This window comes from Lissotriton helveticus, chromosome 6, assembly GCF_964261635.1.
Source record: "Lissotriton helveticus chromosome 6, aLisHel1.1, whole genome shotgun sequence".
NCBI lineage: Eukaryota > Metazoa > Chordata > Amphibia > Caudata > Salamandridae > Lissotriton > Lissotriton helveticus.
Window position 1 is genome coordinate 1346952287 of NC_136067.1, and position 144179 is coordinate 1347096465.

The 144179-nt window shown below is 46.5% G+C and overlaps 1 protein-coding gene across 1 annotated transcript; it reads left to right on the forward strand.

Annotated features, from left to right (window-relative positions):
• The first annotated feature begins 262 nt into the window (after positions 1 to 262).
• PSMB1 (proteasome 20S subunit beta 1) lies at positions 263 to 99974 on the forward strand. Its single transcript, XM_078649081.1, has 6 exons — positions 263 to 502; positions 21075 to 21182; positions 59746 to 59827; positions 95654 to 95783; positions 96829 to 96935; positions 99674 to 99974. The coding sequence occupies exons 1-6, from the start codon at positions 402 to 404 to the stop codon at positions 99857 to 99859; spliced, it is 714 nt and encodes a 237-aa protein (XP_078505207.1). The 5' UTR covers positions 263 to 401; the 3' UTR covers positions 99860 to 99974.
• The last annotated feature ends 44205 nt before the right edge of the window (positions 99975 to 144179 follow it).

The following is a 144179-nucleotide window of genomic DNA, read 5'->3' on the forward strand; positions in this document are numbered from 1 at the left end:
AATAAATGACTGTTAGACAGATGTACCTTTTTTAAATACGAGCAGTAAAGTAAATATTATACTTCAAAAAGAGTATAACTTCATGAATAAAAAATAGGCATGCCTCTTAAAAAGGATAAAAAATTACTGATATAATTGTATTATGCGATGTTCAGATGAAAGTTTAATGTTATCTCCTCCTGGCCGTTAGTTGTTAACGCTGGTTGAGCAGTGCTAATTGGAGATTTCTTTCGGTTTCGAAAGGAAGCAGAGCCCGATATCCGCTTCCGCTTTCGCGCCATCTTGGAATGAGACAGCATCAGCAGCCCTCGGCAGCGGTTAAGCGGTAGATCCAGCGCAGTGTTAGAGCTTGGGAACAGCACGTTAGCAGCCCCGGAGTACAGTGTGAGCTGAGGTAGACAATGCTGTCCATCCCGCGGCACGAGGAGAGTCTGCGCATGGCGGACTATCACTACAGTGGACCTGTAGAACACAGATTCTCCCCATACACCTTCAACGGCGGGTAAGGCTTGGAGGAGCTGGGGTGAAATTCGAGTGTATTCCCTGTCATGCATGACGTGCATTACATCTCGGGAGGTGTCAAAGAGACTGAGTGTTGCGATCTGTTTCTAGCCCCCCCCCCCAACTGTTCCCTTACTCTTTGGATCTTCAAGTTCCCTGTTTACCTATTGACTTTGTCAGGATTGCAAACCACTGTGTGTTGCTAGTTTTATAATTGCCGAAACAGCCTCATTTTAATAAAAGCTAGACACTATGGTTACTCCGTGTAGTAACCATTCATGTACCCTACTAAAAGTAGCTTGCCACACCGAACACGTCAACAGTTGACATTACCTGAATCTAAGAATGTGTTGATAATCTTTGAAGCGAAATTGACATGTAATGCTCCCCACTACCCACGCTAATCTTCAAATGATCCTCTGAACATGATGTTCGTTTGGGCAGTGATAGTCAGTTACTTTATTTTTGCATTTCCCATCTGTAGAGATGCATTTTAGAATTGAATTTCTATTGCAGAGGTCTTCAAACTTTTTTGCTCTGAGCCCCCCTAACCAAAATGTTTTGAAGTCGGTCCCCCTCCAGAAATGTAAGTGGAGAATAGGAGGAACAGGAGGGGCAAGGCTGGGCGGAGAGGACATAGCTTATGCGATAAGTTCAGGGGTATTTTCTGTATTCATAGTTCACACTAAATGTGAGCTTCATAAAAGTGAAAATATATCAAACAAAGTCAACAAAAACACGATGCCTCATAATTGAGGTGTTGTGGGCCTGGGTTCCAATGCAACTGCACCTGCTTCACTAATGGTAGCTGTGGCCCAGAGAAACTGACTGTCTCCTCTACCTCTTTCATCCTTCTCCCCCCTCATGCCTGGCCGTCACTCCCATCTTGAAACAGACCCAGTCTCTTTCAGTAAAATATGAACTCCCCAGTGTTACTCTTTCTTTGCAGGTAGGGGGGCCTCTGTCCTAACACTAGCAAGGAAAATGAGCTCCCCTTTTGTAAAGGCAGATATTTGATGCAGTAGGCCCCTGACAGTCCTGGGCCCCAGTGCCACTGCTCTTCCTTCACTAATGATAGCTACTGCTTTGCTAAGCAGGCGGTCTCCTTTGCTAACAGCATGGGCCCCCTTCTTGCCCTACCCCCTTTACTCCATCACCCTGGGATTCAGTTAAGATGTCTTCTCAGCTTGAATTTTCACCTCCGTTGGGCCATGGGTCCAAGGCCCAAAGCAGCACTGACACTGCACATGTGTACTGGGACATAATGCAAACAAGGAAGCCTAGTACAACAATCATAACTGGGTTTTAGTTGGTCTTTCACACCCATGGGCCCTGGTGCTACTGCACACGTAGCACTAATGATACCTCCAGCCCTGCGAAGCAGGCTGCTTCCTGTGCCTACTCCAATGGTCCATCACTCGAAGCCTGAGGCTCAAAGCAGGCTATCTGCCCCTTTCTAATAAAAATGGGAGTAAAGTCGCATCTCTTGCCAGTGTTGCTTTGGCCCTGTTCCCTGGGAATTAGAGGGACCGTACGACTAATGCTAGCAAGGGAAATGGTTTTTCACCCTGTTTTTGCTAGTAAGACAGCCACAATTGTGGTGTGGCCAGGTCTCGGTGCCACTGCACCTGTAGCCCTTTTTTAAATATAAAAAACCCAGCAGTGGCAAAATCTTTGCTCTCTGCAATGCGAGAGCTATTGTCGTTGTCTTTCTGCCATGTTGTATAGCAGCACATACGCTGTAAAGCATGGATGAAAATCATGGGGAAAAGCGCTATGGCCGAGTCATTGCTCTTTATGGTCTGGAAGGAGCGGAGGTACACGGAACAAAACATGGGGGTTGGCAAGCAACACAACATGGGCTGTAGGGCAGGTAGTGAGGAGGTAAAAAAAGAGCTAGTACACAGCCAGCAGTGTCAGCTTTGTTTTGTTGTATGGCTGGGCTAACAGGAGTGAGGTGTAACCGCATACAGGAAACCGGTGGGAAGGAGCTGACTTGTATGTGGAAAAGTTGAACACTAACGAGGGGTTTTGGGGAGAGAAGAAACATGAGTGGGTAAGGAAACAACACAGATGGGGTGGCGAGTGAGAGGGGAAAGAAGCAACACAGATGTGGATAGGTATCTCGACATGCATTGGCCGAAAATATATTGGGGGGGGGGGGTGGAATACTGAAGAAAAAATTGAAAATCACCCACTTCCTGCAACCTCTTTGCACCCACGTTGGCATTTTAAAGACCAGTTCAGCAAGTGTTTGTTTCTATTTACTATTGGCATGACTTAGTTGGGTATGGTGCTGAGCTCAGACATCATCTCACAGAATATATAAAGAATTGTAATGTAAAATCGACCAGCCCAGGCTAAAAGAGGACTAGAAGGTAAAAACATTTAGGTTTACATTTTTTTTAATTAATTTTCTTAAGTAAAGTGGGATGTTGCAGCACTGCGCTTTCTGACTAAAACATGCATTAAAAAAGGAGAAAGCTTGAGAAATGTGTGCGCTTGGGCAGAAACAAGTCACATCCTTTTCTTAGGTGGCGTACTGTCTTCTGGTGTTGCATTTGCTTATAAACTGTTTTGAAATCTTCAGCCATCAAACTAGATACTCTTGTGTGCTTGGGGGTTAATAATTTGAGGAAAGGACCCTACTTTTTTGGTGTGTATTTGTAGCGTGGGTGGATTGAGGGACCGGATACTTTTTACTTTTGGATAGGGTTTTATTTTAGAAAGAGTCTTTCTTGTCCGGGGGGTCAGCCTTTTCTTCGTGTAGTCCGCTGGATCCAGGTCGGCTGGCTTCACTTCTTCGTCCTCTGTCTCCACGGTGCCTGGTTCCCGGTGGTTCCTCTCGGGTGAGTGGCAAATGGGAAACAGAGAAAGGAGGCCGTCAGGACTCTAGGACTCTTCACAGTGGGGCCCCTGGGGTAACCAAGGAATGAAGGACACCGTTGCTCGTAGTGTATATACAATTTGAGGTGGTACTTAGACGTACGTGGTGAGGGTAGAGTGTCTGGGAAGTTAGGGGAGGGACAAGGTTAGACTCTGGAAGGGTTATATACAGTATCTACAAAGAGGGCGATGTCAGCCGCTGCAGCACTAAGGAGGAGAGACACCCCGCCTCCCAACCCAGCCTGCAATACGCTCCCGTACCTGTTTCAGCCACACTCCTCCCTCGGGAGTGTGGCACGGGGCTTCGTGGGGACGTTGGCCTCCTGGCTCGCCTTCCTCCTTCCCGTTCTGACTCCGTTCTTCTCTCTTGTCTCTCCGTGTACTCCGCTGCGCTCCTGCTCCTTCCTCCGAGGTGTCGTCACACCCCGCCTCTTTCTCTTCCGGTCTTTTCTCCAGTTGTGTGAAGCCGACTTCACGGGTAGGTGTGTCCTCGTCCTCCGCATGCGCCCAGTTATAGGTGCCTTCCTTGTTCTTGTACGTATTGTGCAGGAGTGGCCATGGCGTCCAGGAGTGGCCATGGCGACCAATCGCCCTGAGGGGAAGGATGTTCAGCGACTCACCATTCATTCTTTGATGTCCATGTGTCCACCCTCCGACCCTCTACCTTACAGTATTGTTGTGGAAAGATTGCAAGTAGTTATTTACTGTGCCGGCTTTGTAGGCATTCAGTCTTTCAGGGAACAAATACAATCCGCTGTTGCTTAAATGCTTCCCTTTGCCTTGAGCTTCAAGTCAGGTGCGTCTGGTCCCATAATGTGTTTGTTTTTTGCGGCCATCAACTTAGGCTAGTTCAGTTGAAACTGCGAACATCACCCATGTGCATCTCTCTTCGTGTTTACTTGCTGGATATTTTTGGTCCTAATTTTTTTTTTTTCCATACTGCTGGTGTAGCCTGTCTTTCTTATTTGTATTATTACTGCAACCCCACCCATCCCTCACCCTCATTGTTGCTTTTTGTTTTTTCACTGTATAGTTGTTTATTATTCCTGCATCCCCATTGTTAGTCCTCCCTCCTCTCCTCATTGCTTGTTACTTTTTAGGTCAAGCCTAAGCTGCACATGCTCAGTCTCTCCTCTCCTCATTGCTTGTTACTTTTTAGGTCAAGCCTAAGTTGCACATGCTCAGTCTCTCTGTATGCTGTATTCAATCTGTGAGCTTACAGCCCAGCTCCAGCTTCTGATTGGCTTTTGTAAGTGTCCTTTAAAAAACGTTGCATCAAATTGGATAATTTTTCTTGCTAGTCCCACCTTTTTTAGGTCTAACCTATCGCAGTACGCATGCGCTGCTCTATGGAACGCCTCTTGTGAGTACTCCAAACTTCTCCGTGTGGCTAGGACTTCCCCATGCGTTAGGTTGGCTGTTGCCTATGTCATTTATTTATCGTAGCCTGCAAATGGCTAAAGACGGGTGCGTGTCCCATCTCTTTAGCAAAGGTTTACTCCCAGAGCGTTTTGCTCTTGGGAGCGAGCTGCAGCGCGCAGGGGTGGCAGCTGCATTCCTTGTGGTTCAGGTTACATGTGTGCATTCCTGAGCCTCCTCTGTACTTTCCCAGAGACAGGTTACATCCTCCGCCGAGCTCTCCCAGCTGCAGTAGCAGGTCCCAGCCTATCTGCACCCTCCCCCGTTGGGATCACAGTCTGGTTTCTACTCTCCTCGGTCGCCTGTCTTGCGATCCCCTGTGCTGTTTTCCAGGCTATTGTTTCCCGGGTTCGAGGCTCCCAGCCTCCAGGAGGTGTTCTCTGTTGTCATCGACTAACCTCTCCGCTCATGTGGCTAGAGGGGCGGGTGCTTCCAAGTCCTCTGTCCCCATGTTCGCCCCCCCCTTCTCTGCCTGCTGCAGTCCTGGCTCATGCCTCCTCCGCCCCTTTCCTGCCCAGTCTCCTTGCAACGTTGCGTTCCCTGCATGCCTGCTAATCCTCATCTCCACAGCCTCCCTACCCACACCTCTCTCCCTGCAGCAGCGCCCCCCTGCTCCCACTCTCCCACACCCCAGCCTCGGGATTCGTGGCCACCATAATTGCGGGGCAAAATTGTAAAGTCAGGAGGTGTCATGGTTTAGTATGGGAGTATAACAACTTTCCATCTCAATTTAGAGTGCTAAAACCAGAAAGTGACATTGAAGCACTAGGCTGGCCCATATGTTGCACCATGTTCGACAGACACGTATTGAAAAAAAACCTAGAAACTCACTCGGTATTTAAGTGTTTGTTTTCTGCTTGGAAGAAACAGGATCCGAGCAGGACCTGCTGCCTGGCGACCTTTCCCATCACAGGGGAGTGAAAAGCCGGTAGGGTTTGGGCCCAAGTAAGCCGCTGCTGCAACTTTCAGAGGTTGTAGCACCACTGAATCTCGCTCCAATTCCTGTACACCAGCTCATGCCATGTCACTCTGGCTTCCAATGCAGAAAGGATTTCCTAATTTACAACAAGCTACCTTTACTATTCCACAGACCAGTGAATTAGACAATCTTGAAGCTCCACTCATCTCGGCAAAGAACAGCCTACTTCAATGGTGTCAAAGATTACAAGTGATGTCAAACATTGCACCATCTGTTCAGTAGGGCCACAAATTATGCAGCACAATGCGGTACATTTTGTGACGGTATTACTTCCTTCATTATTTTGGCATTTCTACTCATGGTAACACTGTTTGAGCAAAGATTTCCCCTCATTAGCACCAGTTTAAGAACCAAATACAGCCATAAGGAATGAAAGATGGCCAGTCAACTTTTGCGGAGGGCCTTCCACTTGCCGGGAGCATGTGTTGCCATGTTTTTAGTAACTTTTGAACCTTGTTTGGAGCTTGAAACATCTTTTTGGTGCAAATCTGCACATGACGCAGCATTGTGTGTTAAATGTGGCAAACGATAATGACAATCGCATAATTCCAGTGCCTCGCTTGAATTACCCTGTGCGTGCCTAATATCTGGCCTTAAACAGTTTGCAACAAAATAATCGCTTCAGCGCCATCTCTGCGTTTAATTAAACAGTTTGACAAACGAGGGACAGCCTAGCTGGCTAGCCCTTTGTAGGCGAGGCCCCTCACACACCCTTGACAGCCTCGCCGTCTCTTGCCATGTGTCTCAGGCTGAGATGCCCCACCTTTGACTTACACTTAATACATGCATACGGCCACAAAACACCTGTTACCACAGCAGTCCAGCCGAGGCCAAACACGTAACCTCTGCCATCGTGGTGATGCACCCAACCCCACAAACACTAGTCCTGGGGCCCTCTGTTAATCCATATGCTACTCAACAAAATAGTGTATTTTGAGGCGGACAGTACCCATACCGGGCACCAACGCCACTGTCTGTGTGCCTGGGAAGCTGTGTGTTTTGCTGTTCACCCTGTGTGGGAAGGGTATGCCCAGACGTGGGTCCCGTGCTCACTAAGCCACTGGAGTTAAGCTATCCTGGCTGAAGACTGCTGATAGCCAGAAACCGGTCCTAGGATGCTTGATTCCGGTCCAGGGAAGACAAGGCTTGGCAGTTCGGGCTGGACTGTTCCCATGAGGCACAGGGTCAAGACTGATTTGCATATGGCCATGTCTGAACTGGGGTGGCTTGGTGAGCAAAATACCGATGGATTAAACCCAGATCTGTGACTGGGGGTGAATGTTTTTCCATTGTGCAACATACCGTACATCATCTTGTGTGTTTTTGGAAAGCTGTCTCAGCCAGGGATGCCACACACGACGGGGGTGGGGGAGGGGGCCTAAAGCCCTTTGAGCCCAATGGGCGTTGCATGCCTGGCTATGCCAATGCTTGTTCTCAATTGTTGACACCCATAGATCGCCACCAGGACTAGTACTCTTCCACTTGTTGCCTCTTTAGAACTTATTTTACATTGACATCAAGCACTTCCCAATTCACGACCGCTATGTGTGTAATGAAGTGCTGCTCTCAAGTGTTTGTTCTGGCATACACGCGCTTCGCGCACTGTTCTTTTCATTTGCTCATGCTTATGCTTTTTGGAGCACTTCCCACTTAATGCGGCTCCCGATTCACTGCCACAGCACATCACGCTTATCTGGTAGCATTTCTTCAGCTTTGGCACCCTTCGCTGCTCCCACCTGTCCCCTCGCCGCTTATCTTGTGCATCAGTAGCAATGTAGCAAAACACCTTTTGTTTCCTTGTTTAACATTTCACTCCCCTCAATAGCTGGAGGGCGATGGTAAGGGAAGTATATTAGATACTGTGGAAGAAAAACAACCCTGATTGATACATGACGTCTTATCCGAAACCTATGGAGATGCTGTTTTGTTTTTAATATATTTTCAAATAGAATTTATTTGAAAGGGCAAGAAGCTCAAATCAAACAATAGTGGAACCGTTTTCAGTTTTGTGGTTTAATGTCAGTTTGGTGCTTAATTTACCTGTTAGTTTCATGTTGCACCTTTTTGTTCAACTAAAGGCTTTGGTGTGAACTCACTCGTGTGTTTACAAATATTGTAAATTTTTTCTTTCAATGGTTACATACTTCGTTGGTTCACCACTCTGCACGCAGACCCTTTCTCCCCTGCTGCCTGATAGTGTGCATTTTTTGTTGTTGCAGGTTTTAGGTTTCGCCTGTCGAAAGCTGCGCACTGCGCAGCTTTTCGCGCAGGCGAAATCTTATGTCTACAGTATGTGTGTTGTCCCGCCCCTCTGTTCCATTGGCTAGCTCCATAAATGGAGGCTAGCCATTGGAACAGAGATCTGTCCGTGTGCCCGTTCCTGCCCCCCCTCCCGCTGTCCGTGTTCCTGTTCCTGCCCCCCTCCCGCTGTTCGTGTTCCCGTTCCTGCCCCCCTCCCGCTGTTCGTGTTCCCTCCCCCCTCCCGCTGTCCGTTCCCGCCCCCCTCCCGCTGTCCGTGTGCCCGTAGGTGCTTGTTTAATAGATGAAGTGGAACTTGCTTTTATAGCTTCATGTTGCGGCAACGGGGATTACTTATGATATGTATCTTGTTATACACCTAAGATGGCCGCCGCCTAAAGTGACGCGTGTAAAGTAATGATACCATGACGCATCTTGAGTGCGCGGCAACTGTGCGGCTGCTCCAGGAGATGGCGGCCTCTGCTGTATCTCGCGGTAGAGAGATCCATTGGTAAAGAGTTCAAAGAGGTTCTTCGGCGACAGACCTGAGCGATTCACAGAGGAGAAGCGAAAGTAAAAGTATCGTTTTGAGCCGTGTCTTGAAGCCACCGGGGCCAGGAAGCGGATTCCGTTAAGGCCTGTCCCTAGAGAGCGGCCTGCTTCCATCCAGGGCGCCTAGGTAAGCATAATACGGGAGTGACGCTGACCCTCCTCCGCAACGGAGACTTTCTTTAGCAGTGTTCTCTTTATCAGTTTGCTACGAGTCATCTCACCTACGCTCCTACTTAAGCGACAATGTCAATCACATCCACAATAATCAGTGCGGTGTGTTCGCATTTCCTCAAATGTCCTGTATTGCGGCTAATGAAGCTCCAGTCTCCTTTTTCAGCAGGCCATAAGCCACTGTCCAAGTTACCATTCACCCCTGCCTAATACAGTTCTGCCTTTTGGTTTTGTAGGAGTAAATGGCTGTCCGGCCTTTTCTTCCATTCGAAGTATTCACCTGTATAAATGAGGCGGTGGTGGTTTACTGTTAATTAGGGCAGATGAGGTTCTTGCAGTTTCAAAAGTTCCTATGATACATGGTCACCCATACCCATCACTTTTTTCCAGAGCTCAAGTCCTAAGCAAGCATTTGCAATGCAGTAGGTCTCGCATTTTCGAGGGTGTAAGTTATTGGCATTATAAATGACAATGTCATCTGTTTTGAAAATTAACGCATAAATGAAAGGCATTGTCATTTACAATGTCAATAGCTCAAACTCTTTTAAATGCGAGACCTATTTCATTTTAAAGAAGCAAACGCCATTTTCCTGTGCTGCTTTGAAAGTGAAAGTATGCACGGTTCGCTGAATGTTGCAGGAAAGCATGTCGTACCTGCAGTATGAGAAATTCAATAAAATAGTGCTTACAAGGGATGACTCTCCAAGTTAGGCAGAAGCGTGACATTCAGCATGTGACATTGAATGTGACTTCAAAGGAAGTGACATCAGATCTTAAGACCTCTCCTATGTTTCAGGTCTATCATGAGTACATTACAAATTAGATTTTGCATTGGGGCTGTGCCAAAATATTGATTTAACCCCAACACAAATTCTGGGCTTCAACTCATGCATTTATTTACTTTAAAACCTGCCACCAAAAAATTGGCAACAAGGAGAAACATGGCAGTAAATCCGTCCTGCTTAATGGGTTTCAATGTCTGTGTTTAAGAATTTCGTTTGGAGTTAAGGCACCTGCTGCAAAGATCTTTGTGTGCCAGCTAAATCTCAGGGAGTAATATTAATAGTAAAATAACTCTGGAGGCGAACCTTTAGTTACTGTATCCGGTATCCCGGCGCCTCTGTAGTACACATTCACTCGCCACCAGTCTGAGCCAGGAAGTATGCACTGAGCAGGCCCAAGGATTACAGCCAGCACTCACTCCCATAAACCCCCTCCTCCATTGCTACAGGTAATATCTCCCGCCTCTTTGCTCCATTTGCCCATCCCCATTGCTGTCTGCGCTCTGATGCTAGGATGCATGCAATTTAGTCTCTCCAGTGATGGGTGCATTAGTGCTCAGTATATGTAAATCTGTGGGCTGGCAATCTTGCGGTTTCTGTCCGGTTGTCCAGTGTGAGGTCACATGGAGTGCTAATGCTGCTCCTTGCCTTCTATGTCGCTTGCTATTCTTCCCTTCATCCTGAACCCCAGCCTGGGCTCCTTTCTTCCACCCCTGACAACTTTCATTCCCACTCTGCAGATCCCACCCATTCCTTAACACCCACTCAGCCTTTTTACCTCATAACCTGTTGCCAGACCTCTTCACGTGCCACGCACCTTTTCAATCTCTACTACTCATATTCCTGTACCTCCTTTATATTACCCAGTTACTTTTTATCTTCTTTGCAGCCTTGGCTGGCTCTGTGTGTGTGTGCAGCTGGCTCTGTGTGTCTGTGTGCAGCTGGCTCTGTGTGTCTGTGTGCAGCTGGCTCTGTGTGTCTGTGTGCAGCTGGCTCTGTGTGTCTGTGTGCAGCTGGCTCTGTGTGTCTGTGTGCAGCTGGCTCTGTGTGTCTGTGTGCAGCTGGCTCTGTGTGTCTGTGTGCAGCTGGCTCTGTGTGTCTGTGTGCAGCTGGCTCTGTGTGTGTGTGCAGCTGGCTCTGTGTGTGTGTGCAGCTGGCTCTGTGTGTGTGTGTGTGCAGCTGGCTCTGTGTGTGTGCGTGCAGCTGGCTCTGTGTGTGTGCGTGCAGCTGGCTCTGTGTGTGTGCGTGCAGCTGGCTCTGTGTGTGTGTGTGTGCACAGCTGGCTCTGTGTGTGTGTGTGTGCAGCTGGCTCTGTGTGTGTGCAGCTGGCTCTGTGTGTGTGCAGCTGGCTCTGTGTGTGTGCAGCTGGCTCTGTGTGTGTGCAGCTGGCTCTGTGTGTGTGTGTGTGTGTGTGCAGCTGGCTCTGTGTGTGTGCAGCTGGCTCTGTGTGTGTGTGTGTGCAGCTGGCTCTGTGTGTGTGCAGCTGGCTCTGTGTGTGTGCAGCTGGCTCTGTGTGTGTGCAGCTGGCTCTGTGTGTGTGCAGCTGGCTCTGTGTGTGTGCAGCTGGCTCTGTGTGTGTGCAGCTGGCTCTGTGTGTGTGCAGCTGGCTCTGTGTGTGTGCAGCTGGCTCTGTGTGTGTGCAGCTAGCTCTGTGTGTGTGTGCAGCTGGCTCTGTGTGTGTGTGCAGCTGGCTCTGTGTGTGTGTGTGTGCAGCTGGCTGTGTGTGCGTGCAGCTGGCTCTGTGTGTGTGCGTGCAGCTGGCTCTGTGTGTGTGTGCGTGCAGCTGGCTCTGTGTGTGTGTGCGTGCAGCTGGCTCTGTGTGTGTGTGCGTGCAGCTGGCTCTGTGTGTGTGTGCGTGCAGCTGGCTCTGTGTGTGTGTGCCTGCAGCTGGCTCTGTGTGTGTGTGCGTGCAGCTGGCTCTGTGTGTGTGTGCGTGCAGCTGCCTCTGTGTGTGTGTGTGCGTGCAGCTGGCTCTGTGTGTGTGTGCGTGCAGCTGGCTCTGTGTGTGTGCAGCTGGCTCTGTGTGTGTGTGTGTGTGCAGCTGGCTCTGTGTGTGTGTGTGTGTGTGTGCAGCTGGCTCTGTGTGTGTGTGTGTGTGTGTGCAGCTGGCTCTGTGTGTGTGTGTGTGCAGCTGGCTCTGTGTGTGTGTGGCTGGCCCTGTGTGTGTGTGTGTGGCTGGCCCTGTGTGTGTGTGTGTGTGTGGCTGGCCCTCTGTGTGTGTGTGTGTGCGGCTGGCCCTCTGTGTGTGTGTGTGCGGCTGGCCCTCTGTGTGTGTGTGTGTGCGGCTGGCTCTGTGTGTGTGTGTGTGTGTGTGTGCAGCTGGCTCTGTGTGTGTGCAGCTGGCTCTGTGTGTGTGTGTGTGCAGCTGGCTCTGTGTGTGTGTGTGTGCAGCTGGCTCTGTGTGTGTGTGCGTGCAGCTGGCTCTGTGTGTGTGTGCGTGCAGCTGGCTCTGTGTGTGTGTGTGTGTGCAGCTGGCTCTGTGTGTGTGTGTGTGTGTGTGCAGCTGGCTCTGTGTGTGTGTGTAGCTGGCTCTGTGTGTGTGTGGCTGGCCCTGTGTGTGTGTGTGTGTGTGGCTGGCCCTGTGTGTGTGTGTGTGCGGCTGGCCCTCTGTGTGTGTGTGTGCGGCTGGCCCTCTGTGTGTGTGTGTGCGGCTGGCCCTCTGTGTGTGTGTGTGTGCGGCTGGCCCTCTGTGTGTGTGTGTGTGCGGCTGGCTCTGTGTGTGTGTGTGTGTGTGTGTGCAGCTGGCTCTGTGTGTGTGCAGCTGGCTCTGTGTGTGTGCAGCTGGCTCTGTGTGTGTGTGTGTGCAGCTGGCTCTGTGTGTGTGTGTGTGCAGCTGGCTCTGTGTGTGTGTGTGTGCAGCTGGCTCTGTGTGTGTGTGTGTGCAGCTGGCTCTGTGTGTGTGTGCGCGCAGCTGGCTCTGTGTGTGTGTGCAGCTGGGTGTGTGTGTGTGCAGCTGGCTGTGTGTGTGTGTGCAGCTGGCTGTGTGTGTGTGTGTGCAGCTGGCTCTGTGTGTGTGTGTGTGCAGCTGGCTCTGTGTGTGTGTGTGTGTGTGTGTGTGTGCAGCTGGCTCTGTGTGTGTGCAGCTGGCTCTGTGTGTGTGCAGCTGGCTCTGTGTGTGTGCGGCTGGCTCTGTGTGTGTGTGTGCAACTGGCTCTGTGTGTGTGTGTGCAGCTGCCTCTGTGTGTGCGGCTGGCTCTGTGTGTGTGTGTGCGGCTGGCTCTGTGTGTGTGTGTGCGGCTGGCTCTGTGTGTGTGTGTGCGGCTGGCTCTGTGTGTGTGTGTGCGGCTGGCTCTGTGTGTGTGCGGCTGGCTCTGTGTGTGTGTGTGCGGCTGGCTCTGTGTGTGTGTGTGCGGCTGGCTCTGTGTGTGTGTGTGCGGCTGGCTCTGTGTGTGTGTGTGTGTGTGTGCGGCTGGCTCTGTGTGTGTGTGTGCGGCTGGCTCTGTGTGTGTGTGTGCGGCTGGCTCTGTGTGTGTGTGTGCGGCTGGCTCTGTGTGTGTGTGTGCGGCTGGCTCTGTGTGTGTGTGTGCGGCTGGCTCTGTGTGTGTGTGTGCGGCTGGCTCTGTGTGTGTGTGTGCGGCTGGCTCTGTGTGTGTGTGTGCGGCTGGCTCTGTGTGTGTGTGTGTGCGGCTGGCTCTGTGTGTGTGTGTGTGCGGCTGGCTCTGTGTGTGTGTGTGTGCGGCTGGCTCTGTGTGTGTGTGTGTGTGCAGCTGGCTCTGTTTGTTTGTGTGCGGCTGGCTCTGTGTGTGCGGCTGGCTCTGTGTGTGCGGCTGGCTCTGTGTGTGCGGCTGGCTCTGTGTGTGCGGCTGGCTCTGTGTGTGTGTGCGGCTGGCTCTGTGTGTGTGTGCGGCTGGTTCTGTGTGTGTGTGTGCAGCTGGTTCTGTGTGTGTGTGTGTGCAGCTGGTTCTGTGTGTGTGTGTGTGCGCAGCTGGCTCTGTGTGTGTGCGCAGCTGGCTCTGTGTGTGTGCGCAGCTGGCTCTGTGTGTGTGCGCAGCTGGCTCTGTGTGTGTGCGCAGCTGGCTCTGTGTGTGTGTGCAGCTGGCTCTGTGTGTGTGTGCAGCTGGCTCTGTGTGTGTGTGCAGCTGGCTCTGTGTGTGTGTGTGCAGCTGGCTCTGTGTGTGTGTGTGCAGCTGGCTCTGTGTGTGTGTGCAGCTGGCTCTGTGTGTGTGTGTGCAGCTGGCTCTGTGTGTGTGTGTGCAGCTGGCTCTGTGTGTGTGTGTGCAGCTGGCTCTGTGTGTGTGTGCAGCTGGCTCTGTGTGTGTGTGCGTGCAGCTGGCTCTGTGTGTGTGTGCGTGCAGCTGGCTCTGTGTGTGTGTGCGTGCAGCTGGCTCTGTGTGTGTGTGTGCGTGCAGCTGGCTCTGTGTGTGTGTGTGTGCGTGCAGCTGGCTCTGTGTGTGTGTGTGTGCGTGCAGCTGGCTCTGTGTGTGTGTGTGCGTGCAGCTGGCTCTGTGTGTGTGTGTGTGTGTGTGCAGCTGGCTCTGTGTGTGTGTGCAGCTGGCTCTGTGTGTGTGTGTGTGCAGCTGGCTCTGTGTGTGTGTGTGTGTGTGTGTGTGCAGCTGGCTCTGTGTGTGTGTGGCTGGCCCTGTGTGTGTGTGGCTGGCCCTGTGTGTGTGTGGCTGGCCCTGTGTGTGTGTGTGGCTGGCCCTGTGTGTGTGTGTGGCTGGCCCTGTGTGTGTGTGTGGCTGGCCCTGTGTGTGTGTGTGGCTGGCCCTGTGTGTGTGTGCGGCTGGCTCTGTGTGTGTGCGGCTGGCTCTGTGTGTGTGCGGCTGGCTCTGTGTGTGTGCGGCTGGCTCTGTGTGTGTGCGGCTGGCTCTGTGTGTGTGCGGCTGGCTCTGTGTGTGTGCGGCTGGCTCTGTGTGTGTGTGTGCGTGCAGCTGGCTCTGTGTGTGTGTGTGCGTGCAGCTGGCTCTGTGTGTGTGTGTGCGTGCAGCTGGCTCTGTGTGTGTGTGTGTGTGTGTGTGCAGCTGGCTCTGTGTGTGTGTGCAGCTGGCTCTGTGTGTGTGTGTGTGTGTGTGTGCAGCTGGCTCTGTGTGTGTGTGTGCAGCTGGCTCTGTGTGTGTGTGTGTGTGTGTGTGCAGCTGGCTCTGTGTGTGTGCGGCTGGCTCTGTGTGTGTGTGCGGCTGGCTCTGTGTGTGTGCGGCTGGCTCTGTGTGTGTGCGGCTGGCTCTGTGTGTGTGCGGCTGGCTCTGTGTGTGTGCGGCTGGCTCTGTGTGTGTGCGGCTGGCTCTGTGTGTGTGCGGCTGGCTCTGTGTGTGTGCGGCTGGCTCTGTGTGTGTGCGGCTGGCTCTGTGTGTGTGTGCGGCTGGCTCTGTGTGTGTGTGCGGCTGGCTCTGTGTGTGTGTGCGGCTGGCTCTGTGTGTGTGTGCGGCTGGCTCTGTGTGTGTGTGCGGCTGGCTCTGTGTGTGTGTGCAGCTGGTTCTGTGTGTGTGTGTGTGCAGCTGGTTCTGTGTGTGTGTGTGCAGCTGGCTCTGTGTGTGTGTGCAGCTGGCTCTGTGTGTGTGTGCGTGCAGCTGGCTCTGTGTGTGTGTGTGCAGCTGGCTCTGTGTGTGTGTGCGTGCAGCTGGCTCTGTGTGTGTGTGCGTTCAGCTGGCTCTGTGTGTGTGTGCGTGCAGCTGGCTCTGTGTGTGTGTGCGTGCAGCTGGCTCTGTGTGTGTGTGTGCGTGCAGCTGGCTCTGTGTGTGTGTGTGCGTGCAGCTGGCTCTGTGTGTGTGTGTGTGTGTGCGCAGCTGGCTCTGTGTGTGTGTGCAGCTGGCTCTGTGTGTGTGTGTGTGTGTGTGCAGCTGGCTCTGTGTGTGTGTGTGTGTGTGCAGCTGGCTCTGTGTGTGTGTGGCTGGCCCTGTGTGTGTGCGGCTGGCCCTGTGTGTGTGCGGCTGGCCCTGTGTGTGTGTGTGGCTGGCCCTGTGTGTGTGTGTGGCTGGCCCTGTGTGTGTGTGTGGCTGGCCCTGTGTGTGTGTGCGGCTGGCTCTGTGTGTGTGTGCGGCTGGCTCTGTGTGTGTGTGCGGCTGGCTCTGTGTGTGTGTGCGGCTGGCTCTGTGTGTGTGTGCGGCTGGCTCTGTGTGTGTGCGGCTGGCTCTGTGTGTGTGCGGCTGGCTCTGTGTGTGTGCGGCTGGCTCTGTGTGTGTGCGGCTGGCTCTGTGTGTGTGCGGCTGGCTCTGTGTGTGTGCGGCTGGCTCTGTGTGTGTGCAGCTGGCTCTGTGTGTGTGCAGCTGGCTCTGTGTGTGTGTGTGTGTGTGTGTGTGTGCGGCTGGCTCTGTGTGTGTGTGTGTGTGTGTGTGTGCGGCTGGCTCTGTGTGTGTGCGGCTGGCTCTGTGTGTGTGCGGCTGGCTCTGTGTGTGTGCGGCTGGCTCTGTGTGTGTGCGGCTGGCTCTGTGTGTGTGCGGCTGGCTCTGTGTGTGTGCAGCTGGCTCTGTGTGTGTGCAGCTGGCTCTGTGTGTGTGCAGCTGGCTCTGTGTGTGTGCAGCTGGCTCTGTGTGTGTGCAGCTGGCTCTGTGTGTGTGTGCAGCTGGCTCTGTGTGTGTGTGCAGCTGGCTCTGTGTGTGTGTGTGTGTGCGGCTGGCTCAGTGTGTGTGTGTGTGTGTGTGTGCGGCTGGCTCGTGTGTGTGTGTGTGTGTGTGTGCGGCTGGCTCATGTGTGTGTGCGGCTGGCTCATGTGTGTGTGCGGCTGGCTCATGTGTGTGTGCGGCTGGCTCATGTGTGTGTGCGGCTGGCTCATGTGTGTGTGCGGCTGGCTCATGTGTGTGTGCGGCTGGCTCATGTGTGTGTGCGGCTGGCTCATGTGTGTGTGCGGCTGGCTCATGTGTGTGTGCGGCTGGCTCATGTGTGTGTGCGGCTGGCTCATGTGTGTGTGCGGCTGGCTCATGTGTGTGTGCGGCTGGCTCATGTGTGTGTGCGGCTGGCTCATGTGTGTGTGCAGCTGGCTCATGTGTGTGTCTGGCTCTGTGTGTGTGCGCGGCTGGCTCTGTGTGTGTGCAGCTGGCTCTGTGTGTGTGCAGCTGGCTCTGTGTGTGTGCAGCTGGCTCTGTGTGTGTGCAGCTGGCTCTGTGTGTGTGCAGCTGGCTCTGTGTGTGTGCAGCTGGCTCTGTGTGTGTGCAGCTGGCTCTGTGTGTGTGTGCAGCTGGCTCTGTGTGTGTGTGCAGCTGGCTCTGTGTGTGTGTGTGTGCGCGGCTGGCTCAGTGTGTGTGTGTGTGTGTGTGTGTGCGGCTGGCTCATGTGTGTGTGTGTGTGTGTGTGTGCGGCTGGCTCATGTGTGTGTGCGGCTGGCTCATGTGTGTGTGCGGCTGGCTCATGTGTGTGTGCGGCTGGCTCATGTGTGTGTGCGGCTGGCTCATGTGTGTGTGCGGCTGGCTCATGTGTGTGTGCGGCTGGCTCATGTGTGTGTGCGGCTGGCTCATGTGTGTGTGCGGCTGGCTCATGTGTGTGTGCGGCTGGCTCATGTGTGTGTGCGGCTGGCTCATGTGTGTGTGCAGCTGGCTCATGTGTGTGTGCGCTGGCTCATGTGTGTGTCTGGCTCTGTGTGTGTGCGCGGCTGGCTCTGTGTGTGTGTGTGTGTGTGTGTGCGGCTGGCTGGCTGGCTGTGTGTGTGTGTGTGTGTGTGTGCGTGCGGCTGGCTGTGTGTGTGTGTGTGTGTATGCGGCTGGCTCTGTGTGTGTGTGTGGCTCTGTGTGTGTGGGTGCAAATGCAATAGGTCTCACATTTGCGAGAGATTAAGCTAATGGCAATGTAAATGACAATGCCATTTATTTATCTGTTTTCTAAACCAACACATAAATACAAATTTTGTCATTTACAATGCCAATAGCTCTAACTTTTCCAAAGGCGAAACCATTGCATTGTAAATGTTTGTTTATATAGCGCACACTCGACCCGAAGGAATTGGAGCTCTTTACATGAGCACCAGTTACTTTACACAAGGACACATTCATTTTTGGTAGGCATCTGGAGATTAAGTGATTTGCCCAGAATCACAGGATGTTGAGCCAATGCCGAAATTTGTCCTGCCTCTTGCTGACTTTCTCCCCTGAAAGTAGTAAAAGCCTCGAGAGTTGCACTACAAGCCTTCCAGGCTTCCTAGATGGTGAGTGCTGTTAATTGTTCAGGGTGTAGGGTGTGTCAGTGCTGTCATTAGGGGTGCACAAGGCTTCTGTGAAGCGTGGAAACGGTGCAGAGTGCACTCATATTGGGGTGTTGCGAACCTCTTATAATGGCAAGAATTAGTGGTTAAGATTTACGGGGCCGACATGAACGAGGACTTCCCACTGTTATGAAATACCATCAAATACGAATATATTTCCTGTGTCAATGCTGATGCGTGCAACTCTGCATTACGTTGTAGGAGCCAATTAGGGAGTTATACAGCAGGCCTTGAAAAATCTACTTGCCTGTGCACAATTGCGAGAAAGTTATCAGGTCGAGCTATTTTTAGCACCTACTAGTCCACCTGGCTAGTAAATTTAGTCTAGAAAGGAACAGTGGCTCACTGGTTAGAGGCGGCAGACCCTGAAGCAGAGGTCAGACCTGGGACCAGGGTTCAATTCCCGACGCGGCAGGGTCTTGAGCCCAAATATCCACGGACTTGATAATTCTCGTTACGGTGCCTACTCGAGTCACAGGTTCACACTCTGCAGCTCTGGGCATTAGCTTGCTTAATCTCCACTACGGCCCCCCCGCGGCGGGATGCCTGGCTTTCACCTTGGGGATGCAGAGTATGGGTATCTCACAGGGAAAAACCAGGACGGGTTCCCAAGGCAAGCGCCGAGATGCCTACGGGTAAACGAGCGCTATATAGGAACGCATAATAATAATAATAATAATAATAATATGTGTACTGTTCATTCAGAAAGTAAATGAGCAATGAAGATGCTTGTAAATCTTGTCTTTATCTTGACTCATTTGCTGTCTTCAAGGAAAGAGGTCAAATTTCAGTTTTTCTTTTAGTTAATTGCTGCTTGGAAAATTAGCTTTATTTTTCTCTCTTTAACTAGAGTTAGAGGTTTCTGTCAAGTGAGCTTTCTGAAGATGTCAGTTATTTCTCTCTAACACATAACATTTAAACAAATAGCCTGTATTTAATATTACAAATATTTCAAAATATATCGGGAATTACAAAAGCAATTTTTTTTGTAATCAAGATGTGTTGTGCAAACAAAGTTTAATAGGAGAAAATCAAACCAGAACACTTTACTTGGTGATGTGCAAATGACACATATTTGCAGAAACTCTGTTTCCAAACTTTATTGTGTGTACACTATAGTTTTATCAATAAAGCTGCATATCAGTGGGAAAGTTTGTGGCCATTTCAATGTAAAATTTGCTGATTACAAATGACAGTGTGCTCATGTGTTATGTATTCATTAAAAGTGAGTTTTGAAACCTAATTTGAGAAACATTCCTGCCCCCGCCCTGATGAAAATGCTGTTAATGAACTAAGATGCAAGTCGGGGGTCAAGTGTATCCTATATGTGGCTAGATTTGTATTATATGTGGAAAAAATAAAATAGTTTTTTGTACAGCAGACATGCTTAATTTGCACATTTGAAGGTGCTCTCATGTGATAATGAAGAAAATAGCAGCTCAATTAATTAAATTATTTGCCCACGATCACATCATTTGAAACCCGTTTATGGGTCAAGAGCATTACAAATGGGTAGTGTAGAATATTTGTCACTAGACTTTGCAGGTCTAGTAAACTTTGTATGATTTTTCAAGGCCTGTACAGGTACTGAATAACACTGAGACTCGAACCCGCTTCCCCAGTTTGAAAGTCCTCACCTCATGCTATTATGCGACGCTATCCCTTCCAAACAATCCCCTTATTAGTATGTTGTCTGTTTCCCACATTTAGTTACCCTCCCTCCATGCGTCCTTCCTTCACTCCTTCCTTTCTTTTGTTTCCCTGAGTGCCCAAACTGTGTTTGCATAGCAAGTGAAAGCAAAAAAAACCCCAGCTTTCCTTCGCTATGCAAAGTAATGGCGGGGCATTTGTTAAACTTGCAATTTTTTGAGGGGTTGCTTTTGGGAAATAAAAAAGAATTATTCACTTAACCCTGCCCCCCCCCCCCTTCACCTCCACTTCCGCATAATGAAATTCAAGTCGGGCTACTGGGGTGGTCTCACATGGACGTGCTGATAACATCGTTCCTGAGCTGAGCATCTGTTTAGCACAAAAAAAACCAAAAAAATGCTTTTCCCAGCGTGACTCTTTGGGGGTTGCTCTGAGAGCACTCGAGGCTGCCTGCCCCTTGTGCTCACTCCCTCCTCCTTGCTCTGCTGCTTCTCTTAGCTGCCCCTATACCACGGCAAGCTACCCGACACTGCTTCCGATGACTTGAGCATCCACATGTTCCTCCCTTCTTCAAGCTTCTCTTGGCTGCCCCATCACCACTGCAAACTACTCCCCACTTCTACCAATGCCACAAGCTTCCACATTTTCCAGTTTCGGCTTGAAATAACCATACACATATTCAGAAACTAAGCTATAATTGAACAAGCATGATACATATTTACAAGGTCCCAAAGGCGAGGTCTATTGGCTATGCCAATATTTTTTCTGTGCTCACTAAGCCACTGGAGTCAAGCTATCCTGGCTGAAGATGGCTGATAGCCAGGAACCAGTCCTAGGATGCTTGATTCCGGTCCAGGGAAGACATGGCTTGGCAGTTCGGGCTGGACTGTTCCCATGAGGCACAGGGTCAAGACTGATTTGCATATGGCCATGTCCAAACTGGGGTGGCTTGGTGAGCAAAATAACAATGGATTAAACCCAGATCTGTGACTGGGGGTGACCTCCGTTCAGGTCATATAATACTGTGGCAGAGGAATGCCCTAAATTCGGAGCATTACTCAGAAATACTAAAGTGCAGTACTTTTTTGCCTGCAACAATAGGGTTGGCATTTTTCTGGAGAGCACCCCCGAATAACTTATCGTTCAAATAGTGCATTCTTATGATGTAAAGTTCACAGTCAATGAGTTAGACTTGTAGTGTGTACTCCAGCAGAGAGGGGCATCTGAGCAATAGCTGAGGTTCCCTACAAGTAATGGTACTGCGCACCATTTATTCAGCACCTTCTGCTTCGCTACTCTTCAGCTTTTTAAACTTAAGAATACACACACACACTTTTCTCATTTCGTCACCTCCCCTGTTAGCATGTCTAGTGCTCCAGTCTATTGGTAAAGCACATTAACAAATGTGAGACCTATTGGCTTTGCCAATGTTTGTTATACATGTTTGTTGCAAAATGTCTTAAAAATTAGTGTGTTCCTAAAGTTACGTGGTGGAGGATACCTTTTTTTGCTTCTTTTCTTTTTCTTTGGTTAGCTTGTAAACTAACGCTTGCCCGTTCATTTAACCTTTCTAAAAGTTAGTGTTCTGTTAAGTAAACAGCAGCCCAGTACAGTCGTTCATGACTACTCCGCATGTGAAGGTCAGGAGGTCTGCACTTTGGTAACCTTGATAGATGCATGTTCCTTTTGTACTTGATTTGAGATTGCTAATAGCTTGTATGCTGTCTCTCATCCTTATAATTGATGTATTTTTTTTTCTTTTTTCAAGTACGGTGCTGGCACTTGCCGGCGAAGACTTTGCCCTCGTTGCTTCAGATACACGATTAAGTGAAGGTTATTCGATTCACAGCAGGGACACTCCAAAATGCTATAAATTGTAAGTGTTCATTTATTCATGCACTGTAGTGGACATGTGTGCTTAGAATGCAATGTTACTGTGGTTGGCTCTAGGTCGACTGCCACAGTGTTTAGTTGATACAAATGTGATTTATTGGCGATGGGTGTTACATGTTTGAGTTAATCAATTGCTTTTACGCATGAAGATTGTATGTCATTTGTTACTCTGGGATCTGTGTGAATGTCTAAATTGATTAATCTAAACCAGAATTTTTTTTACCACTTCTAAATTCTGGTATCATAATGGACAGGTGTAACCATTATTTTACAGAAATTTTTCTGCTTGTGCTGTGGGGCCTTTGTTGAGTTCATAGTTTGGAAATGGTAGCTACAGCAGTTTAGCATATTTACTCGGACAACTTTGTTACAAGAAGCGTGGGTGCTTAAGCGTTAACCAGATTTTGCCTACTGTGTTAATGTTAGCAGAACTTATAAAGCGCACTGTGACCCTACGGGTATCCTGGCGCTGAGATACATATGATCATTTGGGAGTTGATTCCAGAGCTGTACCGATGCAACACTAAAAGCCCTTCCTCCAGATTTTATTTTTAGGTCTCGCGCCTTGCGTTGCAGTGCGCAGCATTGCTCGCGCAGCGCAAGACCTCTTGAAAGGGCTTTAGAAAGCAAACCACACTCTTGTGCGTGTGGTTTTGCTTTCGGCTGCTGTAATTGGCTTTCACGTGCTCTTAAAAAAAAGAAATACAGCACGCAATTGGACAAAGGCGGGACAATGTCCCGGCTTTGCTCCGCCCATTTCCACTGGTGGCCAGCATGTGCAGCAGTGTGCGTTCGCCACCTGCAGCGCTCCTCTGTGGTGCGCGCGCACCACTACTGTTTTTTTATTACTTTGATTCCGAGCGCGGTGCCCGCTTCAGGGGTCTCCTCTAGTTTTTATAGGCGGATCAGACACCGGCACCCAGGGGAGCACAATGCTGTTGTCCTGGGAGCAGAGGGGTGGGGGGCGAGCAGACTGGCCAATGGGCGAGTGCTGGTGGGGGGCTGCAAGCCTGATGTCACTGAAGGCGAATGCAGGACACACTCCTCAGCCAGAAGCAGCCAATGGCAGGCAGGGAGTGGGAGCCCTGCCAAACTCACAGACCCAACACTGCACACAGTGACAGTCTTGGAAACAGCTGGCGAGGAAAACAGACCAAACAAACCCCAGCGGCAGAGAGAACTCTTTGAAAAGAAACACATCCTGCCCAGCGCCCCGCCCCCACGAGTACTCCAGCGGGATGCATCACTCGGGGGTTTTAATGGCTTTCACAAACACATCAGGATTTTTAACACAAAGTAAACACTCACTGTGACAATGCACAGTATCATCCCGCACTCACTTATCCACTTACCGAGGTGCCAGCTCCTGAGCATCGTCCTGGGCACAGGGAACACAGTGATTTACTGTGTGCAAACTGGCTGCCTGCATGTATAGACTGCACATAACCACATTGCGTGCTCTGCTCGTCATTGTGCACATCCTGTGTTAGGGGCGGGGTTATGGGGTGCAACGTGTACATATATTGCACGCTGTCATAGTGTGCACACACCTGCCTGTGCAGATAGAAAGACCACGCACAGTTTCACATTGTTGCCAATGTATGGTGGGCCTTTACGTAATAAAAAAAACACTACTCACGTAATGTCTTTACATCCCACTAGCCAGAGGTATAGATTATACTTGTGTTGTGGCCTGCACCAATCTTTGGTATTCTTTACATCCCACAGGCCAGGGGTATAGATTATACTTGTCGGGTGTGCACCAATCTGCGGTATTCACATCTCACTGCCCATGGGATAGAGTGCATACATGTAAGGGACGTGCACACAGTCACAACCTGCTGCCTGCCAGCTAATGATTTCACGTATGTGAGCGTGTGAGACTCATTGGGGTAGGATGTGTATAAACGATATCCCCTAGACTATTTATGGTACAGCTCTGTGACACATGAACGCTTAGCCTGACCATGGAGTTTTTGCAGTGAGTCCCCTCTTTAACTTGTGTAACAACTCACCGTGTTAATTTCTCGTATGCCTTGAACTGCTGATATAAACAGTAGGATCTTACTGTTTAAAAGGGTTGTGTGGGCCCCTCCCTCTCGATTTATTAGTAAACTACTGATAGCCACAGGGTCTGGTTCAAATACAAATAAAGTACATGGGTTGATGAACTGCTTATGCTCAGCCCAGTGGCTGTGAATTGTAGGTTGTACACTTGTGCGGGTGATCTGCGTGCACATCCAGCGGTTTGCTTGACACAGACTGTACATCTGTGAAAGGAGACATGCGCCTCGGCTACTGAGGGGATGGGTGAACCAGAGTGACACAACCTCACAAGGGTGTCCGCAAAACAGGAACACTTGTGATCCTTTTAAATCAGGTCTGGTGATCTGTACATTGTGCAATGTATATTTATTAACCCCACTTCACTTTTCAAGAGCTCCTGGTGGGCCCACATTGCAGTGCCCCCGCCCCCTCCCTTGCACTGCACTGTACTGTACTATGCACTCTTCTTGGTGATAGAGGCTGTACTTGTGTAATGGGCCACTGGCCTTGTGTGTGCAACTTACTGTGTGGCAGGAAGTAGGTTGTACACACCTTTGAGGGCATCTGGTTGGTAACCCACTACTTCAGGGTGGCAAGTATGTAAAGGATGTCGTTATATATCTTAAGCAAATCGCACGTCTAAGGAACATACACTTATCTGTCAAATGTGCAGAACTGAAGAAATACGAATCTGCGCTGTTTTTGCGATCTAAAATGAGCGTGCACTGATGTGGCGTATCAATCAAATCAAAGAAGGATTTATTCGATTGAATAAACAAACAGTCATAAAAGCTCAAAGTTAAAAGCAATCTTCCAATTCGTACAGACATCATTTCATTATTAATTACATTCATAAAAGTTAAAAAGATATAAAATTTACAAAGCCATCAAACAGTAGGTTTTTTATAACGGTCCATAACTCATTAAAAGCAATTAGGTACACTGTTGTTTCCTTAGACTCAAAACAATTTTCAGGAAAGTTGTTAATCTATAAACAGTGTGCTCATTCTTCAAATGTTGGAGAGCCAAAGAAGCAGGACGGCATTGACGTAGCCCACAGTGTTTCAAAATAGGAACAAGAAAGGTGGAGAGTAAAACCTACAGAAACAAGCATTTGCAATGCAATAGGTCGCGCCTTATTAAAGTTTGAGCTATTGGTGTTGCATTATTTAGCAATGCCAATAGCTCAAACTTTAATAATGCAAGACCTATTGCATTGCAAATGCTTGTTCTAAATCTGGGCACTCTCACCAGTTTAGCTGAAGAGGAGCGAAGATTACGAGAGGGAACATACCATTCAAACTTATTCTGCAATGGTAACAGCCCAAATCCGTGCAGGTCCTTAAAAACAATACAAAGCGACTTGAATTGTATCCTCTGTGGGACTGGGAGCCAGTGAAGCTCCAAACAAGACCTCTGACTCATTGTCGGTAAAATGGCTCTCCCTCCCTCGCAGCTCCACCATTAAGTGAGGCCTTCCCCCGAGCCCCTGCACTCTCGAGTGTTGGTGTTCGAGGCCCTCCTCCACCCGCAGGTTTATCCTGCGCCTCATCCCCGGTGGCCCAGTGGACCTCTGTCTCCATTCTCTTGCTCTGCTTTTTCTCTCCTTTTTTACTCGTTTTTTCCCTCACTTCGGTCTCCCTCCTTCACTCTCCTTCTGGGTCTTCACCTCCATTTCCTGTCGTTTTACCCTCATCTCAATCTCCCCCTTTCACTCTCCTGTGTCCTCTGTGTCTTTCCTCCACCCTTTCTTGCACTTTTGCTGCCTTATTTGCACTTTTCTCTCTTTTTGCCTTTTTTAACCTTTTTTCCCCGCCGCTGCTGCCCCCACGCCCCCCCCCCGTACGACCGGCTTAATCCAGCTCCCCTCTCCACTCCCGCCTCCCAGCTGTCCAACCCTCCACGACCCCTACTTAATGGAAGCCACTGCGCGGCTGCGTTGCCAGGGCGCCAAAGGCAAGTCCATCTGCGCCCGTCCGCGACCAGCGCCAGGAACCCTGGATCTCTGCACCGCCAATGCTACGACCCAGCGGCACTCCATGCTCTCAACCCAGGCCGCAATAACTGCAAGCTAGCATCACCAGCTGACACCCACGGACCCTTCAGCTGTCACCGCTGCCGGCACACTTGCAGCACCGACAAGACCACTGACCCAGCGCAATCCGCCCGCAAGAACACAACCGAATAGAAGACCCTGCAATGCATTCTCCTCAACGTCTGATCCCTCCACAAACACGCCACCAAAATCTGGGACCTCCTCAACAGCACTACCCCGGACGTAGCATTCTTTACCGAAACCTGGACCAACACCACCTCGGGACCGGACTTCGACATTCACCAAGGATACAAGATCTCCATGAAGGACCGCCCCACCTGCCCTGGAGGAGGAATCTCCATTGTCCACAATTCCACCCTCCGCCTGAGCACACTCCCTGACGAGCCCACAGACCTGATGGAAAACCTTCACTTCAAGATACTGGCCAGCCCTACCTCCACCATCCATGGAACCCTTATCTACCGACCCCCTAGACCCCGCAGACTTTTCACCAACTCAATCACAGACATCATCTCCCCGCATGCCATCGCGTCCACCTACTACACGCTACTGGGAGACCTCCACTTCCATCTCGACATACAACTGGACCCCAGCACCACATCCCTCCTGGACAACCTCCTCAACATTGGACTTCGCCAGATCGTGACCGAACCCATGCAATAGGCAGGACACACCCTCGACCCCCTCTTCACAACAGGAAACTCCATCACCATCAGCCACACCACCGAACTCCCATGGACTGACCATCGATGCGTCCACTTCACCTTCAGAACACCCACCATCCACAGACACCAGCACCTGCTCCCACAAAGAAACTGGACCAGAATCACTGACAACCAGCTAACCTCATCACTCAGCAACTCCAACCCAACCATTGCGAAAAATGACGACGCCAACACCGCAGCCTGAACCCTGCACAGATGGATCTCCGACAGTGCCAACACCATAGCCCCCCTCAAGAAAAAAAACACCCACGCCAAGAAAGCTAGATGGTTCACCACCGAACTTCGAGAGTCTAGACGCACTTGCTGCCGCCTCAAAGGCCTGGAGGAACACCAAATCTACAGAATCCCACAACAAATTCAGAGCCGCCTTCAACGCACACCACCATCTTATCAGAAAACCGAGGGAAAAAAGTGATTGAAGACAGAATCTCTACTCACACACACAACAGCAAAGAACTCTTCAACATCAAGGAGTTCTCCCAACCCACCAGCGAGTCCACCGACATCCCTCCCTCACAAGACCTCTGGGACAAACTCAGCACCTTTTTCCACCACAAAATCAAGAGCATCTAAGACAACTTGGACGAAGACAACCAACACACTGAACCCTCACGAACCACCCAGACACCCTGAAGCCAACGATCGACAACTGGACAGCACTCCCCGCCGAAGACCCACTGAAGACGATGAAGTCGATCCACTACGGGGCCCATACGGACCCCTGCCCCCACCACATTTTCAACAGTCGCCGACACCATTGCACCCATGCTATGCCACACCATCAACCGCTCCCTGGCAACCGCCACGTTCCCTGACTGGAAACACGCTGAGATCAACCCCCTCCTGAAGAAACCCTCGGCGGACCCCACCGACCTCAAAAACTACAGACCCATCTCCCTGCTTCCGTTCCCAGCGAAAGTCATCGAGAAAGCCCTCAACAGCCAACTCTCCACATTCATCAAAGGGCACAATATCCTTGACTCCTCCCAATCCGGCTTCAGGAAAAAACACAGTACGGAAACTTCCCTCCTTGCCGCAACAGACAACATCTGTACCCTACTGGACAAAGGAGCAACAGCAACTCTCATCCTCCTCAACCTCTCAGCGGCGTTCGACAGTCTCTCACCACACCCTAATATGCAGATTCCACGACGCAGGGATCCAAGACAAGGCCCTCGATTGGATCCGCTCCTTCCTCTCCGGCAGACCCTACACCTACCACATGCAGAGTCCCCCAGGGGTCCTCCCTCAGCCCTACGCTCTTCAACATCTACATGACTCCGCTCGCCCCCATAGTCAGAACCTACAGACTCAACATCATCCTCAACTCCATCCTCAACTCATCCTCTCCCTATCCAACGAATCCAACACCACCAGACACAACTTTCAAGAAGGCATGGAAGCCTTCCCAAATGGAGGAAAAACAGCTGCCTACAACTAAACACGAACAAAACGGAAGTACTCATCATGGGCCCAGATACCTGGAACAACACGTGGTGGCCCCCCCAGCCCTGCCCTCGGAAGCCCGCCCACCCCACGGATCACGCATGCAACCTGTGGAAAAGTAAATTTTGCCATGTTCTGTGTCCCTACGTGTCATCCATCATATGTTATGTGTGCATGATTAAATGTGCATATGCATTCCCCATGTTCGATTAATGACGCAATTACAGTTGTGTCCACCTCTAGTATGCCAGTTTCCAGCCCTCGTGAATACTACGAATATCAGGCCTATGTAAAGATACGTTGCCACGTTTCTCAGTGTGCACATTATTCTGTTATAAAGTCCCCGTTTCTAGGCCTCAAAAGGGCCTGGACACCAGATTCAGCTCCTGTCTCCTGAAGCCTCGCTGAGGAGCGATACAGCCCCCACCTGTATCCTCGACCCTTCACTTACTTCCTACCTCGCAGTGCCCGGCCCAGCCTGGCTCAGTCTCTGAGTCTGCCAAAAGTATGTTATAGTTCCAGTTATCAGTTCAGTCCTCCTTCTCTGCATTCCTAAGCTACTGAACTGCATCAATAGTTTCCGTCATTGTCTAGCCTTCACGTCTCCACGTTAGAGAAATACTGCATTTAATGGTCATTTAATATTCTTCATCACGCACTACATGTAGAATAATGCATGGTCCAGTCTTAGAATCAAGTTAGCCTTTCCTCTCTTAACTTCTAGTTTATATCAACATGTTCTCTAAACATCAGATACTAGATACTGCTTAGGTACATGTCGCCCTGACTCTCCAGACTTCAGTCTCTGCTCCTAGCACAGAGTTCATAGCCCCCAGCTTCTCCTAGTAACACGTCACTGCTAGTTTGCGCGCACCATCAGGTTAGAGGTCCCGGCTCCTTAGGTAGCCCCCTCCATGGTTTCCGCCCTATTTATGACATATTCTGTTACGTTTGCATCACATGTCGATGTATACGCCCAGTTACACCTACTTTTGCCCTTATCTTTCGCGACTGCTACGCGTCACGCCTTCTGCTCCACCCACTGCTACGCCTACTGCAATGTAATGCTATGTGTTTGCGTTATGTATATATGCTCATGTATTGTTATTAAAAGTCAGCGCGCTCATCCCAGATCCAGCCCCAGCAGCTGCTGGGCCCTGTCATCCTATTCCTATGCAGGTTGTCCTGTTCCTGTCCTTATGCTGTATTAAACCTGCAAAACTCCTACTACCTCGAATCTTGACTCTTATTTATTGAGCTATCTGTTATGATATATGTCTAGTCAAAAAGAGAGGTATTATTTATTTATTTACCACATAATGGCGCCCGAATAGGGACTTGCCCTTTCCCCACGCGTCGGTGAAGCCACGCCGACCCCCTGACCCTCTGCAGCCGTGACGGAACCATACCGTGCACATGCAGATATTTCTGCTTCAAGTATCCCTCAGGCCCACGGAGGAGACGGAGGAGGCGGTCCAGCATCCAAACGAGACGGTGGAGGAACGCGGCGAGTCCCGACCAGAGCCCAAGCCGAGAGTCCAAGGTCCGAGGTATCCGGAGGTCCACCCGTAACTGAAGTCCGAAGTTCGTCGTCCGTCGTCGTAGCAGTCCAGTCCAGTCCGAGGCCTTCCGTTCTTGCTGCCCGGTGAGTACCATTACTGGGGTAGTATCTAGACAGGGTCAATCTAAATTGACTCTGGTCCGTGGGTTGGTGGTACACAGACTCACAAACGAAGTGTTCACCTAGGTGGATACGGGTCTTGATGCGTCCCTTTATGGGACCGGTATGTTCCGTACTGTTTCAGCAGTGCATCCAGTAACTCTAGTCTGTTCCGTTCTCGAGAAATTCTTGTGTTTCTGTTTTCAGTATTCCAGGTAATATTTTGTCCGAACTGTTATGTTATGATGTTGTTCAATGTATTTCCAATGTCGTGGTATGCCTGAATTGTTTTCCCAGTTGTTATTGTTCCTCGTGTATTGTATTGTGTTCCGATTCAAGTTTACAATGTCTCTTTTTTCGAGATTACGTCAGCTAAAAACTAGAAAAGGTTTGTTAGAAGAAGCAGTTCCTGTTCCGCCGAGGGACAGTCCAGGTCACTTTATGTATCAGAAGCATGGCATAAGCGCCATATTGTATCTAGATTTATGGGTAGAGTATACCAAACAGTTAGAAGAAAAGTATAGATGGCCCGTATCGGGTACATGGGATACCGAATGCATCATGCGAGTAGAAGAAGCATTATGGAAAAAGAAAGCCAGACAATCACAGAAAGATGCCATCGAGTTATGGCGTAAAGAAGCTCATAAAAGAACTGAAAAGGAAATCAGAAAGTCAGAATTAAGTAGAGAATCCTTAGAACGAGCACAAGAAAAAGAACTAATCGAGATAGGTGAACAAGTTAAAACTGAACAATCAGACAGACAGAGGCATGCCCTTGATAGGGGTATGTATCCTCTCTTTGCCGAGGGCTTGCCAAAAGCGACCCCAGAGGCATCCAGTAATTTCCCGCCACCATTAGTTCCGACCAAGCTACGTCACAAACAGACCGCAGCTGATATTTTTATTTCGTCCTATTTGGACGACACAGTCCCAGAATATGCAAATCCTGTTCGCGCTCCGCCAGTCCCTGTAAATCAGGCACTTCCCGCTCCTCCAGACACCGGAGTACCTGTTACGGTACCCCCGGTCCAGTCCGCCATACAAGTCCAGCCTACATTTCCATTTCCCACTCTGCCAGGACGAAGAGCCTCAGTAGACGACTCTAGTTTAGGGGCCGCAGGGGGAGGTACTCCTCAAACCCCGCCGCCACACAAGCGTCTAACGACAGCCGAATTACATGCACAAGCGTCACAGCGTACGCCCAGACATCAGACTGTAGCAGAAATAAGAAAATCCCTTGCCGAATGCGGCTATGATCCAGTCCCAGGCGAGGATAATATGGTTTTATATTCATTCCGCGTAAGAAAGGTGGCCGAGTATCTAGTCACCTTACCGAATATGAAAGAAGATCTAGACAGAATATATCGTTTCATCCGTACAGGGGATGATCCAGAAAGCATTAGCGAGGCCATGTCTCAAAGGAAAGCCGAGATCCAGCTCGTGATATTAAAGTTTCTGATCAATTGTCTAATAAGAGAACAAGATTACCCGTCTAAAGATCCGGCCGAAATGAAAACCCTGACAAGGTGGAGTGATAATATAGCCGAGGGTAAGCACAAGACCGTCGGTGCTATGGAGAGTATGTACAAGAAAATCCGTAGAGAAATAATAAAGATACACGAACAACGTAAAGCAGCACAAGTAAGCGAGAAAGAAAGTAACTCTGATACTGAAGAGGTAGAGGACGAGAATCCCGCCAGAATAGCGTATGTAGGAAAATCTAGATTTCCAGATCGCCATTTACGCCTAGAACACAAGTCTATTTTTCATTCTCCAGCACCAGAACAAGGTTCCCTAGAACAAGTATTCCAAGCTACCGATCACATTCTGAAATCACGAATCGGTTACAGTGAGTTAAGTACCATGCATGAACAAGAACTAGCCCGATCAGCAGTCCGATGGATTACTGATTCTACCACTTTTCCAGACGAAATAGTGGCACAAATGTTTCTGAAAATGCCCCCAGCCGAGCAACGACTGGTGGGTATGTATATGATTCAGCACCTCATTACTTTGTATGAGGGTCAGCACTCTGATCCAGGTCCGTTACATGATATCCTGAACGAGTTACTCCAGTATAGATGGAAAGGTTTAGGTACCGACTTAATTAGTGTCATTCTAGAACAGCGTCACAAATATAGAACGTTTCTGAACCCGCATTTTGTTCATGTCTCACCCCCAGAAAGTAAACCATTTTACATGGAAAGACAGAATCCGTTACGAGAAGTCCACCCAGTTAGAGGAACGGGTGGCGAACTAGAACGAGTGTTTGTTTACACTCCAATTACAAAGATGGAACTCCTCGAGATGAAGAAATTAATTCCCTGTCATGACAAAGATCCAGCAGGGTTCCATAGAGAACTAAAAGACATGCTCCGTATGGGAGAATACACATATCCAGATATAATTAAAATGTTAAAGGTCCTGTTGCCCGCAGGGGTGTATGAAAAGCTAAAGGAAAAAGAATGGGAGGTGGGAGAGAAAAAGATCGATTGGGCAGTTCTAGAAGCTGAAGACAAGGCACGAGTACCAGGTACCGGTCTTGGAGATAAATGTAAAGAATTACCAGAATTATTAATACAAGTTTTACCCAGATTATTGACAACTAGAAAAGAAGACTGGGATGCAATCTCAGCCTGTAAACAGAAACAAGACGAAGATATTAGTGATTTTTATTCTAGATTTGAAAAATGTTTTAGTATCAACAGTGGCCTCAAGACAAGTAGTGAGTCATACCCTCACCTTTTTGTTACTAAATTAGTCGAGAATTCAAGCCCACAAATTAAAAATCGAGTTCTGAAAGTCGAAAGTACCTGGCAAGCTAATACCCCGTCCCAGATGTTGCAGATGCTTCAATACCACCAGAATAGAATCAGGGAAGAACAAGAACACGAAAGAAAACGTATGAAAGACACGAAAATGAAAGTACTAGTTGCACAATCTGTTCCTCAAGACAGTCAGAAGAGGGGTCCGAATCAAGCCAGTTATCCTGCAGCTCCCGTTAAAGGGAATTGCAATTATTGTAAACAGCCAGGTCATTTTATAAATGAGTGTGCAGTTCTGAAACACAACATAGCTACTGGTAAGACTAAAGAAAGACCACGTCCGCCTAGACAAGAACAAGTTTCACAGATTCCTCAGTCACAGAATGCACCACAGACAGTTACCGCACCGCAGCCTATTGCTGCAACACAGCATGTTACACAGCAGATGTACCAGTATGCACAGTCTGAGTATCCAGAGTACCAGCAGTATTCATGAAACAGCCTAGAGAGGGAGGTAGGCTTGCCTCTCATCGAGATACCTGTAGATCAAGAAGGTCCCTATGTTCACAGTCAAGTATTAGGGAAAGACAGAAAGTTTTTGATTGATACAGGGGCAAGTAGGACCACAATTAGTCACGCCGAAGTTCCAGGGGCTCCGCTCTCAGGCTCAAGAAATGTTTCCCTTGGATTTTCAGGAAAACCCATCGTAAATGAAATATCAAAGCCAGTTACTCTAGAAGTAGGTCCATTGTCCCGCACTACTGATCTGTTACTAAGTCATGTCCAGAAAACCTATTAGGCATTAAGACACTGAAAGAGTTAGGTGCAGTTATATGTTGTTCCCCAGAGGGAATACGTCTGTTCCTACGTGACTTTAAGGGTCACTATGTATTACGAGATTTTGATTCAAGACTGTCTAATGTTCCGCAGCATCTGTGGGCACAAGGTCCAACTGATGTAGGTTACATGCAAATCACACCCTATCGTGTGACTCTCAAGCCAGGTGTAGTGTTACCACGAATCAGACAGTACAGATTGCCACCTGAGGCTGTAGCAGCCTTATCCAAAATTATTGACGAGCTTATTGCTCAAGGAGTGGTTGTAGAAACTGACTCCAATGTATGTAATTCTCCGATCATTCCAGTCATGAAACGTACTGATCCAAATGCACCCCCAGTATATCGATTAGTGATTGACCTACGAGAGCTTAATAAATGTATTATTCCGCAGTACCCAGTTGTTCCAGACATCTCTTCCCTATTAACGGCCATTGATTCCGAAGCCACGTTCTTCACTGTCATAGACCTCAAGAACGCATTTTTCAGTGTTCCTATTCATCCAGACAGCCAGTTCCTTTTCGGATTTTGTTTAAATGGAAGGAGCTATATGTTTACACGAGCTCCTCAAGGTTTCACAGAAAGTCCTAGTATTTACAGTCAAGCACTCAAGAGACAACTAGACAACATTCACATGCCAACTGACACTGCCCTGCTCCAGTATGTCGATGATCTACTGATCACAGCCCGTTCTGAACGTGCTTGCGAGCAAGCATCCCTTACAGTCTTGTATTTCCTAGCCGAGATGGGGCACAAGGTGTCCCCTTCTAAGCTTCAATTCTGTGTCCAGCAAGTGGTCTACTTAGGACACTTGCTGTCCAAGAGGGGTAGGCAGTTGACACCAGACCGTATCCAGTTAATAGCGAGTCTTCCTCAGCCCAAGACCTAGAAGGAGGTACGTGCTTTTATTGGCCTTACTTCTTACTGCAGACAATGGATTCCTCAGTATGCATTTCTAGCCAAACCACTGATACAGTTAACGACACAGGAGGCAGCCGTATCGACTGTCCTCCCTTGGACATCTGAACATACACTTAGTTTCAATGAGTTAAAGAAAGCCCTATGCCAAGCTCCAGTCCTAGCGACACCGAACTACAGTAAGCCTTTTACACTTTTCGTTACTGAACGTGAAGGTACAGCATTATCTGTTCTCACACAAGATCAAGCAGGACAATACAAGCCTTGTGCTTATTTTTCGAGCACATTAGATCCTGTAGCCCAGGCTCTGCCTGCGTGCCTCAAGTCAGTTGCAGCCACAGCACTAGCTATCAGACAAAGTGATTCCATAGTCTTAGGACACTCCTTGACAGTACAAGTTCCACATTCTGTGGAAGTTCTTTTAAACCGAACACAAACTCAGCACTTGACAATTGCACGTTTAACAGGTTATGAATTGACACTGTTCCAGCCACACATAGAAATCAGACGCTGCAACATTTTAAATCCTGCTACATTGTTACCATCAGTTACTTCAAATCCAGCCACACATGACTGTGTGGAAGTAGTTAACATTACGACAAAGCCAAGACAAGATCTGACAGATACTCCGTTACCAGACCCCGACCTGACACTTTATGTGGATGGTTCATGTATGAGAACAAGTACAGGAGAACTAGTCGCCGCGTATGCAGTGACTACTGACACTGAAGTTATTGAAACACACCGTATTGATACCCTGTCCGCTCAAGCAGCAGAGCTAGTTGCTCTGACACAAGCCTGCATACACGCCAAGAACTTGAAAGTTAATGTTTACACAGATTCACGTTACGCATTTGGAGTTGTACACGACTTCGGAGTGCTCTGGCAGGAGAGAGGTTTCATGACTTCTCATGGAACCAAGATTCAGCATGGTCTCCTTATTCAAGCTCTGTTAGATGCCATACACTTACCGACATCTATCGCTATCATGAAGTGCAAAGCACATACGAAAGTTACTGACATTATTTCTCAAGGTAACGATCTAGCAGATCGCACAGCCAAGCTTACAGCACAGACTCTAGACATTCCAGTTAACATGACACACACTCCAGATCCGACTACATGTATGACAGTTAAGGACCCTACACAAGATGTCATAGATATCCAGTTACATGCTACTCCCGAAGAAATCAAGAAATGGTCCGAACAAGGAGGGGTCCAGACAGATCAAGGATGGTTAACGAAGGGTAGAGCCACATGGTTTCTCCCCGACTCTATGGTTCAAGTCATTATTAATACCGCACATAGTCCAGCACATTTAGGAGAAAAAGCTATGTTAGACAGTATCCAGAACATTTGGTTCAACAAGCATTTACGGGCTGCAGCCAAGCAGAAAGTCCGTACCTGTATGATATGTTGTCAGTTTAATCCAGGTAAAAGTGTCCCGGTGGAACAAGGTGGATTCCAGCCCCCTGACCACCCTTTTGAAGTCCTCCAGATGGATTATATTCAGATGGAGCGATGTCGAGGTTTCAAGTATGTCCTTGTAGTTGTATGCGCTTTGTCCAGGTGGACGGAGGCATATCCAGTTCCAGATTACAAAGCCGCGACCACTGCTAAGCAGTTGGTTCGTGAGTTCTTCCCCCGTTATGGACTCCCTAGAGTCGTATATTCTGACAACGGCCAGCCATTCTCATCTGAACTCATGAAGCATGTTTCCCTTTTGCTAGGGTACCAGTGGAAGTTCCATTGTGTACGCCATCCTGAAGCAGCCGGTCTCGTAGAGAGACATAACCAGACTCTGAAAATCCGTATTGCAAAAGTGTGTAAAGAAAAAGGTGTGGACTGGCTAGTAGCTCTACCAGTCGCTTTATTTTATATGCGCATGGTCGCACATTCCAGATCAGGTCTGTCCCCGTATGAGGTCGTTTTCGGCCGCCCCCCTAACATGTGGGTTACTCCTAGACCCCGAAGTATTACCGATGTTTCAAGTAATATGCTGACAGATTACCTAGCTTCCTTGATGTCTGCCCTCAACTCATGTCGTTCACAGGTTGCTGCCGCATTTCCAGACAATACCGAGGTGGCACCGCATGAAATCGTTCCAGGATCCATGGTGATGGTCCGCAACTTTGACAGATCAAGTCCGCTGGAGCCTCGTTGGAAAGAGCCCCGACAGGTCCTCCTCACCACCCGTACAGCCGTGAAGTTGGAAGGACGCAAAGGCTGGGTGCACCTTTCTCATATTAAACTTTTTAATGGACTGAAACCCGTCTTAAAGAACATTTCCCAGGATTTGAAGGATTGCCAAAATATTGTTCTCAAGGACTGTCCCGCAAAAGACATTGCTACAACCCCTCCCCTGTTAGAGAAAACTCCACAACAGGAGTATAAACTAAAACTCCGGTCTAGTAAAATAAGTCAGTCAGTTTGATTGTCTAAGTCCTCCCCTAGGTGAAACGGTTAGACTGTTTCTGACATGTATAAAATAGACCCCCATAGTGAGAGAGTTAGTCAAAACTCAATCCGATGTATCGTTTTTCTATGTTTCATATTGTTTCTCAGCATTATGATTTCCTGCACCAGTTATGCATTTTTCTTGTATTTCCCAGTTCTTCATGTAAATAAGTCTGCTAATGCTACAGTAGAGCACACGTTTAGTGATCTGCCTCCTCATGAACTCTCTTACCGCCTCGCCATGCGAAATAACTCATTCATCCGCATGTTACATTACTCACACCAGTCCAGCAATACCACTAATTGTTGGGTGTGTGGTCGACTCCCCCCTTTCCAGACACCGAAGGGAGTTCTGCCACTTTTTCCTTATCCATTTTCACATAATGGTTCGTGTGGAGCATGGTCCACGTTAACGTCATCCTCAACAGATATGTCTTTTCTTAACAGTACATGTTTTCCAGACAAACAAGGTCTTCCCCACCGAACAGGTTTAGATCTAGAAAATGAAGTGTATAATTTAGGTAATTATTCGTCGAATTTCATGGTCCTGAATGTTCAGTCTGATACTACTCCAGACTTACCTGTTATTTCAGTACTACCAGTCAAAGGTGAATTATGTGTCCGAAATAAGGGTTCCATACACGTAGGACATAGTGATTGTACTACTATTGTCAAGTATAGTGACAGTGGGAAATCTATCTTCAAAGCCTCACGTCATTCTTATTTTATTTGTGGTCAAACTGCATATGTTCGTCTGCCCCTCGGTTGGGAGGGAACCTGTTACATTGCCTTCCTACTGCCACCAGTTTTCCTAGCCCCACCTGATTATCATAGAAACACACATCTAGTACACATTAGACATAGAAGGGAGTCCCCAATTGTCGATTATACTGAAACTGCTCTAGAACAATATACAGATTTCAACAGAGGTTTCTTTTTCTTTATAGGACCTATCCAGAATAGTAAACTGATCCGTAGGTTAACCAGAACCCTCGAAGGTGTAGTAAATGAGACTGCCTCTGCTCTAGGTAACTTAACCGAAGAGCAATCTGCTATGAGATTTGTCGTTTTACAGAATCGTCTCGTCCTTGACGTCATACTGGCCGATAGGGGCGGGGCCTGTAGAGTCATCGGATCTAGTTGCTGCATTTTCATTCCAAATAACGCGCCGTCTGTTTATTCAGCTATAACCAGACTCCATAAAATTGCCCATCTGATACATCAAGATCCAGGCACCTGGACATGGTCCGGTTGGTTCTGGAATATAATTTCCGCATGGGGATGGAAAATATTGTCCTTTCTAGGTATTGCAGTAGCGATCATATTCAGCTGCTGCCTCTGTATACAATGTGGCCCTGCGATTTGCGGCATTTGTGCTACCTCTTGTATTCCTAGTCCCAAGCCCCGTTCTAAATCCCGTTCCAGGATAATTCGAGACGAGCAAATGATACTGTATGAAATGATAGATGGTATCATGAATATTGATGTTTCCTGATGGAAACGTAGTGACAAGGAGGGAATGTGGAAAAGTAAATTTTGCCATGTTCTGTGTCCCTACGTGTCATCCATCATATGTTATGTGTGCATGATTAAATATGCATATGCATTCCCCATGTTCGATTAATGACGCAATTACAGTTGTGTCCACCTCTAGTATGCCAGTTTCCAGCCCTCGTGAATACTACGAATATCAGGCCTATGTAAAGATACGTTGCCACGTTTCTCAGTGTGCACATTATTCTGTTATAAAGTCCCCGTTTCTAGGCCTCAAAAGGGCCTGGACACCAGATTCAGCTCCTGTCTCCTGAAGCCTCGCTGAGGAGCGATACAGCCCCCACCTGTATCCTCGACCCTTCACTTACTTCCTACCTCGCAGTGCCCGGCCCAGCCTGGCTCAGTCTCTGAGTCTGCCAAAAGTATGTTATAGTTCCAGTTATCAGTTCAGTCCTCCTTCTCTGCATTCCTAAGCTACTGAACTGCATCAATAGTTTCCGTCATTGTCTAGCCTTCACGTCTCCACGTTAGAGAAATACTGCATTTAATGGTCATTTAATATTCTTCATCACGCACTACATGTAGAATAATGCATGGTCCAGTCTTAGAATCAAGTTAGCCTTTCCTCTCTTAACTTCTAGTTTATATCAACATGTTCTCTAAACATCAGATACTAGATACTGCTTAGGTACATGTCGCCCTGACTCTCCAGACTTCAGTCTCTGCTCCTAGCACAGAGTTCATAGCCCCCAGCTTCTCCTAGTAACACGTCACTGCTAGTTTGCGCGCACCATCAGGTTAGAGGTCCCGGCTCCTTAGGTAGCCCCCTCCATGGTTTCCGCCCTATTTATGACATATTCTGTTACGTTTGCATCACATGTCGATGTATACGCCCAGTTACACCTACTTTCGCCCTTATCTTTCGCGACTGCGACGCGTCACGCCTTCTGCTCCACCCACTGCTACGCCTACTGCAATGTAATGCTATGTGTTTGCGTTATGTATATATGCTCATGTATTGTTATTAAAAGTCAGCGCGCTCATCCCAGATCCAGCCCCAGCAGCTGCTGGGCCCTGTCATCCTATTCCTATGCAGGTTGTCCTGTTCCTGTCCTTATGCTGTATTAAACCTGCAAAACTCCTACTACCTCGAATCTTGACTCTTATTTATTGAGCTATCTGTTATGATATATGTCTAGTCAAAAAGAGAGGTATTATTTATTTATTTACCACAAACCTGGGAATCATCCTGGACTCGGAGCTCAAAATGGACCACCAGATCAACTCTGTCTCATCCTCCTGCTTCCACACCCTCCACCTCCTACGTAAGACCTTCAAATTGATCCCCCTCGAACGCAGAAAGACCGTCACTCACGCCCTGGTCAACAGCAGGCTCAAATACGGCAACGCACTCTATGCCGGAATAAACAAAAACCTCACCCGCAAGCTACAGAACATCCAAAGCACCGCCGCAAGACTGGTCCTAAACCTGCCAAGCCACTGCCAAATCTCCCATTACCTGCACACACTCCACTGGCTCCCCATTGAAGCTAGAGTCACCTTCAAGATGCTCACAAGACCCTCCACGACACCAGACCAGCATACCTGAACAGCCAACTCAAATTCCACGCACCCCAAAGGACCCTACGATCAGCCCAGCTCTCCTACGCCGTGGTCCCCCCCGCACCAGAAAGACCAGATCGGGAGGCAGCTCCTTCTTCCATGCAGCCAGTGCCTGGAACGACCTTCCGCTCCACCTCAGACAGATTACATTGCTCCCCATCTTCGCAAGAAACCTCAAAACCTGGCTCTTCGACAGACCCCATTCTTAATGGACTGGAACTTGCGACCCCCCCCCCCCCCCTCCAACCCCAGCGCCTTGAGACCCTTACTGATGAGTAGTCACACTTAACAAACAACTGATTTGATTTTAATTTGAGAGGCGGATTAACGTCTTGGTTTCATTAGAGCTAGCTTGGCCGCTATTATCTGGATCCTCTGGAGTCTCCCAATCAGATATCTTGGGTACTCCAGCAGCAGAGAGTTGCAGTAATCCAGTCGGCTCAAGATGAGACTCCTTACTATCAATGCTCTGCCCTGTGCGGATAACAGTGGGAGAACCTTCCGAAGCATTCTCATCAGAGAGAAGCCACTACTAACTGTTTTGTTCACATGAGCTTCTAGACTCCGCTTATTGTCGAAACGAACCCCCAAGCTTTGCACCATCTCGGAAGGTGTCAGTGGTGCAGCCGTGGGGATAGGCCAGAATCTAGTAGGAAGTAAGAAAGGGGCTTTCCCAGCTGTACAGCATAAAATCTGTCTTGTCGCTATTAAATTGTAAGTAATTGTCTTTCAACCATTGTGCAGTATCCTGCATACACCCGTGGAAATCTTCCAATGGAATAGTGATTTTCTTCCAATGACAGCATAAATTGAGTATCGTCCGCATAATTTACTAGGTTAATGTTGTGTGACTTAACATCCATCAGTGGGCTCATGTAGATATTAAACCGAATCAGGCTAATCGCGGACCCCTGCGGAACACCATGCTGGAAATTGGTGAATTCTGATCGATAGGGTGGAGGGCTACTGCCTGTCGTCTGTTAACTAGGTAGGATTGAAACCACTTCAGTGCCATACCTTCTACCCCAACTCTAGCAAGCCTAGTCAGTAAGACCTCATGATTGACAGTATCGAATGCGGCGGACATGTCCAACAGATCAATATTGCTGATTGTCCCCTGTCCGCTCGATTTCGAAGATCGTCCAGGGCAGTCACTAAGGCAGTCCTATGTCCTGGGCGAAAGCCAAATTGCACATCCTCTAATTTGTTGTTAGTTTCTAAAACCTGCGAGAGTGTCCTACTAACCAGTATCTCTATGATCTTCACTGGGTAGGTAGAAGGGATATAGGTTGGGAGTTTTTTTGGGCAAGCTGGGTCAAGCGAAGCTTTTTTCAAAAGTGGTGTTACTATTGCTTGTTTCCAGCAGCTCGGCACTGTCAAGAGATTAATTACAGATCAGTCTAAGCACCGGGAAGAGTTCAGAGCCCAGTGCTTTCCATATCCTATGAGGTAGTGGATCCAAAGGAGAACCAGAGGAGACACTAAGGGCTGCTTTATTAAAAACCTCTGACGGTGGCTCAAAATTATTCAAAATGCCAGGGGTAGCCACCCTTGTCCACTACTCCTTCTGGTTTGGTGGCGGCTTCCTATTCATACCACTTTGATCCTCTTGTTAGCCATGTTTCCCACTTGTATACCATCCATGATTTACTGATCTTCTAAAAAAAAAAAAAAAAAGGTGGCCAGACTATCGCAGAGATCTTGTGTGGGAAGAATATCATTTTTTTGTACAATCTGGATTGGAGATGTCTTTCACAATTTTAAAGATACCCCTGGTACTGTTGGGTGCCTTCAAAATTGTGCCAGCAAAATACTCTGCTTTTGCAATGGTAATTTCTTTTTTATAGTTAACTATTGTCGCCTTCCAGGCGATCTTGTCCTCCTCTGCAAATGCCTTTCTCCATTTCCGTTCTGCCTGCTTAAAGCCTTTTTTCAAATTTCTCAATTTTTCATTGTACCAAGGGGCTGAGAGTTTACCTGATTTTTAAACAGTTTTTAAAGGAGCAGGTGCTTAACTGTTTGCAGAAGGCCACCTAATTTTCATCCACCTGTTTGTCCACATCAAAGGACCTATCCGTAAAGAATACAGGGGAGGATGTTGTCTTTTCCAAGGGACCACTCCATTCTCTGCCTTGATAATTTTTTATCTCATTAGTGGTTAAGATGTTAGTCCTTGGGATATATACTCGAAATTTAACCAGGTAGTGGTCAGTCCAGTCCACAACAGTACCAAATCCACGGGTCTACTGAAAAAAACACAGGACTAAAATGAAGAGGCTGCAACTCAATGGTATTATTTGACAAAGGAAGGATATAACCCAGAAAGGAAACCCTTTACTGAGGAAAATCCTTTAAAAAGGACGGATTCCCATCACTCACCGATGTGGTCAGTCCAGCCCATGGGTAGGATATTGTCCATTCCTTTTGGTATTTTTTTCTGCCGAGATTAGGTCCAGTGCATGCCCTTGCCCTGTGCGTTGGCTCTGTGACCCATTGTTGCAGATTCAGATTCTCGAATGACTGAAGGAGATTTTTATAGCCTGACTCCAGGCTCCCATAAGTCCCCCAAGATAAACATTCTGTTATGGGCTAGCACCATATTACTAAGGACATCAGTTAGCTCCTGATGCTGTTGAGGACTAACTGTTCCAGGGGGCATATAGCAAGCAATACCAGTCGGTGACCTTTAGGATCTTTTAACGCGAATCCTAATAGTTCCATCCCCTCTACTGCATCAATCTTCATTAAGGTAATGTCGCATCTCTCCTTGAAAATAATCCCTACCCCTCCCCCTGTGCCACTCAGTCGTGGTTTATGAAGTGCTTTGTAGCCTGGGGGGCAAGTCAGCCCCAGCTCTAGATCAGATCTAAAGTGTGTCCATGTCTCTGTCATGAAAAGTACACCCATGACATGTTTCCAGCAGTAATTGGATCTCCAGGTAGTGCTTGGGCAGGGATCTAACATTAAGTAGACCACACCTGCGGGTATCCCCTCTTGCTAAGTTTGCTATCAGTCCATCCGCCTCTGCCCGCTTGTTCCCACCAGTCCCCCCCTCCCAGCTCACCTATAGCCCGTAGTTGGGCGCTAGTGTACCTGTAGCTCGAAGTATTAGTTTCAAAATTGGCAGCGTGGCTGGCGCTGTGTGCGGACTGGCGTAGACTGGCTTGCCTTTGAAGCGCCAGCGTTACTTTTATGCTAAAGAGCAGGGAGACTAGAGCGCTGCCCCCAGAGCACAGCGGGCTCGCTCTAACTGGCGAACACCGCGGGGTCGAAGCGAGAGGCAGTAACTAGGTACAGAAAGTATTTTTTTAAGAAGGTTGCTTTTAAAACGGTACTGAAAAGTAGTTACAATTTTATCATGAAACACAAGTGCAGAGTAGTATTTTAGCAGCCGAAAGAGTAACACCACACACTCGTGGGCAACAGACTGCGTATCACACGCTGCGCAGTCGCGCCAGCTTGACTTATATGCTGAAGGTTAGGGAGACTAGAGCGCTGACCCCAAAGCACAGCGGGCTCGCTCTAACTGGCGAACACCGCGAGGTGGAAGCGAGAGGCAGTAACTAGGTACAGAAAGTCTTTTTTTAAGAAGGTTGTTTTTAAAACAGTACGAAGAAGTATTTAAAATTTTATCATAAAACACAAGTGCAAAATGGCAATTTAGCAGCCGAAAGAGTAACACAACACACTCGCAGGCAACAGACACTACGTATCGCAGCGTGACTTTTATGCCGAAAGATTAGGGATAAGTTGCTTTAAAGAAATCCTGTTCCCACGCTCCTGTCCACTGATTGCTGAGCCCACTATGGCTCAAAAAAGAAATCCTTTATAAGAGGGTTTCATTTACTTTTTGTCCAATAGACTGCATCCCTCACTAAGAAACCACCTTCAGCTTACAACAGTTTGAGCACTGGATCAAGCAGACTACAATCACTGTGTTCCCCCAAATGGGCAAGAGGGCATCTGTATCTGTATCTGTTCAGGGGCACTGAAAAAAAACCCAGAAATTTTAAAGGATGCAAAATTAAAGTGCTAGTTTACTTTTGACGAATCTAAATTAAAGTCTGCATTGTGTACACATCATTTAATGGAAAAGGTTTTAGAAAAGCCACAGAACATTGTTGTCTCTTCCTCAGCGGGCTGTTTTTCAAAATCGGGCAGCCAAAGCTATCATTAAAACTGCACCCTCCTGAAACACAGGGGTGGTAATGAAAGTAGAATTTACATGGAGACTGTTCTGCTGGACGCATTTGGCTAGTGCTTCCAATAAACAAGCATTTGCAATGCATTAGGTCTCGCATTACTGATAGTTTTTGTTGTTGGCGTTGCAAATAATAATGCAACGCCAATAGCTCATACTTTCAGTAATGCGAGACCTAGTGCATTGCAAATGATTGCATAGTGAGCCAGGAACAACATTGTATGTTTCAATGCAGTACACAAGCTGCTCCTAGAGGACCCTAGTGAGCAAGGCACCAGCATTGCATGTCTAGGTGCAGTATCGCATGCTGCTCCTAAAGATCCCTAGTGAACAAGGTGCCAGCACTGAATGTCTAGGTCAGAGGTCTTCAATCTATGTGGCGCGACCCCCACGAGTGGCCGTGGAGTCATGGAAAGGGGGTCGCACATGCCTTGGCAACACTTCTGCCTGGACTCTTGAAGAAAAAAAAACATCCCCGGACAGTTCATTATGAAATTAAAATACTAAAAGCTGCAATTCCATTCGGGGAGTGTTCAATCAATCTATCGGGTTTATAAAGCGCGCTACTCACTGGTGAGGGTCTCGCGTTGCTAAGGGGGAGAGGGGTGGTGCTCCGGTTCAGTCGAAGAGCCAGGTCTTGAGGTTCTTCCTAAACGTGTGCAGGGTCGGGGAGCTTCTCATGTTCACTGGGAGCTTGTTCCAGGTCTTGGCTGTAGGAGTAGGCTCTTCTGTCTGCTCTGTTTCTGCGGATGCGGGGGTCTCTGCCCGGGTGAGGTCGGTGGAGCGGAAGTTCCTCTTGGGTACGTGGAAGGAGACTCTCTGGTTGAGGTATTTGGGTCCGATGTTGTGGAGGCATTTGTAGGCGTGGGTGAGAAGTTTGAAGGTAACTCTCTCAACGGGGAGCCAGTGAAGGTCTCGTAGGTGTTGGGTCATTTGTTTGTGCCTTGGTGTCCCGAGGAGGAGTCTGGCTGCAGTGTTCTGGATGGTTTGGAGCTTGTGTAGAAGAGATCTGTTGATTCCGGCATAGAGGGCGTTGCCGTAGTCCAGTGCTGGTTGTGAGGGCATGGGTGACGTTCCTCTTGCATTCGGAGGGTATCCATTTGAAGGTCTTGCGGAGGCAGTTGAAACTGGTTGAGGGGACGGAATTAATTTGGCGGTCATGCTTAGGGAGGAGTCGAGGATGATGCTGAGGTTTCGTGCGTGGTGTGTGGGGTTGGGTGGACTCAGGAGGGACATCAGGTGTTGCCCCAGGCAAAGATGGAGTGTCTGAGGATGAGCACCTCAATCTTCTCTGAGTTGAGCTTAAGGCAGCTATCTTTCATCCAGGCTGCAACGTCTTTCATTCCTTCCTGGAAACAGGGTCTGGTGTCTTCGGGGTTCTTCGTTAGGGAGAGGATGAGCTGGGTATCGTTGGCGTAAGATAGTATGCTAAGCCCATGCTGTCTGACGATGGTGGCGAGGGGGGCAACGTAGATGTTGAAAAGCGTGGGGCTGCGCGATGATCCTTGGGGCACTCCACAGTTGATCTCAGTGGGTTCGGAGAGGAAAGGAGGGAGTATGATCTTCTGGGTTCTGCCAGAGAGAAAGGATTGTATCCAGTTGAGGGCGGTTCCTCGTATCCCCGCGTCTTGAAGTCTGGCTGCGACAGTGCGATGTGAGACGGTGTTGAAGGCTGCAGAGAGGTCTAGTGGGATGAGGGCCGCCATGTGTCCCTGGTTGAGCAGCATGCGGATGTCATGCGTGGCGGTGAGGAGGGCAGTCTCTGTGCTGTGGTTGCTGCAGAAGCCGGACTGGGAGTAGTCTGATGGAGTTCTCTTTGATGAAAACGGTCAGCTGAGTGTTTGAGTCTCTCATGACTTTGGCAGCGAAGGGGAGGAGGGAGATGGGCCGGTAGTTTTTCAGGTCTGTTGGTTCGGGCGTGGGTTTCTTGAGGAGAGGTTTAACCTCCGCCTGCTTCCAATCGTCTGGGAAGGTCCTAGTTCGGGTGCGATGGCGGCTTTGTGGTAGATGTACGGTGGGCAGGGGTCTGTGGGGGCTCCTGAGTGGGTGTTCTTCATGGTCATAGTGATGTTTGACGGTGGCGGGATTTGAGGTCATGATGGTCGGCTTGCCGTCGGTGGTGGGAAGGGGGGTGGTGTCCGGCGTCTGTTTGCTGAAGTTGTCGTAGAGGGCCTTGATTTTCAGATGGAAGTAGGAGCTGAGCTTGTTGCAGAGTTCCTGGCAGGGTGTGACGTCCTTGGCTTCGCTGGGGGGTTTGGCGAAATGCTGTATGACGTTGAAAAGTTCTTTGGCGTTGGTTGCGTTGGTGTGTATTTTGTTCCTGATGAAGGTTAGTTTGGTGTCCCTTATGCGCTGGTGGTAATCCTTCAGGGCGCTCCTGTGGTTGTTCAGGGCTTCCGTGGTTTTCTGGTTTTGCCAGGTTTGCTTGAGGTGTCTGCAGGAGCACCTAGCTTCTTGTCGTTCTGTGGTGTACCAAGTGACCTTCAAGGGGCTTAGTTTGGCGGGTTGGCGGAGGGTTGCGAGCTTGTCTGTGCAGCAGGGGGTCCATCTGTGAAGTTAATTGGCTGCGGAGTTAGCATTGGTCTTTGCGTGGGGGGGGGGGTTAGAGAGGAGAATGCTTGGGCGCCGGTACTGGCTTTCATTGATCAAATCACTGAAAGCTTTGTGATGAGCTGTGAAGTGGGTGCTTCTAATTGTAAATATATTTACATAGCGTTGACTATCCCGGAGGAGGTGTTGAAGGCCAGTAAGGAGCAAGAAAACAAAGCAAAGCTGTGGTAGGGCAGGCAGGCTGGAAAATAAATTATGGTGAAACGTGTTGGAAGCATAGGAGTGTTTTTATACCGAGAGAAGTGCCCAAACACCCGGTAATATGCACTATAGATTGCTTCTGTAAACTGTTACTCACCTGGCAGGCACATTGCGAATTCCTATTCTGACTTTCATGTAGCTGACTTTTTTTATCAGAAGATCAGTAGCCTTGATGCATTTTATGGGAGCTGACAATAAGTTAAAATGTTGGGGTATTTCGGTTTCATATTCAAATTTTCACAGAAATATCAATGTACTGAAAGACCTTAGTAGAAAAGGTGTTTCTGAATGGACAACTGAGCTCTGGGGTACATGGTTTTAATTGTGATTGTATTTACATGGTGCATACTATCCCTGAGGAGGCATGGAAGGAACAGTTATGTACAAAAATTGCATTGCGTATGGTCTGGGTATTACTAAAATCTATATTTTGGAAGCACCATTTTATCGTGAAACGGTTTGAGCTTTTTGTAGCAGTTTATCTTATACTGTGTTTAATGCTGGTATAATAATGACTTACATAGTCAGTGTATTCTGTCACAGGCTGTGACCTAGTAGCACTAAAAATACACAAATCACTATTCTCCACTGCACCAATCAAGATTTAATTCTGTGGCGCTCTAGTTACACAGAAATTGTTTATTTAGGTGGATTAACTACTAAAGGTTTAATAATGTACTATATTGCATTGCCCACTGAGTAGCACTTTTTTATTTATTTTTAATGTAAGCTGCCCCTTAATTTATATGTAGCTACCTGATGGTGAAGGACCTAAAAACGTACAGAATATTTTCTTTCTAGCCAAATCTTTGACCCACCCAAGCCCTCCAGGCGCCCCCCAGACATGACTGAAATCAACAACAGCAGCAAACTAATATAACCAGGAGTCAGTTTTTTGCTCAAATGGAGGTCTATTTTCATAATGTAAAACCTTTTTAGAAAAACAGTTTTAAAGAAAATTAAGTGACAACTTCCTCCCCTGGAATTAAAGAGAGCATTCTACTTGGACATTACAGTTCATCATTAATGATGGTAAATGGTATGTTTCAATGATGATGAATGATGTCCAGCAACCTTCAGTTCTATGCAGCTGTAAAAGCCTAGCCACCAGCACCTCATGAAATATAGTATGGTTCTCCTTGAATGTCTTGCACTAAAGTTGCAGAGCATGCATTGCAGCCATTAAAGCCAGGGCCACTGGGATTATGCGATTGTGCAACTGTAGCGATTTTCACTTAATTATAGATTTGCCACATAGTCAATCATCTGCCACATAAACTCCTGATTTGAACAAAAAAAATGTGTTTATAGCTTAACCGGTTCACTAGTTACTAAAAAGCAGCGACACATGTTGCTGCCCAGTAAGGGCCCTTTGCAAAAGCGGTCTGGTCACCATTTTATTGCTTATTGCTATATTTAACTATATAAAATTATTTTTATTGCAGATGCCCAGAGAAAAGAGGGGTCAACATTGACACAGTTATTGAAAGAAACAACATTACATATCAGAATATGGGCAGGGGAGCCACACATGTCCATTTGATATTCATCTCAAGTATCAATCTGCCAATAAAGATGGTGCGATATCCAGACATGGTCAACCTAACATAGTGGGCATCCCCCGCCCCCCCCCCCCCCCCTTCACCCCCCCCAGAACAAACAATGCTGTAATGGAAAAATCAGCATGTTAACATTTTGTTCATAACTCAACAGTACAGTCATGTCAGTGGCCCTATACAGTCCCCTAGGTCCCATCCCTCCCCCGCACCTGGCATGTAGTTGATGCATATAATGTTCGTCCACCCACAAGTCCTAATACAGCAGAATCCACTCAGCACACGTGTCTCCACCCCATCTCCTCTCTCCCCGCCAGCGTGTAATGCATTCATGTGCCACCCTCACCCAGCCCTCCATCTAGCCCGTGATAGTGTCTCCATTTAGACCAGACCTTTCTAAACTTTCTCGGGCATCCTCTTGATTTATGTCACCCGCTCTGCTGCCATATAAAGGTCCAACCCTTGTCTCCACTCCTCCACAGTAGGGGCGGTCGCTGCCCCCCAATATTTTGCAATATCCCTTTTTGCCACCACTAAAGCCAAGACCAGGAACACCAACAGGGGACGGGGGAGATCAACATCATTCGTCATTCCCAGAATAGCTAATTTGGGCTCTTGCTCCAGCGCTACAGACAGAACTTCCCTCAGTTTAGTAAAGATGAGGGTCCAATAGGATTGTATCGTGGGACAGGTCCATATTATGTGAAAGAAATCCCCTCCCTCACTGTGGCAACGGAGACACTTATCATCCGCCGTTTTCCCCATTCTGTGTAGTCTCACCCTATCAAAATACGTCCTATGCAGCACGTTGTACTGAATAAGGCGGAGCCGGGATTTGATCGCCACCTCCCTTGGATGCATTAGAACTATGTCCCAGTCTGTCTTCCAGTGTCCCCACCTCCTTCTCCCAGGTGTCCCTGAGTTTCGCCAAATCTCCCAGCATATTGTTGGTAAGTGTTTTATATGTGAGTGAAACTGCCTTGTTAGGCATCTGTTCCTGTAGGAGCCTGCCTTCTAACGGAGCATACTCGGGGAGACCCTCCAGGGATAAATTCTGTACCCTCCATGCATGGCGCAGCTGAATGTATTTAAAAAGTTGCGAATGATGGAGCCCAAACTCTGTCTTCAAGGTCGCAAAAGGTTTCAGCTCTTCCTTGGCGACTACATCCCCTATCATAGAAATTTCAATATCGTCCCACCGCTGAAAGCCGATGAGCTTATGTAGTTCGGGGAGCCACTTGCAATGCCAGAGTGGTGTCTGCCGGGCGGGCTTCCTATCCCAACCTGTGCGTTTTGTGGCCAGTCTCCAAGCCCGGAGTGTGATGCTCGTAGCCGGAAGTAATGCCTTCTGTGCCGGTCTACCATATAGATAGGACAACAGATTATGTGGAGCCAGTTTGCTACGCTCGAGTGCGTAAGTAGGGTGGTCCGCCGGGGCATGAAGCCAGTCGTTAATGGGGGCCAAGTGCTCCGCCCAATAGTAGGCTTCGAGGTTTGGGAGCGAGATACCTCCACAATATTGGTGTCGTTGGAGGGTGGTCAGTGCAATTCTCGGCTGCTTACCTAGCCATATGAACGCCCGCAGATCAGAATGAATCTTAGCGAGCAGGCTATCTGGGATTAAATAGTATTCATTTTGTAGGGCGTATAGATATTTGGGAAGTACTATCATCTTATACATAGCCGCCCTACCCAGGAGTGTCAAAGGGAGTTGTTGCCACCGGTCCATGTCCGATGAGGAGTTCTCGAGTATTCTCTCTACATTTTTGCGTCGCAATAGGTGCCTGTCCCGTGTGATATATACTCCCAGGTATTGGAAACCCTCTGCGGTCACCACCAGTCGGTCTGGAAGAGCCTCCCCACGTGCACCTCCACCGGGGTCGAAAAGGACGGACTTGTGCCAGTTTATGGCATATCCAGAGTAACTGCCATAGTGTTCCAATTCCCGGAACAGTTCTGGTATCGTGACATTTGGGTTTGTGATGTAAAGGAGGACATCGTCCGCATACAGAGATAATTTCTCCTGCGATCCGTCCGAGTCCGCTACCCGGAAGCCAGATATCCTCTGGTTCTGTCTAATCCTGGCCGCCAGTACTTCAATCGTTAAGGTGAAGAGAAGCGGGGATAGAGGACAGCCCTGACGAGTGCCTCTTTGAATCGGAAATTCACGAGAAAGCCTCCCGTTCACTCTTACTCTAGCACGTGGGTTAGTATAGAGGAGGCGAACCCAGGTCCGGAAGTTGGGGCCAAAACCAAACTTTTGTAAGGCAGCTTCTAGGAACGGCCAGTGCACTGAATCAAAGGCCTTTTCGGCGTCTAAGGAGAGGAACCAATGTGGTGATTCCCTGTCCCCAACCTCCTGCAACCAATTATGAGTGCGCCTGAGGTTAAGTTTGGTGGCCCGGTCAGGCAGAAAGCCGGTTTGATCCATATGGATTAAGTCTGGTATTACCGTTCTCAGTCGTCTCGCCAGTATCGTGGCAAGGAGCTTCACTTCCGTATTTAGCAGGGAAATGGGTCGATAGGAGGCACAGTACTCCTGTGGCTTGCCCTCCTTGTGTATAGGGATTATGATCGCCAGGGAGAGGTCAGCGGGTAAACCTCCCTCTTGATACGCTTCAAGAAAAAGATTTCTCAGATGGGGCGCCAGGATGTCCGCCGTGCCCTTAAAGAATTCCGGTGGGAAACCATTAGGCCCAGGCGTTTTCCCCGGCTTTAGTCCGGCGATGGCGGTTTTAACCTCCTCCAGGGAGATGTCAGCCTCTAATGTATTTAGCATCTCCGTGTCCAACACGGGCAAATCCACTCGGGCCATATACCGGAGAGAATCCTCCCACGTGCCCAATTGTCTGGCCTTGTAGAAGCGTTCGTAATAGGCCGCAAACGCATTTGCGATGTGAGGGTCTGAGCACACGGTTTTCCCCTCCTCATCTCTGACTGTATCTATCCATCTCGCCGCCCTTTCCCTACGGCTGAGCCAGGCCAGTAGTTTACCTGATTTATCTCCTACGTCATAGAGACGGTGGAGTGTGGCCAAGTTTTGCGTTTTAGCTTCCCCGGACACCAGCTCTCTATAATGTCTGTGATTGTCCTGCAGTTTTCGCAAGGTGTCGGTGCTATTTGTGGATAAGTGCTCCTTCTCCAGTGTCAGTATGTCTCGCTCTACAGTCCCTACCTCGTCTTGTAACCTTCTCTTCTCCTCCCTCAATCTGCCATTAATTCTGTCCCTCATCGCTGGCTTCATAGCTTCCCACAGGGTCACCGCCGAGTCCACCGTCCCTTCATTGTCGGCTAGGTATACCCGGGCGTCTGCTCTAATACCTTTAAGTATCGTCTTACTGGTCAGGTCCCAAGCGGTAAGACGCCATGAGGCCTCTCCTCTGTTCCCAGTCCGGCCCAGCGACAACAGTAGCGGCGAGTGGTCGGAGAGACCTCTTGCCAGATATTCTGCCGTGGCGCCCCTAGCCAGTTCCTGTCTGGGCATGAATATGTAGTCTAATCTGGAGAACACCTTGTGCGCAGCCGAGTAAAATGAGTACGCAGCAGTATCCGGGTGCGGCAGCCTCCAGACATCAGCTAGACCTATCGTAGAGACCATCAGGGCAAGGGGGGTATGGTTCTCTCGGGCAAGTGGCACTCCTGTTCTATCTAGGCCCTTGTTTTTTGTAAAGTGGGGGCCCCTGCATTAAAGGATAAACCCTAGCAAGGTATACTAAATTTTTGTAAGGAAAGAACTATGTACACCGGGTTACGTGTAATTATTCATCAGAGTAACTCAGACGTTGTTACGAGATAAGAACTTTTCCACCAAGTATCATTGAGTGTTAAATCTTTTTATTTATATTTTATAAATCTCTCTTTTTTTTTGGAGGTGTGGATATGACATATACACTTTTTTTTGTAACACTCTTATTTTCTTTTTTACTTTTTATATGCCTGTTTCAGTCATTTTTATACACAAATATTTACATATAACACAAAACATTGCCTAATTAATAAAATATCTACACAGTTAGACACTTCAATTCTTTAACACAGAATGTATTCCTTTCCGACGCGTTTCGGCCAATCGCCTTCCTCAGGAATTCTGTGATCTCCTTTGTAACATCAACAGTAGCATTCCAGGTATGATTCAGAAGACTCAGGTCTGCGTGGTTATGGTGTCTCTGTCTGATGTTTGCGCCCCCATGGAGTACTTTCTGTTTGGTCGCTATCGCGATCTGCACTCTCTGACGTGAATGGTGATAACCTTTGACGCGCTGAACTCTCGCAATTGGCTCAAGCAGGGTGATGGTGCCTGTTTAGCAGCTTGATGGCCTCAACGTTTTATCAGCGTCGATGCGAGCCTCATTAATTCCGATCCTTCTACTTTAAACGGTAGCGATATCTGGTTGGCAGCTTGGTAGCCTCAACGTTTTGATAGCGTCGATGCGAGCCTCATTAATTCCACTCCTTCTACTTGAAACGGTAAGGATATCTGGGTTATTAAGCTTTAGCTTCCTCTGTTATTTGTCCCACGAGGATATATCATTACTGAGGATAAAAGGTGATGTGCGTCACCAGACAATAAATAAGGCATATAGAGCACCAGCTCATAGATGAAGCGGTTTATCAGAAGATCGCCTCTCAAATCTGAAGTCCCTCAGTAATGATATATCCTCGTGGGACAAATAACAGAGGAAGCTAAAGCTTAATAACCCAGATATCCTTACCGTTTCACGTCAAAGGTTATCACCATTCACGTCAGAGAGTGCAGATCGCTGAGGAAGGCGATTGGCCGAAACGCGTCGGAAAGGAATACATTCTGTGTTAAAGAATTGAAGTGTCTAACTGTGTAGATATTTTATTAATTAGGCAATGTTTTGTGTTATATGTAAATATTTGTGTATAAAAATGACTGAAACAGGCATATAAAAAGTAAAAAAGAAAATAAGAGTGTTACAAAAAAAAGTGTTTATATCATATCCACACCTCCAAAAAAAAGAGAGATTTATAAAATATAAATAAAAAGATTTAACACTCAATGATACTTGGTGGAAAAGTTCTTATCTCGTAACAACGTCTGAGTTACTCTGATGAATAATTACACGTAACCCGGTGTACATAGTTCTTTCCTTACAAAAATCTATCTAGGCCCTTGTCCATTACATAATTAAAATCCCCTCCCACTATTTGTAGGGTGTCTGAGGTATCCAGGAGTATGCTCGCTAGCATCTTCAGCGTATTCGCCTGCAGTTTTGGAGGCGCATAAACCGATATGAGGGTGTAGGTGCGCCTGCGCCAGGTCCCCTGTACCCCAACACATGTCCCCAATGGATCCCCCCACGTACGCGTGATGTGGAACGGAGAGGTATTCTTAACAATGATAGCTACACCTCTAGAGTCAGACGTGTACCCCGCATGCGCCAGGACCTTGTACCTGCCCCTTGCTAAGAAGGCACAGGCGGTGCCCCTAAGGTGTGTTTCCTGAAGGAAAATGACATCTGGGCCTACTCTTTTAAAATAGTTGTTCACCAATCCCCGTTTTATCTTGTTACCCAGACCATTCACATTCCACGTCAGGACGTTGAGTGTCTCAGTGTCCAGAGCTGGAGGCGTTAGTGTACTTGCCATCTTGTCGGGAAGATCAGATGTGGCGTGCTGCCGCCTTTAGCAAAGAACCACATTTCGCTCCAAGATCCATGACTGTGCTTAACCGACTGTGTACCCCCTCCCCCTCCCCCTCCCCCTTCCCCAACAACCAAACTGCATGTACAACCCCTTTCCCCCCCTCCCCCACCCCACCTATACCCCCCGGCCATCCCACCCGTGCAACCATCGACGGCTCGGACTACCAGGTAGTAAGGTCTGTCGCCCACCCTACAAACCACCCCAACTAAGAGATGTCTAGCGTTGCAAACTTAAGTTCTCCAGTGGTTTAAACCCACCCCGAAGAACTGTAGATGTTACTTGCGTGTCCCAAAGTAAGAACTGCTATCTTGGTTCGCATTCCCATAGTGTCTCAAGAGTGGGAGTCCAGGGTTACTGTCTCAGCGGCCTCCGCGTTGCCAGGTTCCCCTTGCTCTAATTCTCGGATGGCCACGGCCAACGGGTGCAGGGACTGTTCCGTTAGGTCCTCTAATCCTGAGGTATTTGTGTCATCCTCGTGTTCCGACTCATTTGCTGTTTGTGAAAGCAGGCACCTGAAACTGGACCCCGGGGCAGCGTTCTCCTTGGAGAAATCGTCTCCTCCTTGGTCGTCTCCGCTCTCCGCGCGTCGGGGAGGGTATGGCGTTAGCTGCTGTTGTCTGCCTGTCCGGTGGCGTCTTGATCTCTGCGACCTGGTCGGGCTTCCCCTGAAGCTGGCAGCCGCCATTTCGTTACGGATTCTGCGCCCCTCCTCCTCCGCCTCTCGCAGGAGTGGTCTTTCTTCCAGCCAGTGCCAGGCCTCCTCCGGGCGAGTGAAGAAGTGTGCCTTGCCCTTGAAGAGAACTTTCAATTTCGCCGGGAAGAGCAGCATGTAGGATATGTTCAATTCTCTCAGTTTTGACTTCACAATGTCTTACGAACGTCTCTGCTTTTGTACGTCCTGACTGTAATCAGGAAAGATCATGATGACAGTGTTCTCAAACCTGATCTCCCCCTTTTTTCGGGCTTCCCTGAGGATGAGATCTCTATCTGCATAATTGAGGAACCTTGCTATGAATCGGGCGTGGTCTCGCACCTTCCGGTGGTTTCGCCAAAAGGGCCCTATGCGCCCTTTCGATCACGAAACAGTTAGAGAAGTGCGCCTGGGGGAATGTGGAGGTAAGCCATGAACGCAGGAAGGCTGCCGCATCCGTTTTCTCAATTCCCTCTCTCAGGCACACAAAACGCAGGTTGTTCCTGCGTGCCCTATTTTCTGCATCGTCCACCCGCCACAGCAGCTGTCTGTGCGATGCCTGCAGCTCCAGCATGTCTTTTTTGAGGGAAGTAAGTGAGTCCTCCGCGTCCGAGATCCTGGTCTCCGCCGTGCCCACTCGGTCAGATAAATTCCTGAAGTCCTGGCGCAGTAGGAGGACCTCTGACCCCACCTCCCCTATTTTGGTCTCCAGCGCCGCCCTCGAGTTCTGGATGTCCGTTCTCGATGCCTGTATGGCCTCAAGGAGCATGGCAGTGTCGTTGTGTGTCTCCCGGGCCCCAGTGGCTGTTTCCTTCTGGGCCCTCGAGATTGCATAATTGTCCATAGTTTCTTGCCTGGCCGTCCTCTGGGCCGGATCTCTTTTGCCCATGGTGCCCCCAAAGACTCGTCCACGGGCGTGCCCCTCCGCAGCCGATGTAAAAGGGGGGGGGGGGGGAGAGAGCAGCAGCACCAGTGCCCTGCAGAGCGACCAAAACGGCAGTCCCCAGGGGCCCAGGGAGGGCCTCTCCGATGTAGCAGAGTGTGTAGGGAGAAGGCCCTCACCTCACCCCTGGCCTTCTCCACTTCAGTGCCCGTTCTCGGATTTTAGGGCCCACCGTCACCCGCGACCCTCCACAGCGGGATGACCAGGACCAGCTTTGTGTCTCAGGGACCCCTCCGGGGCTCAGCCAGGTCCGCCTCCCAATCCGATCACCAGAGTCCCCCCCGTGTGTGTCTGCCAGGGGCCGGGGTCCGCCGAACAATCGCCGGTATTTGCAGGGGGGGTGGGCGAGAGGGAACAGCCCGTCAAGCCCTCCCTTGGTAGAGCGTGGGTCCGCCGCAGTCGGGCTCAATCCACCCGCCTCTGGAAGCACGTACTTCGGGTCTCACCGGCCCCGGCCAACCCTGCGGGCGGAGGTGGGGGCAAGGATGGGCACCCACCGCTCACAGGTCGGACGGCCCGTCCCTGGTTTCTCAGCGTCTCAGCACCGTCACCGGGGCACCGACAGTTGCCGCAGGGGCCGCACTCTCCGGACAGCCCATCCGGGAAACAGGAAGCCAAGGGTCGCGGTCCCAGAACCACCGGATCTCGCCCGATCCCGCGCCGGCGTCCCTCAATGTCGTCCGGGGGGGGCCAATCTCAGCCGGGGGCAGGAGCGAGTCGCGGAGTCCGCTGCCTGCACACGGGGGGAGCCAGCACTACCCGCCGCTCTCACCGCCACGCCGATGTCTTAGATGTAGGCCTCGGGAGCCCCGGGCGCCGCCATCTTTTATACGGGGAATTCCATCCCTCGGGAGGTATTTGAAAAGCAAAATCTCTCCTCTGCGAGCATGCAGGACGGGTCCGATGCTCTCCTCGGGTGCCCCAGACCCTCCGCCGTCTCCCCCGCTGCAGATTTCAGGCTTGTCAGAGTCACTGGATGCATAAATGACGGATTACGAGCAGTTTTACAGGGAGCTGCGCCTAGGCACGTCTCACCCGGCCATGCAGTTGGCCACGCCTGCTTATTGCTATATTTGGGTGCAAAACTGGTATTGCATGTCTAGGTGCAGTACCGCAAGCTGCTCCTAGAGGTCCCTGGTGAGCATCCTAAACTACCTAAGCGAAACAGTGCACAGCTGTTTGAAATATGAGCAATTATATGTTTAAAGTCGTAAGGCCGTGGTGACATCAATGGAACGCTAACGATCCACAATAATAAAACAAGTATGCCCATTTTCAGGTAAAAGAAAAGCCCGTCTGCCATTATCCCATCTGAGGTGGCCATACAGTATACATTTTAAAAAAGCATTCTGAGAGCGAACGTGGCCTGCCTGCAACAGGCAGGAGAAAGCCAATTAAGAAAATAGTGCTCCTAGGCTCTAATTAAAGCATATGTGTAACAACTGAAGTAAAAGGGCCCATGGGACCTCTTTTTGTCACGTGTGGTACTACACCCTGCAGAAAATGTGGTAAGTCCACCCTACCCATAATGCATTGCATGTAAGTCAGTACTATGAGTAAATTCAAATAGCTTTTTTCATACATCCAATTAGTAGCTTTGAAATGTGACAAAAGAATTATTACATTAATTTCAGATTAAGTTGTACTCTGTGTGGAGCTGATGAAGGGAAATGAATGGATGGTCTCATATAAATATGAGATGTTCTAGTGAGTGAAGTAACCAGTGCCAGCCTAGCTTAGGTCCTGCCTGAAGCCTTTTAAAAATATAGTGCCTTGAAGCTGTAATTAAAACCTAGGGAGTAACAACACATGTAACTGGGTGTCCTCATGGGAAGTTACAAGAAGAAACATGGCGGTGCTAAGGAGGGTCTACTAAGCCTATTGACCAATGAAAGGCCATCATTTACAATAGACAGGGACAGGAGCCAAGGTGGTACTAAGGAGGGACTACTAAACTTATTGACCACGAAAAGCCATAATTTACAATGGACAGGAGCCAATTAAAAAGAGGGGCGGAAAGTGTGCGGAGCTTTATGCCCATCTCCTGAAAGTCTTGAAGAGACAGCGCAAGTGCTGCCTAGGCGAGACCAAAAAAATTGCACCACAACCTTTCCTAAGCCTTCTCACAAATCTGGATCTCTTGTTATTTAACTCTTTGCTGTGTAATGGAACGGAGGTTGTAGGAACAGCTTTTCAGTTTTTAATCTTGAAGATTTAATAGCACAGAATTACCTAACATCTAGGGGTCCCTCATCTGTGTTTTTTCCTTGATGTGCTGCAGAGCTAAAACCTGTGAATCCGCGAGAGGAGTTGAAGAAAAATGGATTCCTATCCAATCTGAGATGCGCATTTACAGTTTATTGTCCCAATGAATGAAGTAGAAGCTCTTGTTGATATGAGAATGATGGTTGCTTATTATTATTCTTTATGACAGAAGCAATGTGAGTGGCGTGGCCCTGGGTGTTTTCACACAAAGCAATTAGTCCTATAAAAATTCTCCATTTGCGTTGATCAATTGTAATATGATGTATCTGGGAAATTATGCAAGTGCATCATTACATCTGTATTGAACCTAAAACATCTGGATATAGGTTGTTAGTATGATTAAATCTACTTCTTATTTTGTCTGTAGGAAAGTCTAGCATGTTCTAAGGCAAACACCCTTCCGATTACAACTGCTTTGAAAGATTGTGTACTGCGTAGTTTGGTTTAGAAGGTAAACTGAGCTGGCTTTATACCCCCTTGTTTTTATGCTTGTGATGCTTTAGGCCGGTCAGATAAGGGTTAACTAGGGTGAAGGGTCACATAATCTTGGCCAGTACCAGGAGTACCTTAATGCGTAAAATCCGCACATGTTGGCTTCTTATCCGGTTTCTCCTGCAGCGCTGTGCGGCCCTCTGCAGCTATGTTTGTGATTTATAAATACAATAAAGAAATACTAGTAAATAATGTAGTGCTATGCGGCTGCCTGAGGTGGCTCTGTAGCACAGCAGCATTATGGTGGGAGCTGTCCTTACGGAGCAAGGAGGTTCGTAGCACCATTTCTGCACCTCACAGGAGGGGGCAGGTCACTGGGCAGTCCATGGATGGGGACAGCAGCGTATGCTGGTCCCTATCACACAGGTGGTGGCACAGGAGGAAGGTCTGATTGCAGGCAGGGAGCACACTGTCTGGAGGCACTAAGGAAGGAGGGGAGGCGGAGCGTCTGGCTCGCACCAGCAGGAAGAGGCGATGGAGGGTGCGGGTTCCCTCAATCCCAGTAGTCTCTCTTCAAATCCATGTCTTGGAAATGTGACCGAGTGTGCTGCCATGTGTTTAGAAAGAGTATTAGGAGCTTCTATGGCTAATCTTATAGGGTTAGTGATGAGAGGCTGATAGCGAGGGGCTCATGGCCTCACCAGCAGGTGGCAGGACCCCAGTGCTGGTGCTCTGTGCTTGTACCACATACCATCTCACTCTAGAAAGTGAAGAGAATGGGGGCCTGTACATGTGGAAGGATGTGTTGCTACAGTGTTTTTACAACTTTTGTGCGAGTGACGGACACAGAGGGGCTGTGCTCTTTGTACAAGCATTTGCAATGCAATAGGTCTCACATTTACGCGAGACCTATTGCATTTTTAAATGGTAGGCATCACGGACAACGGGAGGGAGGGCGGGCAGGGGGGGGAGAAGGTACGGGCAACAGAAGGGAGGGCGGGGGCGAGAAGGCACGGACAATGGGAGGGCAGGCGTCGGGGCAGAAGGCGTGGACAACGGAAGGGCGGGCAGGCGTAAAAGGGCAAGAAGGGAGGGCAGGCTAGGGGGATAAGAAGGCACGGGCAACGGGGGCGAGAAGGTACAGACAAGTTGGGGTTTGAAGGGGAGAGCAGGCACAGAACACGGGAGGGCGGGCGGGGGAGTAGGAGAACCTCATTAAAGAAAATAATGCTCACAGTGTAAGTAACACGTACGTTGTTACAACCGAAGTAAAGGGGCCAGTCGCCATGGGAGGTGACAAATGAAGGAGACGGTACTAAGGATGGACTAACAAGCCTATTGACAAATCAGAAGCCAGCGTTTAGGACAGACAATGGAACAAGCCAATGGCAAATATGGGTGGAGAGTTGGAGGGTATTCTATTTCCTGCCCCTCTACAATAAGTCTTCCAGAGCAGCGCATGCTCGCAGGCTCTAGGCTCAATGTAAAAAAAAATCTTGAATTATGCCGAACTCCTTGACGTTCTAAATTTGCAATACTCATAAAAGCACTGATGACCAAGAGTTATCTCTTGCTGAACGAACAAGAACGTTTTGGCATTCTCTGCGTAGTTTAACGTTTCAACTATAAGGTTCAGTTTACATGATAATGAATCCATTGGTACTATGTTTCAGTTCTTAAGTATCAAAATTACTTGCCTTGGGTTGTGATTTCTGATTTGAGGACAGGTACATTTTTCGATATAAATTAAATGAAACGCACCGAGGCGCGAAGAGGAACATGCTCAGTTTCCAGGCACCTTTCTCTCCTTTCTGCATGGCTGGCTGATTGACTTTCAGTAGATTTCTATGGTTTTGTTGGTTAATTCGTTTTGTTGTTCCGATCTCTGTATACAGCAGTTGTTTTCCTTTCAAACTGCCACCGCAGGTAATGACACCTTTGTATTTTACAGGACCGACAAAACAGTTATTGGATGCAGTGGATTCCATGGCGACTGTCTCACTCTTACCAAGATTATCGAAGCCAGATTAAAGGTATTTTAGATGCCTAAGTTTATAACTCTTTCGGTTCAGCGGGTATAGGGTATTTAAAACTATTTGACTTTTCTGTAGCATAATCTGCTTCCCGTTGCTTCGTAAGTAGAAATAAAATCCCCCATGCAGTAATATCCCTGCTACTTACAACTGTCTGTAGTCACACTCTTAAATGCAAGCACAAAACGTTCAATGAGTGTCCTCCCATATTTTTTAGTTCTTGGTTTGATCACAAATTATTTCCAAAATTATTATGCTGGGGTTTAAATCTGCCACTTATTTGACTAGTCTCTCTCAGCCATTGGCTTGAAATGTTATGACTGTTGTCTCAGCCCAGAAGAGTATAGCTCTCCTACATAACGCTGTTGACTGCCTGGTAAATCCTTCTGTATACTACGAAGTAGTTCCATTGCAACAAATGGGATACATTGTGGTTAACTGGCAGGAACTACTTATGTAAGTTCAAAGCCATCTTAACATGCATGCTTACTCACTAAAAGCAGCACACTCTGGTTATAAACAACGAATAACAGAAGTTTGGGGGTACTCGAGTATGTAACTGCACAATCCTATGTCGTTATAATTTGCAAGAACATTGTTTGGCATGTGCGAAAAAACTTGTATTAACAATGAAAAACATGGTTGTGTAAAAAAATAAAAACCCTTACCACTATTACCGTTTAGATGCTTATCTATTCTATATCCGGGTGGAAGCATGTGTTTTTTGTGTGACTTACGTTGATTGTAATGGTGAAACCCACCTTTGAACTACGGCTTCCTTGGCACATCTTTTTCTTTATTGTGACTCGCTCGCAGCTACTCCCATCAATACAGTCAGCAATAATTAGCAGCCAGTCCATTATTTTCCCGAAACACCCATTTGTGCACAATGCACAAGACATCCTGGTATAAAACTTGAGTACCTTGAGCTCCTGCACCTCGAACCCTGATCCCCTGCGCAGCCGACTAGGTGCTGATGCCGAGGGACAGGGGGTCACAGCCGCCATCTTACCAGGAGGAAGGGGTTGCAGTCTAGCTACAGGACGCCTCCCGCCCTCCTCCATATCGTATAAAAGAACCATGCCTCCTCGTCCGCGCAGCGGGTGCGCCAAAGGCGCGCCAAAGGCAAGCCCGTCTGCGCCCGTCCGCAGACCCTGCTCCTATTTTAATCTACACTCCTACACAGCTCCTTGCTCACCAAGGCAATTGGCCCCTCTGTCCACGCTCAAACGCATCTCTGCACTTGGAATCCCTGCCCCTCCCCCCCTACGGCCCCCTTACTTAGGCCCCAGTCGTCTGTCCTCCCTGTTTCCCTTCCCCTTCCCCTCTCCTGCCCGCCCACTATGGCTTCAGCCTATCTTCTCAACACCCGATCGGCGGCCAGGCACCAGTTGGAACTCTTCAATCTTTTGGACACCGAGACCTCTGATTTTCTGTTTCTCACGGAAACCTGGTTCTCTGCAGATTCCCTGCCAGATGTCCTATCTGCGCTCCCCGACTCCTATTATGCCCTCCGGGCCGATCGCCCCGACGGGAAAGTCAGCGGGGGCGTGACTATAATCATCCGATCCCATCTTCAGTTCCAACCGCTTTCCTACCCTTCCATACCTAATGTAGACCTCATAGTGGCCCGCTCGGTGAACCTTACGGTCCCCCTCACTGTATTCCTTCTATACCGTCCCCCTCAGACCATGCCCTATTTTGTGCCTGCCTTCAGGAGTTGCTGGCCACTCTAGTGGTCAATAACTCCTCGGTTCTTTTATTAGGCGACTTTAACTACTGGCCTGGAGACCCCAGGGAAGATCAGACTTCTAAAGACCTCTCTGACACTCTGTGTGGTCTCGATTTCACTTCTCATATTCCCTCCCCCACTCATGTCCACGGCCACATTCTTGACCAGTTATGGTCGGCTAGTCGGGCTATATCTCCCACCACCATTCTTCCCTGCACTTGGTCGGACCACTCGCTTATCTCCTTCTCCATTGACCTTGAAGCTACCGACAAGCCCCCCCTGCCCAAGAATATTCTAGCACGAAATTGGAACCGGGTGGATCTTGACACTCTTTGCTCTTCCCTGGCGACTTTCCCCCCTGACTTATCTGACCTCTCCCTTGACCACCAAGTTGACGCCGTTAACACCTGGCTGTCCGCTTCATGCGACCTGGTTGCCCCCCTCAGGAGGGTCAAGGCGTGTCGCCTTCACGAAGCCAATAAATGGTTTTCTGATAGTCTTAAAGCCTTAAAATTGGCTCTCGGACAATCAGAACGTCAGTGGAGGCGCAACTACTGCCCCTCTCTGAGGGATCGATATAGGTCTCTCCTCAACAACTATAAGAGAGCTATTCTCTCAGCCAAAACAGAATATTTCTCTGGCAAAATGTTGTCAGCGGCTAACAAACCTAAGGAGATTTTCTCTATTGTTCACAATCTGGCCGCATCCGACAGAGTCAACCCCCATCCTGTCCCATCCCAACCTCTTTGCTTTTCCTTGAATGATTTCTTCCTTGAGAAGATTGCTAGCATTAAACGGAATATCCCCCTGCCATCTTCTCTTCTCCCTTCCCCTTCCCTTCCCCCTCTTTCCTCCTCTCTTAACCAATTTCCACCTATCTCGAAAGAATCCTTCCTTATTTTGCTCAGGAAAGTTAAGTCAGGCTCCTCTGCCGACTGTGGACCTGCTCACATTTTAAGGGAGTTGTTTTCTGGCTGTCCCGACACCCCCCTATCCCTTCTTAATGCTTCCCTTATTCAGGGCACAGTCCCAGCCTCCTTTAAATCGGCCATAGCTATCCCCATCTTAAAAAATCCCGGCTCTGATCCCACTCTCCCTGCCAATTTCAGGCCCATTTCTTTGCTCCCCTACTTAGGTAAGATTCTAGAGAGCCACATCACCTCCTGCCTCTCGGGCTACATCGAGGACAACCATCTCTTGGCCTCCCATCAAGCTGGCGTTCGCCCGGTCCACTCGACCAAATCTGTGGTCCTCTCTGTCTTGGACGAGCTGAAGAGTAAGGCCGATTCCAACTCCCCCCAAGCCTTGGTACTTCTCCATCTGTCTGCTGTTTTTGACACGGTCGACCATTCCATCCTTCTCGACCGTGTCAGGGCAGCGGGCATCCAGGGTACCGCTTTCTCTTGGCTCGCCTCATTCCTCCAAAGTCGGATGCAGGCTGTTCGCCTCTCTGGTTTTTCTGCCCCTCTCGCGCGGTGCCCTGCGGGGTCCCCCAAGGTTCCTCCCTTTCCCCTCTTCTCTTCAACCTCTACATCTATCCCCTTATTGTTTCTCTGTTAAACATGGAGGTCTCCGTGTACAACTACGCTGATGACCTTCAACTTGTTTTTGACCTTTCCCACGACCCTGATCCCATCCTCCAATTTCAAACCACACATTTTTATTTCTGACTGGATGAACCAAAACCATCTAAAGCTTAATCCGGACAAGACGGAGTTGGTCCTGACCGGTGGCTCCACCTGCCCCTGGACCCCTGCCTTCTGGCCTTCCACCTTTGGTCCTCCCCCGGTTCCCTCTGTCTCAGTTAGAACCCTGGGAATCAAAATCAGTCAGGACCTCTCCATGCGTCCCCAGGTTAGCTCTGTTGTTTCATCCTGTTATCTGTCTCTGAGGGCTATCCGCAAGATCTCTCACTTTTTCTCCTTCGATGCCCTCAAAATTATTGTTTTGGCCATGATTCTTTCACAGTTGGACTATGGGAACTGCCTGTACGCGGGCATTCCTGCCTACGAACTGCGCCGCCTCCAGTCCATCCAGAATCAGGCCACTCGTCTTATCCATCGGCTCCCTAAATCTCATCACATCACCCCTTTACTTCGGTCCCTTCACTGGCTCCCCATCCTGCAGAGAATCCTTTTTAAGATGGGTTGCATGGTCTTCATGGCCTGCGCTCGCACGGCCCCTGTTTTTATTAATCCCATGATCACCCATTATCTTCCTTCCCGCACTCTCCACTCCTCTAGCCAGGCACTTCTAAGCGTTCCTCGCTTTCGCAAGTCCAGAGTAGGTGGCACCAGATTTTCCATCCTTGCCCCCCGCTTCTGAAACAGGCTCCCGCTGACCATCAGATCTATTACTGTCTACCTGCACTTCCGTAAGGCCCTCAAAACTCATCTTTTTTCACAAGCCTTCCCTTCTTAACCTCTCCCTGGTGCTCCTTCCACCTGCAATAGTCAATCTTCCAGCGCCAGGAAGCCGCTTGGCCACAGAGCGCTTTACAAATATTTTCAACTTCAAACTATATTGAGTTCAGAGAATGAAAAATAAATTAGAAAGATGATATGCACTTAACTTTAGCACAGTATTTATGGAATACTTCCCTTCAGGCAATTCAGATTGCAGGTGAACCTGTCTCTTCTGCCTTTGTAAATCTCTGTTGTAGGGTTACAATACATGTTTTCACAGGTGAAAAAGAAAAAGAATGTTATTGAAAAAGCAGCAAGAACTGGGTCAGTTAGTGATGCACAAGCTGCTTTTTTTTTTTTTTTTTTTTTTTACAGAGTTTATAGCGCGAACTTGACCCGAATCGGGTATCGGAGAGCTTTACATGGCACCAGTTATGTTACATGAGGCCACACATTCATTTTTGTTAGGCATGGTGAGATTAAGTGATTTGCCGAGAATCACATGATGTTCAGCGTCATTACCGAGACTTGAACACAGTTCCCCAGATTGGAGGTCGACCGCCCTAGCCGTTAGGCCAACTCCTCTTCCTATCGGTTGCTAAAAAGTCAGCATAGCTCACTACCACAAAGTATTAAAGGGCCTTGGCTTTTTTAGAATAATCTTAGTGTACTAATGAAAGCAGCATCACTTATCTCACTACTCCATTCTCTCTCTCTCTCCCTCTCCCCCCATAAGCGCTGGCTTAAATGCTTTTACTCATGCAAGCAGCATTTGTGCATGACTGTTGTGGCCAGAACTGTGGACTTTGCCAATGCTTGTTTATCGAAGGGTCAGGCCTAAAACTGTTTAAATGTGAACTTAGCTAGCTTACACACTTTAAAAGTATGCATTGTAGTTCTTCAACACAATTGTACATGTGCCTACATATCCAGTCGACACTACAAATAAACTCCACAATGGCTATTCACACTGCTTTTTGAAACATTGAGAATGAATGACTGAGTTGATCAACATTCATTGGCCCAAAAGTTAGGTTTTCAGGATGGATCTCCCTATTGCTAAATCTTTAGCAATTATCTGTAAAGCCAATGGAAGTATGTAGCCGGGTAGGGCCAAATTATGTGTTGTGGATGAATAAACTCCAAGAATAGTGACATAAAGCAACACTTTTGAAGCAGATTTAACTTCACAATTATGTAATTGTTTTTATCATGTTAACCCTGTATGGGCAAAGGTGTCACATCATTAATACACGTTTAAAACCTAAATGCAGAAGCAGTATCTGAAATGTGATCTGCCTCTACATGTCAAAAGGCCTGTCACTGAGCCGCAACACGTGTGGTAGCATTTTTAGTAACGTTTGATCCATTTAATCTAGAAACAAAAGAAGATGATGTGTCAAGTGTGCAGAAAATGCCACGACCGCAGAGACCGATGATTCCAATGGCCATGGTTCTATGCAGCACGTGTAACCGGTTATTTTATCTGATGTAAAAAGCCTAGATTTACTTCTAAATCAATGAGCAAAAAAATCAACAGTGCCCTAATTTAATGTTTCATTGCAAGTCATTAGAAGGCCTGTCTTTGTGATCAGCTGGGTGTTGCCAAAGGTTAATTCCACTGGGAAAAGTTACCGCTACTTATTTATGGTCCTAGCCACCAATATTTTCTGTTGGTATGCAGTGCTAATTATTCATTAGCCATCGAAAAAGAACACAGTGCTTGCATTTGAAAATCACAAAATGCAGTGGTCTTGATACCATCATTTTGACTTTTTCCTTGCTGTTACACCACTTTTAAAGTTATCAACTTTGGGTAGTCTGCGATGGACAGTTCAGAACTGTTTGAAAAGTTAACTCTTGACTACATAAATGCCCAGTACCAAACCACTGGCCCTCTGTGTGTTGTTAAAATCAAATAACATTACTTCTTGGAGTCTGCAGGAAATCTCCCTCAAATCTCTCAGCTTGTGCAAGCAAATTGGTATACCAATGTTAACTGGAAGACCTAGGGTACCACACAGTTGCTGTACATTTCTTAAAGGGGTTGGCTCTTGAGCTTCTGGGAGACAGATCAGTCCAGTGACTCGGAACATCACTGCAGAGGTGATAGCAATGTTCAAAATGGGGCGGCTGACTGTCGGCTTTAAGAGCAAATATTGTTATTGGCTCCATGAGCTGGACCAAAATAAGTCGCAGCGTAGTGGATGTATAAGGTAATGGAGTGCCTCTCCGCATATGACTACAGAGGACAAAGGGATGGGTTGCACTTATAAGTCCATAAGTTCCAGCAAAATGAGATTCTCTTCTTGTTAACGTCATTACTATAATCTAAGGACAGTTAAGGGGTTTAACTTCATATTTCACAATGCACTACTTTCTTGTAGTGTAGTATTAGAAGAGAGCAGATACGTCTCCTAAACTTCCTAAACATTGTACCTGTTAAATTAAGGTCAGGGAATTCCACTCCCATTTGCCCAAATTCCATCCTGGGATACACAAAGAAAGTTAGCACCAACTTGAAAGTCCGAACCTCGCTACTACATTTCTTTTTTTACATTTTTTTCTTTTCCTGGAAGAAGTTAAATATTAATTGAAAATTATTTCTCCCATCCAATTAAACAATTTATTTTTCAGGGCATTAGTAGACAAATGTGGTGATTTAAAAAAAATGTTTTTCCTTTCTAACCTGTCTTTTCCCTGTCACAGGGAAGATAAGATGACTTCACACATCACTTTATCTTCAGTTGGTGGGATCAAATTGAATCTGTTGATTTCAGCATATTCTACATAACCTGTAGTTACTGCTGTATAAAAGCCAAGAGACTCCAGACTCAATTGATTGAATTAATTTAGGGTCACTTTTGTTACGGATTTTGTAAGTGACTGAAATACCTCTACGAAGATTCTTTTCTTATATCTGCTTACCTTGTCAGACTGAAAATGGATCAGCTCGGTTCCTCTCCTAATATATCCCTTCTTGTGCAGCTGGTGATTAATAAGATCTTTTCCTTAAATACTGACTATTAGACTATTTTCTCACAGTATCCCTTGCAGCTTGATTCGGTTGAGAATACAAACCATTTAGGAGTTGTACCTTGTGTCTGCATTTGTATATTCCATATTAGCATCACACAAAAATCTTTCATCCAAATCCCCGATAATTTGGAAGTACTGTTTTGGAAAGGCTCCTGTGTGATCCACAGTTTTCCACCTAGTGCAAATGTATCCATTCTTTAATACCATAATCACAAAAGAACAGGGATTAAGGCTACTTTGCCCGCACTGGTACTGAAGTTCTTTAATACCAGCATGCATAGACAAGGGTGTTCTGTTCCAGGAAGGCTTACTCCGTGCTTCTTTGCTTCAATACTAATTAACTGCCACAATATGTATATTTGCAAGTAGGTTCCTGCATGGCGTCCACCAAGTTTACATCTTTCATGGTGATACTCGCACAGAAGAAACACAATTATAATGACTCCAATTGTTGCTTTGTCCTGAGCCACAGGTAGTTGCTTTGGTCAGCATTGCATTTGATCTCTTGGTTTTGTGCTTACAGTCCCGCTAGTGACGCCTACTTTGTATTTACATATCAGTTTTAAGCCTCCCCACTAAAAGGAAGCTCCAGATAAATTGCCATGCCACCTGGCCTCGTTGGGGGAACCCATGCAACCACAGACTTCTTCTGGCTTGTTCAGCCCATTATCGAGGGCAGCTTGAGTAGAATGGAACAGAGCTGTGAGGCTTACCTCTGGACATTACCACATATGTGTTAGTGCCCCTTTCCGATCTATAAAGTGGGTCTAATGCAACATTTAAATTGCTTCCGATTTAGATCATATGGTAGACTTTAACAGGCCGGAGTATAAAACAGTTAATTTAAGACAGATGGATTGTATTGCAGCATATACCTAATGCCTCATACCCTGGATAAGGCCACAAAACGGGCAAACTTGCATAATTTGTTGATAGCTGGATAATGCTAGAAAATTAATTAATGTAACATTTTGCTTAGATCTCCCTCAATAATCGCTCCTCTACCCACTTTGTTTTATTTTTATTCAGGACTTAAAAAAAAAAAATCAGGTGGACCTTGAGGCACTGAGTGATAACTCTGCTAGATTACACATTTTTCAGATATGCTGGGAGGGTTGCAGTGAGATGGTGTTTGAGGACCAAAATAACTGCAGTGGAACTTTGCTTGATATTAAAATGGCCTAACACATTTCTGACCTTTACAAAGCCCCAAGTTCTTTTTTTTATCTTCTGCTGAAGCTCATCATATTCTCTTTTGACAATCCTGTTTTTCTGTTCATCCTTCCATCCTTTCAGAACCCGTCCACCCCCGCCCATATACCTTTTGTATTTTGCATCTACCGAACTAGGGGTAATTACCTCCGTTTTTCATATCCTTTTAAACACAAGCGCACAGCTGTTGTGGATTATTACCCAGATAGCGCACCCCTTTTGTGAAAAGTAGAACTAATTACCACTTTTTTCCTCTATTAATTGTAAAACACTGATGTATTTATGGTGTTCTCTCCATTAATTATGTAGCCTCTAGTGACACCCATCAATTTATTTCTTTGAGATTTAATTAATCAGTTGTCTGCAAACAGAACGCCCAAGAGGCTGCATCCATCTTTTTGGTCCTGATAATGACCCAGATTATTTACAGGTCGAAATGCCATCAGAATTCGTGTTTAAAAGACCTGGATTTGGCATTCTAAGTAGAGAGTGACCCAATCTGTTCTTATGGGTTTATTATATACACCAAAATGCTTTGATTCAATTTGTACCTGACTTTTTGCCTTCTTAATTTTAGTATTCACCTTTTCATAAGCACTGCCTCACTGCACCTTTTATGTAGTTTGTGGAGCACCGTTGTTTACTTCTGATTAGTATTGTTTCAATTCATTATTTGATAAAGCATTAGGTTCACACTTAGTGGACTGTCTTTATCACATGTGCTGCTTATTCATAACTCTCTCTAGAACACTCGATCACCCCTCTTTCCCCCAGACTCAAATGCATCCTACTCAACTGTAGATCGGCCCCGAGACACTCCTCCGACATCGCGGATCTCATCATAGCAATGGACCTCGACCTAGCCATCCTGACGGAAACGTGGCTAACTGAAACTTCTACACCTATAATGGACATCCTAGTCCCCCCCAACTACCGCATCATTAGGCTCGATAGGACTGGCAAGTTGGGCGGTGGAATCGCATGCATTTTTAGGAGTAACCTCTCTGTTACCAAAGTCACCTCCCCCTCCCTCACTTCCTGTGAACTCTTCTGCCTCGATATTTCCAGCAAGGGCAAACCTGTCTGCTCTTTACATGTCTTCTACCACCCGCCCGGGGACAACCTCACCTTCACCCAACAAATTATGGACACGATCTCATCCAATGCCGGTCGGCTGATCACTCAAATTTACCTGGGTGACTTCAATCTCCATTGGAATGATCAGAAAGACGCAGTGGTGAATGGTCTCAAAACTTTCCTCGATGCGCTCGACCTCACCCAAATCTGCAACAGCCCGACACACGACAAAGGCTCGATCCTCGACCTTATCATCGCCAAAGAAGGCTCTACCCAATTGGGGTCGATCCAACCCTGTGACTGGTCAGACCACCACATTATCACTTTCTTCATCAACGAAAAAGTTAAACCTAACACGGCTCAACCCACCAAATCCAAGATCTGGAAAAGGGACATGAAGAATCTCAACCCTAACTCCCTTCCTTCTCACACTTGCAGTCTCCTCCTTCCCCCTAAGGGCGCCCCCGATGTCCAATCACTGACTGACCACTACCTCGACTCTATAAACTCAATAATCAACGAAGCTGCCCCCCTGCAACTGAAGAGTCTCCACCAAGAATTCGAACCCTTGGTACGATGGCAGACTCAATGAAGACAGACGGGCTATGCGAATGGCAGAGCGCACCTGGAGATCTGACCCCTCAGCACTGCACCTAAAAACGCTGAAGAACAAGAGAAATGCCTACTTTAGGAAAATCAAGCGTTCGAAATCTGACTTCTTCAGCCTCCAGCTGGACCAAGCAAAGAACCGACCAAGAAAACTGTTCGAACTAGTCAAAACTCAAACCAAGATGCAACCGTTACAATCAAACAGCGCAACAAGCGATATTCCACACTGTGAAGACTTTTCTGCATTCTTTAAGCTAAAGACCGACAACATAAGAAGTGATCTCCTCAATGATGTAAGCGATACTCCAGCCCCATCAGCATGACTACCACTCACCCTAAAAACAACGCTTCATGGATGTCATTCGACACCTACACTGTAGAAGCAATTCACAAACTGCTCGGCACCTTGAAGCCCTCTAATCACTTCACAGACACCCTACCTGCTAATGCTGTGAAAGACTTCACCCCCTGCTCCTCCCACTCTGGACCAAAATCATTAACAGCTCCCTTCAACAAGGTCTCATCCCAGACTCCCTCAAGGTGGGGCAAGTCACACCTATACTCAAGAAACCTACAGCTGACCCGGCTGACCTGAACAACTATCGCCCTATCACCAATATCCCCACCTTGGCCAAGCTACTGGAAAAATGTGTACAACTCCAACTGACAAAACACATTGATGAGGGTGGCTTCCGAGCGAAACACAGCACGGAAACGGCTATGACGCACATAATTGATGACGCCCTCCAAATCCTTGATCGCAACGATTCCTGCCTCCTCATCTTTCTTGACCTCTCCTCAGCTTTTGATACTGTCAAACATGAGAACCTACTGGAGCTGCTAAATACCAGAATGGGTCTATCCGGGACTGGTCTCAAATGGTTCACTTCCTTCCTACATAACCGGTCTCAGAAGTTCAAGATCAACAACGTGCTGTCTTCACCTGTGCCTGTAACCTTAGGCGTCCCACAAGGCTCCTCCCTATCCCCCACACTGTTCAACCTCGTCATGGAACCACTCACCACCTTGCTTCAAGCATCTAATGTACACTTCCATATGTACGCCGATGACACTCAACTTTACCTCAAGCTACAATCCCCGGAAGACATCAAGCTTCTGAACTCCACACTCAGACACCCAATCATGGTTGGCCAATAATCACCTCAAACTAAATGCTCTAAAAAAACTGAGTTCCTTCTGATCTCACCTCCCACGAAGATTGCCATCACCCAGACCTGGCTCAAGCACCTAACGGCGCTCAATGTCCAACCCACCATTGTGGAATCTGCGAAATCCTTAGGCCTTACACTTGACGCCAAGCTCAACATGCAGCAGCACGTTATCAAAGCTACTAAAGGAGCTAACTTCCAAATCAACACTTTGAGGAAACGTAAACCCTTCTGAGGTACTGGGTTTTTAAGAACCGGCACAGAACCGGTAACCCAGCGGTGTCCGGGAATCAACACCCAGAGACCTCGGGTTCTTCCTGATGCAGACCTACAGAAACTCAGAGTCTTCTAGGTGAAGTCAAAGATTTGTTTATTGGCTGCAACCAAGGTAACAGGGTCCTAGAAGTACAATACAGGTATATTCTCAGGAGACTGCACACTTTCACGAAGTCAGGCTTCTCTTTATACATGATATTCGGCCTTGGGCAAACATTCTTCGAATTCGTGGTATTTCATTTATAGTTACTGGTTACAAAAGAAAAGCAGAGTCATGATGACATGTACATATTTCACGTCGTGCTGCCCATAACAAATCATCCGGCAAGGCCCAACATTTCATCAGATATCGCTGGACCCCCAATAAAAACGGTCACCTCCCCATCATAAAGCAAGTGAAGAAAAGGAGTGGAGAAAAGATGTGAGCGAGATATGGCAGGTGTGCACGGTGAAATGGTTTTATGGCTGGTTGAGCCTAGATGCTATCTTGCTCGGCCACTGGGAGGGAACTGACCTAACGAGTTCGGCCTGGGGCAATGGTTCTAACTTGTACTGAGGTCAGGGAGAAGTCGATTAAGGAGTATGTGTCCTTGTGGAATCAAATTCAACTGGATTAAGGCAAAGGTAAAGGGCAACATATAAATGGGAGTGGGGTTCAGAATGTAAATGACGATTTCGAGGTGAAATCGTCACTCGAATACGCCGAAAATACATGTACATGATGTACTAGTCATTCTCGGTCTTTTGATACCAAATTCGTCCTATTTCGACGAAGTTTTTATTCTCGAGTCCAGTACTATTATATGAATCCAGATTTTCAGAACCACAAACCCTCCTTTTGCCCTTACATAGGCAATTAATCTATCCTCATGTTAGTCTGAGTCCAGATCTAAATTCCTAAAGTCATTGAGATGTTGCTGTAACATCATTCTAGTACTGAGTTCATCTCTTGACACAGGCTTCCTCACACATGATGTAGCACAGAGGCCACATATAGCAGGAGCACACTGTATGCATAGACAGAACAGGAAAAGAATGGCTAAGACCATCCCAATGACCATCAGAATTTTCCATCCCCAGGCAGATATCAGTTCCCAGAACCATCCCATTAATGACCAATCTCCTTTATCCACATGAATAGATTCGGAAATCTTATGCAGTTTGGAGATGGCCCTGTACACTGTTGGAGCATTATCTGGGATGAAAATGCAACAACTAGACTGGATCAATTTGCATACTCCACCTCGGTCCGCAAGTATTACATCCAAAGCGACCCGGTTCTGAAGGGTCATAAGTCGATCCGACTGGAGCTCAGCAGTCAGGTTACTAAGGGCACCAGCAGTTTCAGTCACGGTGGATTCAACTACCCTTGTCAATTGCCTTATGTTCCTGCTGTTAGCCATGGCTCCCCAGAACGGCAGAAAACCCATTGCAAAGTCACCAAATTCTTGACCTGCAGTGTCTTCTTTACTCAAAACACCTCTAACTACCCTTGTCCGATGGTAATCCGCCGCTGCTGTGTAGGTGGGAGGTAACAGGAATGAAACAAAACATGAGCCCGAGAAGTCAGGGGGCAACCATGTATAGGCTCTATCATGGCAGATGAAATAAGTACCCTTAGCGGCTAAAAACGCAGGGGAAGTCTGAGATCCAAAAACATACGTTTCTGTACAGACACTCTTCCCTAGCTGAGCTCTGGGATTCTTGCCAATACCTTGCAGACACAGGTGACCTTGATGAGGTACGATCCAGATAGGGGACGATCTTTTGGCTTGCTGTTTCTCACTTAATGTAGTGCCATATCCGGTCACGTTCCAACCTACATACGCTAGTATCTCATCATCCGGGGTATCTTCGTAAGAAGTTACTTCCTTGATCATGTCAACTATACCTTTGACTAGGGCGCTAGTCTTGAGGTTGTCTTTTACAGAACGTAGGGGTTGGATTTCTCGTGCATATATGAACATTGTCCTATATGCCCAGACTGAACCATTGTGACTAAATGGCAGGACCAAATAGGGGATACCTTTATCCGTGGTGTGGGGCATGAGACCACACACCCAACAGTAAGTTGTGTTCATTACAAGTTGGTGTTGGTGTAATAACTGAACGAAGGAGTTATTAATGAACTCTAATCTCCTATTTGATTCGTGGTCAGGCAGAGGGTGGAAAGAATGAGAGGAAACAGTAGGAGGAGGTATGGGTGATGTAGTGGGCGCAAATGTCACATGAAAAGAGAATAAAACATAGCTTATCAAAAAGACCATTACGCTGAATAGCATAAAAATACACACTATTATAAAACTTTGCTTCGTCATTGTGTTTAAAAGTCTCTGCTTAAAGTTCATTTGTTTGGCAGGCCTCTCCACATCAGGAAACTCCATCCTCTCCAAGGTGCTGCCCGCGGTGGTAGGTTGCCTCTGCTAAAGGATGCTTCCGTCAGTCTAGGGCAACTCCCTTGGACCAACCAGAACCAACGACCTAACGTCGTCAGCTGCACCCAAAAGTCTTTAATCAACCGCGACCCTAGCAGCGGAACCCGGATGGCGGTTCGAAAAAACAAAAATAAGCAAGTTACCTAGATGGGAGATCTGCACTTTCAAAAATAGGATTTGGGGGAAAAAACACATTTTTTTATTAGTCCACAGGTTTTGCTCTCGGATCATAAAAGAAATGACTTTTACTTAAGTCTGTTTTTCTTGGTCGCAAATTGTAGTGTTTTTTTCCGGGTACTGTCTGGTCCAGAAATAGTAGCTCAGGTTCCACAGAGTTCAATTGTTCTGGTGGTGGCACAGTTTCTCAAAATGTTCTCGCTTTCACAGTCAGGGTTAGTTTCTTTTACACGTTCATCAGTTGTGCGCTCTGAGTCAGTGCCTCCTTTCTGGACCCATTGGTCATGTGGCAGAGGGAAGGGTATCTTCTTACAATGGATCCCGTGGACCCAATTGGCCTTCCCCTCCACCCTAACAGCCGACCTTGTAGACAGGAGGACGAGGTGAGGCCCGGTCCATCTGGGCTGGTCGTTTCTTGTTCTTTGAAAGTTGCGGACGAGCACCCGTGAACCGAGGTCAATGGAGTGACCCGGAGTCTCAGAGACCGGAGGCAAGGTGTTGTGGACCTGTTGATATAAAACACGCAATTTAGCCGTCAATTCATACAAGTAATCAAGCAAAATGGGGTGTTGCAGCTCGCTAAACTTCGTGGGCCTAGGCACTCCCCATATGTTGGCTGGCCGACCAAAGACTATTTCATAAGGGCTGAGTTTCACTCGTGAATGCACAGTCATTCTGGTGGATATGAGTGCTAAGGGTAGAGCGTCAGGCCATTTAAGACCTGTGCTCGCTTGGATTTTGGCCAATTTAAGTTTAAGCGTGCCATTGTAACATTCCACTAATCCAGCTGATTGGGGGTGATTTGCAGCGTGGAACTTCTGCCTAATGCCTAGCCCTTCACACACTCTTTTCATCACACGACCCACAAATTCACTTCCGTTGTCAGACCAGACCATGCTAGGCATTCCAAACCTGGGGAAGAACTCTTTTACAAGGGCTTTCGCTGTGGACAAGGCAGTATTGTCTTTAGGGGATAGGCTTCTACCCATCTTGAGAAGGCACAAACAACCACGAGCACGTATTTTAAGTTGTTGCACCTCTCCATGTGTATGAAATCTAGCTGCAAAACCTCGAACGGATACGTAGGAGGTGCAAAATGACCAGTTGGAGTTGGGGTTCCCCTACCAGGATTGTGTTTCAGACATACCATGCAATTCTTGACAACATTCTCTGCACACTTGGGAATCCCCGAATTCTTCCACACTGGGGCCAACAACTCGCAAATCCCTTTCGCGCTGATATGGGCCATTCCATGAGCCATTGTAACCACTGCAGGCACATATGCATCGGGTAACAACCATCTCTGATGCTCTGTCAATTCAATCCAACAACCATTCGCATCCATTCTTCCTGTACTCTCTCTCCACGTGCTCAACTCTTTCTCCGTGGCCTCAGCTTGGATGGACTTCACGCTCTCTATCGTGTCCTCACATATTCCAACATCACCAGTCCATCTTTCTGGGCTCGCAACATACATTCGGCTCATCACATTCTTTGCAGTTTCCTTAGCGGTTTCATCAGCAAAGGCATTTCCACGACCAACATCATCAGTCACCTTCTTGTGTGCACTACATTTCACAATCGCTATTTGCAGGGGCAACGTCAGTGATTCAAGAAGCCCATTCACCAACTGACCATGCTGAATCTTAGTTCCATGCGAAGTCAGGAACCCACGTTCTCTCCACAATTGTCCAAAACTGTGAGTCACTCCAAATGCATACTGGCTGTCGGTATAGACAGTCACTTTCATTCCTCTAGACAATACACATGCTCTCGTAAGTGCAACGAGTTCCGCGGCTTGAGCTGAACCATGTGGTATTCGCGCAGTTTCAACGACTGTGTGCAAAGTTGTGACAGCATATGCTGTACTCACGTTCCCATTTGGGAGCTTAAAGCATGAACCATCTACCCACAATGTACCATCACAAATCAACTCTCCCTTTCGTCTCTTCCTCTGTTCTAAGAAAACAATCGTGCTGTTCTGAAGCATCTGATTCTTCTGCAATTGGTAACAATGTGGCTAGGTTCAAGGTACTGCACCTTTTTATGTGCACATGGCTCGCTAGTAGCGTCAATTCGTAACTGGACAGTCGAGCACTAGTTAAGTGCTGTGTCTTGGTCCTATTTAACAATGTGTCTACTGCATGCGGGACCATCACGAATTAGTGTATTATTCATTACTAGACCAGCAGACTGTCGAATAGAAACAGCTGCTGCTGCTGTGGCCCTTAAACAACTTGGCAATGCTCGTGCTACCGGATCCAGAGTTGACGAAAAATAGGCGCATGGCCGCTGTCTATCTCCGAATAACTGAGTCAGCACAGACAATGCACAGCCCTCCTTCTCGTGGACATATAATGTGAAAGGCTTACTGTAGTTGGGGGTACCTAACACAGGGGCCGAACATAATGCTGTGTGTAATTCGAGAAAACTTTTCTGACACTCTTCAGACCAAGGAATGGGATTGGGTGTATTTTACACGTTAATGCCACCAAGGGTTTGGCCAATAACGAAAAATTTGGAATCCACTGTCTACAGTATGATGTAATGCCCAAGAAAGCACGTACTTCTCTCTGTGTTCTTGGCACATTCAATTTTGCTATTGCCTGAATTATTTCTGGGGTCATTTTCCTTCCCTCCTTCGATAAGAGATGACCTAAGTAGGTCACTTCTTGTCGGCAATATTGAAGCTTGGAAAGTGACACCTTCTGATGCAGATCACATAGATGACGCAATAATGACAACGTGGCCGTTTTACACATTTTCTCAGTATCCGCAGCGATGAGCAAATCGTCCACGTACTGTACAAGAGTGGCACCTTTAGGCAAAACCATTGTGTCAAGTTGGGCTTTCAGAGCTTGACTGTATATTGAGGGGCTTTCACAGTAGCCCTGAGGAGCGCGTTTGAAGCGGAAGCTGCGACCTCCTAAACTGAAGGAAAAAATATCCCTGCTTTCCTCAGCAATCGGGATACTGAAGAAAGCATTCTTCAGGTCAATCACCGAAAACCAGGAGGCAGAAGCTGAAATCATAGTCAATAATGTGGTAATGTCGGGGACAACTGGGAATTGTGGCACAACTATTTTATTCACCTCTCTAAGGTCAATCACGAATCTGTACACAGGTGGCTGAGAAGGGTCAGTTCGTTTTAAAACAGGCAGAACAGGACTATTGCAAACATTGCCTCGTGTTTCTTCAATCACATCCTTTTCAATCAACTCGTAAACAATCGCTAGCAAAGCTTTTTCACCCTCATTAGATATTCTGTATTGGGGAATTCGTGGCATTTTGACATTTGACTTCAATGTTACAACATATGGTGGAATTTCTAAAAGACCTACATCATTCGGACCAGTAGCCCAAAGAATATCTGGGAGAGTCGACAATTCTGCTGGAAGTGCATTTCTCGACAAATAAATGGGAGAAACCACTTTCTTACCTAAAGTAAGTTGTACTCCTGAAGGAGAACAGTACAAAGTCGCATACAATCTTTTTAGCAAATCTAATCCTAGCAAATTTTCACCACAACCTGTTGTCAGAATAAGGGGTGCTTCGAATTCACAAGGACCAACAGAAAGAGATAAAGGGTCAGAAATCGGATTTCTAACTGGGGCGCCAGAAAAACCTACAGAAACGTTCATTTCGCCAGACAAAGGTGCGCCAGGGAGTTTGGAGTGCATAATAGAACTCTTTGTAGCACCAGTATCCAACAGAAAAGGTTCTGACACACCTGATGTAATCACCTCAACGTAAGGTCCACTCTGATCTACTGGAACTGAAACAACTCCCTCTCTTTGTCTATGGCTGTCCTAGCAATCATTATTCTCCCACTGCTCATTTTCTGTATAATACTCATCAACATAGTATTGAGCGGTCCTGTCAGATACGTTATTCTGCTGATCAAACCTGTTCATAGAGTTTTGTGGCGGAAGGGGGCGCGCGTCCTGAGGGGCGTTTCCACGTCCTCTACCTCTAGGTGCTTGCTGACTGCCACGACCTCTAACGCCAGGAACTCCATTTGCACGTTGCGATAGGGCAGGGCAATTATACTTGTAATGACCCTCTTGTTTGCAATATAAACACTGGTTAGGACCTACACGGGGTTGAGTGTAATCGAATCTTTGCAAGTTTCTCTGATACTGTTGAGGCTGCTGAAAAGTATTTTGGTAGTGATTCTGACCATTATTATTTTGATTACCACCACCACGTGGCGGATAGGCTTGCTGTAGCAAAACCTTCGTTTTGAGTTCTCTAGTTTTCTTTTCAACTTTATCTTTCTCATCTTTGTCTCTATTCTCGTAGTATTGTGCAGTAGCTAATATCTGCGCTGAAGATGAGACTGCCCAAGAACTTTCTGAATCTTTTAATTTCCTACACAATTCTGAAAGCAGATTGTGCACGAATTTATCGACAAACAATCTCTGACCACCTTCCGTGGTCATATCTTGACCGCTATGGTCAATGAATGTTTCTTCAAATCTGGTGAAGAAATCTGAAACAGTTTCTTCTTCCTTTTGCTTGCATGCAGACAACTTATCCCAATTTACGCGTATTGCAGGCATTATCGTCTTCATGTAATCTACTATTCTACCAGGTAGTTCTGCTATCAAAGGTTCAGGCTTAGCACCACCAACTTGGCGGGCATCTGTAGCAGTGATATTAGCCCACGTGTCACCTAATTCCTGGTCATGATCTACATAACGAATTTTACCCCATAAAGGCTGTGGAACAACGTTCCCAAATAGCATGTCGATATCGGCTAAATTCATAATGCATGACCCAGCAGTTTGTGACAACTCTTTATAATACCCTGCAGGATTTTTACGCGGATCTGGTAATGTTTGTTTGAGTGCTAAAACTTCAGCTCGCTTCCATGGGACATATACCCATACACGCTGAAAGTGTGGCAGGACAGGTGGAACAGCAGTCGCGTCACCCTCTCTCCACTGTGGGGGAACTTCTCTCATAGGGTATTGTCGTGCCTTTTTCCTACTAGATGCACTGGATTCAGATGGTGACCCAGAACTGTTTCCCTTACTCCGATATGATAATAGCATTTCAACTGCCTTTTCCACATCTGGACCTACAATCATACCCTCTCCAAACTTAAATCGTACACGACACATTTCTTGTGGGATGCATTCTTGATCATTGTCTTCCAAATCCTCGCCAAGAAAGACACACATCTGTTCGAAAACATATCTCTGTGTCGCTGCTTCCCATTGATGGAAGACTTCCATGACAGACTGTACATCATATTTTGCAGTGTCCATGACCCATTTCCGAGCTAAACTATTCAGGGAATCTCTCTCTTGATAATCAGGCAGTTGACTTCGCAACTGTCTTCTTCCTATGTTAGGGGTCGTAGCAGGCGACCCGAAAAGAGGTAAAAGAAGATTAGTAACAGTGCTGGCCATTTTCTGCCGAACGGAAGGTGAAACTGAAGGACAAACAGATGGAAAAACGGGGTGTGATAAGGCGGGGGTAGGGATAGCAGAAGAGGTATCAGGGGAAATAGAGGGGGCACTAGGCAAAGTTGTAGAGGGAGCATTAGGAGACGTAAAAAGTACAGTAGGCAAAATCGTAGAAAACACAGGTGAAACAGAAGTGGTCGGTGGGCCTGGAGGAGGCTGCACCGAAGAAGTAGGAGCCAGCTGAAGAACAGCTGGTGGGTGCTGTGGAAGAGCAGGAGGCGCAGCTTGTGCAACTAAAGGTTGCGGGGGTGCTGTGGCATTCTGCGCATAGGGGGGTGGTGAAGTTAATAATTGCGACATTAATGGGTCTTTTTCACGCTCTTTTGCTGCCTCTTGCTGAAGAGACGGCAAAACTGGATAACACTTATCTATTGCCATTTTACGTTGCCTGTGCAACTGCTCATTTATCTGCTCTTCCTCATTATCTTTAAACTGCACTGCGGCTTGCATTACCGAAAGTCCCCCTTCTCTCTTATTTTTCTTAGCTAATTTAATTTCTTTTTGTCTGGCTTCTTTACGCCATAAGCGAAAAGAGTCAAACATCGCCGGCCGGGCTTTCTTTTTAAAGAGTTTTACTTCAAGGTTGTCTAAGATTTCAGAATCAAAGCTACCATATTGGGGCCATTTTAAAACACCATCTTTCCTGGTGTATTTAATCCATACTTCGTTGTAGGTGATGGGGCCTACCCCATGTTTTACATACAGCTCGTAAGTCGGAGTTCCAACTGGAGGAACCGGACATGAGTCCTCCAATCGGGAGTCCCTATTATTACCAAGACAAAACAAATTCCCAAGTCTAAGACTAGGCATCCTCGCTCTCTAGTCTAGTTCCAAAACTTCAAAGGATTATCGATTACGATATTTCTCGTGAATACACGAGTCCTTCGGTTATGGTGCTTGCAAGTACCAATACAAAACCTTTTGTATCCCAAAGATACCACAAAGTAAGTCCAACTAAGGACTGGGAGACGCTCCACTTATACTTAACTGAAAATATCGATGGCGTCACCAGAAGACTCGTCTTAGTGTTTCGCTCTACCGAAAACTTCAAGGGTCCAACATCAGGGCGATAGCCAGGGCAGCAGTCCTTGTAGCCGTCGGGAAGCGGGGAACCTCGCAGCAAAGACTTTCGGACCACGTCGACATGCAGGGGTCGATGAGGTGGTGGGCCCTCCTCCGGAATTTTCACACGAAGCTCCTCACGATCTTCAGGCTGACTGGTACCACTGGAATCGCCCCAAACGCTGGGCGCCAACTGAGGTACTGGGTTTTTAAGAACCGGCACAGAACCGGTAACCCAGCGGTGTCAGGGAATCCACACCCAGAGACCTCGGGTTCTTCCTGATGCAGACCTACAGAAACTCAGAGTCTTCTAGGTGAAGTCAAAGATTTGTTTATTGGCTGCAACCAAGGTAACAGGGTCCTAGAAGTACAATACGGGTATATTCTCAGGAGACTGCACACTTTCACGAAGTCAGGCTTCTCTCTTTATACATGATATTCGGCCTTGGGCAAACATTCTTCGAATTCGTGGTATTTCATTTATAGTTGCTGGTTACAAAAGAAAAGCAGAGTCATGATGACATGTACATATTTCACGTCGTGCTGCCCATAACAAATCATCCGGCAAGGCCCAACATTTCATCAGATATCGCTGGACCCCCAATAAAAACGGTCACCTCCCCATCATAAAGCAAGTGAAGAAAAGGAGTGGAGAAAAGATGTGAGCGAGATATGGCAGGTGTGCGCGCTGAAATGGTTTTATGGCTGGTTGAGCCTAGATGCTATCTTGCTCGGCCACTGGGAGGGAACTGACCTAACGGGTTCGGCCTGGGGCAATGGTTCTAACTTGTACTGAGGTCAGGGAGAAGTCGATTAAGGAGTATGTGTCCTTGTGGAATCAATTTCAACTGGATTAAGGCCTATGTAAAGGGCAACATATAAATGGGAGTGGGGTTCAGAATGTAAATGACGATTTCGAGGTGAAATCGTCACTCGAATACGCCGAAAATACATGTACATGATGTACTCGTCATTCTCGGTCTTTTGATACCAAATTCGTCCTATTTCGACGAAGTTTTTATTCTCGAGTCCAGTACTATTATATGAATCCAGATTTTCAGAACCACACTTCCTCCCAGCTAAGGACTTCCAAACTGCTGTACAGGCCCTAGTTATCCCTCGCATAGACTTCGGAATTGTGGCCCTTAGCGGACTCCCCATTACAACAACCGCACCCCTAAGAGCCTGCTTGAACGCTGCCGCGAGACTCATCACTGGTTCAAGGAAACATTCGCATATATCCCCGGATTTAAAATCCTTGAACTGGCTGCCCTTTGAGGCCAGAATACAGTTGAAAATAGCCGTTATGACACACTCGGCCGTTCACCACAAGTCACCCAACTACCTCACCCAAAAGCTGACTATATCTGGAGGCTCGAGATCCAATAGAAGCACAAAAAATCTACTCCTGAAACCTCGTGGATTCCGGAAGGAAAAAACATGCAAACGCTCCTTCTCAGGAATGGCTCCCAGGATCTGGAATGCACTCCCTCCTGAAACCAGGCTGATCTCCTCCACGGCACTTTTTAAGTAAGAGGTAAAAGCCATCCTTATGGCCAAGTTCACCTGAACTCTTCTGCTGCTGGAACAGAGACTTCTGCACCGTTGCTGCAGTACTGGTTACCTGATTGTCTATTGGTATTATATTTGTACATAACTGATATCCTATTATGCTATTTCACTTACTACAGACTACTATATTGCTCCTAATAGTTGGTTCCAATTACCCTCTTGCTGACCCTACCCCTTGTTCCTGCAAGCTTTAAGAAAGAGGTAAATGCCATCCGTTGGGCCTAAGTTCACCTGTTCTCTATTGTTGCGGGATCTAAGACTCTGCACTGTTTCTGTACTATTATTTACTTGGTCATTTACTGGTCTTATATATGTACTTGCTGTTATCCTACCATGCTATGCTATGCTATACTATGCTACCATATTGTACCCAATAGTGTATTTAATCTCCCTCCTGTTGCCCCTACACCTGTTTCTGTAAAGCGCTCTGATATCTGCAAAGATCTTGTTCGCGCTATATAAAACTTTGAATAAATAATACTGGAGAGTATCCCTACTGTAGTCCGCTTTCCACATTTTAAATTGAGCTTGTTCATAGCAAGTCCAACAAGATAATATTTTTTAATGATTAAATTACTTGACCATATTCTGAGGAAAACAGGGAAACCCTGTCATCATAACACTCGATGCTTGTCAAAAGTGTCAACTTCAGCAGCTTGTTTCTTGTTCTCACCTGGATTTGTTTCAAACATCTCCTTATTTCTATCCTTGACATTTCCAACAAAGAAACTCACCTGTCTGTGTAATAGTCATTTGAGGATGGAGAAAGAGGAACATCAACCTTTTCCACAGATACACGCACTGCATCAGTGCATCAAAATCCTCAGTTGATACCTCCTACTTCGCAGGTGTGACCCTTCCATTAGGCATATTAAAGCCCTTGCCGGCAAGCCATTATGAATACTTTGCTGCTGTTTCGGTATGTAGAGATCCTTTATGCTAGAATTAACAGGCCTTTCTACAGTTTGTTTCAATAATGTGAGAAATTCTGCCACTTTCTAAACAGGTGCAGCTGCTCTCATTAGGGCTCTGTGAAACTCCATTTCCTCCCTTGTAGTGGACATCTGGAGATTGGGATATTTGACTTTTGCCTGCCTGCTAACCTGTATATCCTTTGCTTGAATACTGAGGTTTCCTTCCATTTAAAACTTGAAAAGCAGATAACCGCATTTAATTGCCTTGCACATTACCACCTGTAAAGGTAGTATGATTTTGCTAGAGTTCATACATGGTTCTTCAGACTTAGCTTTTGACTTCGCCGCCGCCCCTGTGATTTGCATCCTAATAGATAACAACCTGGCAGAGATCCCAGCACCGGGATTCTAAAGCCAAAGGAGAAAAGCCCTTAGCTTGGAGCTCACTAATCCAACATAATGTGGAGCATTACTTCAGTTTGCTTCTTTCACTGAAGCTCGGGCTGCATATGGCCTCTTGGCAAGGCTCCTCATAGTCCTGTCTTTTTTGGGGAATAAAGGATTTTTACTAGTTAATATTGGAACAGGTGTCCCTTCATGATCGGAAGCGAGACATTGACTATACACATTTCTGGCTGAATGAGAAAATACATTTGTAAAAGACCTCTGTGCTTTAAGATAATTGTATTAAATGATCACCTTGAATCCCTTTTCAGCGGCTACTTTTTTGGGTGAGGTAGAGAGCCTCAAAGGTGGCTCTTGCAACATAGCTAGCTAGTGAAATGTCTTCATGCTGCACATCACCAGTCTCCCTGAATTTCTTCCCAGCTCTCGATGAAGGATTTTGGATGACTTTGAGCACAGATGTTTGTGTTTAACAACTTGCTTTTTCAAGCAGGTGTAGATGGCCATTGCCTAAGACAGATGAGTCTGCACTGATTCACCCAGGATTACCAAGGGCATTAAATGTTAGTTTTTGAGAAGCGTAACTCTCAGGATAAGTGCCGACTTTTAGAGAAGCATATCCCGCATTTCTAAAAACTGCTCCGGAAGGTGGGATACTACATACGAGTTGCAAGCAGCTCATGAAGTGTAAAAGTCCAGGTTCACTGTGCTGCTGTTAATGGTGGCCCCTTCATTTCGGAATCTGTTTCCTATTTGTTTCCAGATCTTTTATTACATCTGTGAGAAGTTGGCCTGATGTATGATGTCTCCAATTCTGGGGGCACCTTGTATCAGTCCAAACAATCCCTTATGGTGATGGTTGTAAGTCAACCTTAAAAGACAAGCTATCCTAATGGTAGCATGGACTAAGCAGCCTGAAGGCATAACTCAAGAGGGCATGTGAAGCCAGCTGTTTTACCATATGCAATCCTGTAATATCAAATGAAAGGACACCACACAAGTTATATATTATAAAAATATATGTATTTATTCCTAGAATAATCCCCTATACTCTTTGAGTATAGAAGCACAAGCGTTTAAACAAAAGCACAGCATAACATATGAAAGTTGCACAATTATGGATGAGGCCGGTGGCCACTCAAACCATATATCAAAAAAGTGGTATAAGTATCACCTTTCGAACTGTGGTAAGGCCTAGGGCCTTGGGAATCGCTGGGACTACACTGGACTAACAGCAGTTAGGACGGGAGTGGCCCGCGGGAATCGGGTGCAGCGCTAAAAGCACACGCATGCACCAATGCAAAGTCAATGGTGCGTAAAAGTTATGGAGTTACAGTTTTAGGAGTCTTCCGACTGGAATAGAATTACCACACTTTAAACTTAGACACTAGAGGTGTAAACCACTACAGGAGCACCGGTGTTCAATCGTTACCTCACCCACAGGAAGCGGGTGCATAGGTGCCAAAGTGTGTCGGGTTTCGTCGTGGAGTTCTATGGAGCCTGGAGATGAAGATGCTGCAGGCGGCCAGTAGAGAAGAGTCCGGTTGGAACCAAGGGTGGATCGAAGATGTAGAGTACCTGAAAGCAGAGGGGACAGAGTCTGGGTCACTAGCCAGTGACCAGGAAGGAACCAGGCAATGTCTGGCGCAATCAGGTGCTTGACGGGAAGCTTGTCTCCGCTGCCACGTGGACTCTGGGGCATCGAGGATGTCCAGGAGTGGATCACGAGCTGTCCCACGAAGGCTCTCGCTGTCGGCGGTGTCGGCTACCGGATCGGAGTTAACAAGCCTTGGCAAGTGCAACCCATGCAGGATTGGAAGATCGCTACTTGTTCGGACCGGCAAGGTCAGATAGATTGCTCCTTTTCAGGGGAGCGAGGGCCAGTCTGGAGCAACCAGACCAGCAGTGTAAATTCAAAGGATCGTCGGTATTGGGCCCACTAGCCAACGGGCAAGTGACCGGACCAACGCGTTGAGCAGAAAAATGCAAAAGGGCCCCACGCAGCACTCGGTGAGTGTGGAAGGGAGATCTTCGGTGCAAAAGCTGCTCGGGGCTGGGGCTTCTCAAACCCCAACGCACAGCTTCGAGGGAGCCTCGGGAGCTGCACGGTCAGCACTTCGTAGTTTTTCCAAGATGGCCGGCTCCACGCTTCACGTCGCCTCCACGGGTCTCAGATTCGCTGGGACTGTGGATCGGGCTGTTAGAAGTCGAGGGAAGCTGGTCTTGTCGATCTCTGTCGCTCGAGTTCCGGCGGGAACCGCCACAAAGCAAACCGTTGGGCGCTGGATGGTGCCTGTTTGCACATGGTGGTCACTCCTTGACCACAAGGGAGATTCTTCAGTCTTCCACGTCGAGTGGGATGTCGAAGGGTCCAGAGTTCTGTATCAAAGTTTGTCAGGATAATCTGATGTGCACTGGCACAGCTCCTACCTTTATTCCAAATCAGGGGCTGGATTACCTGCTAGGTCCCTCCTATGGGTGGGACCCAGGAAGGGGGTGGTTACACCCCTTTCCCTTTGTCCAGTTTCGCGCCAGAGCTGGGGCTGGAGTGCCCTAGAACCGGTTTGACTGGATTTTGCATGGGACACCTTGTGTGCCCCAGGCAGTGTCTAGTTTCTTTCAACCCTCCCTGCTCCAATCCACTATCTCCTGTCTGGGGTGGTGTAGCACCTCCCTGTGACAGGAAACTCTTTGTCCAAGCCTCCCCTGCCAGGTTTCGGTCAGCAGCAGGAGGCCAGACTTGTGTCGGAGCAGCAGCATCCAATTTGTGATGCTGAGGCTCTGGTTAGAATTAACCGCGTTTAAGTAAAGTAAAATGTCTTCTCCCTCTAGAAGGGTGGAATGCTACCCCCGTCGCCAGAACTGGCGAGGGGGTAGTATTCCAAAGTGTATGACACCTTACACGACATGTTTTGATAAAGCCAAACCAAACTTAGCAATAACCGCGAGGATTATAATGCACTTAAGAGTATATGGTATGGCAATACCCTGGAACAGCAGTAAGGAAATGGTTCCGAACACTGCAGACAGGCTCAGCTCATGCTACAGCACCATCTCACATAAAACCATGCACTCTGCCTCCAGGATTGTTAAGGCCTGCCATAGGAGTGACTTATAGGTGCATGTGTGTCCAGATATAGGTTTAGACATGGGTATACTATATCTAAGCAAGGGGTGATTACACCACCTTGCCCCAGCGGAGTGATCAGCCAGTTGTGTCGATTTGGATGGCCAGCCAGGGGTGGCAAAAGATATGCTGCAGCCCCTGGTAGGCTTTGATTGCAGCTATGCCCTGGGTAGCTATAGTACACTGTACAGGGGCTGATAAGGTGTCCAGTACCAATTTAGTTATGCACCTAGGGTACATGGAGTCTATTTTAAGTGAGAGCAGATAGCCTGGGGCCCTGATTAGCAGGGTCCCAGGCCAACTAAGTCGAAAACCAGCTAAACACAAGGCAAAAAATCTGGGGTAACCATAGTCCGATATCCACCTTCCTACAACATCTTAAAGCTCTGGTCTCACTTCGCACTGGGCAGAGAAGTTCTCCTTTTATCTTATGGTAATATTAAAGTAGTTATGCCAAGTAAGTTATTTGTTTGGGAACAAAAATGTGGTTTCAAGAATCCGGAACCTAAAGTTTCTTCAGATTGCCTTTTCATTCTTTACCATATATGATTTCATTGGACTGACTACAAAGCTATAAAAACTTTGAAATTTAGTCTCATAAATGTATCGTTAGCAGTTGCAAGGTTAAATTAATGTATGCAAAAATCAGAGCTTCCTCTTTTAGAACTTGGATTTCTGGTTGGCTAAGGCTTGCACCAAAGCCAGGCAGAAACCCCCACTCTAGTCAGGGTAAGGGAGTCACACGCCAAGATAACCCCTGCTCACCCCCTTGGTAGCTTGGCACGAGCAGTCAGGCTTATCCCGGAGGCAATGTGTAAAGCATTTGCGCACGCACACAGCAACAACATCCCAGACACACCACAAAAGGAACTCCACAAGGTTATATAAAAATAACTTTTGTATTATTAAAACACATCAGATAGTAATCACACAATATACATTATGCCAACAGGCACGGGCAATATTCACAAGGGATTATTTACATAGGACAGGGCCACGTGGGCCACTGTCAGGATCAACACTTAGCAGAAATTGGTACAAGAAAATAGATCATAAACCTACAACCAGTAACTACTGGTAATCAGTGTACTATATCTCAACCTGAAACATAAACTACATTATGTACGGTCACCTCAGGCGCGAATTACATTCAGCGCCAACCGCACCAGCATAAACACATTATGCAATATCTCACTATTCTAAACACATTAGACCCTGCCTCCTAAGAATAACTCGCATTTAGGGGCGTAAAGCACAGAGTGAAATATCATCTCACTAGCATAAAACCATAATATGCTAAACAACCTCATAATTATAAACCACAGTTTTAGAGGTATAAAACACAGGGTACGCAAAACATACTAAATGCATTACATTGCCTAGCACCACACCACTCTAGCACATAAATCACTTTTAGGGCCTTGTGCCCTATCTACAAACCAGCCCCCCTGGCCAACTGGCCGTCCCAAGAAGGGGCTCAAATGCCCTGTGTCCAGAATGTCAGGGCGTGCTGCCAATGCAGCGCCAGTCAGGGGTGCGCCATCTGCGCAAGCCTAAATGATGCAGCTGCACACTACTTGCTGGGCAGCTGGGAACAAGAAAGGGGCCTAAACGCTACAGCTGGTACTAAGTGCTGCGCAGCTGTGGAAGGCCATGGTAGGGGCGAAAAGGAGTGCAACTCACTCCTAGGTTCGCAAAGACATGTCCCCTGAAAGGAAAGAACCTAAACGGCCAGCTGCCCACTAATTGCTGGGCAGCTGGGAATCCAGAACTGCGCTAAACTGAGCCATCTGGCTCTGGAAATACACATTGCACACTTTTGGACCCCTCTAGGCTGTGGGAGAACCTGTGCACCGCGTTGTAGCCATCTGGCTCTGAAATAAGCTCTTGCCCATCGTTGGAGCCCTCTAGGCTCTGAAACAACTGACTTGCCCCAGGGAGCCATCTAGGCTCTAGCAACAACTTCTGTGGGGCGTGGGAGCCATCGAGGCTCTAAACATAACGTGTCGTCAGGTCCCTCGTGGTGACTCGAAGAATCAATGGGGCCTCATGGGCGCCCGCAGGTTCCTCAAACAAATGTGGCCTGGGTTGGAGCCTTTGCGGCTCTGTAAAATGGTGGGGAGGCCCACTGCCATCCGGGGCTGCCCTAATAACAAATATGGGCCTTCGCGGCTGTAAGACAAATAGTGAGGAAAACGGTGGAGTGGTCCGCTGCCAAGTGGGGCCGCTCGGGACACCTCTGGGACCACCCCGAGCCCTCTCCTTACCGTCCTCCTGGCGTGGTCCGTGATACGCGGCAGTGGCCAGCTCCAACCATGTGCCCCGGCGCCGCAACCTCTCCACCGGGTGCTCTCTCCTTGACTGTTGGCGCCTGCGGGGTTCTCCCACCTTCCGGGAGCCTCACCTCGGCGCAGTCTTCACCCGGTCCCCCGTCTCGGGACGGGACTTCACGTATGGAGCAAGCGAGGCTCCCTGCTACCGCCATATTCTTCCGGTCCTGCCGTGGCCCCGCCCACGTCACAGGCAAGCCTGCCTGACTTCCGGGGCGGCCACGGCGGGACTGCAGCGGTAATCTTCCGTGGCGATAGAGGAGGGGTAGGCTCCCTCGAAGCATGAAATAAACGTAGAAACGGGGTGGGCCGCCCGTAATAGGAATAAAATCACAATGAAGACGCAGGATGGGCTCCTGCGCACTCGGGTCACAAAAGGGCAGGAGCGCTTCCCTCCGAGGGAAAACGACAGCGCTCTGCCCAGAAATGAAAAATAAAGCGCTCACAATGCGCTGGGGGCCCAGAAGGCCCCAGAGATGACTCCTACATCAAGAAGGGTCTCAGCAATACAGGACAAAGCTCCTGGGGCAAGGAAGAATCTCCAACCATCCTCAGGCCAGGCAGAAGGGTCCACAAGAATTCCCCCAGCAATCCAGGGGCTGGGCAGGGCCCAGGGAGGCAAGCCTTCCCCTGGGCCCCAGCAGCAGCACGCCCCTGGTAGATTCAAGTAGGAACACAAGAACCTTTTACAGGAGGTCACAGCCTCTTTTTATACACAGGAATCCTTTGTCTTCAAAGGTACAGGCAAGGGGCGAACCAGATGCAACTGGTTCCTGAGCACTTTGTTTTGCTCAGCCCCTCTGCCTATTCACAGGGTGGGTCAGGGACATCAGACACACCACAGGGGGCGGAGCCAGCATTGTGGAGGGAAAGCCCTGCCCTATTCAGGTCCCAGGTGCAGCCCCTCCCTGCCATCAACATGCAGATCTCCCCATTCACCACCGGGGCAAACCCATCCCGACTCCAGGAGCCAGGCACACCAGCCAGCTCCAGCCAATCACAAGCCAGCACATTCACTGCACAGGCACACCAACTTCTAGAAGTGACACTTCCACGCTAGACACATTAAAGCCGCACACATCATCGCACAGCATTCAATCTCAGGAGTTCGCACATACCAAACTCGACCCTGCACTCCCCACACATCAGGAACTATCATGGTCATACATATTCCCAATGCATTCCTATGGGAGGGCAGGTCAATCTCACACACGCACTCAGAGAGCGCATGCACTTTACACTGGACCACAGTGAAAAAGTGCACAGAGACCTAAAATCACCAACACCAGGTTACAGAAACAGGCTAGGCAAAAGCAAAAAGTTTCGGAGTGAACCTGCCAAAAGGGCCAGGTATAACAGCCTCCATATTAAATTATTACGGTCTTCTGCTGAAAAAGCACCCTGGTGCATTTCCAATGAAGGAGTGTTGGCATTGCAGAACCCAGGAAAGAATTTGTAGAAACGTTCTAATTTCTCGATGTTTCCTACAGTACGTTGCAGGATGTTGGCTAAATATGGGATTTGACCTTTATGTTAAAATAATTTGAAAATACCTATTTTGTCATTAGTCATTCTAAAGTTTGACAGTAACCAGGTATCTCACAACGACAATTGGGATATTATTACCAAAGTCCATCCCAGCAGATCTCTCCGCCATGTTTTCCATCAACCTGTGTCTGCTTAGGATGATAAAGTTTAAATATAGGGTTCAGGTCTGGAACATCTACCCTAGACCAGATATTCCGCCTGCAGGTCCTGTATTGGAAAACAGTAAAGGTGGAGGGTGGCAGCCTCTACCTTGTGTTTGTGGACCTGCGGGCGGCATTTTATCTGGTTCCCCGCACCAAATTGTGGAAGGTGTTGGCAGACCTAGGATTTCCTCCATACCTACTAAATGTACTAGCCAGGCTACATACAAATAATTTTGCACAAGTCCGGTGCGGTGGGCACGGCGAACTCACAGACCAGTTTTTAGTCCAAAAAGGAGTTCGCCAAGGGTGCGTGCTGGCACCCACACTTTCTAGCCTTTATATCAATGGCCTTGTGAAACATTTAAATGGTGTGGTTAACAACGATGCTCCCAAATTGGTCACGGATAGAGTGCCCGCTCTGATGTTCGCAGACGACACATTGTTGTTATCTAGAACATCATCGGGCATTAAAAAAAACTCTTGATGGATTTGTTGAGTTCTGTGAGCTTCGGGGATTGGAAATCAATCTGGGAAAAACTAAGTTTATGATTTTTAATCTCCCTAAGCGGGTACGTCCAAATCCAGTCTTACACGGTACCCCCCTTGAAAGAGTAAAAACATTTGTTTACTTGGGTGTTACTTTAACTGAGAACTTTGATTGGAACACCCAGATTGCCAAATCTACACTTAAGCTATCCCAGCTTGCTGGGGGTATAAGTAAAGTTCTTAGGGAGTCAACATTTAGGCCAGTGTCCCCAGCTCTGGAAATATATTGCCGCCAGGCGAGAATGGCTGCAATTTACGGGGCTGAACTTTGGGGGCACAAGCAGGTATTGAACCTCAAAAAGGCAGAACAGTTTTTCTTGAGAAACTTAGTTGGGTTACTGCCCAGTACACCTTTGATTCCTCTTAGGCTCGATCTGGGCATGGTCCCAATAGAAGAGATTATTAGTGCAAGATCAATCATGTATTGGAAGAGGCTGTGGTCAGTTCCTGAACTGGCCGCATATAGAGCGGAGTTCTCTGAGATTTTGGCCCTTCTTATACACAAAAAGATACCTTGGCTCCAGCACATTCGTGCGGTCAGTACCGGGCTAGGTCTATCGGATCTGTGGGAAAACCCAGAGACTTATTGCCTAGGGATATCCAAGAAGGAACTTTTATTCCATATAAGCAAGCAGAGTGCTCAGATGCTAGCGAGCTCTACATCATTGGGTAGGTTAACTTCTGAATTCCTCCAAGTGAAACTTGAATCCAAACGTGAGGAATTCTTGGATACAATTGAACCCCTGTTTGCTCGAAAATTATATCTTCAGCTAAGGCATGGTACTCTACCTATTGTATCTTTTACATCTAAGTGGGCAAAAACTAACATCGAGGTTTGCCCTGCATGTAAATACAAAAAAGAGAATATAACCCATGTATTGCTGTTTTGCCCTGCCTATTCTGCCATTAGGAAATGTTGGCTGACCCCTATTTGTAAGAACTTGGGATTTTTGCACTTTCAACATGCTTGCAAGATATTAACCTATGACACCCATCCCCCGATTGTGTTTGCGGTCTCACGCTATCTTTTAGGCATATATTGTTATATTTACTGCTCTTATCCTTGTATTCTGATAACTTATATTTTAATGCTGTTTTAACTTTTTATGATTATTTGTTTTATTGATTGTGCTAATGTATTTTATGTGCACTTTTATGGTCTATTGGCCGAAATAAAGTAATCAATGAATGAATGAATAAATATAATATCTCAGAATGGACATCCCACTGCAGTAACTAGCTAGCTGAACTGTGAGAATAGGAATTACCATAAAGGGGCCTGCAGAGCTGTTCAAAGTTGCTAGCGTAGTGAAAACCATAAACTGGGCATATCGCTCTCTCTCTCCACACTCCACATGATGTATCATGCTATCCATGTAGGCAAGCTCTTCGATGCCCCACATATTCATAGTGCTATATAAATGTTGCAATACAAAACAGTTGATATGAAAGGAGGCAGGTAAAACCAAGTGTAGTAACAGTCTCAGATGTAATTGCCACGGCTGCCCATCTAGGTGCACCACTCACTCATACTTTCTCTAACAATATATGGAGTGTCTTGTACTTCTTTTACTGTTCCTTCAACTATATACTGTCTCTTTGTATTCGAACAGTTTGTACTCCTCTGCACTATGCTGAATACATGTACAATTACACACCTAAATAAATATTAGCTGTTTTATCTGTTGGACGTGGAGCTAGTACTCTTCATAATACTGCAGTCTTCTATTCACTGTCTTGCTTTTCACAATAATTGACTGGTGGATGGCAAAACTTGAAAAGGATAGGGACATAACGTTCAATTAAATTGTGTTTAAAAAGCAGGTCTAAATCTGCAACATTTTGGTTCCTCTTCCTCCTTTCTGCCCCCACACACATCCCTGTTGCTTTTTTAAAATTTGCTTTTTTATTTGAATTTACTTGACTGGCTGTTCTCATTCGTTCCTGTTTTCTTAAAGGCCATGCCATGTAAACCATGAGTTCTAAATTAAACCAAACTAAACAAATGCAAAGTGTTCGAATTGATGTAGACCATTTCCAATCCACCGTAATCACTTTTTTGCACAAGCATCGTAAAGAGCACAATAATCATGTTGTATTTTTCTAAAATATTGTGACATCCACAGGCGTGGAGCTGACTGCTTGCATGTATATAGACGGAAAGTCAAATGTTTTTAAACAATGTACTATTTTGTCACCGCTGAATTTATTGGCAAGGCTTCATTACACCATGAATTACCTGGTTCCTGTAGACTGTTCTCTTACTTTCTAGGTAAGCTGTTCAACCACCCAAGACAATAAAGCAAATTGCAGTCCATACTTCCTTCCCTCCCTCATACGGGGTTCTTTACGTCTGAAATCCTGCATTATTTCATACAAAATCGCGTGTTTCAATTACATGAATAGGGTTCACCTTTTGTCCACCAGCTCAGAACTGGAGTAAATGTCCTAATGCTCACTCTGAGATGGTTTGGTTACATCCATACAGTAGCTCTTTGAGACTCTCGACTGGTATGCAAAACACTGGTTACCACAATAAGCACCTCTTATGATCTGCCGCCAGCCTCTCACTAATAGGCCTTCCTATTTTTATTATTCCCCAACGACACATTTGCCAGTTTGCCTGGATAAGGTAATAGCATTTCTGTGTCACTGAAGCAAGTCTTAAGACTAAATCAATTATAAGAATTAGGCTGTACAGTTAATTCACATTCAAATAAGTATGTGTAAGACTCTGTAGTCATCTTGTGTTCATTGACTTTGGCACCAGTTTCTGAGAAATAGATTCTGCACTGATGTTTTAATATGGGTATAGTTAATAAACCTACAGCAATTACAAAATGAGTTAAACATTGGTCTTTGTATAAAGCAACCTGGCAATTGAGTCATACTTCTCCTGTACTGGTGACCTGTTTTGTCACAGTGCTGAAGGACGCCCAGTGCTGTTATGCTGGGTGCTGAGAAATTGCCCCAAAACGGATATATGACAATAAAACACATGCCATCACCACACCTGAGATAGTTACAAAAAACAGGAACACATCATAACAGGCTCGCTGGCTAGTAATAAAGCAGGCTGCAGGAAGGGCTCGATTCAATTCACTGGATGGGCATTGTAAAGCATCACATGCCACCAAATGCACTCCTATGCGCCGGAGTGCATCTGTATATTAAGCGTTTTGTAGTTTAAAATACAGCCCACAGTCCATAAGCACATGGTTCGTTATGTTGCAGAATTACAAGTTAAAAGCAAATGATGAGTAAAAGGCTTATTGCAAAATATAATAAACAAAGGTATTTTCAACAGACTGCACCCCACCTTTGAGATGTAGGTTTGGTAAATGTTGATGCCAGCACCCATGTAAATTCACATTACTCAGATTTTGCACTTTGCACATGCGTGGTCTCTAAGCCCCATGCGAACCATAATAACAGTGGTAAAAAAAATGCAATACTATTGCATAACACTCTAAGGCTGACTTATCCAAGTACTGCAAGAACACTTTATTTTTACACAAATTAATTGGATTAATTTTACCAACCTCTCCCATCGTCCAAATGCAGAGTTAGCCCGGTCAGGATCCGGCCACGTGACCCAGTGATAGCAGTACAGTGGCCTAATGAGCTGGCTTATCACTTTCTTGCAATGGCCTTGACATCTAGGTGGTCGTTGTAAGTCCAATTCACTGACTGGAAATGAGATATGGTTATACCATGTTTGTCAAACCATGATAGATACAACAGTGACTCACAAAACACCATGTAGTAGGAAGAGGGAAAAGTTTTATTAAAGGATTCCTGAATTAACACATGCACGTTTTGATCATTGTTAGCTGTGATACTTCTAGCCAATCAGATAGCTCAGTGGATTGAGTGCCCGCAGCAGGCAAGTTTGTGTAACATGCAAACTACACATATGAATTTCACTAAGGCAGACAGACAGTACCTTCTGTTATTGAGAGATTAACAAAATAAGTATCATGATTTTACGAAGTAATTTTAGCAGCACTCGTTAAAGGGAATGGACACATTTCATAATGTGTTATGCTCTCTATCAAATGGTAAATTTAATTCGAGATGCCTTGTTCAGGTATGCCGTGATTACACAAAGGAGTAATGATGCATCAGCTGCTGGCCCTTGGGTGCTGCATCTGCTTGAGGAACACTTATCATCTAGCCATGCAGCTTTGAAAACGCATTGGCAATGACAAAGCCAATAGCGCTCGCGTTGCAGAGACCGATTGGCTTTGCCAATGCTTGTTAGATTTTGAGATAGTACTGCATTTTTTTCAGCCCTGGCTACCATTCACACGTTGGTAATATGAAGAATCCATGATGAGTATCATAATTAGGATGACTACTAATATTTTTATTGTGCAATAGAGCTTCTACTTTATCATAATTTGTATTTTGTCCTACTTACATCACGGACATGTCCTAAACAATTTTTTTTTGTAGTGTTTATAACCACCTTTCTCAAATAATGATAACTTTTTTGTAAATAAACCTTGCATTTGAGCTAAATTATTTGATGACGATTTTGCTTCCTAACAATTTTTCTATCATAATTTCAGATGTATAAACATTCAAATAACAAGACGATGACAAGTGGAGCCATCGCTGCAATGCTGTCAACTATCCTCTACTCAAGACGCTTCTTTCCATACTATGTCTATAACATCATTGGTGGACTTGATGAAGAAGGTAATGGATTGTCTTTTTTTCAAGGAAATTAATGAAATATATAAATACGAAAGAAGACCTACTTCTCTTTGTATAAAAATGTTTTGTCCTCTGGTGGTAAAATCTAAACTTAATCCCTATGAAAGCATCATCTGCAGTTAACTCATATGTTTTGCATTTTTTCTCCAACGTATGTATGACAGTCTTCATTACTACATAACTGTTTTAAAGTTCCATCAAAGAGTGTCCTTGGCTTGGACATGGCTCTAGAAGGGATATGGTAGGGAAAGCAGCAAAGTTCATAGTACCATAGAAACTCTGTGGTTCGTCAAAAACGGTCACCATAAACCTTGAACACGACACTGGCTGTTGCAGTGGACAGACTGATGTATCTATCCCCTCCACTTTTACCCAGTAACTTAAGGGGCCAGATTTGCCATATGCACAGACACAGGCATATATTTGGGGGGAAATAATGACAAAACGTGCAACTGTCAGTTAAGCTAAATACAAGTGGTGGTAATTAAACGTCCCGCTATGTCTCAGCCCAGCCGACCCATATCACAGTCACATTCTGGACTCCTTACTGACCGAGACCGTTTATGATGAGCCGTTGGAGAATTGTTTTTTTCCAATGGCTTGCTTTATTTGCTCTCTGGGTGAACATTATTCACCTTTTTTAACATGCCGAATTACGTCGGTCTATAGAGTTGATGGTAACACAGTATATAAGTGCAGTTTTTTGAGCCATTCTTTTCATTTTGTTTTTTAGCCATGAGTGGGTGCACACTTTTTACAGATGCTTTTGGCTGTGTTGGGTCTGATAGTTAGTCGAGCAGTGCTACCCATCTCTGAGATGCAGACGTATTCAGGAGCGCAGATGGTTTCACTTTCTAAATGTACTTCCAACATGTGTAGCACCTTAGGAACACATTCCCAATGTAATTTAGTTAAAGTCTGAGTGCACACGCACTTTGTGTAACTTTACTATTGAGCCACATATTTTTAAATTGACGTTTTATATGAGGTTTTTGAATTAACTTGCTATGTTATTTGCTTTTGGAAGGAAAAGGAGCAGTGTACAGTTTTGATCCTGTTGGGTCGTACCAACGAGATACATACAAAGCGGGAGGCTCTGCAAGTGCCATGCTTCAGCCACTGTTAGACAACCAGGTAAGGTCTCTATTTCTAAATGTCATGAATTCCTCGGCTGTCACGAAAGAGAGAACTAGTGCATAACAGTAGTGCAATTCATATTTTGGTGTAATTCTTATTACAGCAGGAATCCCACGGACAGATATGCATTTGGGGATAATCTTTCAACATAATTCTGCCTTTGGGGCTAAAGTGAATCTGGAGTTGTGTAGGAGAAATGCAGACAAATTAACCTTTATGATAAAAAAAATCCTATTAAAAAGATAAACTTGTAAGGGGCAACCTTAACTTCAAACCTAAAATGAGAATTTCTTTTATAACAAAGTGGATCTTATCTACTCATCCTTCCCTACCATTCTCTCAAATGCCTCAGCTGACATCCTGGAGCATCCCAAGCAGGATATAACAGACAATTTGCCATTTGTGCTGGATGAGTTCCCGTTGCTACACTCGGACCTTCTGGCAACTTTAATGGCGCAGGTCAAATCGGGCTCTCCTAGTGACCCCGCTCCACCAAGCTCTTTAAAGGCAGTTAATTACATTATCCTCCCTGTTATGCTGGAGGTACTTAATGCCTCAATTTCCACCAACACCGTTCCACCTGCATGGAAACAGGCTAGGGTGAGGGCACTCATGAAGAAACCTAATATGGACATGAAGAATTTTAACAACTACCGTCCTATCTCCCTGCTCCAATGGATCAGCAAAATACTGGAGAAATACATTAACAACCTTTAACTAATTTTCTAGAAAATCATCATCTGCTTGACCCGTCACAAACCGGTTTCCGCCCCAAACATGGGACAGAATCGGCCTTGTTGTCAGTTCTGGAAGAGACAAGAGGCATCTTGGATCGGGGAGGATCAGTGGCAGTCATCCTCCTCGATCTGAGTGCCGCTTTTCACACTGTGAATCACGAAATCTTATTGCAGCGTCTCCATGAGATCGGGATTCAAGGGGGAGCACTGAAATGGTTCAGGTCATTTTTGACCAATAGAACTTTTCAGGTTTTTGAGGGAAATACCATCTCCACCAGCAGACCGTTGGGCTGTGGAGTCCCGCAGGGCTCCTCGCTCAGCCCGACGCTGTTTAATGTCTATATGAGACCACTGGCAGGTATCGTTCGTCCGTATGGTATTAAGATCGTCACCTACGCGGGCGATGCCCAGTTGGTGGTCTCTCTGACTCGGGCTGAGGGCCCTACGGCTTCGGTGGATTTGGCTGGTTGCCTGAGCGAAGTGAACAGCTGGATGACCCTGTCGTGTCTTAAACTCAACGGGGACAAGACAGAGGTCATGATGCTGGGTCGCTCGGCCCCGTCCTCGCTGGCTTCCATCTGGCCGGCCTGCCGGGGTCCCCCTCCAGTCCCAAAGGATGCCATTAAGAGCCTGGGCATTTGGTTGGACAGGTCCCTAACGCTAGACCATCAGGCTATTAAGCTGTCTGCCACCTGTTTTGGCCTTATCAGAATGTTGAGGAAGATTTTCCCCCTGTTACCATTCCAAGCCAAACAAATTGTTGTACAGGGATTGATCCACTCTAGGCTGGACTTTGGAAATGCACTTTATTTGGGAGCCCCTGACTTCACATTGCGGAAATTGCAAGTGATCCAAAATTGTGCAGTCCGGACCCTACTTCAAATTCCCCGTAGGTCCTCTGCTAAACCTGGATTAACAAGACTGCACTGGCTTGCTGTTAGGGACAGGATTACTTTCAAATCCCTTTGCATCGCACATCAGTCATTCTGAGCAACTGGCCCATTGATTAATCGCTCCTTAATCACCCCCTACCTTCCCAGTAGACAGTTGCGCTCTGCTAGCGCGTTTCTTGCTACGGTGCCCAAAGTTAACCGGGCTAGATCAGGAGGCCGTTCTTTTACCCTTAATGCTGCCAGGTTGTGGAACAGCCTACCCCTTCAATTAAGGTCTAACCCAGATCTGACCTCCTTTAGGAAGCATTTGAAAACTTTTTTGTTCAATAAATAAAAAAACTCTCTTTTCCTCTGTGTCAATCACCTTGCCACTTAGAACATGTCGCAAACTCAGCGCTTGGACGCCTCCGGGCAACTATTTCGCGCTATACAAAACTCATTTTCATTTCATTTCAGAAGGTACACAGTAACAAATACGTTTTGAAGAGTAAAATAAAGTTGCGTTTTTTCTATAACATTACTTGGATGCAGTTACATTTTGGTAGCATTTTCAAGTAATCCTTCAAAAGAAAAATGTGCCTTGTAATCTTTCTTAGTGGAAAGAAAGCATCTGAAACAGTCCACTGGCTTCAGGTAGCACTTCTTTCGGCTATGATGCGGACAACCGACACATGTAGCTTTTCGCTTTTGGCTGGAGGATTAGAATGGTGACAGTTTTATTGGGTTATTTTTTAACCTGGTGCCTAATACATCTGAATGCGGTAACATTGAATATACCAAGTGATCATTTATTTCTTATTTCAGTTTCCAGTACATTCTTCTCTTATGTGGTTCTCTGTGACACAGCTGGCAAGTACAGCATCGGCGCTCTATTTAGGGCATCGAAACTCTGCTTCTTCACTCAATATGCTAACTGTTTCAATGACCTGTGTCAGTAAGGGTTCCAGTGCATGTTTTTACAGTCCATAAAAATTAACTGTTTATATTCTTGCACTCACCATGTGAATTTAATTTTATGTGCCCCAGAAATAAACAAATCACCCATTAGAAAGGTTAATGTTTTATAAGTGTCTTAACCCTGTTTTTCCTTTTTGGCAATTTCTAGATCGGTTACAAGAATATGCAGAATGTGGAGCGTGTGGAGTTGACTCTGGACAGGGCCATACAGCTTGTTAAAGATGTCTTCATTTCAGCTGCAGAGAGAGACGTTTACACTGGTGATGCCCTTAAAATTAGCATTGTCACCAAGGATGGTGTAAAAGAGGAGACATTCTTGCTGCGGAAGGACTGATTTATTGCTCTATGCCCGGCACTTAATCGAACAAGTGCTCCGCTCTGTTCAGAATTTTACTGTCAAGTTTTTTTCTATTGTAAAAAACAAAATAAAAACAAAAAAAAACATTCTATGGTCAGTAAGTCATTTGCATCTAATTATGCTTTCTTCTAATAAATCAAAATCGATAAAATCGAAATACAGATGTAACCACAGTAGCATGTTACTGTACAAAATCTTATATATATATATATAATATATATATATATATATATATATATATATAATCTCCAATTCGGACCAGAAATGATAACTGATACACATTTAAAAGATAGAATGAATAATAAACAAGTGTGAACTAAGTTCAAAAGCACAACATCAGATCTTAGTAGTGGCCTACATTTATTGGATAATCAATACAGCATAGTTTGACTAGTACATTTAGAAAAAAATAAGTACCAGCAACACATTACTTTTAAGACGCTCAGGGAATTAACTCTACGAATCGCTTTATACGGCCTCCTTATAAATTTGCAGAGCAGAATAAAGTGCAATGTGTTAGTTTCATAACAATGTCTAAATCGCATATCTTACACTCTGTTCTGTAGGCTGCTCAGCTGATTACATTATTGGGATCACCATTAGAAAATACACATAAAAAGGCACATTATAGCAACAGAATTGGATTAAAAACATACTTGTTACAATTAAAATATTCAAAACCGTCTACGTCATTAAATTGCAGACAGATCTTTTCCAAATCTTAAAAGCAGCTTGGATAAATGACACAATCGATACAGCAATATACAGCGAAGAGAGCATCTGTAAAAAGATCAGGGGCTGGCACTCTCAGGTAGACTGCCCCAAGGATTGGTAAAAAGTATCTCTTCCTCTGGCCTATATACAGTTTACAAAATAAAATAAAGTGCAATGAGCTTTGAGTTGTGATTTTTACCACAACAACATGGAATACCCAGCCACTGGGCTAATCAGTTACCTGGTGGTTAACCAGGTTTAACATGAAATGAGTCATGCAAAACTTTGCTTGGGTACTCATTGTATAATTAAGGTAAGGTTTGATGACACAATGGGTTAAAATAACCGCATGTGACAAGACTGACTTATAAGACTCTCCCAGCTAACAAACCCTCTGCACATTTTCCTCAAATGTTTTTTTTGTTAAAATATCTTTAGATGATCAGTTTACTCAATCTTGGTTAGTAGAAAAATTCTACCAACCCGAATTTATGAAAAAACTTAAAAAAAAAAAAAAAGTTAACCCCAGGATGGCAAGGTCCTTGTCTAACGGCACACATTCCTTCACTTTTGCTCAAGTAGCATCCACTTCTGGTTTAGTCTATATTGCCATCCGGAGAAGCACAGTTTACGTTTTAAAACCTCCTCCTCGTATGGTGCCCCCAGCTCCTCTTGACACAAAAACTCTGCATGTATTTGGGATGGCCAATAAGCCCCTTAAAAATAGTTTTTTAGTCTTCTGTATTTCACAGGAGTCAGAGGTCCACTGTAACCCCGCCCCATAAGTCACAGCTGAAGTACATGTAGTTTTATACATCTTCAGTGAGATGTTTTTGTCTCATTTTAGCTGAAAATCTATAAACTGTTTCAATTGCTCTAATAAACTTCTGGTTTCTGACCTTAATTTCACTATCCCATGCTAAAGTGTTATTAAAAATGAGCCCTACACATTTAAAGGTGAGAACAGTGCTCTATCTAGTGCCATTAATGTGGTATATCCTTGGTTTGGTCCGTTCTTGGCCACATCTCATCACGTATGATTAACACTGGTTGTTGAAAGACCTAGATTTCTCATAAATAAACATAATCCATTATTTTTTTGCCTGTTTGGGGTCCTAGCCAACAATACTGCCATCTGCATGAAGTAGTACAGAGATTGATCTTCTGTTCACTTAGGGTGTTCTCCCTCTTTTTGCAAAGAATATTCTCTGCTTTATGTAAAGAGAGAACAAAGGGGACAGTATGCACCTTTGGTGCCCCCCAGTTAATATAAAATGATTCAATTAATTCCCCATTTTTGCTGTATCAAACCCATCTCCTGGAGTAGGTTAATCATTAAGCTTGCATTCCCAATCTCTAGCATCAGTCCCCACAATTTGGACCTATCAATGTTAAATGCTGAACTGAGGTCAATAAATTCCATATACACAGAGCACTTCTTTGTACATATTAACTGGCTAACAAATAGAGGTTCACAATTTGCTCTACTGTTTCGACCCCAGGTTTAATCCTGTACTGAATATCTGACAGCCTTCCTCTCTCCTCCACCCAAGTTTCCAATTTGTTTAACAGGACTCGCCCTAATCTCTTTACTGAGGAGGAGAGAGATGAGTTGGTAACAAGTTGGATCGTTCTTGGCATCCTTATTAAAAATCGAGATTAGGATTGTCCTTGACCAAGCTGCCCTGAACACATTTGATATAATCGAGCCCAGAGTTCAGTGGTCCCCTTAAAAATATCAACCGGGACTCCATCAGGGCCTCGTTACAGAGGCTTGGTTTTATTGCCTGTCCCACCTACTGGATCTGAATAGGACATATTTTTCCCATTCCCATAGAATTCATAAAAGTGCTTCTTGCTTTACTCAAAAGGTTTGAAGAATATGCAGCCTTAAAATAGTTAACCTAAATTTTGGGTGGAATGGAGTTCTTCATTTTGGGGGGGAAGTCATCAGCAAAATAGATAGCATTTATCACAGTCTAGAAAATCTGCTGATCTTTGACCTCACTCCCACACAGCAGGGCCTCTCATGCTTCTTCCCTAATAACCTGCTGTCTTGCAGCCACTGTAACTTTACATGCTTTTCTGTCCGTATCTCTTAAAAACTCAAAGAAACTACGATGTGCCTATGTGCAAGAGTGATCAAATCATTTGTGTATCTTGTCTTGGGCTACTTAGGGGCGACAAATAAGAATTACTTAATTAGCTCACTTAGCAATTCAAAAGAGCTATTGATTTCAGCTGGATTAAGTTCTTCCTCAAGAAGTTTCAGTCCAATGCCCAATGTGCAATTAAAATTGTGCGTAACACTGGATTGATCAATATTTTAATGGAGTATAAAAATGTACACAATACACAAGGCGCACAACTCCTGCACCTTGGAGGTTCTGGCAATAGTTAACTTTCTTAATCAAAAATGAAAGTAATTAAACTCTTTGCTTTACTGTGTTTAACAGTTTTAATTCAATGAGGATATAATCAAATCCAATCCTATATTTTATCACATCTGTATTTGTAAAAATACCTTTGTCTTGTCAACAATGTTACATCACATTGCTACTATACAATCCAGGTTTTACAAATAAAAAGTTTCTTCTTTGCTCTTCTCTTGCCAAAGCATTTTGGGTTTCAAAAAACCCTTAGTCAGGGCATCTCTAGAATGACTCTGAGACCGTGTTAGCCGAAACCAACAATATGAACCTGACCGACAAACTGTAGAAGCCCCTTCCAATCCACTCTCATGAAGACTGTGTGTACTCCCTCAGTTATACAAAATACCCAGTTTCGCATATGATGCGTGGAGACTTCTACGTGTACGCTCTCTGTGTTTCTGATCAATAGTGCGCACTATTTCGACTATTTATGTGGCTAGTTTTCGGGGAAAACCATATGACGTTTATGCAGTGCTTAACTAGGTAAAAGGTCAATACCAAAAACCCATTAGGTAGTGTAATGGTAAGGTAAATGTAGGTGAAGGATTAGGGGACTACTTAAGTCTATATTGGAGTACCCCATAATATATAACACCCACTCCTCATCTGAACGGACTGCATACTAAAAAGGGAATGTCCTACTAATCATGCATTAAACATTGTAAAAAGGTATTTACATTTTTTTTTAAATTCATAAATATTTCATAAAAATAAACTTTAATAGTCCTTTAAAATATGTTCATATATATATAGTCTGAGCCACTGAGTTTGTCTGAAAGCCATGGTGCTCAGTAAAAGTAAATACAATTTGTTTAAAAATTCCCAGCACATGGTGATCCAAATGTTTGTGTCCTGTGTGGGAGATACAACAGCACTGCTGCTTGCCTTAGCAGATGACCGTCCCAGTAACACCTCAGAGAATAGGTAAGTTGAGCACAGATTATCTTCCTCCCTTCCCACAGCGGATGCTGGGAAAGCATTTGTAACATCCAAAGCCTGTGTGCCTGTAGGAGAGCCGGTATCAATTCCAACAGGTGCTGAAGCATCCCATGGTGGCTCCAAGAATGTCGACACACTGCAGTATGTGGGCTGTTAACGGGTCCAGCAATACGTCTACGTCCGGTGCCACAACCGATGGATGTGTTAGAGGTCCAACACTCATTCATAGCTGCAAGACAAGCAGCGAAAGACAAACAAAACCCAGTCAATCCACACTGGTCGTAAGGATAGGAACCAAGACTCGCTTAGCTCCTGAAGTTGAGGTGTGCCAAGATGGATTACCATGCAATCAAAGTAATGTCTCTCCAGGAGCGCTTTTTCCATTTCCTTGGTGACTGGGACGTCCATTACGTTGCAGACATTTTTAAATCTGGATTCCCACTATCGGTAGCAGGATTAGCAGAAGTCCTCCAAAAATGCTCCCAATGTGCCTTTACACACGATATGTGTAAAGGCTGGGAGTCACTCCAAAGACTGTCTGAAAGGTGCTTAACAGCCCAGAACCTATGGTCTTAAATAGGTGTACTATAACCTTTGTATCAGACATGTTAAAGATACGTTGTACCATTTCTCCGAAATGGAAAGGGCAATTTTTACGTATCAGTGCCTGTATCTCAGCTGAGGACCTTGCCACCTGGAGATCAAACGTTTCTCTGGCTTCGGTTAAGGGCACATCTTTCTGTAAAAGCATGGCTTTCATTCGGCTCAGAGTATCAAACCGTCTAGAGGAAACATTCAACGAAGGCCATAACAGTGCCTCCCTGACTGTGTGGGTCATTGGAAACAATACTTGCACACAACAAGTAACCCTGGAACTTAGTGACAAGATATGCGATGCCTGGAAGTATCCCATAACAACCTTGATCATTCAGCATTAAGTAACTCCCATTTAAGAGTAGCCTGAACACTGGATTAATCACGGCAGCTGGGGAAACTTTCAAATGACAGCATAAGTTGGTTACTGGACCATTGCTGGCCCGTGAAGCATAATATCCCGGCAAATTAGAGATCCACTCTGAGTACTCGCAATCTGTACCGCTGAGAAATACTTCAGTGTCCCCGTTCCTGAATCGAAACCTATACGGTAATTCCCAAGATTCATAGATGAATTACCCACCCATTGCTTCATATCTGCCTACCTGGTGATGTTCTACACCATATTGAAACCGAAAGTTGGTATTGGCAATGTTATATGGCCATGAGTTAACCATTCTGTGGATGGGGATTACACCACTGTGAAAGGTAATTGGTCTAATTTTTTAATGCACAGCATTGTATATTTCGCATCCCCTTGTGCCATTGTTTTCTGCCTTTCCATCAAATTATATGCATAGAACAGAGTGGTACTGTCGATATATCGCGAGGGTACATAACCCGAGGGCAATGATTGTAGCATCCAGCTTATTTACACAATAGAAAGTAACTGTGATTGTCCATGTTGTAAGACGGACAGATCTTGTTCCATTATATCTATAGCAGAAGATAGAATGTTGCCCAGTGATTACATTTCGGATGTCCGTGTGGTCATGCTACTGTCAACCACAGCCAAAGCCTTTTCTAGGTTAATTCTGTCAATCTCATGCAATCTCTCTGCAGCTTCCTGTTGAGAGAGTTTCCAAATTTCATTATAAACAGTGTATTGGAAGAGTTTCTGGAATGGCTTTTGGAGACCTAATAAAAAATCCCTAAGATCCACGTCCTCTGACAGTAGGTACAATTGTTGTTTCACCTGTGACCGTGTTGAGGGTCTTAGCCAATCTAGACATAACTTCCCAACAATGTATGATGTCACCATCCCCGGATGTTCTCGTTGTACATAGCGTAAGTCAGGCCAATGGATACTAAACCCTTCGGGGTAACCTTGTATCTTGATTACGCCTATTTGGATCGATGGGCCAAACTAATCATTCCTTCCAGTAGGGTGCCTGTTGAAGTGTATGAAACTTTGTGCAAGATGCCATCTAATGTTCCCCCACCATTTTCTGTATAGTTTTGCCATGCCTCAAGTGTGTTAGAGAGGGAACACGAGGTGTATTCACATCCTTCATCTTGGCTAACCCAAGACAGGAAGTCTGTTGTACAGTGTCGTTCAGGAAAATCACCTATTGTGGTTTAAGGCATGCTCTAAATAGTGCCTCTGTTCCCTGAACGGCTGCCGTTCCTTAGTACCCCAGATTGTTTTTATGTCAATGGTGTCTTTCCATAACTTGAAACCATGTTCAGCCAGTTGGGCAATGAAGAACGTAGAATATATCTGTTTTGTGTTAGTGAGCATATTTTTCTTTCCAGATGTAGGTGCAAATATATAATAATATGAACTTGGATCTAATGTATTAACCCAGAAAAATAAGCAAACTTTTGTGCAAAAGTTTGTGAGCTACCTTTCGGTGGTGTTTGGCAATGTTCCCATTGGTGGTATGTGAAAACATTACGTGGTGTATTTGTTTTATGAGAAAGTGATGACCATAATGTTGGTAACAGTACATGGTATCAAATTCAGATGAGCCATCAAGCATTTCATTCTTCGAAAATGCTGCAGATATTTCAAAATCAGATAACATATTAACAGTTTCAAAATCCCAATCGTCAGAATATGTACTTGAGGTGGTGATGATAACATTGAAAGAAATTTTGAATACATGTGGAGTTTTTAAAAGTTCAGTGGGACCAAACACATCATATGAAACCGTATCCCAAACTATTCCATCACGAACTGGAATTGCTGAAATGTTTACATAGGACAGGCCTCTCTGTTCACTGTGAGATGACGTCTAAGGTTTCAATAACAAGTTCACTTGTGATACTGCAGAGCGTTCTGGGAGATAGTGTCCATTCACGAATAGGGAAAGGAAAAGACAGTCACTAAGCCTGCCCAAAATAGTAGTAGCAGTATTCCTGTTATTATCCAGAGCTGTAGCCATGGTGAGGTATGCCTTTTTCAGAAAGATGTAAAAATCATGAAATCGATTTTTACAAGAAACTGGAGCTGACAGTGACTCTGGTTCACTTGGATCCAGAGAAAAGGTGTCAAACTCAATGAAGTAGCCAGATGCTATTCGATCTATCTTTGGTAGCTCAGCAGGTTTTCTTGACCTTGTAGATGTCTCTTGTGGAGGCATGTTGATGTAGATGTCGGTGTTAGGCTGAATTGATATGTGTTTCATTTGAATTTAGTTGTTGTTCAATTTCAATAGGAGCGAGTTCCATCTCATTGTTGGTAACTCCATTACTAGGTAGAGTAAAATCTTCAAATGTTATCAATCTTTCTGTCTGAATCTCCCGTATTATAGCGAGAGGAGAGCGGCGGCTACCGAGCAGCCCACATGGCCTGCTATTCAGTATCGGCCACATTGTGTGGTTTGATCAGATCAATGGAGACAAATCTCTTCTCTTTTTTTCTGGCAAGAGGTGGGAGAAGTACTGCTCTTGTTCCTTTAACAGCCAGGACAGCTAAAGGCTTTCTGTATGATGGTCCAAATTCTTTCGACTTTTGGGATCCAGGTAGGTCTTGCTGTGGCTGATTTCACTCCCCAGTGGCGGTGCGTTTTACTTGCATGTTGCTTTGCAGTACTGGAATTCGTTGAGATCCTGTAAAACAGCCAAACGTTTATTGATGTCAAAAGACTTTTCATCCGCCGCTGTGCTTTCACAATCTAGGTCTGTACCCTCATTTGTGTCCCAAATAGGACTTTGTAAGGGGTGCCACCTCCTAGGGAACTTCTTGGCATATTATTCAGTGCAATCTGGACCCCACATAGGTGATTGACTACCACTTGAACTTTATACCCTTCCTGTTAAAGATTGCTTTAAGTCCCGTTTTTTCCTCTCCACAATCAAATTTCCCTCTGGATGGTACCAAGAGGAGTACTGCAATGCAACACTCAAACTTCACATAGCTTCCTTGTCAGCCCTAGAGCTAAATGCAGGGCCCTGGTCCGAATGTATTGTGCCATCTGCGTATGTCCCTATGAAGACTCGCGAAACTTTAGTAACAGTTCGAATGTGAGCCGAGCACTGAGGCCGAACCCACAGGAATCTAGAACATGAATTAACTGCAATCAAAATGTACTTGTAAGCCCCCTCAGATTGTAAAGGGCCGTAGTGGTCCAAATAGACATAATCGAGATTTCGGTCTGGAATTAGTAGTGGTGTTTGAGCAGGACGTGCTAAGGTGGAACCCTTCATCTGCTGACAGATGTCGCACTTAAGGACAAATACTTTTGTCTGTTTAGTCGAACCTGGCCACCAATAGCGTTGTTTCAGTAATGAAATAGTTGCAGTAATTCCTGTGTGCAGAACCTAAACCCTTGTGTGCTGCTAGAATTAAGCCTAAGGTGCGATCCATGTTTGGTAGAACTCTGTCCCCCACTCGTGGAATTTGAGCATACGGAATATTTTTGCATCTAACTTGTGGGAGTACTTGAATTGAAAGCCTTTTGGCAAGGCTTTTCTGTTTTTGCGTGAAGCAATGACCGCTACCATTGTGCTTCCCTCTATTCTTGTGCTTGAACGAGTCATTGTAGCTACTGCAGCAGTTCGTACGCCCCCTTTGCGGCTTAATCAGCCAATTAATTCCCTTCAACGTGAACGCCATCACGTTGATGACTCAGCGTGTGCATCACGTGAACTCTCTGCAAGATTTTCTTCAACTCTGACACTTATTCCCAAAGCATTTTATGCTTTATTGTGCAACTTTTTGAGTCTTTAAACCCATTCTGACCCCAGTAATTAAGATATTCATTATAGGATTGGACACAATAAAACTAATCTCACACGAGTGTGGGGAATTTTCGATCTGTATTTATTCGTGCCAGTAATGGTGCTTTTAATTCTGTCAGTTGTGCCGTGCAGTCCCCTAGAGTCTTCGTCTTTGTACTGCTAGGATGGAACTTGCCTTCCTGCATATGTCCTTTTACAATCGCACAAGCTGTGCTGTATTGCTGTTGACTTCCTACGGCTGGCTGAGCAGAACCGTCCGTTTAAATGATGTATTCATACAGATCTAGAGGCATAATTTCATTCAGGAGAGGATATTCTTGTTCGTACTGCAGCAGTCTATATTTGTTGCAGTGCGAGAATTAGCCCATTGTATCCTTCTTGGATGTTAGGCTTTAGCATTTGTAACGATAGCCTTTGTAACAGCCTCTGAGGCCAGTACTGGAGTCACAACAATTATTTGTTTCCCCCTCAGCCAATGCTCTTTCTCTCACAACAGCTGTCTGTACTGCTGCTAAAATCTTTTCAGTAGAATAAAGCGCATCTCAGCGTTTGTGTATAGATGTGATTTGTATGCAATGGATACAGTTTTGCCTTTATTGAAGGTTAGGTAAGTGTACCCTGATTGATCTGCGATTACACGGATCACCAGATTTGTGGTATTTACACCTGTGTAGGTGTTTTGACGCTATTATGTCTGCTTGTAAGGAATAAAAGATATCCATGTGTTCCTGTGTTCAATGTCTCATTGAAAAATCAGGTCTGATTAAGTCGTAGAAAGGTTTTACTTTTTCTGCGTAATCCAAAATGTATGCTCTGCCAAAATTTAGGAATCCCAAAATACATTGTAAGTAATTTTTTTTTTAAGAGTTTTTGGAGGTTGGAGCAGCGTGCACTTTTCTAAAAAGTTAGCAACTAGACTTTTCCCTTTGTTTGATAATTTGTATCCCAAAAATAGGACATTGAAGTGGGCTATTTTTTAGTTGAATTTGTAACCCTCAGATGCGAACCCAAAATTATGTTGGTCACCCTTTACAAATCCTCATCTGTCAGATAAATGTCATCTACATAGGACAATGCCTTCTCATCTAAACTTTGAAGTAACTCAGCTACCGGGGATATTCTTAAACCTTTGAGGAAGTTGACGGAATTGACACTGATATCCAAGGGCTAAGAATGCTGTCAAATATCTGCTCTCGGGCGCCATATTTTGGCAGAAAAATCAGTTTGAGATGTCTAGTGTTGTTTTATAGTTTTTCTGCACAATGGTATTCATTAATGCTGCACTGTGTGCATTCTGTACTGCAAATGTCTTTGTGCATGTATTCAGATGTCTATAGTCTAAAACTAGACCGTATGAATTGTCAGGCTACTGTAAAGTTTTCTTATTTTTTTGTGTAGGGGACGTAAGTCTGCAACGGGCATTGTGTCAATGTTCGGGTACAGTGTGTAAGCCGCTCAGAGCGGCCAACTCGCTCAGTCTCTGCCGAGCAGACCGTCTTACTTTGTCTTTTGTGTGTGGGAGGGTGTCTTTAAACCAGCTTATGTGCTCCTGGTAGGTGAGTGGAACTTCAATGTCCTCATGCGGACAGTATTCATCTGGTACTTCATCCTCAGTGTATGAATGAAATGTATTTGTGCATGCATTCGTTGGTGGGAATTTAACACATGAATCGAATACATCTGTTCTATATGACTAGTGTGCCTCAATCACAAAAGTTACTGTCCCACCTTTAGCTCTGTCTCCTTAGTCTGTTAGTTTTAAAGTAAGGGCAATACAGATATTTTCCAGAATGTTTAATTTGCCTTCTTGTTTTCCTTTCTCTACTGACGCCACGTGATCTTCGACAGCCATTGTTGAAAAAGTTTCAAGGAGACAGAGGTAAGGTTTTATGCACAATAGGAACTATTTGTCCTTCAAGCTTGAATAATCCTACAGTCAATAAATAGGATCGGTCTACTCAACTGAGGTGGATTTTTCCTTTCCACTCCAGACGTCTCTGGGAAGATGCGAGTAGGTGTCTTCTGAGAAAAGTACAACTGAACTACTCAAATTTGACTGTTATATAAGAACCAAACCAACGTTGGTGGCACCATGTCATGTAGTTCCTATGAATCTTTATAGGATCTACGTGTTTAGACAACATAGACTGTGGGATTGGTGTCCAGACTGATTCCAGACACCCCCACTGGGTATGTTAATGTGGATAGATTTCGGGAAACCATACTTCATTTATGCAGCACTTAACTAGGTAAAAGGTCAATACTAAAAACTCGGTCTGTAGTGTAATGGTACGGTAAATGTAGGGGACTACTCAAGCCTATATTTGGGTACCCTATGACACATAACAGTTCGATGTCCAAAACCGTAATAAAGTAACTAATGCATTGTAGAATACGGTTTTGACCATAAACGCTTGCGCTGTAGGGAAGTGGAAGCTTGTGCTCTACCTCTGGTGGAGAGGACAGCAGAGGAATTAAAGAATTGATATCCATCCAGATATACTGGTTCTGTAACCCAATTCTCTTGAGGTAACACTAAATCATAGCACTTTATTTTTTTTTTGCCAATCCTGGTTTCTCAGTTTTGTGACCAGACATTCTACATTCCATGAACGGAATCCACTACCTGGAGACTCCACGTTAGATGCTAAAAGAAGGGTACTACTACTATGATTTAGACTTCGAGGGGGGGTTTCATTTACCCTCATGTATGGTGGGGGGGTTGTTCTCGGTTTCGTTCCTATTGGCCCTCCCAGATACCACTTCATTTCCAGTTGCACGTCAGTCTGTATCCTCTAGCTCTGCTAATGGTGCAAAAGGGTTTGCAGTTTGCGTGGTGTATGGCATTTCTTGGGGATCCCCATTACCATTACAACTGGCCACTAGTTTCCTCCCAAAGTAATCAATTGGAAGATTAAAACTAAGCGGGACCACTTTCATTTTAGTGATGCCTTCCTGTGGTGAATGTGCCCTAAGAAGCATTGACCTTGCAGGGTCTCTGAAATGTATCACCACACAGTCCCCTGCCTCCTCCTTCCTATTATAACTAGGGCTCCCGGTTTTCCTTTTATACAGATTTTTACATATAAATACAGACAGAAAACAAGTTTTCTTTTATCTGTATTTATATATAAAAACGGGAAAATACTAGTACATTTTGTCATTGGCTTCAATGGATTCACCCCCCCCCCCCCAACCATCTGCTGTCTCCCCCTCCTTCGAGGTGTCCTCCCAGGCTGAGACAACTTCGGGGCACACACACAGCCTCACCCGAGTACTTCACTGGTCTTTGAAAGACCGTTTACTTGTTAATGAGGCTTTGTTGTACTTTCACACCTTAGCTTCTGCCTCTTCACTGTGCTGATTGCACTGAAGGCTGCTCGCTCGGCTATCTGTGGGCACCCCAGCTGGGCCTGCTACTAGGCCGCATTTACTCCTCTACATGAACACAAAAGGATTGTTTCTCCCGGCTGCACCTTTGTTTGTTCTTGCAGAGTGTGCCACGTGGATTGTGCGTGTTTGCACTTTGCATAGCGCTTAATACAGCAGTGTTCTAAGCACTGTAAATAATAGGTTATTTTTACTCGGTCCAGGATCACTCTATTCACGTCTGTAGGAGGAGGGGAGAGCCTCACTGGCCTGCAGGTCACACCAGAGGTCAGCAGGGGGTGCTGCGCCTGAAGATAACATTTGAAGCTCCAGCATCTTTGTGAATCCAGCAAAATGTTTGTACTGGATCCCTCTGGAAAATGTCAGCATTATTTCAGGGTTTGGGGGTGTCTCCCCAGCAGGTTTATGTTTTAAACTAGCATGTCCACCACTGAATAACAGGTTTTGTGGTCTGACTAGAGATCGCATTAGCAGTAAGCCATGTCTTGTGATGGCAAAGAAGTATACACAGAGGGGCTCTTCCTGTTTGCTTCAGCCGTTAACGTCTTGTGTGTTTTTGAATTGATGAGGCAGATTCAAAAAGTAGATTTTGTACACGATTGCTCCACAGAGCTGCCTTCACGCAAACGCAGCCCCTGGTGTTGGTTCATATTTACAGCAGTAACAACTATGGCAGTGACAAAATCTCTTGTCCTTGCTCCCACCGATATGGATAGCCAAAGCAGCTGCTGTGTGGCAGCTGTTGCGCCTCTGGTCACTGTTGTTGTCCCTACAGTGGTCGCAGCTTCTGCATTTCCTGCTCTTGTGATAAAACATCTTATTTGCAACGTTCTTCTTATTTACCACAAGGTGTTAGGTGTCCCGGTCTTCTGGTTTTGGGGGCGGGTGGCTATGGTCCGCGACGTGGCCTGTCATTGGCAGGTCAGGTGAAGGGTCATGAAGGCCACAAGATATTTCCTCACCGACTCCCACCAGGAATGCGGGGGATTAAGAGAAGTTTTCGAGATAGGATTTAAAAAAAAATAAGAAACAAAGAGCTTTATTGTGCGTGGGCTGAGAAAGGAGACAAGAGGCAAGTCGGTTTAAACACCACAATGAAATGGATCCAAAAAAAGAAGAAACACTTTTGCTGCAAATGTCTGTCTGACATTTTTCTACTTCAAAATGCAGCCTCAGGAGGAGAGAAAAAAAGGTTTTAAAATACAAACAATAAATACATAACTAAATAAAGCAAGACAAAGTAGTCGCAAAGTGGCCAAATTGGTTTCATTTACACTTAAGCACATTAGCGCCACCTTACAGATTTTGCCAGTGAAGCGCTACTTTTTTTTTCATGTTAGCTTTTCAAGCAAAAACACTCATTGAAGAGGTGTGGCGCCGCGGCCAGGGCGACTGACGCTGGAATCTGGCGACCACGGTTCGATCCCCGGCTCCGGCGGCAGGTTAGCCCAGCACCATGTGACTCTGGGCAATAGCTCGCTTAATCTTCCCGACGGCCCCCCAGCGCCTAGAGACCCTTACGGGTGATTGTGCGCTTTACAAATGTGGACTTTACTTTACTTTACTTCATTGATTTCTGAAAATGATGATGGTAAAAGGTTTAAGTTGTATTCCCTATGAGTGTTTGCTTTTTTCCAGCATGTTGTTACTTTTTTTTATATGGAAACAACAATGGTCCCTGGCAGCGAGACAAATAATTGAAAATAAATATAGACTCAGTCAGTTCTATATTATAGAAGACATGCCCAGCCGGGCAGAGGTCCTCAAAATTTATATTTAAATCAAGGTTTTACAAAACACAATAACACCTTCAACAATTCACGTGCGTGGGGCACAAGCCTGTACCCAACCACAACAATACACAAACAACAACATACATAAAGGGCTTGTAAGGCAAAATCAACAGACTCTGAAAAATTCAAGTTTAGACAGAGAATTTCCTATAGGTACCATTACACAATTTTTGTAGCAAGTTATTTCACAAGTATATGGTACACAGTGGGTCGACGACGTTTCGGACCCCTTGCTAAATGATGGGGTCCATCATCAGGACAAAACAATGGTTGCCTTTTTAGTTTAAAAGCCTCTTTTGCCTAAGGAGAAGAAAGAGGGACAGAAAAATACATTAAATTCTCACACTCATAATGATAGTGACATTCTGCAGTGATTAACGGGCCGAACTGCCTGTATCCAAGTGGGGACAAGGAGTGACATTGATTATAGTGTCACCAGGCTTGTGGCTAAGTGAGGAGGCACATTCCCTCGGCGCAAAGGAAGGTGTATGAGAGCAGGTGAGTGATACTCAGAATAAAGCCCAGAGTGGCAAACAGATCACCTAATACACGGCGCAGTGATACCAAAGAATATCAAGGGAGAGGTGCGTCAATACATTTATATTGCAGAGCATATCAACAATAAAGTGAAAAACGGCGCAGTGAAGCGAAGTGGGTTGTAAAGCGGAATCAATTTGGTACAGTTGTGGCTACACCAAGGTAGAGGTAAAAGGCTCACCGGAGAGGTAAGGGAGCTGGAGCTCAAATAGACGCGGGATTACTACAAGAATAATTAGCAATCCGCTACAACCGGATTATCTAAAAGGAGGGAGGAAATAACGTTTAGGGCTGGGACCAATCATTTACTAAAGGTGATAACCGCAATGTGAAGGCGTCTTACCAATGATACAGTTTATATACTATTCGAGGGTCCAGAGCAATTGAATGGAGCGCGCAGACAAGGAGTTTTGAGCGGAACCAATTATGGAGGCATTATCCGCTTGGTTGGTTCATCTAGAAGAGGGGGAGAAATAACCACACTTGAGGCAAGGAGGGGCCATTAATTAATAGGCTGTCAAGGGGATCTTTATGCGGCGTCTTACCAGTGAATCCAGGACGCTAAATCGAGGGTCCAGAGGCAGGCGAAGAGTATTATCTTGCATCCGCATATACCTATATACACAATTTAAATTGTAAATGTGGAGGTCCAATTACTCGTTAGACGGGCAGACTGTGCAGATACTCGTGAAACGAGCAGTGCTTACCTTGTGCGCCGGATGATACCGGAAGCGCCGCGTCGCGCTGGGATCCTGGAACCAGGGGGGCCTGCCGGTAAAGGGAGGGGATTAGCATTCAGGGGAATACAATGGGGGCGGATGTAGCGCGGAACTGTCAGGACGTCCAGGAGGCACGTCCTATGCTTACCGGGTCAGTCGGCAACCACGATTTCCTGGTTGGGCGGGTCACGTGAGCCCAGCAGTTTTATCATGCTCGGCCATTGGCTGACTAGTGGGCATGAAAATAAAGAAGGGACCAGGGCTTGGCGGCCATCTTAGGGAAGGGGAGTGAAAGCCACAGATAGATGGGGACAGAGTGCAGAGGGAAGAGTGCAGCGTGGTGATATCTGTGAGTGACAATAAACTTTGTGACAATTACAGCAACATTAAAATTCGAGTACATTATTTACACATAACGGTCTCTGCGAAGGCCAGAAAGTTTTATCTCCGCTTTTCTCTTTTCAATTAGAGACCATAATCAAATTAGTGTGGTCCAGTCCTCTTGCTGGTTAAGACCAGAGTTCAGGCTATCTGTCCTTATGATCCATTTTAACTCCTCTTTATTGAGCAAGAGATTTAGGTCGCCTCCTCTTGGTGGTATTGTCACTTGGTTTATAACCGTCCAGCGGATATCATTTTCCGTGTGCTCCTTGGAGGTGAAATGTTCAACCAAAGGGGCGTTGGGTGTCTTACACCGTATTCTGCTCCGATGTTGGGAAATCCGCAACTTAACTTTCTGCTTGGTTTGACCAACATAAATAAGATCACATGGACATAGGATTGCATATATAACATTAGAGCTGTTGCAATTTGTGAACGTCTTCAACACATTCTTGGTTTCCTTATACACGAATTCTTTACTCTCAACAGTGAAATCACATACCACACATGTTCCACATTTCGCATGGCCCCTAAGTGGTGTCATGGCCCAGTGATCATTAATCGTTCTTTTAAGTGGGGTAGGGGAAGGTAAGGCAGCCCTCACTAAATGATCTTTGATATTCTTGCTTTTTCTGAAAGCAAACAATGGGCGTTCCCAGTTCAGTTGCCCCGAGTTTAGAATGTGCCAATTTTTCTTAATGGATTTTGTGACTTTATTGGAGATGCTGGAAAAAGTAGTAACACACACCAATTTGTCTGTAGTGGGTTTAGGTTTGTTAACCAAGAGGCACTCGCGAGGGCAATACCAAGCACGCTTCATAGAGGTTTTTATGAGGCGGCGCGGGTAGCCTCTTTGTCTCAGTTTGGTTGCCAAGAGACTAGCTTCATGGAAATAGTCTTCTTTGTGGAAATTGTTCCTTCTCAACCGGAGGAACTGTGAGTAAGGTAAACTATCTTTTAGGGCCCTAGGGTGGCAACTATTATAGCTTAAGAGCGTGTTTTTTTCGGTAGGTTTGTGGTATAAGGAAGTGTAAAGTAGGCCATTCTCATGCTGGATGTTTAAGTCCAGAAAAGGAATAGACGTTTTGCTATGGGTAAGTGTAAATGTGAGTCCACTGCAGTTATTGTTAAGCCAATGTAGTAGGGCTGGGAAGGCATCGATGTCATTACCCCATATCATGAAGACATCATCTATATAACGTCTCCATGTAAGGATGCCTTGGTGAAATGGGTTGCTATCCACTAGAATCGTGTTGCCTTCCAACCAGTCCATGTAAAGAATGGCCAAGGTTGGAGCAAAAATAGCTCCCATGGAGGTTCCACGGACCTGCTGGAAATACTGGTTATCATACGTGAAGAAATTTTGCGTGAGACAAATTTCGAGGAGCTGAATTATGAAGAGTGTAGGTACCCTGTGAGGACGAATTCTCTGGTCAAGGATGGTCTCCATTACCAATAATGATTCTCTCTGGGGGATGTTTGTATATAACGATTCAACATCGAGGGTACAGAGGGTCTCACTATTCTGGTTAAATGGGTAATTCTCAACAAGGTTAATCATGTGAGTGCTGTCTTTTATATAGCATCTGGTAGTAGGGACAAAGTCCTTAAGGAAGAAATTCACGTAGTGACCCAAAGGTTCCAAAACCGAGCCACAACCCGATACAATCGGGCGGCCTGGGGGCTGGTCAAGGCTCTTATGTACTTTGGGCAAAGTGTAAATTACCGGTGTTCTTGGATTGGGGGTGTTAAGGAAATCATACTCATGTTTACTCAAGTATCCATTATCAAGAGCTTCAGTAGTGATGACTCTGATTAGAGCTTGGATATCTCTGGTGGGGTTTGTGGGGAGTCTACAGTAGTGGTCCGTGTTAGATACTTGACGTAATAACTCACTTTTGTAGTTGTCAATATCTTGCAATACAATCCCTCCGCCCTTATCAGCTGGCTTGATGATTAAGCTGGGATTATTCTTAAGTGTTGAGATAGCAGATTTCTCATCCACAGAAATATTATATGGTACAAAGATGTGAGATTTTGCCAAATCTGTGGTTTCTTTAAGAACCACCTTCTCAAATGTTAAGATTTCTTTGGGGATCATACCCGCCACTGGGGAAAATCTGGACGGTGGTCTGAAGGGTGTAGACACTGGTTTAGGGTCACTTGGGTTAAGTTCAAAATAGGCCCGCAGCCTAACTTTCCGAAAGAATGACATAAGTTCAGACTGTAGGTCAAGGAAATTTGGGTAAGTGGTAGGGACAAAAGATAGGCCCTTACTAAGGACTGAGATTTCATGAGAAGACAATGTATGGTTTGACAGATTAAACAGAGGAATAGTAAGTTCTGTGTTTACAGACTCTGTTACCATTGATAGAATCTGTTCCGGGTCTGTCGCTCTCCCGGAGGGTTCTGCCATTGTGCCTGTTGTTTCACACGACCTCTCTTGGGGGGTTCTTGCTGGCCTCTGGCTAAAAAATGGTTCTGGTGTCTTTGTGGTCCTCCACTCGTACGGGGGGGAAGGCACGAGTGGAGGACCACAAAGACACCAGAACCATTTTTTAGCCAGAGGCCAGCAAGAACCCCCCAAGAGAGGTCGTGTGAAACAACGGGCACGATGGCAGAACCCTCCGGGAGAGCGACAGACCCGGAACAGATTCTATCAATGGTAACAGAGTCTGTAAACACAGAACTTACTATTCCTCTGTTTAATCTGTCAAACCATACATTGTCTTCTCATGAAATCTCAGTCCTTAGTAAGGGCCTATCTTTTGTCCCTACCACTTACCCAAATTTCCTTGACCTACAGTCCGAACTTATGTCATTCTTTCGGAAAGTTAGGCTGCGGGCCTATTTTGAACTTAACCCAAGTGACCCTAAACCAGTGTCTACACCCTTCAGACCACCGTCCAGATTTTCCCCAGTGGCGGGTATGATCCCCAAAGAAATCTTAACATTTGAGAAGGTGGTTCTTAAAGAAACCACAGATTTGGCAAAATCTCACATCTTTGTACCATATAATATTTCTGTGGATGAGAAATCTGCTATCTCAACACTTAAGAATAATCCCAGCTTAATCATCAAGCCAGCTGATAAGGGCGGAGGGATTGTATTGCAAGATATTGACAACTACAAAAGTGAGTTATTACGTCAAGTATCTAACACGGACCACTACTGTAGACTCCCCACAAACCCCACCAGAGATATCCAAGCTCTAATCAGAGTCATCACTACTGAAGCTCTTGATAATGGATACTTGAGTAAACATGAGTATGATTTCCTTAACACCCCCAATCCAAGAACACCGGTAATTTACACTTTGCCCAAAGTACATAAGAGCCTTGACCAGCCCCCAGGCCGCCCGATTGTATCGGGTTGTGGCTCGGTTTTGGAACCTTTGGGTCACTACGTGAATTTCTTCCTTAAGGACTTTGTCCCTACTACCAGATGCTATATAAAAGACAGCACTCACATGATTAACCTTGTTGAGAATTACCCATTTAACCAGAATAGTGAGACCCTCTGTACCCTCGATGTTGAATCGTTATATACAAACATCCCCCAGAGAGAATCATTATTGGTAATGGAGACCATCCTTGACCAGAGAATTCGTCCTCACAGGGTACCTACACTCTTCATAATTCAGCTCCTCGAAATTTGTCTCACGCAAAATTTCTTCACGTATGATAACCAGTATTTCCAGCAGGTCCGTGGAACCTCCATGGGAGCTATTTTTGCTCCAACCTTGGCCATTCTTTACATGGACTGGTTGGAATGCAACACGATTCTAGTGGATAGCAACCCATTTCACCAAGGCATCCTTACATGGAGACGTTATATAGATGATGTCTTCATGATATGGGGTAATGACATCGATGCCTTCCCAGCCCTACTACATTGGCTTAACAATAACTGCAGTGGACTCACATTTACACTTACCCATAGCAAAACGTCTATTCCTTTTCTGGACTTAAACATCCAGCATGAGAATGGCCTACTTTACACTTCCTTATACCACAAACCTACCGAAAAAAACACGCTCTTAAGCTATAATAGTTGCCACCCTAGGGCCCTAAAAGATAGTTTACCTTACTCACAGTTCCTCCGGTTGAGAAGGAACAATTTCCACAAAGAAGACTATTTCCATGAAGCTAGTCTCTTGGCAACCAAACTGAGACAAAGAGGCTACCCGCGCCGCCTCATAAAAACCTCTATGAAGCGTGCTTGGTATTGCCCTCGCGAGTGCCTCTTGGTTAACAAACCTAAACCCACTACAGACAAATTGGTGTGTGTTACTACTTTTTCCAGCATCTCCAATAAAGTCACAAAATCCATTAAGAAAAATTGGCACATTCTAAACTCGGGGCAACCGAACTGGGAACGCCCATTGTTTGCTTTCAGAAAAAGCAAGAATATCAAAGATCATTTAGTGAGGGCTGCCTTACCTTCCCCTACCCCACTTAAAAGAACGATTAATGATCACTGGGCCATGACACCACTTAGGGGCCATGCGAAATGTGGAACATGCGTGGTATGTGATTTCACTGTTGAGAGTAAAGAATTCGTGTATAAGGAAACCAAGAATGTGTTGAAGACGTTCACAAATTGCAACAGCTCTAATGTTATATATGCAATCCTATGTCCATGTGATCTTATTTATGTTGGACAAACCAAGCAGAAAGTTAAGTTGCGGATTTCCCAACATCGGAGCAGAATACGGTGTAAGACACCCAACGCCCCTTTGGTTGAACATTTCACCTCCAAGGAGCACACGGAAAATGATATCCGCTGGACGGTTATAAACCAAGTGACAATACCACCAAGAGGAGGCGACCTAAATCTCTTGCTCAATAAAGAGGAGTTAAAATGGATCATAAGGACAGATAGCCTGAACTCTGGTCTTAACCAGCAAGAGGACTGGACCACACTAATTTGATTATGGTCTCTAATTGAAAAGAGAAAAGCGGAGATAAAACTTTCTGGCCTTCGCAGAGACCGTTATGTGTAAATAATGTACTCGAATTTTAATGTTGCTGTAATTGTCACAAAGTTTATTGTCACTCACAGATATCACCACGCTGCACTCTTCCCTCTGCACTCTGTCCCCATCTATCTGTGGCTTTCACTCCCCTTCCCTAAGATGGCCGCCAAGCCCTGGTCCCTTCTTTATTTTCATGCCCACTAGTCAGCCAATGGCCGAGCATGATAAAACTGCTGGGCTCACGTGACCCGCCCAACCAGGAAATCGTGGTTGCCGACTGACCCGGTAAGCATAGGACGTGCCTCCTGGACGTCCTGACAGTTCCGCGCTACATCCGCCCCCATTGTATTCCCCTGAATGCTAATCCCCTCCCTTTACCGGCAGGCCCCCCTGGTTCCAGGATCCCAGCGCGACGCGGCACTTCCGGTATCATCCGGCGCACAAGGTAAGCACTGCTCGTTTCACGAGTATCTGCACAGTCTGCCCGTCTAACGAGTAATTGGACCTCCACATTTACAATTTAAATTGTGTATATAGGTATATGCGGATGCAAGATAATACTCTTCGCCTGCCTCTGGACCCTCGATTTAGCGTCCTGGATTCACTGGTAAGACGCCGCATAAAGATCCCCTTGACAGCCTATTAAGTAATGGCCCCTCCTTGCCTCAAGTGTGGTTATTTCTCCCCCTCTTCTAGATGAACCAACCAAGCGGATAATGCCTCCATAATTGGTTCCGCTCAAAACTCCTTGTCTGCGCGCTCCAATTAATTGCTCTGGACCCTCGAATAGTATATAAACTGTATCATTGGTAAGACGCCTTCACATTGCGGTTATCACCTTTAGTAAATGATTGGTCCCAGCCCTAAACGTTATTTCCTCCCTCCTTTTAGATAATCCGGTTGTAGCGGATTGCTAATTATTCTTGTAGTAATCCCGCGTCTATTTGAGCTCCAGCTCCCTTACCTCTCCGGTGAGCCTTTTACCTCTACCTTGGTGTAGCCACAACTGTACCAAATTGATTCCGCTTTACAACCCACTTCGCTTCACTGCGCCGTTTTTCACTTTATTGTTGATATGCTCTGCAATATAAATGTATTGACGCACCTCTCCCTTGATATTCTTTGGTATCACTGCGCCGTGTATTAGGTGATCTGTTTGCCACTCTGGGCTTTATTCTGAGTATCACTCACCTGCTCTCATACACCTTCCTTTGCGCCGAGGGAATGTGCCTCCTCACTTAGCCACAAGCCTGGTGACACTATAATCAATGTCACTCCTTGTCCCCACTTGGATACAGGCAGTTCGGCCCGTTAATCACTGCAGAATGTCACTATCATTATGAGTGTGAGAATTTAATGTATTTTTCTGTCCCTCTTTCTTCTCCTTAGGCAAAAGAGGCTTTTAAACTAAAAAGGCAACCATTGTTTTGTCCTGATGATGGACCCCATCATTTAGCAAGGGGTCCGAAACGTCGTCGACCCACTGTGTACCATATACTTGTGAAATAACTTGCTACAAAAATTGTGTAATGGTACCTATAGGAAATTCTCTGTCTAAACTTGAATTTTTCAGAGTCTGTTGATTTTGCCTTACAAGCCCTTTATGTATGTTGTTGTTTGTGTATTGTTGTGGTTGGGTACAGGCTTGTGCCCCACGCACGTGAATTGTTGAAGGTGTTATTGTGTTTTGTAAAACCTTGATTTAAATATAAATTTTGAGGACCTCTGCCCGGCTGGGCATGTCTTCTATAATATAGAACTGACTGAGTATATTTATTTTCAATTATTTGTCTCGCTGCCAGGGACCATTGTTGTTTCCATATAACTAAGCTCCCCGAGGTCCCTCGCTGATACTAATTGGGGTCCCCTTGTTGTTTAAAAATAGTTACTTTTTTTTAGGCAGCATATTCTTGTAGTCTAGTGCATAATTTTAATTGAATTGCTTCCTGGTGTTTAAAGCGGGGCACAATTGGGTTACAGCTAAAGGCAGTGTGAGTTTCTCTCAGTGGGGCATTATGGTGTTCAGTGGGGGAGAGGATGTGGCACTCTGCCAATGACAGAAATTGCAAGGCTCTGAGACAAATGGCTTGCGATAGCACTTTTAAGCATATTTGGGACATTCTGCAAATGGCAAAGTTTTCAGATGAATGTATAGTGTTGACCAATAACAACCAAGCGCATGTGTGCATTGTCAATTTAAATAAATGTGGAAAAATACTAGCTGTAGCGTCATCTTTTCCTTGTGGCAAAAATAAATGTGGATAAATACAGAAAAAATGCCCAAAAAAAAAATATGTATAAATACAGACGGAAATGGCAAAAAAATAAATACCATAAAACCGGGAGCCCTAATTATAACCCAACTAGAAAACCCTTCTTAGCATGATATAAAGTGTTGATTGTGCGACCAAATGAAGTTAATCCAATCTGTCCCCTTATTTTTCAGGTCCTGCTGTACCTTCCTCTGGTATGAATCCAAGGGGACTACGTACTTTTGAACAAGTGAACATGGGATAGCAGGTAGGGGCAACTGCAAGGCATCCCGCGTCCCAACGTGAATCACAATCATTCTCGTATCCGTCATTGATTTTGGGCAGTGAGGTAACGTCCATCATCTAGAAATCACCACACCTGGAACAAACTGAGCATTTGGTGGTGTGTTAAATTCAATTCCTCCATCCCCTCCCAAAACGATTGGAGCTATTCTGGCCTAAGATCTATTTCTCTCTCTTACTTAGAAACAATGTTTTGCCTGACCTCACCTGCCAGATTAGTTTGATCCAGTTAAACTGTTAAGTTCGACTCCAGATTACTGACCATATATATCGCAGTGGTGCATATATTTACATGAAAATGGCACAGCGCGGTGCCACAAGCAATTTTGCTGCGCTGAGCAGTGTCATTTTCAAAAGGCAGGGATGTACCATATTGAGAATACAACACATTCCTGTGTTCACCCCTGTGCTGGCGCTAAAAAAGCTGCCAACGCAGGCACCCTTGATCTTTGGTGCAAGGGTGCTTGCGTTACAGGGATGATAGTGTTTGTGCAGGGAGGGACAACTTGCTCCTCAAAAACCATCATTAATGGCTGAAATGGGATTTTTGGTAGGCTAGGGCATGTGCCAAAGCCAGGCAGAAACCACCACTCTAGTCAGGATAAGGGAGTTACAGTACTAAAATAACCCCTGCTCACCCCCTTGGTAGCTTGGCACGAGCAGTCAGGCTTATCTTAGAGGCAGTGTGTAAAGCATTTGCACACAACCAACAGTAATACAGTGTAAGCACTACAAAAAGACACCACACCAGTTTAGAAAAATATCCAATAGTTTTATATACTAAGAGGACCAAAAATGATAAAAATGCACAGTACAGTACTCAAAAATCTTTGGTTATCAAAATATGCTTGAAAAACATTGTCTTGATATCACAGCAAACAAATCCAAACAGTTCTGGCTGACTGCGGTGTTGTGGGCCAGCTACGGTGTCGGAAAGACCCGTAAACAGTACCTTTTAGGAATGCCGGGCATAGGTGTCCTCTCGCGGAGCTTCCAAAAGCACGGCATCCGCAGGCGTCTGTTCCGGAGGTCAGTGCATGAGTCGTCGGGGCCCCTGAAGTCACATGCGTTGCAGATCGATCTCCTCTCTGTTGGAGTCAGGAGCGCTGGCGTCTGCAGGCTTCGGGTGCTGCGGTGCGAAGTGCAGCGGTGCGGTGTTTGGTGCCCTCAGGTCGTGGTGCAAGTGGAGGCATCAGATGACATCGGTGAGACCAGGGTCGCAGTGCGAGGTGAATGCGTGCTTGTCGCGTTGCTGGCAGGTCACGGTACAAGCAGCGGCAGCGTCGTTGCTGAAGCATTGTTGTCTGCTGCGGAACTGGAGTCGATGATACCGGCGTCGGTAGGCCAGGGCTGCGGTGCAGGATGAGAGCCATGCGTCGTGTAACTTTACGAGCGGTGCCCTCGAACCACATTGCAAGCAGCGGCGTCTATTTCGGTGTGAAGCGTCATTGTCAGGGATACCATGGCGTCGTCGTGAAGCAAGGCGGTGCGGAGTGCTGTGCCCACAGGCCGTGGTGCGAGCAGCGGCTCAGTGGCAGCGTCAGAAGGCGTCGTCGGTGAGACCAGGGTCACGTTGCAGCGGTGCCCTCTGCGGTGCCTTCAGGACACCGAGTCGGCAGCCGCTTCGTAGACGTCGTTGGTTTGCTTTTCTTCTGTTGCAGCACAAAACACTCAGTCCCCAGTACAGAGGGCAGGCGAGCTTGAAGTCTTTGCTGTTCCTGAGACTTCTCGAACAGGGGGCAAGCTCTACCCCAAGCCCTTGGAGAAACTTACAAAGTAGATTGCACTAAGTTCAGTCCTTTCACTGCCCAAGACAGAAGCAGTCACTACAGGCCAACACAGCAAAGCACACCGCAAAGTGGTAGATCCTCCTCACAGCTTCTCTGGCTCTTCTTGGCAGTCATCTTGGTCCAAAAGAGTTCTGAAGTTCAGGGGTCTGGGCCCCAAAATTGATATCCCAAAATCCTTTGATATCTTAGGCAGAGAGTGTCTGTGTCCAGCCAGAACCAGTTCTGCCTTCTCTGGTGACACTTCCTGGCAGGAGGTGGAGATGGCATTGTCAGAGGCAGAACAGGCCATTTGAGGTACAAGGAAATCTCCTCCCCCTTCCCCAATTGCAGCCCAGGTCTATTCAGCCCTTTCCTATCTCACCTCGACTATCTTGAGCCACTCCTGCTCCCGAGCCTTCTGTCATCCAAAACCCAGAGAGGCAATCCACATTCCAGTAGAGGCACATAGGATAACTGAGCAAGAAAATAACTACTTTTTAAAGGTGGTGTTTTCAAACACAGAATGTAAAAATCACTTTCACTAAAAGATGCATCTTTAGATTCTGAGTACGGCATACTAAACTTTTTTTTCCCCCACCTAATTCCCCGGGCCAGTTATGTTTATATGATGCTATAAACAAACTCCCCATTTTGTCCTATGGGGAACAGGTAGCCTTGCACTGGCCAAGTCGACATGGCAGTTATAAACTGCACAGACTCTGCAATGGCAGGTCTGAGTTACCCTTTCAGGGCTACTCACGTGGGTGGCACAATCAGTGCTGAAGGCCCACTAGTAGCATTTGATTTACAGGCCCTTGCACAATCAGTGCACTTTACTAGGGACTAACAAGTAAATCAAATATCCAATCATGGAAACACCAATCCATAACACAATTTACACAGAGAGCATGTGCACTTTAGGCCTGATAAGCAGAGGAAAAGTGCCCAGGGTCCTAAAAACAACACAAACAGGTCAGAAAAAAATAGGATGAAGAAGCAAAAGTTTGGGAATAACCCTGCAAAAAGGGCCATTTCCAACAATGGCGTGTTGCTCCTATCTGTGCTGCAGGGCACAGAGTCAAGTGTGATTTGCATATGGCCAGGTCTAAACTGGGGTGGCATGGTGAGCAAAAGAATGATGGATGTAACCCAAATCTCTTGACTAGGAGTGAATGTCCTGGTTTTCCCTTTTAAGGATAAGTCCGAAGACACTTAAGTCCTTTAAAGGCTGCTTAACAGATGTTGCAGGCTGGATGAACAACAACAAACTTAAATTGAATGCAGATAAAACTGAAGTGGTGTTCTTTGGCAAAACCCAGCCTCTGGCCGCAGACCTGTGGTGGCCTGAGGAAATGGGCTTGCCACCTGCGCCAGCTGGCTATGCCAAAAATCTGGGAGTAAAATGGCAGGCTGATTTATCCTTCTCTCCCCAAATTCAGCAGGTTACAGCCGCATGCTTCAGTAGCTTGAGAAACCTGCATAAATGTATACACCTGCTGCCTGAGAGCTGTCGCCTGATCATAGTCCATGCCACAGTAACTGCCCGCCTGTACTACGTGAACGGCCTCTGTATCGGCTTATCGGCTTACCTTGTTAGGAAAGTCCAAATGGTCCAAAATGCTGCTAAATTAATCAAACGTGTTCCTTTTCGGCAACACATCTCTCCGCATGTTAGAGAACTACATTGGCTTCTGGTAGCCAAGAGAATCAAATTTAAGACCCTGACCCTTGCTTTTCGGGCATTTCATGGAACGTGCCCTTCGTATCTGCAACAGAGGCTGGTTGTCTACACGCAGACACGTGCTCTGAGATCCAACTCCCAGGAATGACTTTGCACTCCATGAGTGAAGAAAACCCAGCTGGGTGGCAGATCTTTTATGTTTGGGGCGTCCAAATTATGGAATTCCCTCCTGAATTCCTTGCTTCAGATCTCTTCTGAAACACAATTTAGGAAAGCAGTTAAAACTTGGCTTTTTAAAAAACTTGGCTTTTTAACCTGACTTAATCCTATGTTTCTTGATTGTTGCCTGTCTCCCGCGTATCACTTGTCACTCTAGCACCGAGACACCTCTTTGGAGGTAGCTGTTCGCCTCAATAAATTATTATCTGTGCTCCGCCCAAGTCCCCTTGTGCGCTCGGTGGCTCCTCCCCGGCTCAGTCCACCGGCAGGCCTCCCATTCTGGCACGAGCCGGCTCTCGACCATCAATTCTAGCATCAGCAGTGCGGATGCCTCCTTGCCTTCTCCTTGCTGTTCCCGAGCCCATGATGTCACCACTTCGACTGAACACCAGCGTTTTCAATGAGCCCTGGTGCGGTTGTTGACGCCATGTTACCTGCGCCGCCACTGCTGCAGAGGATCACCGAGGAGGCGCCTGGGGCCCAGGAGCAGCAGCAGGCAGCGTAGTAACATGGCTGACCCTCCACACCCTTGCTTCAACAGCTGCTTCCTCCCTCCCTCCTCCTCCTGCTGCCCTGCCCAACCTCCTCTCTCTGCTCCCGGGGCCCTCCAAGAACTAATGATCTTGCTCGAAATTCGCCAAAACTTTCATTGTTGCTGGACAGACATCTCGGTGGGTAGACGCACCTGCAGCTGTGATGGGTGCGTGCATGGATTGCCTGTTCGGCGTTTCACCCATGAAGTTCAATAATACCGCTACAGCAGGTCTTTTAAAAATAAAAATATAAATAAAAGGAAAGAGTTTAAGGATGGGAAACAACACTGCTTCGTGAGTGAGGGGGTTGTTTTCGTACTCGGTGGAGTATCAAGTGGTGTTTTGACAGCTATTAGAAGGGATATATGTCATTGCAGCCCTTACATGAGATGTTTTTCTGATGTCACAGTCCTTTGCTCTCGGTGGCCTGCGTATTCCTTCCCTCTGCAGACTTTGGTGCGCATATGTTAACAAATAGCTTCAGTTGTAATGAAAAATCCTGTTTTTCCATAGTGCCTAATGCTACAGCCTTGACATTTCTAAGTGTTTTGCCTGACAGGCATTGAAGGGAATTTCCTGTAAATTTAGCATTTGATGCTGGCGTTGATCCTATTTTTAGTGCTTCCAATTGGGCAACATCTGGAAACTGTGTAAAACAGAGGAAAACACAGCTTTATCAAATGGGATTGCGGAGATTAGAACCTAGTTCTCGGTGTTCCACAGTCTACGACATGTATATGTGTGTGTGAGGAGTGCGTGTTTTCCTGCATTTTCTGTATCACAATTTCTGTGTACATTCACCCTCAATATCCCAAACGTACACTTATTTATCTGCGCAGATCAGGGTCAGCATTTGGAAAAAACGATAGGATCTACGGTCCTGTTCTGCTGTATAACAGCTACACCTATTTTGTTGCACGAACAATCACTTAAAATATAATGCAAAGTGGCTTAAACATGTAGAAGCATGTTAATACAGCGAGGCAGCACACTCCCACCCCCTACTGTTTTCATAAATCACGGATTTAGGGCATCTTAAAAAAACATCTTTACAAAATATCCTTCCTTTGGCACCAGTTTTTTTTTTTTAAATCATAGTAACAGCTATAACAGTCTAGATTTCTCACTCTAGAACAACATACTTAGAAAGGCTTTTTATTACTATTGCATCACAATGGCTTCTGTTTGTATTTCATAATTTTTAAATGTAGATTAGTTTTCGGAGAGTGGCAAAAGAAGGGAGAGCTCGATTTCGAAAATGGGAGCAAAAAATAAGAATAACATCTTTTAGACAACATTGCTTGGTTAGGTGCTTGGGTACATGTTGGTCTGCATGCGAGTTGTGGGAGAAATATTTTTGACAAGTCTGCATGGGGATCCCACACTGTTTGTACTCTAGCTCAACGTTCTCTTCATGCAGTTTCTTTGAATGTGGGCCAGTACACCTTCTCTTAACCTTTTTTTATATTATTAAAAGGGTCTTGTATTATGCAGAGACATCTTAATGGGATATTATAATTCTGCCCACAAACAATTCTGAACCACATAACATAGATACACTCCACATAATACCAATCAGCGACACATAATTAGACTCCACATAATACAACATAAAAACACCACATAAATGCACTCTGACACATACCAGCAATCCACATAAATGCACTACACACCATGACACAATTCCAATAAGCACACACCATGCCACATATTTCCACTGCACAGCACCACACCATCCCTCAACACACAATTCCAATACAACCCATCTCTACATCGCACTTCCAACCCTGTCATCTCACCCCCACACACCCACTGCCCCTCTCATATCTCATCTCTCCCTAACACTCCCACTACCTCCTCTCATTTCGCAAATCCACTGCCCCTCTTATTACTCCCTCACACTCCCTATCTCCATTTTGTATTGCCTGCCCATACATGCTACTTTCCTGTACCTCCTCGTGCTGTGCAATGGTCCACCTCTCGCCTCCTTCCCCCCGTCTGCCTCTCCTACTCGTCCCCCCTCGCTCTCTCTCTCTCGTACTCATACCTCTCTTGCTCTCTCATACTCTTTCAAACTCTCTTATATTGGTTCACTTTAGGTCTTCGAGCACAGTTTCTGCTCCTCTGTTTGGTGTTCATTCACCACTTTTTGCACAAAAAATGATCCCCCTTTATCTTCCTTTCTATCTATTCTGTGCAGCTCTCACCCCTATCTATTCACCATGCCACATAATTCCACTACACACCACCCAATTCCACCCCACACAATTCCACAACTAATAATTCCAATTCAATCCACTCCACATAATTCTACTCCAAACCACATACACTCGAAACCAAAACACATGGCTAAATGATATTGTCACTTACAACTCCAATAGCTCTAACTCTCGTAAATGCAAGACTGATTGGTTTGCAAATACTTGTTTCTACCAGCTGCATCTCTGTATTTATTGCTTCCATCACTTTGCGAACAAGCATTTGAAATACAATTGGTCTCATATTGTAAGGAATTTTGTTCCTTACTCCGTGCCTCCCTCCCTTCCAAATGCAACTCTCTGGACACCCAGGCTGGGAGCCTGAGACACTGGCTTGAAACAGCTAGCGACATTATCGCACCACTAAAATGTGTTAAACTGAAACGCCCCCATGATGCACAAAGATGGTTCTCAGAGGAACTTAAAGCAAAAAAACTAACACTTAGGCAGGCTGAGCGTCGTTGGAGGCGAGATTACGCCCCCAAGGAAAAATTGGCTTTTACGGCCTTGCTTAGAGATTATAAATACAGTTTCCTTCAGGCCAAGTCTCTACACTTTTCTAATAAAATCATAGAATCTGCATCTAAGGCGAAAAACATCTTCTCCATTGTGGAAGAACTGTCGCACCCGGACAGGGTGACTCTTAAACCCCTCCTTTCCCAAGTACTCTGTGGCTCTCTTAACTCCTTTTTCACGGAAAAAACAGTCAAAATTAAAAATAGTATCACCTGTAGTACACCCTCATCCATGTCTACCTCTGCCACTGTTTCTGTCACCTTGAACCCTCACTTAGTCACACAGATACCCCCGATTTCTGAAGAAGATTTCTTCGCCCTGTTAAAAAGGGTGACTTCAGGGTCCCCCACAGATTGTTGCCCCCCTCATATTCTGCGTGAGGCTTTCACTGCCTGTCCACAGCCCCCTCTGACACTTCTCAATAATTCTCTTTGGCTCGGTCTGGTCCCTACCTCTTTTAAGATTGCGGAGGTAGTACCTATCTTGAAGAAGCCTAACGCCGATCCGGCCTTGATGAGTAATTTCCGCCCCATTTCCTTGTTCCCTTACCTGAGCAAAGTACTGGAAGCCCATGCCACCAGCTTTCTGAGTTCCTTTATTGAACATACTCAGTTTCTGGACCCTCAGCAGGCTGGTTTTAGACCCGCCCATTCAACTGAGTCAGTCATACACTCAGTGATGGAGGAATTGCGGAGAGGGGCTGACCTTAAGACCAGTCAGGCCTTAGTGCTCCTGGATTTGTCGGCCGCTTTTGACACGGTCGACCATGATATTTTGGTCGGCCGTGTCAGAGATGCCGTCATCCAGGGGCCGGCCCTTGAGTGGGTCCGCTCTGTCTTAAGTAATCGTTACCAGGCAGTCCGCCTCTCCCATTTCTCTGCTGATAAAGTGAAACTGACTTGTGGCGTCTCCCAGGGCTCCTCCCTTTCCCCCCTCCTTTTTAATTTGTATCTCACCCCCCTGATCCGTTCCTTACGAGGAAGTAATGTCACCGCATTTAATTATGCGGATGACATTCAGCTGATCTTTGATATCGACTCCTCGGATCAATCGATTCCACAATTTTCAGTCGACCCTCTGCCTCATCAGCGACTGGATGGGGGAAAATCATCTAAAACTTAACCCCGACAAGACCGAGTTGGTCTTGATCGGGGGCGCCTCCAATCCTTGGAGCTCCAATTTTTGGCCGCCATGTCTTAATCCACCTCCCTGTCCTGTTGACTCTGCTAAAAGCCTTGGTGTCATCATCAGCAAGGACCTCTCGATGAAGCCTCACATTAATGCGGTGGTTTCTTCTAGTTTCTTCCACCTCCGCAAAATTCGTAAGATCTCCCGCTTCCTCATCACAGAGGCCCTTACCTTAGCCCTCCTGGCCCTTGTAATCTCCAGGATCGATTACGCCAACTCCCTTTATGTTGGCATCCCTTCATATCAGCTGAACCGGCTACAGCTCGTTCAGAATCAGGCTGCAAGATTGATCTTCCACCAACCCAGACACCATCATGTTCGCCCTCTACTAAAAACCCTTCATTGGCTCCCAGTAGCCAAACGTTGTGAATTTAAATTAGGCTGCATCACCTTCAAGGCCCTGGCCTGCCTTGGTCCAGTCTTTATTTCCTCTCTCCTCCACCATTATCCAGTATTATGGGTGTCTTTCATAGATTCACATGCCTGAATCATTCCCCGTCGTCGAGACGGGAGTCTCCGGTACATAGAAAAGTAATGTCTTATAGACATACATAGAGAATAGTAGGCCTAAAGGCCTCACCTTAGTAACATATCCATGTCCTTTTGTAAAAAGGACCAAACTCTAGAGAAGAGCCAATCAGCTATCACTTCCCTCTAGAACCTTCCTGGCAGGAGCCTCAGTTCCTCAGATTTTCTACCGCACGTTGTGCTAAGGGAGTCTCCTCTGAGCTCTGCTCAGATTCTGTGTTTTTTCACTTCATTAAATGACTTTGTTGTCAAGGATTCTTTTCTACTATGGATTATCTTCGAATACATTCTTTAAAGAAGGTCTGGTACAGGCCAAAGACTACAAGGTATGTCGCACTTTCTCAAGTACGTTTTTGAGAGGTTGTGAAGGGTGATTTTTAATATGGTGTCAAACACTAAGACCAGAAAGGAGGTTTTTTATTTTCTCCAGTGACCGTGATGAGGCGGTATCCTCAACGTCTAGGAGACCTCAAAAGAGAAGAGAATCTCCTCAGACTCATTCCTCAGGGGAACATCCTGAGAAGGCCCTCAAAAAAGACCACTCATGGGTCTTCTGGGCGCAGTTCTTAAAAATCTCCTCACTCTGTGGATAAGGAGAGTAAAGGACTTGCTTTTGGAGAAAAATCATGTCAAAAAGGCGACTTCTGAGCCATCAAAATCACCTCCTCTGGTCATAGGACCCTTCAGGAAGGCGTCTTCTATTCCTCCTGAGGTAAAGACTAAGAAGCCAACATCGTCAACAGGATTGTCGACAAAGAAACCATCATCATTGCCTATTACAGCCTCTTCGTCTACGATGGCCTCGTCTACGATGGCCTCATCTACGATGGCCTCGTCTACGATGGCTCATCTACAATGGCTCGTCTACGACGGCTCGTCTACGATGGCTCGTCGACGATGGCTCGCCGACGATGGCCTTGTCTACGATGGCCTCGTCTACGATGGCCTCATCTACGATGGCCTCATCTACGATGGCCTCGTCTACGATGGCCTCATCTACGATGGCCTCATCTACGATGGCCTGTCTACGACGGCTCGTCTACGATGGCTCGTCTACGATGGCTCATCTACGACGGCTCGTCTACGACGGCTCGTCTACGACGGCTCGTCGGCGATGGCTCGTCTACAACGGCTCGTCGACGATGGCCTCATCTACGATGGCCTCATCTACGATGGCCTTGTCTTCGATGGCCTTGTCTACGATGGCCTCGTCTACGATGGCCTCATCTACGATGGCCTCATCTACCATGGCCTCGTCTACGATGGCCTCATCTACGATGGCCTGTCTACGACGGCTCGTCTACGATGGCTCGTCTACGACGGTTCGTTGACGGTGGCTCGTCTACGAAGGCTCGTCGACGATGGCCTGTTTACAGCGTCGACGACTGCCTCATCTACGATGGCCTCGTCTACGATGGCTCATCTACAATGGCTCATCTACATTGGCTCGTCTACGACGGCTCGTCTACGACTGCTCGTCGACGACGACGGCCTCGTCTATGACTGCTCGTCTATGACGGCCTGTTTACGGCGTCGACGATGGCCTAGTCTACGATGGCCTCGTCTACGATGGCCTCGTCTACGATGGCCTCGTCTGCGATGGCTTGTCTACGATGGCCTCGTCTACGACTGCGTCGTCGACGACGGCCTCATCTATGACTGCTCGTCTACGACGACCTGTCTATGGCGTCGACGATGGCCTCATCTACGATGGCCTCATCTACGAGGGCTCCTCTTCGATGGCTCATCTACGACGGCATCGTCATCGACGGCCTCGTCTATGACTGCTCGTCTACGACGGCCTGTCTACGGCGTCGATGATGGCCTAGTCTACCATGGCCTAGTCTACCATGGCCTCGTCTACCATGGCCTCGTCTACCATGGCCTCGTCTACCATGGCCTCGTCTACGATGGCCTCATCTACGATTGCTCCTCTACGATGGCTCCTCATTGACGGCCTCGTCTACGACGGATCGTCTATGATGTTGCCTACGACGGCCTCGTCTATGACTGCTCGTCTACGACGGCATAGTCTATGACGCCGATCTCGTCGACGGACCCGTCGACGAGGGAAATTCCGACAATTTTGGAATGTCTTATAATGTGGTAGAGAGGGCTGCTCAGCGTTTTAAGATCTCAATGATCTCTCAAGAACCGGTCTGCTTCTTGTATGACTTCACAGAACCTCTCAAGAAGGCAGTAAGGTCAATACCGATTATCGATTACCTATATTCAGAAGGGGTAAAGGTCATGCAGAACCCCTCCTCTGTATCACCAGTGATCCCTCAGTTGGATAAGAAGTATAGGGCGCCAGATACAGCACCCGCGTGTTTAACAGGGCATCCTAAGCCGGACTCCGTGGTGACACAGGCGGCCTAGAAGACCTCCAGGAATCCTTCGGCCCCTTTGTCGCTTCCTCCTGGTAAGGAGGTAAGAAGAGTGGACAACATTGGGAACAGGTTTTCCTCAATATCGGCAATGACGGTAAAGGCTGCGAACGCCCTAGCGCTCTTGGGACGCTATAATAGGCAATTGTGGGCACACATAGCCCCATAGCTGTCGGAATTGCCAGATTCATCCAAAGAGGAAGTAAAGAGGATTCTGCTAGATGATGAGGCATCGACGTCAGAAACTATAGACTGCGCTATGGATATCGCTATGACAGGGTTCCGCCAGTTGGCTGGAGCAGCAGTCTTGCGGCTCCAAGGATGGCTAAAGGCAACCTCTTTCCGTCCTGAGGTGCAAACAAAGATTTTGGGCATGCCATATGTTAGCCAGTTACTATTTGGCACGAAAAATGATGAAGCAGACACTGCGAGACCTTTGGGCACTCTTCAGTATAAGAACCAGTCCTGTTGTAGAAATAGAGGAAGAGGACAGTCTTCCTACAGAGGAAATTATTAATACAGGTCTTCCTGCCCTTCAGGCCAGAGTAGACCGCAATACCAACAGTGCCAACAACAGCAAAACAAGCAATCCTCTTTTGGGAGGTCGTCCTTTCAAGGTACAGGACAGCGGAAATAACAAAAATCTATGGCTGCTTCTATGAGAGATCTCGATTATGCTGCAGAAAGGAGCAATAGAGAGAGTACCTCCATCTCAAAAGGGAAAAGGGTTTTATTCTTGCTTCTTTTGATCCAGAAAAAAGACAAGAAGTGGAGACCAATCTTGGACCTTAGGGCCCTCAACAAATTCCTAAGAAGTAGTCGTTTCGCATGGTAACGATCCAGGAGGTCTTGCAACTACTGTAACAGCAGGATTGTAGGGCGTCCCTAGACATACAGGACGCTTACTTCCATATCCCAATTCACAGGAATCACAAAAAGGTACTTGCGATTTGCAGTAGCGAGCAGACACTTGCAGTTTCACGTTCTGCCCTTCGGGCTCAAGTCTGCACCGCGCATATTCACGAAATGTCGTACCCCGGTGGCGGCATATCTCAGACAGTGCCATCACCAAGTCTTTCCGTATCTGGATGACTGGCTGGTCAGGACTCCATCCTTAGAAGACGCGTCCAGGTCTTCCAACGCCTGGTTAAAGCTTTTCGATTGCTAGGGTCTCACCCTCAATCAGGAAAAATCGGTCCTACAACCTTCTCAGTGCATCAGTTTCCTAGGTGCAACCCTGGACACACGGTCAGCAAAACCTTTCCCATCCAGAGAGAGGATGTACAAGCCCCTTGCACTATCTGCTATAGTAGCCTCGGAGAAAGTCTTGACAGTCAGTCACTTCAAATCCCTCCTGGGGATGTCAGCGTGTATCCTCCTGATTCCTCACTGTCGACTACGAATGAGGAATCTACAGGAGGCGCTCTTGAAGCAGTGGGTCCAATGCACAGGGTCATTTGACGACCACATAAAAGTGAATCCTCAGATGGTCGGAGCCCTGCAATGGTGGATGTCATCTCAAAACCTCTCTCAAGGCTTGTCATTCCTGCTTCCGGCTGCTCCTCATGTTCTCACAACAGGCGCCTCCTTGGAAGGCTGGGGAGCTTTTCTGCAAGAGCTACAGATAAGCGGGTAGTGGTCTCCTATGGAGAAGAAACTACATATCAATCTGCTCGAACTGTGGGCAGTCTTCCTGGCCCTTCAAGCTTTCCTGCCAAGAATAAAACATTCCCTGGTGCTCATCCGGACAGACAACACCACGACTAAGCACTACCTCAACAAAGAGGGAGGGACACGCTCTCTGACACACTATCGCGAGTTGCACAAAATAATCTGGAATTGGCTCATACTCCACAATATAACCCTAAGAGCGGAATATGTCCCAGGCACGGACAATGTGCTCTCCGACTTGTTGAGCAGGCAGAAAACATCGTCACACGAGTGGGAGCTAGATCAACAAATTATCGACCAGATCTTCTCCAGATGGGGCACGCCGCAAATCGATCTATTTGCGACGACAATGAACTCCAAATGCCCACACTTCGCAAGTTGGCATCCCCAGTCAGGGTCTCTAGGGAATGCATCTTCCATCGCATGGCGCAACGTCGTTGCGTACGCCTTTCCGCCATTCCCGATGCTTCCCAGAGTCCTCAGGAAAATTTAGGTGGAGCCTTGTACTCTAATTTTAATAGCCCCAACTTGGCCGAGGCAACATTGGTTCACAGAGCTCCACCGTCTATCCCTGGAGCCGCCAGTCCACCTGGGCAGTATCTATCTCTGCTTACAATGAACAACAATAAAGTTCAACATCTGGATCTGAGGTCTCTCAGGTTAGTCGCCTGGCTCCTGAGTGCAGAGAGTTCCACAATCTGAATATTCCACAAGACTGTAGACATTCTTGCCAGAGCAAGGGCGGATAGCACGACCAAGACGTATTCCCTGAAATGGAAGCGCTTTTGTGTTTGGTGTGCAGATCACGGGATTCGGCCTTTCTCCACATCACCGGAGCAAATATTACCTTATCTATTACATCTGGCACAGTCGGGCCTTGCCCACTCCTCCATTAAAGTACACTTAGCAACAATATCTCGTTATAAAGAACTTCAACGAGTCCATCGCTCTGGTCAAGCGGATTGATTAAGCAATTTCTAAAACGATTATACAGATCTTTCCCGCCAGTAAGGATGTTGCCACCTGCCTGGCATCTCAATGTGGTTCTTAACCAGCTCATGAAACATCCGTTCAAACCAGTACACAGAGCTGACCTAAAGTATGCCTCGTAGAAATCAGCACTCCTCCTGACGCTCACATCTGCAAGGGGGGTCAGTGAGCTACAGGCGTTTTCAATCCAGGATCTTTTTCTACAGTTTAATAACGACAGAGTAATCCTGAGAACCAATCCTAGGTTTATCTCAAAAGTCCCGTTGGACTTCCACCTAAATGAACCTGTGGTTCTGCGTTACTTCTTTCCGAACCCAAGCACGGCAGCTGAGAGATCGCTGCTTTCTTTGGATCTCAAGCGATGCTTGAAGTTTACACTGACAAAACGAAAACATTCAGGAAATCTAACCAGCTATTCATAGCTTACAGCAGACCTAGAAAATGTCTACCGCTTGCTAAGCAGAGCAACTCCAGATGGTTTTCTGCAGCCATTGCTTTCTGTCATGACCAAGCTGGACAGCCATTGCATTCCAAAGTGAGATCGCACTCCACGAGAGCCATGTCCACTTCTTTAGCTCTCTTTGCAGGGGTGCCAGTCATTGACATTTGCAGGGCGGCAACATGGAAGTCGCCGCATACCTTCACTAGGCACTACTGCCTGGATATGGAGCTGATGAATGATGCAGCAGTGAGACAATCAGTGTTACGCCATCTTTTCAGTAAGGTGAGCCTTCCTCCGTCCCTCCATCCTACTCTGGTGTGCCCATTTCTTTAGTAATACTTATTGTGGAGGTCTAATGATGGTTCATGCTCGCATGATGCGTCTTATCTAAGGACTTGTATATGCTGTTCCATCAGAAATGTGCACTCTGCATTGCTTGCTACTCTGATTCAGGCATGTGAATCTATGAAAGACACCCATAATACTGGATAAGAAATGCGTTACTTACCTGTAACTGCAGTTATCCAGTATTGGTGTCTTTCATAGATTCACATGCAACCCTCCCGCCTCCCCTGGAAGGACTCACCTAACTCTCTCAGTGTCACGCCTACTTAGCTTAGTGCGTACGAAAATCTGAGGAACTGAGGCTCCTGCCAGGAAGGTTCTAGAGGGAAGTGATAGCTGATTAGCTCTTCTCTAGAGTTTGGTCCTTTTTACAAAAGGACATGGATATGTTACTAAGGTGAGGCCTTTAGGCCTACTATTCTCTATGTATGTCTATAAGACATTACTTTTCTATGTACTGGAGACTCCCGTCTCGACGACGGGGAATGATTCAGGCATGTGAATCTATGAAAGACACCAATACTGGATAACTGCAGTTACAGGTAAGTAACGCATTTCTTATTGCCCACCTCGTAATTTGCGCTCCTCCCATCTCACCCTGCTTATGATCCCTACCTTTAAGTGGAAAAAACACGGGGGCCTTAAATTCTCGTTTCTCGCCCCTACCCGTTGGAACTCTTTCCCTCCCGAGCTGAGGTTTACCACTTCTTATGCCCACTTTAGGTCCTGTTTGAAAACCCTCCTGTTCCGCTCAGCCTATGACTAGCTCGGCCTATGACTAACATCTCCTCATCTTTTACCACTGAACGTCTTTCTTTTCCCTTCTGCTCTCAGCGCCATGAAGCCGTCTGGTGTAAGTGCGCTTTATAAGAAATTTTAACATAACATGACAAATTTGTTGGAGCTATTGTCATCATCATGCCATTTTTTTAACCTATTTAGATATGTCCTCCACACCTTAATAAAATAAAGAACTCTGTTGTGTAGTTCATTTTATATGTGGTAAACCTGCAATGGTGCTGTAGTGCTGGGAGTGAAAATGGTAGTTCTGAATCTATGTTAAAATAGGCAGTAATGTGAGGGAGTAGTACCACAGGCTTTCACTAGGTGTCCCTTGGGACCTCTTTTGGCCACATATAGTACTGCATTTTGCAACATGATTAGGCAAAGGATATGCCAAAGTTGTGAGAGCTGCTGACTGGTGAACTTGGGATCACGGTTCGAGTCTTTCAGGCTCTACTTCCTGTGATAATTTCCTTGAGTCCATGGCTAGGTGCGCTATATAAATAAAAGCATTTGTAAAGTAACACAAAAAAGAGCAAAATGGCAGTGGCTTCGGAGGAGTGGTGGGGGCCTGCGGGCTGTGTTGTGGGAGGGGTGAGGGAGAAGCACCAGGAGATTAAGGGATATGAAGCAACTGAAGCAGTGTTGTGGGAGGCACGAAAGGTAAAGCGAGGGCAGGCAAATGATACGTCAGCAATTTCACTGCACAAGTAAACGGATCACTTAACGAGCAAAAAGGCAGGCCAACTAAAAAGATTTTCTCTCTATGTTTAAATTACCTGAACAGTAACACCCATACCCAGCCTTCAATATGCGGATGACATCATCTTACTGGTGCAAACGCCAATTGGTTTGCAACGACTGTAGGAGAGTAGGGTCTGCTATCCTATTGTCACCCCAAATTTTTGCTTTTTGCTTCACTGGTTTATGACTTAATGTGGCTGTGGGCCTGCTAATCAGACCCACAGCCTGCTGTTCTCTCACTAAATTATTGGCAATGTACTTTAGGTGCATTACGAAATTGGAACTGGTTCACCTTATTGGCCCCTGTAACAGTGTACCCAGGTACCCAGGGCATAGGTGCTTCCAAGGCCTACCAGGGGCTGCAGCACGTATTGTGCCACCCCTGGCCTGACCTCCATATTTGACACAACTGGCTGATCACTCAGCTGGGGTAAGTCGGTGTAACCACCCCTTACTTAGGTGTAGTATGCCTATACCTAACCCAAAATGGACACATATGTTCCTATCAGCCACTCCTATGGAAGGCCTCATCAATCCTGGAGGCAGAGTGCTTGGAAATATGTGAGATGGTGCTCTGGCATGAGCTGAGCCTGTCTGCAGCTTTCGGAACCATGTCCTCTAGCTGTTTCATGATACTGCCATACCATATACTCTTAAGTGCATTATGAACCTCGCGGTTAAATGCTATCTTTGGTTTGGCTTTATCAAAACATGTCGAGTAAGGTGTCATACGAATTGGAATACTACCCCCTCGCCAGTTCTGGCGACGGGGGTAGCATTCCACCCTTCTAGAGGGATACGACATGTACCTAACCTGAACCCCGGTTAAAGTTAAACAGAGCCTCAGCATCACAAAATGGATGCTGCCACCACAGACACAAGTCTGACCTCCTGCTGCTGGGAGTCCTTCCAGCGAGGGCAGCTTGGACAAAGGGTTTCCTGCCTTGGGAGGTGCTAGCACCACCCCAGACAGGATTTTGTGTATTGGGTAGGACAGGGCTGAATAGAATCAGACATGCCTGGGGCACACAAAGTGTCCCTGTGCATATGCCAGTTCAAACCGGTGCTGGGGCTCTCCAGCCCCAGTCTTGGCGCGAAGCTGGACAAAGGAAAGGGGGTGTAACCACCCCCCTTCCTGGTCCCACCCAGAGGAGGGACCTAGCAGGTAATCCGGCCCCTAGAATTCGAATAAGAGTAGGAGCTATGCCCCAAGACTTCAGATCATCCTGAACTCGACTTGAAACTAAGAAGAAGACTTGACTTCGACATTCTGCTGCACAGAAGACTGAAGAGAATCTCCCTTGTGGCCAAGGAGTGACCACCCTGTGAATACAGGCACCAACCAGCAACTCGACGTCTGCTTTGCCTCCGTCTCCCGCCGGAGCCCGAGCCCAGAGCCTGACAAGACCCAGACTCCCAGACATCTCAGAGCCCGATCCACAGTCCCTGAAAAGAAGAGACCCGTGGAGGCACCGAGAGACGTGGGACCGGACATCTTGGAAGACCCCGAGAAGCTGACTGCGCAGCACCCGAGGCACCCTCGACGCTGTGCTTTGGGGTTTGAGAAGCCCCGACACCGAGCAGCATTTGCACCAAAGATCAGCTCCCCAGCATCTCCACGATCTGCGTGGGGCCCTTTTGCACTTTGCCACTCGATGCGCCATCCCGGCCACTTGCCACGTGGCTAGCGGCCATCTTGGCGACGAAAACTACGACTTGCACCACTGGTCTGGTTGCTCCAGACTGGCCCTTGCTCCCCTGAAAAGGAGCACTCGCTCTGACCTTGCTGGTCCGAGTGTTAAGCTTTTTCCACTTCCTGCGTGGCTTGCATTAGCCAAGGCCTGTTTGCTCCAATCAAGTTGCCGACACTGCCATCAGCTAGAGCCTTCGTGGGACACCTTGTGATCGACTCCTGGACGTCCTTGACCTCTTCGTGTCCACGTGGCTGCGGAGACAAGCTGCACCTCTTCACCTGTTTGCACCCGACATTGCCTGGTTCCATCCTGGTTCCACGGTAGTCACTGGCTAGTGACTTTGAACATTGTCCCCTCTGCTTTCAGGTCTTTACCTCTTCAGATCCACCCTTGGATCCACCGGAACTCTCCTCGACGACCCGCCTGCAGCATCTTCAGCTCCAAGCACCATCGACCTGCGTGACGAAACCCGACAATACTTCCCACCTGTGCACCCGCTTCCTGTGGGTGAGGTAACTCAGCAACGCCGGTGTTCCCACACTGGTATACACCTCTAGTGCCTGTGTCTAAAGTTTTATCCTTGTAGGTCCATCGGAAGGTTCCTTAAACACTAACTTTGTAACTTTTACGCACCATTGACATTGCATTGGTGCATGCGTGCACTTTAAGCACTGCACCTGAGTCCCGCAGGCCTTTCCCGACTTCATCACTGCTAGTCTCGAACAGCTCCAGCGATTCCCCAGGCCCTAGGCCTATTTCCTTTCCCCATAGTGGTTCTTGTACCACTATTTTAGTATATGGTTTAGGTGGCCCCTAGGGCTCATCCATATTGTGCAACTTTTGTATATTTAAACTGTGTTTTGTTTTAACGCATTTGCTTCTGTGCTCATAAAGAGTATAGGGGATATTTGTAGAAATAAATCTATATATATTTTCAATATATATCGGTGTGGTGTCCTTTCATTTGGTATTCAAGGGGATTGTGTATGGTAAAACAGCTTGCTTCACATGCCTTTACAGAGTTTATCCTAAGACTGCTTTGTCCACGCTACTAGGATAGCTGGTCTGTTAAGGTTGACTTACAACCAATGATCATAAGGGTTGCTTGGCATGGTACAAGGTGATCACTAGAACTAGTGAGCATCATATACCAGGCCAACTTCTCACATTGGTGAGCAGCGGTTGGGATTTGAGCTTGCTGTTGTTTTACCATTACAATCTTTGGAGAGTATCATTTGAAAGATCATACAGGTACCTGATAGGTACACTAAAACAAGACTAGTATACTTAAGTTCTACTGAACTTAGTTGTTGTAGAGGATAGGGGGTAGCACACCCTGACTACAACTACTAGATAGGTTTGGTAGGCAAACACCAGTGTAGGTAGATTGCAACATATCCACCCACACTAGAGCAATGTCTGGAGCAGAGGGATCCACTGGACCTATCTCTGTTGAGTGACCCTCCAAGGGCACCATCCAAATTTGCTATCTTTACTTTTAAAGAACTGAGGCAGCTGTGTTCCTTAAGAGGAATCAAAACGGGTCCTACCCCTACAGCAGGTCACCTCAGAGAGCTTTTAGACCAGTCTGAAGCTTTAAAGACCTCCAAACCAGGCCACTCAGGGACTGGAGATGGAGGCTCTCCCACTGAAGATGACAACACTAACACCCCTGCCCCTGTCATCCAGATAGATGAGGAAGACCAGGTCACTGGAGATACTCAGCCAGTGAATGAGGAAGAAGAGGAGGAGGAGGAGGAAAGTGGGTCTGATGATGAGAGAAATAGTCAGGTGCTAGTCAGCAGGCTTAACCAGGCTAACTTAAGCACATTTGGGACTGAAAGTGGGTCCAACCCATTCAGACCCCCAAGTGGACTTAACCAGGAGCAAAGGAGGAGAAGGAATCACTCAGGTGAGTCCAATGCCTCCCAAGCTTCTAGAGGTTCTCATGGGCACTCCAGAAGGGAGTTGTCTAGCCCTCAGAGAAGGGAACATGAGGCTAAAATGAGAGAGGCTGAACTTAGGATCCAGAAGCAAGAATTAGAAGTTGCCCTGGCCAAAGAGAAGCTTGCTAGAGCAAGACAGCCTAGAGAGAGTGGATTAGGATCCACTGGTGGCAGCAATATCCAAAAGGATAAAGACGGGTCCTATGACAATAGAAACCTGAGTAAGATTGTGCCCCCTTACAAGAGTGGGGATGACATCCACAAATGGATGACTGCACTAGAGAGAGCCTGCAGAGTACAGCAGATCCCTCAGGAGCAGTGGGCAGCAATCTTGTGGCTCTCCTTTGAAGGTAGAGGCCGAGACAGACTCCTCACAGTTAGTGATGGGGATTCTAGAAACTACCTGGTCCTGAAGAGTGCTCTGATTGATGGGTTAGGCTTATCCACTGAACAGTACAGGGTAATGTTCAGAGACACCCAGAAGACACAGACTCAGGACTGGTCTGAATTTGTTGAATGTGCCACTAAGGCTCTGGAGGGCTGGTTGCTGGGAAGTAAGGTTACAGACTATGAAGGATTGTACAATTTACTGATGAGAGAACAGATTTTAAATAACTGTCGGAACCAGCAGTTGCATCAACATTTGGTTGACTCAGATCTGACCTCTCCCCAAGAATTGGGAAAGAGGGCAGACAAATGGGTTAGAACCAGAGTTAAGCAAAAGAACCAGAACCAGGGTGGTGACCAAAAGAAAACAGACCAGAAGGGTGGGGAGCAGAAAGCTAAAGACCAGAAGTCTTCAACAGGGCCCCAAACTAATACTGAGGGTGAGTCCCCAACTGCCAAGAAGAAGAAGAAAAAAGGTCAAAGAAAACCCTGGTGTAGTACATGTAAAAACACCTCTCACTGGACAAGTGAGTGTAAAAAGGGTGGAGCCCCCAACACTGCAGCCCCTAAGGCACCTGCACCCAATAGTACAGTTAGCAGTGTTGGTCCACAGACTAAGGGGGTAGTTGGTATCACTTGGGAACTGAGGGAGATTCTGGCCTAGTCAGAACCCCTACACAGGCTGTCCTGATCTGTGATGTGGAGATTGATTTGTCCACTACTGTCACTCCCAGTAATCTGGGCAAGTACAGGTAGACGCCTTTGATTAATGACAAAGTGGCTCAAGCATACAGGGACACATGTGCCAGTGTCACCATGGTGACACCTAGCTTTGTGGACCCTGGACAATACCTGCCAGGTGATAATTACCTGGTGACCAATGCCAGCAATGTCACTACTACTCATAGTGTGGCACTTGTTAACTTTTCCTAGGGAGGGGTAACTGGCCTAAAAAGAGTTGTGGTTAGTGCTGATCTCCCAGTAGAATGTTTGTTGGG

Bases quoted from the DNA above. Each gene is read 5' to 3' on its own strand.
- PSMB1 (XM_078649081.1), top strand. From the start codon at position 402: ATGCTGTCCATCCCGCGGCACGAGGAGAGTCTGCGCATGGCGGACTAT. The intron at 21,183-59,745 runs GTAAGTGTTCAT...TGTATTTTACAG, and splicing joins ACTCCAAAATGCTATAAATT to GACCGACAAAACAGTTATTG. The intron at 95,784-96,828 runs GTAATGGATTGT...TGCTTTTGGAAG, and splicing joins TGGTGGACTTGATGAAGAAG to GAAAAGGAGCAGTGTACAGT.